Here is a 113,393-nt window from a genome sequence, read left to right on the forward strand (position 1 = left end):
TGAACAAATATAAAAGTGTGCGTTAAACTCAAGAAATATTGAATAAAAAACCAACACCCGTCTTTGGGTGAGGAGACGATAAATGGTTTTCCCTTCTTTGTAGTTTTCTGTGCTTGAGCTAAACTTCTTACAGGAAGATACGCTACTTTCCTAATGGACGAGGATGAACTCCATTAAAAATGGAGCTCTCAGCTGCATTTTGCATCAAAATTTAATCCAGCAGAGTCTTACTCTGCTGCCAGCTAATTCAGGAACTGAACAGGATGACATGCTTTCCTGTACAGTCTATAATACAAACTTTCCCCATGAGGAAGAGTAGTTATCTCCAATTATCTGACATTTTTCCTCCCCTGCCTTTCCCATCACCCACTTTCCACCCACCCCAGGAGTTCTGCCCTTTTTTGTTTGTTTGTTTCTGAGAAACAAACAGCATGGTACCCGTGCCTGCTATTATTTCCTATCTGGGTCTCCTTGGGCCTCTGGTGTTGGACTCCACAGGCTCCTAGAGTCCGAGAGGAGACTGGAGAGTTCTACCTGCCCACCTTCGACCTCAGACACCCACACTCCCCTCTGCCCGCTCGCACATGCGTTCCAGGATTCGGTGGATACTGGTGAAACTGGGCCTGTCTGCAGGCAGCTCGCTCCAACACAGACGCATCAGATTGTACAGCTCCAGGGGGCAGTTCTCTGGGCAGGAGAGGATGTTGCCGTCCCGCACGTAGCAGATGACCTCCTCGTGGGCCATCCCGTAGTAGGGCTGCAGGCCGTAGGAGAAGATCTCCCACAGCAGCACCCCGTAGGCCCACACATCAGACTCCGTGGTATAGCGGTTGTAGAAGATGGACTCCGGGGGCATCCAGCGGATGGGGATGGCGTCGTTTTCGTTGGCTTTGTAGTAGTCAGCTGAGTAGATGTTTCTAGAGAGGCCAAAGTCGGCGATTTTCACCACCATGTTCTCACCCACAAGGCAGTTCCTGGTGGCCAAATCCCGGTGGACAAACTTGCGTTCGGAGAGGTAGGCCATGCCGGCGGCCACCTGCCTGGCGATGCACAGCTGCTCGGCACAGGAAAGGGGCGGCGGGCCGGGGCTGGAGGCCTGCGCCCCGCGGGTCAGGTCGCTGGGACTGAGGCTGCGTCCGGGGTGAGGGGACATGCTGCGGAGGAACTCATTGAGGTCCCCGTAGGCCATGTATTCAAAGAGCAGGCACATGGGCTTCCCCACCGCACACACGCCTAGAACCAAAACAAGGCCTCCTGTTAGAGGTTGCGTTTCTAAAGTGACACGTGGGAAAAAATTGTCCGAAAGCAAATGACCAGATCAGAAAATGTGGTGGCTTGGTTTTCTGTTGAGGGCATCATAGTCGAACTCTGACCCCCTTTCTTTGTGTAAACATCTCCTATTTATCTTTTAAGATTCAACTGATTTATCACTCCTCATGGGGTGCTTCAGCTCCTGACCTTTCCAGGATCAGATTTTCCTTCCGTCATTCTTTATCCTTAATCCTGCATCCTATCTACCTGCCTGTTATAATCATCCATTTAGCTGAGGTTTCTCCCCAACATTTTAGCCCTTTAAACTAGAGATTTTATCTTAAGTCTTCTTTAAATTCCACACACCTACCATGTGTCTGGCGAGCAAGTACTCCATAAATGTTGGGTGAATGAAGTTATGAGTGGATGTTTGCTTTGAGTATGTAATGCAATTGCTCTGTCTTTCTGCTTCCTTTCTGAAGAAGGATGATAAGGAAGCTGTTGTATGAAATTTGGAAAGGAGCACAAAAACAATCCAAGGTCTTAGATGAAGTATTCAGGTTACTGCAGTAAAACATGTAGGTAAATTTACAATGTTCATTCCAGAAAGAAACAAAATGTTAACATAAAGAGTCTTAGATTTAGTGCCAGGAAGACATTTGTTCATTTTAAAATCTTGCTGTATTTGAGAGGGAAATGGACAACTTGAAATATTAGATCAGATGGTCACAATTTCATATCAGCATAAAGATAGATCATTAACTATTTTTTTTTCAGGCAAAAGTTAGAAGTCTGTTCAAAAAGGAAGAGAAATGAGAATACTATTATCTTGGCTTGTTTATTTTGGTGTTAGTTTTTAATTCCAGGGACTTTAGCAATCTGTATATTAAATGTACTATATAAATTAAATTAAAAATTAAATACAAAATTGGTAAAAGAATTAATGAAAAGGCAAAATATTTTTCTGAGAAGTTTTTTAAAACTTCAATTTTTTGAATTTAAGTGATTTAATGAAATAGTCTACTCCCTAGTACAGAATATATTCTATGGGGAGGAACAGAGACATCTCTCTGAACAAGGAATGAAAGAAAAAATGTAAGTGAAGTATGAAGGAGGAAAAACTTGGCAAGCCTCCAAATCAGGCTTCTGATGCAATACATTTCTTCACTTATATTTTCATACCTAAGAGTTTCACAATGTTAGGATTATCAAATTCTGCCATGAGGGCTGCCTCCCTCTGAAAGTCTGCTTGCATATCTGCCGAGGCTTCTTCTTTGAGCATCTTCACTGCCACCATTGTGAAAGGTTCATAGGGAAGTAAGCCTGGAGCCCTGAGAGATACATTTATTTAGCAAGAAATCAAAGATCAGGAAGATTACACAGAGTCACATGATAACTACCCATGTATACACATCCCCACACTCATGCAGCCTTTCCCAGAGCCACAGAACCAAAGTAAGATGCCAATGGCAGGTCACACTTAAAGCTCCTTGACTCCAATGAATAAAAATCACTGGGGTTATTTTCAACATAGATTGTTTGAAAAATGCATTATTTATTAATAACAGAAAACCAAAAGTGCCCAAATCCAATGGGATTATCATTACCATCCTAACCCCTTAATCTCTGGCCAGAATGTAAATTCCTGGAAGGCAGGGGCCATGACTTATTCATCTTTATATCCCCAAAGAGCCTAAAAGGGTGCCTTGCATATTTTTTGGTTCCCAATAAGTATTTGTGTGAGATTTTCATTAATCATGTAACCTCCATACCAGGGCCACTATGAGTAGAAGTAAGGTTGTATCCTGCCCAAGAGCAACAGGCCAAAGTAACAATTGGTGATTAAAACCAAGTCCACACTCTGTGGCCCAGCTGTGGGTCTGTGGAGCTACATCCACGCAGAGAGGATATTTTATTCCAACTCACACAAAGACATTAACTGGGCTAGCATTGGCCCTAATACATACTCGGTTTTTTGAGCTCATTGTTGGCTGACATTTTTGCATAATTTTTTTTTTCCTTTTTCTGTCTTGCCATTCTGTGAACATCTATTTAATATCCATACATGTCAGGCTTTGAGTTCTTAAACTGAAACACTATTTCAAAGTAAACATTAAGTGAAGTGGAGACTATAGCAATTGAAAATGGAAGAGATTTTAGAAGGATTTACTAAAAGCAATGTGAGAAATGATTATTTAAAATGTACAACGAAATTCTCTTCCGAAAAGAAAATATGATTAAACTTTGCTAATTGCTTATCATCGGAACACTTCATAAAGATTCTCTCCATGTACACAACCCTATTTTCCAGCAGAGGGGGAAAAGTATCAAGATTCAAAGTACAGTACTCAATAAAAATAAGGTGAATGGTGTGAAGAATGAACTAATTTGATAATAACTATTATACATATTACATAGAATCAAGTTAATATCTGGTAACTTTCAGACACAACGTATTTCAGTTGGTAGTTTTTTTTTTTTTTTTTTTTAACATGGGCAACTTTACCTTGCTTGAAAGACCCTTCCAAATGCTCCCTCTCCAATATCTCTCACATATTCAATGTTATTCCTGGGATACTCCAGGCTGAGCAATTTGGGATTCAAAAGAAGTGGCATCCTCTGGTACATGGGGTTGGGATGAAGTCTGTCTAGCAGGAGTTCAGAAGGAAGAGTAGTGAGGGTTACAGCCGCTGATTCTCTGCAGGTAAGACAGGTAAGATCAATAATGAGCTGAGGACCAGGTGAGAGCTTTGTACTCAGACTTAGGTTCTAAAGAGACATGGTGTTTAGGGGGAAACAAATTATGCTAAGTTCACCAAAGATCCTTCCATTTTAGAGCCACGAAGAATTTGGTTTGGAGCCTAAAGTTATATTCTTTTTTTCAGGAATTGTGTCTCTATCCAATCTGATAGTGGCAGTGGGGCTGAGGGGGCTGACAGCGAGCAGGAACAGCCATATTCTTCCAAACCGTGGTTTAGATTCCATCTGCTGTGAAAAACTAACCTTAGGACATGTGATCCTATGCAACAAGTCACTGACATTTTTAAAGATCACGGTGGGGCTGCTTACCGTTAAAGCAAGGCAATGGCTGTCATAAAGGAAGTGGCAGTGTTATATATACCCCTCCTCCCGTCTCCAGCTTCAATACCAAATACGTAAACGTTTTAAAAATGTTACTACACGTGGTTCACTTAAACTAGAATCTCACCTTTTCTTATTTTTCCATTGTTTTCGTCTTCGGCAGCAATAAAGAGTGGTTACGGTAAGAAGCACGAATATGGCAAAGCTGGACATGATGGAGATTATTACAGTCATGGAGTATGTAGGTGAGACAGAGGAGGAAGACAGGGAAGAGGGAGGCACGTTTGGAATGTCCACACTCGGCTTTGAGGACGTCATTGGTGGGAATGCTGTAAGTCAACAACAGATTTTCACTCATTCTTAAACTTTTAAGCAGCAACTTTCGTATTCAGGCAATCAGGAAACTAAATTTAAGATTATGTTCTAATGTATCAGGTTCTCCCTGGTTATATATCTATAAAGCACAATTGTAAGAATCCAGTGAAGTCTAGTTGTAAGTAAATCCAGCTTACAGAATCATAGAATTTTAAAGATGAGACTCAGAGAAAGGAAATACTTTTTCCAAGACAAATGCAAATCCTGGGCTAGTGTCTTTACGCTCATCATAGTTTTTATGACCTGACAACAATCATGGACATTGTTAAGTTATTAAGTAAAATATTTTTATGAAATTGAAGTCACGATTATCTAAAGCTGAGGTTTGTTGATTTACAAACAGAATTAAATGGAAGAACATGGAAAATGGAAATAGTAGGACAGAAATGAGGAAGTTAGTTCATCTAACAATTGAACTCCTGTCAAATTCCTATTAAAAAGGTCAATGCGATATACAAATAAGTTAAAATCTGTATTACGGCTGGAAACCAAAAGATGTCATACTAATGTCCCTCTCTTTGTAGGGTGCAACGTCCATTGTATATCTATTAAAACATTATGAATTATCTTTTAAATCCTTTTAGTTGACTGAGTAAAGACAAAAACATGGCTACAGAATATTTTAATAATATAATCAACAAGAATGTCTTAATAGTGAAGAATGAACTTTGTACCCTAAAAAGACAGAATAAACCTTATTTTCAAATATTTGTGGGATACTGACAGACACGGTCTTTTTTGTCAGGTCACAAAGATGAATCTCAGTAAATTTCAAAAGAAGAAATTATGCAGATCTATTCTTTGATCAAAATGCAATTAATAATAGATTAAATAAAATCCAATAAGACATTCAAAAAAGAAACATTTTAATAACCTTTCAATCAAAGAGTAGAAAGTAGCCATAGTTACAGATGACAAAATAACTTCTAGCAGTGTTGATGAGATTTGGCCAAAGATGTGTTCAGTGATAAACTCATAGCATTATCTTCTTCCATTAGATAAAATGAATGAAGTGAATGAGCTAGATATTTAATTCAAGACTTTGGAAAAGAAACAAAATCTACAGAAAACAAAGGAAAACAGGTGATATAGTAACAGCCATGTACAAGCAGAAATTAATAAGTTAGAATACACATAACACAAATGATAGAATTTAAAAATAGGTCAATAGTTTTTCTGACAAATATTTACAAGGTAGTCTAATCAGTGACATTTTAATTTTAAAATGAAAAGAAAGGCACAAACATACAAAATTAGGAATGATAGAGTCATTTTAACAATAGACTCAAAGGTCAATAAAAATGAAATAATATATAACTACGGAGTTACATTTTTATAATCTTAAGGAAAATGGTAGGAGCACATTAATTACCAAATTTGAAGAATCAGAAAGTCTGAAACTAGCCATAACCAGGAAGTTTAAGTCATTATAGAATTATGGTTATATTCTTTCAGTATTGGAAGAGATACAATTTTCACAGTTTTATAATATATTCCAGTAAGAGAAAAATCTTTCAGATTGTTTTAGCAAGCTATTATAATACTAATATCACAACCTGACAAGGTTAGCACAAAAGAAAAGTGCAGATTATAGAGCATAGGTTTAAAAGATCCTAAATGAAATATTAGAACTTGACTGCAATATAGTCAAAGATTTCATAGAAGGAACTGTATTATTATAACACATCACAGAGTCAAAGGAAAACTTTCATTGCAGGGATGCCTGAAGCCATTTGAAATAGGACACGTAAAAGCAGAGATTATAAGGGATGCCTACGTATGACTTCTTAGTCTAGGCATGGAAGCAGTGATTATGCCCTGAGCACCAGTGGCTAAGCAAGTGGTTTTGAAGCCTGTGGAGACCAAGTTTGGTTACCCCTGTGACTCAAGCAGGCACCTGGAACTAGAAGAATATTAGCACAGCAGTAAAACATTCGTGCAGGACCAATGACAGCATTTCTCATCAAGCATCACAGCAGTGGTGGATGTAACAGACTTCCCAGGCTCCGCTGTGATGGTTTGAAAGCTGCTCTGACTTTCTGTGGACTGAGTCATTCGAAGATTTAAAAAAATCAGTCCAAGATGAGTGGGGAGGGGGGCTTAAATTGGAGAGCTAAACTTAATGCTAATATGAAAGTAGGAGCAATCATTAAAAGACAGGGAGAAGGGAAGCAAGAAGGAAATATCCAAAAGATAAACTAATGATTAAAAGAAATATTCCATCACCCTTCAAAGTGAACTGGTAATATCCTTTAGAGTTTACTCAGAATTCAAGAGACTCTCCAAGAAATATTTGAGGGCTTTACACACTCCCACAGAATATGAGACAGTCTACCTAATAAGGTTGACTTCTCTGTTCAACGATCGACCTACCTGAAGAGCTAAAGCCAATTTCTTTGATAATTGTATTTAACTCAGGGAACAATTTTAGACATTCCTCGCCGTATGGTCAGATGAAATGATCAGTTTATGACATCTGGAGTTCATTTTCTTACATATAGCAAAGATTTCATAAAATGATTTAGCTAATCTGTGCTGCTCGCAATTTCTTATAATCAATGTAGAAGGCAGAAATCTGGATGCTTTTGTGTGTTTTATTTCTGTCTAATCTAGGATTGAAGGTCAGCACCTTTCATACAGTAAACCCTCAATGAATGGATGAATGAGTAAACAAAGGATAACAAACATCACAGTCATCAATTAAGAGTCCAATCAAAGTTAACTTTGGTTGCTTCTGTGACAAAGAATTGAAACTTTTTTTTTCATTCTTTCAAGTTGGGAATGACAATTTGACAGGCTTCCAGAATAATAGATTTTTAGGGTTTTCCAAAGCTGTTCTTGTTTTCTAGCTCTGAGTGATTCAGTTGTGACCAGTAGCATTCTTTCTTTCAATATTCTAAGTCTTAGTCCTTTAAGTAAGCTGGTAAGATCAAGTCCTGGCATTTAGCCAAGTGCAGAAACAATTAGGCCTGGAATATCTAGCCCAAGAAATGAATATGATTTGAGCCTTGAACAGGAAAATCAGAGGAAGTTAGTCGACATGAAAAAAATTTCTAATTTCATTCTGAAGATTTCTGCATTCTGATAGGCTTAATGTAACATCTGATACACGTTAGTTTCTAGGACACCCCTTTTCAAGCAACCTTCTTGAATTCTTTCCTAGAGATTTTGAGATCACCCTTTTAAAACCATTTGATTTGACCCTGTAAACTTTATACTGTTGGATGATACAAAAATCATGAATGCAAAATCAAAAGGTGATATTTTAAATTGGCTTATTTTATAGCCATAGAAAGGATAAAGCAACTTAGTAACCTTGAGGTAGGAGATGGGATTTGCATCGTTCACTAAATATGGTGCTCTCCATGGCCTAATTAGAAGCTATAAACTGGAATCTCTGATGATCTTCCTTCATATTCTACCCTGGGTGAGTATAGTGAAAAGACTTTGAGAGGGACCGTACATCCCGTTCTGGACATCATGAAATATGGGTGTAAAATACGCATGCATGAATCCAGTTACATACACATAACGTTTCAAGGGCACAAACAAAATTACTTACTTGTTAGGTTTTCTTTTTTATAATCTGAAGGGGAAAGGATAAAAATTTGTTTTAAGTGAACATCCAGATAGCTCCTGTGTTCTGTGAGAGAGTGCTAAGAAATGCAAGTTCTCTTTCAGCTTTTTAATATACAATGGGAAAACATTCTTCGCATTCAAATGCGAAAGGATTGCATCTTTGAAATTAAAACAGCTGTTAGGGCTCACCACATAGTTCCTTACAGATGAAGTTCATTAAAGCAACATGCAGCCATTCAGCCTTGTTTTGTGAGATCAGCATTTGCAAACATATGGCTTATTTTTGCATGCTGAAAAATCTGCTTCCTTGGGTAAGAAAGAGGACTTTATGCTTTTATTCCACTCCTCTGACAAAATATGAAGTTTCTTAGCCATTTCTCTGCACATTCAATAAAATATTATGAGCTCTCATAAGATCTGCTTATGAATTAAGGTAAGATCTCAAGCAGCAGCGAAAAGTGCTCTTTAATTTCTTTTAGAACAAATGGAATAAATCCTTATGTTAACCGGTGCAATTAGGATAGCAATAGGATTCTGTTATTGGGTGTGGAAGGAAGGCAGAACTCAAAAAATATTGGAAATGCCTAGAAATATTAGGAGATTTAAATTCACACCTTAGTTTCCTCAAAATAGTAAATTTCTCTGAACCTCCAAAGTCTCGAGAGAGCTCTGTTACCTAAATATGGCAGTCTGGTACAGGCCATGGGGTCCCAGTGCATGCTGGGGAGTTTGTTGCAGTCCGGCATGGAGAGCAGATGTATCCCAGATCTGTAGAGTCCCCTGTGGGTCTTTTCTTCCACCGCTAGCCATTCTTTTGCACAGAAGAGCTCCTTTACTGCCAGGCAGTATTCTCTAAAATAATTTAGGGAGAACAAAATTTGATGAATCATAGCACGTTGAAGCCAAATTGGTAGTGGAGCCTAAATCCCGTATTTTCAAAACATCATCATAGTACACTGTTTTTTCTTGCAAAAGTGTTTTTGTAAAGATCCTTTTATTGTAAATAATGTGAGAAGTTATGAAATATATAGTATATTATCCCATGAGATGAAATGCTGTCTTGTTTTGTTTTTAAAACATCACTAATGCTACTGGGGAAAAGAATGTTCAAGTTCCAAAGGTAATGGATTAGGAATCCCAGATATGTTTTCTCTTAACTTCATATTAAAGTAACTACAAAGGTACAGAAACAAGGTACGCAGAGCTTTAAAAGATCATTGTCAAGCAGTTTCCAGCCTGGGAGGTTTTTCTGTAATCTCAGGGCTAATGGGCGGGGCCTGAGGAACACAGTCCGTGTCTCTGTGTGCTTTGTTCCCTAAAACAGAACAGTATCACCTTCCTGAAAGGTTATAGGAGGGCTTGGGAGTCCTTACCCAGCCCTACCCTTGGAGAAGCTGATTCCTATCCCGTTGCTGTGTGTGCTTTCATCTGAGAAAGCTAGAGTAAGGTCTGTGTGAATATGAAGCTGCAATGTTCATCTCTGTTGTACTGAGTGAAAAGGCTGAAGAAAGATTAGGTGGACTCGTTGGACTAATTAGAATTTTGTGGATTAATCATTGTTCAAGCTTATCTTATAGGAAATAGGATAGACTACATAGGAAAAATCAAGTTAGTTCCAAATTAAGATATTTGGGATTCATAATAAGAGGAAATTAAAGATAATTAAAGAAATTAAGGATAATAATAGTAATGTCATTCATTCAATATATGAAGTATAAAAGAGGAGGAAATTTTGTGCGAGTGTGTACATTTGTGTGTAAGTGTAGTTATATATACATGTATACATATTTTTTACTACTCATGCCTACACTCCTGCTTTCCCAGGCAACCACTTGCCAATATGGACCAACTGAGCATGTGCAGAATGAAAGGGCTGTGCGTACTAATGTGATGGGATATAATGGGAGTCATGAGTACAACGATGGAATGTAGATTCTTAATATGTCTGCAAAGGAAGAGGGAACAATGGGGCTTTCAGGCTTCTGAGACTCTGAAGAACTGGAGAAACATTGCTTGGCTTGCTTCTTCTTATGCCTGGTCCCATCCTTGGGTCATATAAGCAAATCTTTCTGCATTCAGATGTTACAGTTAAACTGTGCAAAAGCAATATGGGACATATGAAAGAAATTTTTAGCCCACATTATGTGGAGAAAGCAAATACCTGGGAAAATTATTTTTTATTATACGTGGAAAAGACACGTTAGAGAATTTAAAAAATTGTTTTGTTTTCATTGACATGCACTGAAGCATGGCCTCTAGAGAAGTTTTTCACGGGGAAAAAGAAATCAAGATGAAATGGAAAATAGAGTGAAAACTAGGTTAAGTTAAACATGGTAGTGACTGAAGAAAATAAATACCACAAAGAAGTGAAAACAACTTTGTTTCACTGAAACAAGTGAAATCTTCATTGAGAAAGAAACGGCACAGCAAGATATTGAACAAATAATAGGGGAAAACTTTAGAAGTTCTAACTGAATGCAGAAAGAAAGATGAAAATAGTGAGTAAGGAGATAACTGAGAGGGAGAAGCAAGCAACAGATTCAAAGTACAAATAACAATGTTTCCCAACAAGAAACTAGAGCACATAAAAAAAATAGAAAAATACTCAGAGATATACTATAAGAAAAATTCTTAAACTAAAAAGGACATAAGTCTGATGATGAAATCATATTATCCATTCTTTTTATATTACTTATAGGAAAGAAAATAATGAAAAGAAATCTACTCCCAAGTCTTTTTAAATGTCTAATTTTTTAAACAATTATTGATTATATATAAGAGAAAAGAAAACCTTAATGAAGTATAAAAATGTGGAAATTTCTAGACTATATTTTTCAACCCCAAAGTGAATAAATTGTTTACAAGGATTAAAAAAGTAGAAACAATTTTCAGATTAAAAAAAAATACTCAGGGACTTCCCTGGTGGCACAGTGGTGAAGAATCTGTCTGCAAACGCAGGGGACACAGGTTTGAGCCCTGGTCGAGCAAGATCCCACATGCTGCGGAGCAACTAAGCCCGTGTGCCACAACTACTGAGCCCGCATGCCACACTACTGAAGCCTGCATGCCTAGAGCCCATGCTCCACAACAAGAGAAGCCACCGCAATGAGAAGCCTGTGCACCACAACAAAGAGTAGCCCCTCTCGCCACAACTAGAGAAAGCCTGCGCACAGCCACGAAGACCCAATGCAGCCAAAAATTAATTAATTAATTAACTAAAAAAAATACTTGTTTAAATAACAGCTGGAATTAAGAAAAAAATTTGAGTACACTACAAATGGCTCACAGATTTAAGAGTTAATTAACTATGCTATTCTAATAAATTTGAAATCTCAGTGAATGGGATTTTTTTCTAAAAAAACAAAAAAGTTAAATTATTTTCAATCTTGAGAAAGAACATCTGTGGCCTATGCATGTAAACTGATCTAGGGCATAAATGTTGGGAAATTACTCAATAAATTTATTTTGTGCTAGCATATGAAGATACAATTCAATTTTAATTCTCATTGTTCCTCAAAAGATACTTAGATGTCATGTCTGATGAAAATATAATCTTAAGTGAAGAAACAACAAAGTATATATCTTAAGTAATTTATTTTTAAGATTTTTTTTGATGTGGACCATTTTTAAAGTTTTTATTGGATTTGTTACAATATTGCTTGTGTTTTATGTTTTGGTTTTTGGGCCGCGAGGCATGTGGGATCTTAGCTCCCTGACCAGGGATCGAACCCGCACCCCCTGCGTTGGAAGGTGAAGTCTTAACCACTGGACCGCCAGGGAAGTCCCTATATTAGTCTTAAAATGTCTCCAAACCCTCAAAATTTGCAGTAAGTTGAAGAATGGAGCACTCCATTTTAATGACCTCTGTAGTCCTTTTATACTAAATAGAATGCCTTACAACTATTTCAATATTTAAATAGTCCCTGGTTTTATCAAAACAGTTGGAAATGTGCTGTGTTGGTAGTCTTCATGTGTTTTCTTGAAAAGCAAACAGTATCCATCCAGTTTCTAATATATACCCTGGGTACAATTTATCCTTTAATCCTCTCAGCTCTATTGCAGACGAGGAAACTGAAGTTTAGCTGAGGTCATATGTCAGTGCATCTAGAAAGCAGTACAAAACAGTATTTGAACTTTGTTCCATTTAGCTCAAAAGCTACATTGATTCCTGTCTTTTCTACACAAGAAGTAAATAAAGGCAAAGATAATTCTATTGAAAGTGGGTTTATAAATTTCAGTGTTTAAAGAGTAGGGGGTTTTCAAGAAATATCTGTTTTATAACTGTTTCTACTCCTTCCACCCCCATGACACAAGAGTGTCAGTACGTAAATTAGAATATTGGGTGGAATGTATTTTAATATTCTGACATGCTCACCAAGATCTCATATTTATTGGCTAATAATGCTGAAATACTGGACATGTAGCCTTTATTTTCTCTATCTTGGCTTACTAATGAGGTCCATATTAGTTTGGGATTTTGTTTTTCACTTCCTAGAAAGCAGGGATGTTTATGAATATGATAATAATGTGAACAATAACAAATGTAATAGAATATTATACCTTTTATGACATTTTCTAACTTAGAGCCCTTGTATAATAGGGTATCCCCAGTGATTCACATGGTAGGAATTTTGTCCAATTAATTACCTTATATTTTGGACAAAAGCCAGCTTTTGCCTTTACTCTTACACCTAACAACTTCCTCTTTTGAAGGAAACTTCCCCATTTATTTATTTTGTAAATTTTACCTGCAAATGGGTGTAGGAGTAGGTGCCACCCCAGGGTTACATTCTTGGAAGATGTGGTTACACAGTAAAGCTTCAGCAGCCGGCCGGCAGAATGGGCTCACTGCTTTCAGTTCAATCCAGGCAGTGTGGACCAGTAGTTCCTGGGCCTCCTCAGGGTCTGCGTAGGAGTTGTTGAAGAAAACAAGAGCATCTTTTGCCAGGACAGCATTACACGCCTCCCCTCTGTACTCGGCGCAGTAGCCGTTGTTGTCTTTCTGTGGTTTACTGAAAGGAGCAGTGAAAAACATTCCTGGTCACATGCTATTTCTTAGCATTCCATCTGCCCTTTTGTTTGTTTTCCATTTCCACATCTGCATCACAGAAATAGAAGACTGCACCAGCAGATTGGTTGAAACGTTCCATCTGAATATGGTCTTCATTTCCAGCAGCAATTATAGTACCTCTAGCTACTCCAGAGGGCTATGAAGAGGATCAAATGTGATAATGGATGTAGAAAGCTTTGGAAACGCTCAAGGCCAGAACGGATGGGAGAATTTTTATTGTTTCCATCATAAATAAAAGTTAACTCCACATTTGTTACATATAAGCGTACATAGCAAGTAAATACGTCTAAAAAATATATTCATCATCATGAGTAATAAGTGACTGAACGCAGTAATTGCTCTGATCCAAAGAGCTCGCAGCTTGATGAACACAGTTTATTTAAACGTTATTATAATTAATGATTGGAATTTTGTGGCACATCTTCCAAAAATCAGATCCTCTCACTCACACATCTTCCCAGCATTCCATTAAAGAATAAGAAGAAAGCCACACAGGAAGGAGAAAGCATTGGCTATGGCTCTCAGAGGAGCTAAGCAGCATCTTCACTTTTGCTATTTTCTTACCACATGTCTTGGGGAGAGTCATCTGGTCTCTGACAGTGTTCTGATCTGTAAAGTGATGTAAGTAATTATCCTGAACCCAGGTTATTGTGTGTTCATGGGTAATATAAGTGTTAGCACAGCAATAAGATTAAAAGCTAATCTGCTATAACAATTGAAGAGGACAATAAGAAAAATGGAAAACGCAGCTGGTACTCCCTCCACATATCCACTGCTTCCTTAATGCAATGCTGGGAATTATAATAACTCCTATACTCACCTGACAGATGTTTATTGAGCACTTATTATGTGCAGGCACTGTAATGGTCTCAATATACCCTTATGCCTTCCATCAGATATCTCATTAACAATGACAGCAAATTCAAGTTGCACTCTCATTTAGATTTGTACATCTGTTGGAATTTAGCATTTTATTATCTATATATAAAGGATTTCAAGGAAAGAAAATTAAACAAATTGGAATTTGTGGGGATTGTTTAAGTTGCTAACAGACCCCATTTGAATTTGAAAAGGTGATTAGAAACATCATTGACTGGTCTTTGAAGCAAATCTATTAAATGAGATACAACTCATTCAGGTAAAACAATGAACTTCCGTGAAATACTACATTTTAAAATGATGTTTTGTAACATAGAATCATTCTCTAATTCATACTAGCATTCTACTAATTAGTCAACATGAATTTTATTGCATTACCTGTAATTCATTGGGGATATTTTAAATGAACGCCTTGAATAAGAAAATGCAAAACTCCCATGAAAACTTGGGCCCTATAGGGTTGAGAAAATACCCAGAGAAATAGCTCATGACTCAACCTCTGAGGGAACTCAGGGTATGCTGACACTAAGAACGTTCTAGAGAAGCAAGGATACTGTGCTTTAAGAAACTGAATAATAATACCTAACAATTAGAAATACCCCAAACTGGCTTACAAAATGATCACACATATTGATAATCCTTCCATAAAAAGAGAGGATGGATAAGAGCAGGTGTGACTCTTTTCACTTAGAAAAAAACTATGGGGACTTCCCTGGCGGTGCAGTGGTTAAGAATCCACCTGCCAGTGCAGGGGACACGGGTTCAAGCCCTGGTCCGGGAAGATCCCACATGCCGCGGAGCAACTAAGCCCGTGCACCACAATTACTGAGCCTGTGCTCTAGAACCCGTGAGCCACAACTACTGAAGCCCGTGTGCCTAGAGCCCATGCTCTGCAACGAGAGAAGCCGCGGCAATGAGAAGCCCGCGCACCGCAACGAAGAGTAGCCCCCGCTCGCCGCAACTAGAGAAAGCCCGCGCAGCAACGAAGACCCAACGCAGCCAAATATAAATAATAAATACATAAATTTATTAAAAACTATATCATGTAAAAGTTGAATATTTCTCCTAGTGTCTCTGAGCTGAGAACTATTCATCCATGTTGCACTGTCATGTGTTAACTATTGAATGACACTTCTTTATTTTTCCATGAATATTTTTAATTTAAAAAATTCATGATTTTTTCTTTAATTACATAAGCAAAAAACATTTAAAAGAAAACATTGGAAACTAAGAAAAATTACACAAAAGAAAAAATGAAAATAGCCTCAGAGATAAGGATTATTAATAATAAATTAAGAACCAATTCTTAAAAAAAATAAATAAATAAAAAACCAATTCTTTTTTTCTGAGTCTCTGCTGCTTCTCTTTTAAAAAGCCCTGGAAAAATCTTTAGAACAACCTCAATGTGAATTAATAGTATGGAGTCACTGATTTTTGAACATTAACTATATAATGCAAAAGAAAAAAAAAAAAAAGAAAAAGCAGAATAGGTTTTGAATAGAAATGAGAAGATCTTGGTTTTAATTTTGATTTGTCTTCCTACCAGCTTGAAGATAACTAGCCTGTGAAAACCCTTTGCATGCTGGGAAAAACCATACAGATACAAAGTATATGGTTCTTATTAATTTTCTCTGTCTCTGTGATGTTCTGGGAGCATTAAAGACTTAGCTTTGGTAGTATATCTTTGCTTGGATTAGCCCCACAAGGTAAGGGATATATAGTACCAAATATATATATACAGGAATAGAGTGAGTGGTTTAAAAATACATAGGGAGGACACAAGTGCTGAACAGTGTACGAATGAAAGATGGCATGTCTTCTGCGGGTGGCCTGTATTTTAATTTCCCTTTTACTATATACACACACACACACACACACACATACACACACACACACACACACGTACATAATACATACATAAAGAGACTGCCCAGTCACAGTTTCAGTCAGAGTTGGAACAATTTCCTCCCCTGTTTTGCTGACTTATAAACCTCAAATTTTATGCAGTGATCAAATTTCAGAGGCAAGATATGGAGGCCAATGGGGCCATTTTTTCCCTCATCTTTCTAACCCTATCACTTAAAAAATTGAAGGAGGTCACAGCAAAACCCAGGGAACAAGATGAATGCAAAAAATTTCCATTGGTGTCTTCTGTCTTTTGCAAGTGATGAGTGCCCTTTCTGTCCAACTGAAGTCGTATTTCTCCACATGCAGATCTTGGGACTGTGGATGGAGCAACAGCAGAGGCAGCTGGTCCTGTTGCTCGTTTGAACAGTGGGGCAGAGGTCACAGGGATCTGTTCACAGAATGCTGGTTGTTTTGGAATGATCTGCTGGACTACCTCCAAAAATTCTAGTTAATATTGCACATGGAGCCAGTCCCTCTCTTGTCTCCTGACAGACTGAACCTGGCTGAACTCTCTTTCTGAACAGTTTCTCTTTTTGGAGGCGACAACTGATATCTGATCCCACGTCCCCCTTCTAACTTATTTTCTAGCAGACAGCTCTCCTTGGTCAGATGGAATATTTAAAGGATTCTGACTACACCTTCTGCTTTTATTTTCTCTCTGCTTTAACATGTATGAATCACATTCAGTAGAATACAGTTGACCCTTGAACAACGTGGGTTTGAATTGTATGGGTCCACTTATGCCCAGTTTTTTTTTTTCAATAAATACTACAGTCCTACGTGATCCCATCCATAGTTGGTTGAATCCAAGGATGCAGAACGTGGATATGGAGGAACCACATAGACAGAGAGCCAACTCTAAAGTTATAGGGCATGCTGGTTGGTGTCCCTAACCCCTGAATTGTTCAAGGGTCCACTGTTCTAAAATGTGATCTTCCAGTTTCTATGAGGGCAACATCTCTTCCCTTTGAACACGTTGTCCAAGGGCACATCCAGATGACCAGCCATGGCATGGTTGGTTGGGACAACCCCACTACCCCAGCGGAAACTCCACACCTTCTTTTCCTGCCCTCCCTAGGGCTGGCACACGTGAGAACGGGACCTCTCCCCTGATAGCGACACATCTTCTTCCTTATACAGCAACTGCCAGGTTCCCATTGTACTTTCCCAACAAATGTGGGAAAGTACTCTTAGAGTACGCCACTCTAAACTTCCAAAGCAAACTGGAATTCTTTTTATCCTTTCATGCCTAGTGTCTTTGTATATGATTCATTCTCTATGACAGGGATCGGCAAATAGAACCCACAAGTCAAATTTGGCCTACTGCCTATTTTTATGCCACCTGTGAGCTAAGGATGGTGTTTACATTTTCAGATGGTTGAAAAAAACCAAAAGGAGAAGTGATATGAAATTCAAATTTCAGTGGCCAGAAGTAAACTTTTCTTGGCACAGAGCCAAGTTCATCCGTTTACAAACTGTCTGTGGCTCCTTCTGTGCTGCAGTAGCAGGGCTGAGCAGTTGCAACAGAGACCGTATGGCCCACAAAGCCATATACTTGCTATCTAGCCCTTTGCAGAAAACCAAGAGTGCTTGTGTTATCACAAGTGAAAGATGGTATGGAATTTTCATTAGCATTTATTTGACTATAATCAGTTTAAATTATTTTCATTTGCATTTAGTTGCATGTGAATGATTCATTTCTGTTCTCGAGCCCTTAGAATTTGTGCATGATTCCATTATTATGTTACCTTGTAACGTGTGTGTGTGTGTGTGTGTGTGTGTGTGTGTGTGTGTGTCTGTCGGTCCCCTAGTAAAATGTAAATTCCTTGGGTGCAGGGAATACGTACAATTTGTTTTGTTTTATCACTTTCCAATATAGTGCCAGGAATACAGTGTTTTAAAGATGCACAGAGAAGACAGGTGTATGAATGAGAGATGGCATCTCTTCTGTGGTTGGCCTGCATTTTAATTTACCTTTTCCCGTGTTTATGTTGTATATCCCTTCAGTAGGTACTCAGCTTCTCTGTAGAATCCTTCAGGTCAGGACTCTTTCTCAATACCTATTTATTAGGTAAACAAATGCATCAAGCTATATGAATTGGGAAGAAGATTGAGAACAAACTAAATTTTCTTATGCAATGAATTATTTCATTCCATGGAATTAGAATCAATGGCTTGAGTTGCAGGTCCTGCTCAGTTGCTGTGCTACCTGAATTAGCAACATAGGTATGAATCTGTGTTCTTGAGTCTGTCTGTCTGAGCTCAGATTGAGGCTTTGTAGTTAGCTATGTGGTCTGGACAACTCTTGTGCCTCAGGTTCCTCATATAAAGAAAGAGGGATGATAGCTTTTGCCCCATAAAGTTGCTGAAACATTAATATGAGAACAGTGGTACTCAAAAATGTCCTGCAAAACTTAACTGCTATTATTAGTAGTAATGAACAGTTCTAAATCTCAGTTTCATCATTTGTAAAATTAGATGAAATTTTACACATCATAGAGTTTTTATGAAAGGCAATTTTATGCACATAAAATGCTGTAAGTTTCACAGTGTTATATTACATGGTGTTACTTTCTTATCTGCAGGATAAAGCTATGAGGAAGGGTTTGGGAGTCAGTTCTGTGTCTCTTTTCCAAGCCTGTCATATACTAGCTGTGTAAGTCATGTGTACTCTCCAGTTCAAAGTATGTCTCTTTGTTTCTTTTCTGTACAATAGGGATAATACTAGCATCTATTTCATGTCCTGAGGATAAATTTTTAAAATGCATGTAAAGCTCTTAGCACAGTGCCTGATACATAGTAAGTATTCAACAGATGTTGCTATCTTCATCTTCATCATCATTTTGTGAGAGTATTAAAAGGATTAGAAATTAGAAAGTTTTCTGAAAGATTACAGTACTCAACGAATAATAGATACTCAATAAATGGCATGTCAAACAAAGCGAAACAAAACATTGGTATAACAATAATATCTTACCTCCATTCTAGTAACAGGAAAGGAAGTTTCCACAGGAAATCAAATTAAAGGGGAAAAGAAACAAAAGTTAGTACATTTTCATCTCAAGGTTTGTAACAGATAATTTTCATTCTTCTAATCTCTGAGTTTCTGAAAAGTTCCCTGCTTCTGCTAGGAGGCCAGATCCTGCATTAACAGGCAGATTTGGAGAAGGAGAGTAAGAAAATATTAAATGTCTCCAGGAACTGAATTCTTCCTTTCAAGCTGAGTCAACCGTGGCCTCATTAGCCCAGGCAGTATCATCGGTCAGAATTTCCCTCTGTTGGCCACCCAAGGACTTTGCATCAAGAAAGCAAGAAGTGGAGGTTGAACAGGAAGAGGGTGGCGGAGCTGTGATTCTTACAGACCCACTGGCTTCACGTGGTCACACAGCATCCCACACTCAGAAGGGCCCCATGCTTAATTTAATGTTCTGCGGTTATCATCTTGAAACACTTAATAATTTTTTAACAAGGGGCCCCACATTTTCTGGAGAGAACAGATGGAAGAAATAGGAGGAAATTCTTACAGAGAAAAAGGCATATAATTTGGAATGGGTAAAGGCAGAATCTAATAGCAGGGAAACCTGTTGAAACGTGAAAAGCCCAAGGTTATGTATATGAAAGAGCCCTCAATTTAAGATGTAAAAGAGAGGATTCAATACCGTGGAGGTCAACCAGAGCCAAAGAATCCAGCCGTAGAACTTGTTAAGAGATACTCAGCTTAGCTAGGCTTCGATTTCAAGGACAAGTGAGGAAAAAAAAATCAAGGTCATTTAAGGGTGCTCAGTCTTTTCAAGAATATTAAGAGAATCAAAGGATGATTCACTAGGCTTCCATGTGTTTCGTACAGAAATTTCTCCAGTCACATTTTCATTTTTGCGGGGGGGGGGGCGGAGAGTGGGGAGCAGGGAAGGGGTCCAAGAGCCTCCGATTATAAACAAGTGCTTTTATCTCAAAACTAGATTTTTAAAAATTTCAAAAGCTTCCAACAGCCATCAATATTTGTAGTATCTTTTCCATTATCTGGAAAAGCCAATAAAATGTTGTCTCTCTTCTAAAACAGGCAGCCAGTCTAATATAAAAAAGCTGCCTGATTGTAGAAGGAATGCTTACCTCTTGAGCCTAGCTGCAGAACAGCTGGTAGCAATTTAGTGTGGCTACTGGCTGTTAGTCATTTATTCCTTGCCCTTTTATTAAAAACAAAAACAAACACCTTTAATCCATTGGAAACCAGATGAAGCCACCATGAAATGCCAAGGGACGGGGCCTGTTTTGTTGGTAAGAACACTTCTACCTATCGTGGCTGAAACACTGGGTGCTGCTACATCACCCCACGTCTCACAACTGGGGGGAACATTGCGGGGGACACGGGAGTGTGACTATGAGACATGAGAGAGAGTGTGAAACATAGTAGTACGTTCAATCAGCTATATCGATTACAAAATCAGAGTCCAAAGTTCTAATTTTTTTCTGTAATAATGTGAAACATCAACACAAAATATAGAAAATAAAAATATGAGATGAATGAATGAAGATGTGGTATGTATACACAATGGAATATTGCTCAGCCATTAAAAACATGAAATAATGCCATTTTGCAGCAACATGGATGGACCTAGAGATTATCATACTAAGTGAAGTAAGTCAGACAAAGACAAATATCATATGATATCACTTATAGGTGGAATCTAAACTATGATGCCAATGAACTTACATACAAAACAGAAATAGACTCACAGACATAGAAAACAAACTTACGGTTACCAAAGGGGAAATGGGGGGAGCGATAATTTAGGAGTTTGGGATTAAAATATACACACTACTATATATAAAATAGATGACCGACAAGGACCTACTGTATAGCACAGGGAACAATACTCAATATCTTGTAATGACCTATAATGGAAAAGAATATGAAAAAGAATATATATAACTGAATCACTTTGCTATACACCAGAAGCTAATACAACAGTGTAAATCAATGATATTTCCATAAAAATTTAAAAAATAAAAATATGTGGCCAATTTTGGGAGGGTGGGGAACTCCAATACTAACATATCGGATTTCTCCCTACTGCCCAGCTTTGGTTATGCTACATATTTTCATTTGAACTTTAAATTTAGTGACCAGAATCCCCAGACTCTGAGGTCAATCCAAAGAAGGGGCATTGCAGACAATGGGGGTGTTGGTAAAATGAGGAGTGGCTTATGTTAGAGGAGGGATGTGACCACAGACTCATTCCTGTACCCTCAGACTGAATAAGCAGAAAAGAACTCTGGACCTCAGTATTTCGTGAAGGACCTATTAATGCCATTGAGAATGGGAAATACAAACATGGATTTTCCTCTACTGGATGCCTGTGTCTATTTTTCCTAGCTTTATTAAGATATAAGTGACGTTCAACATTGTGTAAGTTTAAGGTGGACAAGGTGTTGATTTGCTACAGTTACATAATGCAACTCTCTTAGCAACTTTCAAGTATATAATACAGTATTAACTATAATCACCAATGATGTACATTAGATTTCCAGAACTTATTCATGTTATAACTGGAATTTTGTACCATTTGACCAATGTCTCCCCTTTTCCCCGACCCCACTGCCCCTGGTATCTGCTACTGTACTCTGTTTCTATGAGTTAGACTTTTTCAGATTCCACATATAAGTGATATCATACAGTATTTGTCTTTCTCTGACTGACTTATTTCACTTAGCACAATGCCCTCAAGTTTCATCCATGTTGTCGCAAATGACCAAATCTCTTTCTTTATCATGGCTGAATAATATGCCATTATATGTGTATAGCACATCTTCTTTATCTATTTTTCTGTTGACAGACACTTAAGTTGTTTCCGTATCTTGGCTACTGTGAATAATGCTGCAACGAACATGAACGTGCAGATATCTCTTTGATATCCTGTTTTCATTTCCTTTGGATATATATCCAGAAGTGGGTTTGCTGGATCATATGGTAGTTCTATTTTTAATTTTTTTCAGAAGCGCCATACTGTTTTCTATAGTGGCTGAACCAATTTACAATTCCACCAACAGTGGGTCAGGGTTCCTTTCTCGCCAATACTTGCTAACTCTTACTTTTTTGATGATAACCATCTTAGTAGGTATGAAGTGATAGTTCATTGTGGTTTTGATTTGCACTTCCCTGATGAATAGTGATGTTGAACACCTTTTCATGTACCTGTTTGCCATCTGTACGTCCTCTTTGGAGAAATGTCTATTCATATACTTTGTCCATTTTTAAATTAGATTGTTTGGTTTTTTTGCTGTTGTATGTGCTCTTTATATATTTTGGTTATTAACCCCTTATATATAATTAGCAAATATTTTCTTCCATTCTATAAGTTGCTTTTTAGTTTTGTTGATGGTTTCCTTTGCTGTACAGAAGCTTTTTAGTTTGGCGTAGTCCCACTTGTTTATTTTTACTTTTGTTGCTTATGCTTTTGGTATCATATCCAAAAAAATCATCACCAAGACTGATGTCAAGGAACTTACTGTCTATTTTTTTCTTCTAGGAGTTTTATGGTTTCAGGTCATGTGTTTAAGTCTTTAATTCATTTCCAGTTAATTTTTGTGAGTGTTGTAAGATAGAGGTCCAGTTCCATTCTTTTGCATGTGGTTATCCAGTTTTCCCAACACCATTTATGGAAAAGACTGTCTTTTCCCTGTTGTATATTCTTGGTTCCCTTGTCATAAATTAACTGACCATATATGTGTGGGTTTACTTCTGGGCTCTGGACTCAGTTCCATTTGTCTAGGCATCTGTTTTTATGCCAGTCCCATACTGATTTGATTACTATAGCTTTGTAATATAGCTTGAAATCAGGACGTGTGATGCCTCCAGCTTTGTTCTTCTTTCGCAGGGTTGCTTGGCTATCAGGACTCTTTTGTGCTTCCATACAAGTTTTTGAATTGTTTGTTTTATTTCTGTGAAAAATGCCATGGGAATTCTAATAGGAGTATATGAAATCCACAAATAGCTTTGGGTGCTGTGGACATTTTAACAATATTAATTCTTCTGATCCATGAACACAGGATATCTTCCATTTATCTGTGTCTTCAATTTCTCTTATCAATGTCTTGTAATTTTCAGTGTACAGATCTTTCTCTTCCTAGGTTAAACCTATTCCTAACTATTTTGTTGTTTTTGGTGCTATTGTAAATGGGATAGTTTTCTTCTTTTTCAGATGTTTTGTTGTTAGTGTATTTTAAAAAACTGATTTCTGTATGTCAATTTTGTATGTGGAACTTAATTCATTGATTAGTTCTAACAGATTTTGGTGGAGTCTTTAGGATTTTCTATATATAAGATTGTATCATCTGCAAACAAGGAGAATTTTACTTCTTCCTTTCCAATTTGGATACCTTTTATTTCTTTTTATTGCCTGATTGCTTGGGCCAGGACTTCCAGTACTATGTTGAATAGAAATGGTGAGAATGGGCACTCTTGTCATTTGCCTGATCTTAGAGGAAAAGTGTTTAACCTCTTGCCATTGAGTATGATGTTGGCTGTGGGTCTGTCATATGTGGCCCTTATTGTGAGGTATGTTCCTTATATCCAATTTGCTGAGAGTTTTCATTATGAATGTATGTTGAATTTTGTCAAATGCTTTTTCTGCCTCTATTGAGAGGATCATGTAATTTTTATCCTTCATTCTGTTAATGTGGTGTATGACACTAATTGATCTGTATATGTTGAACCATCCTTACATCTCAGAGATAAATCCCACTTGATCATGGTGTGTGATTCTTTTAATATGCTGTTGAATTTGGCTTGCTAGGATTTTGTTGAGAATTTTTGCATTTATGTTCATCAGGGAAATTGGCCTTTAGTTTTCTTGTAGTGCCCTTACCTGGCATTGGTATCAGGGTAATAAAAATTGGTGTTAATTCTTCTTTAAATGTTTGGTAGATTTAATACCTGTGTCTATTTTGATGGCCTTTGGCTCTTCCAGGACTGTGCTCATTACAGGGATCATGAGGTGTCTTGCTGGTCTCTGTCACAAGGCTGATGACAAAGAGAAGGCATCTTGCCAATCACCCAGCGTCCTGCTGAGTTTAAATTGCAACTTGAGCCTTTTGAGGTTGTGACTGGAGGGGAAATGGAACTTCCTGGTTCATAGGGAGAGGTTCCAAAAGTTTTTCTGGCTCCTTTTGATGACTAACAGCAAATGTAAATGAGTCAGAAAGAAGTATATCACATTTCTCAAATAATACATATGAATCTGGGCATACACATGGAAGAGTTTTGGGAAAATGAAGGCTGATCTTTATTTTTTGTTGTTGTTGTCTTTCAGACACTAGAAATATCAATAGACATAATCCTAAGCACTAGACCAGATTTTTCTATTTCCAGTTTTCCTGCTGGGTTGAGTAAATAAACAGATGGAGTGAAATCTTCAAAGTGAAACACAGAGAATGTGACAAAGGGGCCTGTTGACTACAGAACACTAGGGGAGGATGGGGATGGCTGAAATGAGAGAAAGGAGAATTTGGGGTAAGGAAGCATTGCCAAAATGTCCAGGGGAGGCACCAGGCTCTGGACCTCTGGCCAGCCCCATCAGAGGCCAATGGAGAGAGATGCCTAAAGCAGAAGTGGAGAGAGCGAATGTCACAACCAAGCTCTGAGAGATCTGGAGAGCATAAGACCGTGCTTTGAAATGATTCTGAATTAAAGTGGTTCCATGAATCCCTTTTTCACCAGAGTGGCGTCATTTCCATGGAATATTGGTTCAGGGAGCACCCCAGAGTTGGGAAGTACGACAGTTTCCTCAGTGATGGCAGGGAGACTTTTATGAGGCATCTAGCAGCTTTGACTGAAAAGAACGGGTTAAGGAGAGGAAGAAAAATGGCAGGTGTCTCATGGGGTTCAGAGGTCTTATTCCAATGCACTCATGAGACACCCTCATTAAATCTGCCTGAGGAAATTTTAGGAAAAGTAGGGGAGCTTCAGGTCTCATAGTAAATGGGATCCAACAGGAAAAACAGATCAGGGGATGAACAAAAGGGCCTTGCAGCTTTTTATGAATTAGCTACGTGAGGGAGTCCCTCTACTCATTTTAGTAACTTTGTTTCTATGTGCAGATGGATTCACATTTATGATTCAAATACATTACCTACAGGCCCATTGGCTAAAGTCACGTCATTACTGGTTTCAGTCTACATGACTATTGCCCCTACTGGGGTCACTGCTTCCTATCTGCATTCACCTCTGCTACGGCAAGTTTCCAGTCCTCTCTGCTGCTATGTGCCAACTCACGCATTGCTCCCACCATTCTTTTCCCCATGCAAATTCCCCTGCTATTTTCCCCCAGGCTGCCTTTGCTCTTTGCCCTCATTCTCACTCTGGTCTATTCTCAACATTAAGACTTCTCCCTGCATTCTGGGACATTACCTTTCTATGCTGCCTGTCCACACTTTAAGGCTCTTTTCACCACCAGAAGATACCATCATTTTCTTTAGGATTACAGCTTCCTCTGTTGGTATACTTCTGTTTCTTAACGGTGTTGGATCAGGTTCTCATTTGGACTAGGACTGGGATGAAAGGGGTGATGTTGCTGTATACACTGTGGTGGTAATTATGCCCTATAGTCCTTTCAGCATCTTGGAGATCATGTCATGTGATGGATCTGTCTTTGTGGCAGGGGAGATAAACCCATTTTATCAGGTTCTTCTTTTTATTGATCATAGCACTGCCTTCACACCTGTCTTTGTACTTATGATGGGTGGGCTCTGAAGGTTACCGCACTAAAGCGGGAGTCCCTGACCAGTCCCTTCAGCTTGGTATGTTGCAGAAAGGTGGAAGGTAAGGGAATTAAGAATTCAGATACACATTTTATAGATTCCTTTCTCTGGACCAAAATCCTAGAAGAGAGGTATATTGATAAATTAAGGAAAAAGCCAAAGCAGAGGGAGTTTTTCCTGCTTCTTATTTGGGACTCTAAAAGCAGAGAACCTTTTAGGGACCTCTTACCCTGACATAGGATGGCCATATTAGTGTAAAAATGGTAGCATGACATGGTTGGGTAGACAGCAGAACTGAGTTGGTAGGTGTGAATCTTTTTTGGATTTTGTGTAACATGAAAGTGATCCAGAAGTTGCTTCAGGCTGCATGAGGGATAAGGAAGGAGCTGACTTGGATTTTTAGCAAATCTGGTATTGTAGGGAGAGCCAGGGTGGCCTACGTGCAGACGTTGCAGAGTAGACTCTAGAGAGGGGCTCGATGAAGGATTTGACTGAGATGTAGAGGGTTGTGCTGCTACAGGAAGAGCCTCAGTGGGGCTGAGCCAGACAGGGAGGTCCTCTGGGTCCCAACCAAGCCAAGAGATGAGATCACTGTAGCTGTAGACTTTACCAAATACCAGGGCGAGTCCCGAGGACACCACTGCATAAATCCAAGACTCCTTCTCTCTTTCCATGTAGGGAAGAGATACAAGGAGAAAGGGGAGGAAGAAACGTGGCAGGAAACTGATCTTTGAATGACTGAATAATTACCTGAAATGAGACTCTCTTCAGGTTAGCAACATTAATTTTTCTCTTCTAACCAGTGGAGGTGATTCTAATCTAAGCTAGATTAGATCGGTCTATTTTCTTGGATTTGAGAATTCATACGTAAATGTTTCTCCTTCTCTCTGCACACGCAAACACACATACACACACTTTGTAAATATATAGATATAGGTTATGTAAATATATATTTATGTATTTAACACTGGGTCTTGATCAAATATCAAATAAAACATAAGATAGTGAGAATCATTCCAAGTAATTAAAAAGCATCAAAAATTTAATTGTTTTATTATCTCTTGAACCTCCTCATGTTTTTTATCTGTTATTATTTGTCCTAGACGCTTTCCTGAAAATCTCAGACACATCTGAACTCCTTCTACCGCATTCAGACACTTTCAAATCTTATCGTTTCTCTCCTGATAGGTTTCACACATCTCCCCTGTTCTCTCTTTACCAATTGTTACTGTTGTTGTTCAGACCTTCATGACTTTCCCAGACTCCTGGAATAGCCTCCTGTCTGCATGCCATGCCTCCCCATCTTTTGACACCCGACATCTGTCGATTTGATAAAGCATGTATCTGATCATATCACTTGCCTTCTCTAAAAAAATTAAATGACTTCCCATTGATTGAAGAATAGTCCACCCACTCAGGCTCTTCATAACCCAGCTAGAGCTCACATTTCAAACCTTTCTTCCCATCCTCCACCTCATTCTCAGTCTCCATCATGACTTGCTATTTTCTGAACTCATTTCGACCTTGTCATCTCTAACTCAAATGGTATCTCTTTCCCAAGGATTCCCTTAAACTCTGTCCCGTGTCTGCTGTTGTACTTTGTGCTGCTGCGTAGAACATAGTCTGTGCCATAATGTGTGTGACCGATGGGCTTCCTTTTTAGATTGAGAGTCCCTAGAAAACTGGGACTCCATTGCTAATGATCCCATTGGTTAATTAAGTTTGCATCCTCTACCTAACGCAATGGACTGAGCCCAGCGTATTTAACAAATGCATGTAAGAGTGCTTCGTAAACAACAAAGTGCTATGGGAATAGTAATCACTTTGTTATTATTTGTTAAACTGAGTTGAATTTACTTTTAAGAATCTCACCCTTCTCTGGAAAAATGACTTCCCATCAGTGGAAATTCTCAAATAACTGATATGATGTCTCAAGATACTGTAGGCAGATATATCCTTGGAGGAGAAGGCAGAAGGGATCCTTGGTTTTGAAATCTCTTTCCTTCATGGGCATGCCTCAGAGGGCCAGCCTTGTCCAATGCTCCCTTTGTATCTCTCTGTGTCTTTATTCGCCTCATGCTAAAAAATAGCAAACATTACTGGAAATTTCCCCATCAGGGAAGATCTAAGAAGTGGCGCTGTAATAAGCTCTGGGGAGCTGGCCCTGGGCACAGGTTCTACCAGTGCTGGCCTTACATGCGAGGCCAAGCGTCTCTCTGCTGACCCTTGGACAGTAGACATGCTATGAATATCATCATGCCAGGCATTTCCTGATACAGGGATTATTTCCATCTCTAGGAATTCCACAAATGTTCTCAGAAGCCTTTGGGACATTTAAGTTTTACAAATGAACCTTTATAACTCAACACAAGTATCCTAGAAATCCATGTGTCAGCCCTTTTCCTTGAAAATACCTGTAGGTCCTGCTATCACTTGCATGAAACAGGAAGGGGAAAGACCATAAGGTAGATCACATATTCATAAGTAAAAATGCCCTCAAAATGTAGCCATGCAGAAACTGGCACAACCATGTTAAATATCTGCCAACTTCCTCTTTAGAGCCTTGGAAAGTTTGATTAACCCCAAGAAACGAAGAGGAAGGGAAAAAAGAGGGGAGGAAAAGGAATGAAAAAGAATGGGAGGGAGGGAGGGAGGAAGAAAGGAACGAAGGATGAAAGGAGGGAAGGAAGGAAGGAGGGAGGGAGGGAGGAAGGGAAGAATAAAAGAAGAAGAAAGGGAAGAAAAGAAAATGAAAGAAAAAGAAATGAACTCCTGGAAGCTGTTACCCATCACTTGGGCATGTATTTGTGGATCTAGTTTTTGAAGCAACAAATTAGCCAAAATCAATTATCTAGGTCAACCTCTGGAGTGTCCCTATGGAGGAAGAAATATCCCAAAAGGGACTGGAGTAAGAGATTAAACAAGATTTTCCCCAGTGAAAGATATTGTGGAATAGTGCCAACTCTCCTCTCCTGGAGCAATGCAATTGTGAAAATCCATCCTACCTGCTATACTGATGGTGGCTGCAGCCTTTGCAGTACTGAATTTCTCTCCATGCTTATTAGTAGCTATGCATGTGTAGAGTCCTGGCTTGGTGATAAACAGCTGCAGTCTTGAGTCAATTACTCGGTCTTTCACACTTTCTTGAATGGATCCAGAAGAAACCTGGTGGAGTCAGGGGGAAAAAGAAGATAGAATTAGGTGAAGGATTTCTAATATGCTGTATCAGTTGCCTGGAAAGAAAAAGGATAAGGATTACGATCAAAAGGCATGTGGTAGATTGCAAAACTTGCCAACAACTTTTCTCTCCATATGCCCATGAGCTTACAATGTGACTTTGTTGCTCTTCCCTCAAGAGGTGGCATCTTTCTCCATGCTTTGAATCTTGATTGGCTTGTGACATGTTTTAGAAAGACACAGAGACTTACACAGTTCTTGCACATTGTGGCTTGCTTTCTTGTTGCTCTTAGACCTCCTGTGAACAAGCCAAAGCTAGCCTGCTGGAGGATGAGGCACATATAGCCCAGTCATCCTCACTGATCCAGCTGGGAGCCAATAATATCACCCAGATATACGAGTAAGGCCATTCTAGACCAATCAGCTCGCAGTCAACGTGCCAATCACAGGAGCTAGATCAGCAGGAGCAGGCAATCCTAGCCCAAATCAGCAAAACCACCCGGCTGAGCCACAGACTTGTGAGCAGTTAGCAAATGGTTATTGTTTTAAGCCATTAGGCTTTGGGATGTCTGTGATACAACAATAGATAACTAATGCAAAGTAGGAAAGGATATACTGTGTGAATCCTCCAAGATATGTCTCTCTGTCTTGAAGATAGAGTCCATTATGAGAGGTTATAGAGTTTTGGGCTTATTTTCATAATTCCTGTTCAGTTCCCCATAAATGCACGTCAAATAGTGAATGGTTATCAGGAGAAAATGGTTGTAAAGCCAATTCTGTTTCTGCCTCATTACTTAAATCAGAAAGTCGAATGTCCTCAAAGAGCCAGGCTATCGATGCCATATTAGCACATAATTGACAGGTTAATTTATGTAAATGCTAATTAGCTGTCAGCATTCAACTCTGTGAGAAAGACAGCTGTCTAGCACATTCTATTGGGTTGCAGAGTTCCAATTTACACCCTCGTTTGTCTGATCCCAAAGCCTGTGCTTTTCATCATTATGCTTTAGTGCCTTCCCTAGTCCTAGAAAACAGAATAGAGTTATTAGAAAACAAGAACAGTAATAACAACCTCAAATCAACCATGAACAAAACAAATGTCTGACTTAAATGTCATTGTTAAAGTGGTGGCACTTCTTAAACTGGTGATTCTTTCTTCACTGTTTTCTTAAGCACTCTACCATCTTTCCAATAATTATTGTTTAATTATCGTTGCTTATATGAGGGGAAAATGCTGGTTTGAGGGAAGTGTGAATGGAATGACAATCAAGGAATTAGCTGATGGTTTTACCATAACCTTATCTTGGAGGAGTAGGGATGAGTACCATGGTGGCCTTGAAAGAGATCTTTCTGTCTAGAAGAGAATAAAAAACTTGGAGCCAGTTATTTTACTGTTTCACATGAGGGAAGATTTCACAGTTAGACCAGCAAGGGGGAGGGAAGCCCTGAGGTGAGACCAACTTTCCATCCTTCTGCTGCCAGGTGGCTGGCTGGCCCCAGAACCCAGCACTCTTTGTAGCGACTAGGCAGTGAAAGTTTGTTCACTTAGCTTCTTTGTCTTTTTATTCTTTACCTGCGCTATTAGTCTCCTTATGAGAAACACTGGTTTATGTGAGCATCAATTTACCTTAACTGGGGAAACGTCCCAGGTCAGATCAAGTATTGTGGCATTTTCCCCAGATAAGCAGCCTGGACTCTATGAGAAATTGACAAGGCAGAGAGAAAAATATCTTTAAGAGACATACATGCAGTTGGGAATTCAAACCGAATTCATCATTATCATATTTATCAGAGGTGCACGTTCTTATGGATTTGAGTGTCCAAGTTAGATGGAAAGGATTGAACAATTTGAAATATAATTTTTTAAAAAGTTTATTGGAGTATAGTTGATTTACAATGTTCTGTTAGTTTCCGGTGTATAGCAAAGTGATTCAGTTATACATATATTCATTCTTTTTCAGATTCTTTTCCCATATTATTACAGAATATTGATTAGAGTTCCCTGAGCTATATAGTAGGTGCTTGTTGGTGAAATACAATTTTGGACTCTCCCTGAATTTTAATACAAAGCAACAATGAGAAAAAAAGCTAAAGACCTCCAACCCCTGTCAGTCAGTATGCCTTATGCTCTCAGGATATTTTGTTTATAAATATAATCCCTTTCCAGTTTATATATGTGAAATCCGTAGAACCTTCCTCCTTTGCAAAGTTCGTTCCCTCTTTCAAGAAGTAGGTCTGTACCGTCAGTGCCTGGGAGACAACTCAGAAACGAGTAATCCCCCAAATGCTGACTAAACTCCCACAATTTTCATGTTCACACCTAAGAAAGTCACTCCTCAAGGTCACTGAAAACAGTCTTGGGAGGAAAGAGAAGTGAGCTTTAAACCGCCTGACCTCTCTTCTCCTGGACATCATCCAGGTGCTGACATAGTTCAACGAGTAGACCAGCAAGTCCTGAGGCTCATTGCCTGATTATGATGTGATTCCTAAGAGCTTTTCCTCCTGTTTCCAGAGGCCTGGCTTGATTCAGTTTGTGACTCACGCACAGCAGGCCTTGTTAGTCATCGTTTGAATTTGTTTTTCTTTCTTCATGGAGCAGCCTGACCAACAGTTTAGTATTTTTGATGACCTAAAATTCAAAACAGCCCTTTGCCCTGCATTTTGATGGTTTTGTTCTTCAGGTTTAAAAGCTCAAAATGATGAGTTCAGCTTATTCCTGGGAGCTTTGACCAAGGTATGCTGAGGCGAAGCTGAGGACTTACTTGAGGTGACTCTATCTGGTATTACAGTAAATATGGTATTTCTCCAAGTCACCCAGGCATACTGATCTGAAAGAGCTGGATAAACAGCTCTCTGCTCTGTGTGTGGTATTGAGACAGTGACCTCAAATGAGGGCATCGAACAGGAACTCTATTAAATAGGCATATTAGTTCCCACCTGATTGAACGTATGTAAAAGCCTTCTGAGCGAGGCAATATAGGTGGAATATTTTTTACATATCGTTAATATATTAATAATGCTGTTTGGAGAGAATCTATCCCGAGTTATGGATAATCCCACAACTTCATCATGATTTGACCTCAACATAGAGAAACCTCTGAATGGTATTCTGGCTTCTATGACCTTGTCTTGCAAATAGTCCCAGCTGGCTAGGATTGTCTCAGGGACCTTTAGGATGTGGCCCAATACGGTCCATGTTTAGGGAGTTGTAATAATGTCTGTCTATGCATCATAGAAAAAGGAACAATTGAGAAAATTTCCCATGCTGTTTTTGATCAACATAGCTATGAATATTGACCTCTTTTGATCTAGCTGCTGAAATATTCAACTTAATATATTCCACTTGATATATGTAATTATCTTGGTTTACCCAGTTAGTGAGAGATGTTTCCAAAGCTTGTGTCCTTTAAACCAAAAAACTGCCTCTTAAAAATATGTATAGGGACATCCCTGGTGGCGCAGTGGTTGAGAGTCCGCCTGCCAATGCAGGGGACATGGGTTCGAGCCCTGGTCTGGGAAGATCCCACGTGCCGTGGAGCAACTAAGCCCGTGTGCCACAACTACTGATCCTGCGCTCTAGAGCCCACGAGCCACAACTACTGAGCCCTCGTGCCACAACTACTGGAGCCTGTGCACCTAGAGCCCATGCTCCGCAACAAGAGAAGCCACTGCAATGAGCAGCCTGCGCACCACAACGAAGAGTAGCCCCTGCTCGCCGCAACTAGAGAAAGCCCACGTGCAGCAACGAAGACCCAACGCAGCCAAAAATAAATAAACATATAAATTTAAAAAAATACGTATAATATATAGGTGAGCCTCCCTTTAAGGAAATTCAAAAACCACAATCTTCAACACAGATGATTTGGCTATTTATTTTATAAAATTCTTCTAATAAGTTAAAATGATTCTTTTAACATATTTTAGGAACTATATTGATTGGACAAAGCAAGAGAGATGTGCAAATTTTCTACGTTTTTTATTTGAATGCCAAAATAATAAATAGATGGGTATAACTTTAAATAAATCTCTTTATCAAAATATAAGGATATTTTCTTTTAGAAAAGTAAACTCTGCTGTAGCCACACCAAACTATTATTTCCAACGTTGTAAAACAAAAGTGATATTACTGCTCACTCTGAGTTCATCTAAGACTACAAATTTTCATGAAAAATGAATGATATTTCCATAGGAAGAAAGCAAAAGAATTCTTGATGGCTTTGGGGTAAGTTGCCTGCTTTTCTCTTGTTCTTTGGCTGTAATCATTCAGGGTTTTAGTTTTGGGGATGTTCATGGAGGGGGAGAAAAGGAGCATTCACATCTTTTAAAGTACTCGTACTTGGTAGTGTGTTATGAAGTTAGTTCACTGGCTTATAGTTAGTGAAAAGCCACAGTTCAAATTCTGTTTTATTCTGTGTCAAATAGCTCCCAACTCTGCATTTGTCTTAATCCCGCCCACCCAGAATGATACCAGGTCTGTGGCCCTTCCCTGTTCTCCTCAATAGACTTTTCTGGTTGGCTACTTGTCCAACATTAAATGCCTGCTGTTGCCTCCAGTTCCTGTGTTTTGCATCAGCACGGGGCAGTCATCTCGATTTCTATTTGGACTTGGATAGTAGCGCCAAGAACAAAACTTGGCTGTGACAAAGCGAGAGAGAGGCATGGACATATATACACTACCAAATGTAAGGTAGATAGCTAGTGGGAAGCAGCCGCACAGCACAAGGAGATCAGCTCGGTGCTTTGTGATGCCTGGAGGGGTGGGATAGGAGGGGTGGGATAGGAGGGGTGGGATAGGGAGGGTGGGAGGGAGGGAGACGCAAGAGGGAAGAGATAAGGGAACATATGTATATGTATAACCGATTCACTTTGTTATAAAGCAGAAACTAACACACCATTGTAAAGCAATTATACTCTAATAAAGATGTAAAAAAAAAAAAAAGAAAACTTGGCTGTAAGAATAACACTCTCTCTGACCATGAGAACTGCAGATGTCCTTTTGCCTTCTTCCTGGAAGAAAGTTACCATTCATTTATTTTATTCCTGTTTTAGAATCTCTGCCGAAGAATCCATTTTGCTTTCTGTTTTTTGTGAATCACATCTTGAAAGATGAAGCTGGAGTCTCAATAAGACCAAAACTAACTCTGACCATTGGCTTTTTTTTTTTATTACTCCTCAACTCCAACAGAGAATAATCATATATGTTCCAGTTCTAAACTCGAAGGAGCCTTTTGAAAACACTGAATTTTTTAAAAGCCTATGTCTTTCCATTTTCTGTATTAACTGTTTTCACAGAGTTTAAGACAAATTAATAGTCATATTGTCAGTTACCCAGTTTTCTTAAGGCATCTCTTTACACTACTTGGAGAGGCTTAAGACAACTCCTACAGCTTCACAGAAAAGCCACAAAACATACTGCCAAATAAGATGTGAATTTTAAATGGCACCTAAAATTTAATTCGAGAGCTAAAGAAGAACAAGACTACAAGTTACTTTACTATAACAAGTTTAAGGCAGTCTAAGATCAGTAGTAGCCCCTGGTCCCTAGCAGAAACAAACAAAAATTCTCTGGAGAAAAGAACCTTTGTCTAGACCCCAAATTAATCTCTGACATTTTTTTTTCTCAAAACAATGAACAGCAGGTAGTCAAAGATAACTAGGCACACAAGGAAACAAAACACAATGAAAGAGTCACCAGGAAAACAGACGACAGAAACAGACCTACAATGGCATCCCGTCTCACTCAAATAAAGCCAAATTGTATCAATTGACCTATATAAGCCTGTAGGATCTACAACCCCTATGCACACCCCTTACCTCTTTCCTCTTTGCTCACTCACCTCTAGCCACACTGACCTACTTGCTGTTCCTCTGACATACCAGGTGCACCTTTATCTCAGTGACTTTGCCTGGTTATCATCCCCGCATTATCTACATAGCCTCCTCCTTCAGCTCTTTCAGATCTTTGCTCAAATATCTCCATCTTAATAAGGCTTCTCTGACCACTTTATTGAAAATGGAATCTTTCTCCTGAGATTGTATTTTCTCATTTTCCTGCTTTATTTTTCTCCATGGCATTTGACACTGTGCACATAGACTATAGATTCTCCCATCTGCTTATTTTATTGTTTGTTTTTCCCCATCACAATGTAAGCAAGTTGAGGGCAGGAAACTTTACCTGTTTTGGTTGTGCCTGTATCCACAATGTCTAGAATAATGCCTGATGCCCAGGAGATGCTCAATAATATTTGTAGAATGAATAAATGAATGTTTCTATGTAAAGTGCTTAGAACAGGGCCTCGTCATAGCAACCACATACTATATGTTAGTTATTATTACCAGTATTAGAAAATTCTGTTGCACTAACAGACATGGGTTCTAATTCTGGATTACTTTTCATCAAAGTAGGCTCCAACAGTGGACTAATTCTTAAATTGATGAGTTTTGTGTGGGAAGGAATTAATACCACTTCCCTTTTACACAAAAGCATAAAGAATGAATTTGACTTTCTACTATCCCCATGATACAAGGAAAGAAGTAAACCTATGGAGTTCAGTCTCTAAGTCAGTGACTTCTAGGATGAAAATATTGGAAGGCTTTGAAAAATGGAGATGCAGGTGGGACCAATGACAGAGGTCAAGGTAACTCTACAAATAAGTGGTCTGCCCTGAAATTCACTACCAGTGCGTCTTCCCCAGACAAGTTTCCATACAGTTGGCACTCACAGCGTTTCCATTTTCAATCCAGGTGATGGTGGGGACAGGGATGCCTGTTGCTGTACAGCGCAGGGTCACAAAGGAGCCAAAGGTGACATTGTGGGATTCAGGAGGCCGCAGGATTCTGGCAAAAACTGTTAGGAAAACAGAAGTGGTGAGTGACTCTCCTACAGGGAATAGTCAAGCTGGAGTGGTCTTTAAGAAATGCAAATCAGATCATGTTCTCCTGTGAAGGATCTTCCATGTTCCCTCTGTCTTAAGTGTAATATCAAATACTGTGCCCTGGCTTCTAAGCCATTTATGCTATGACCCTATGCTTTTCACCACTCCAGAATACACCAAGCTTGTTCCCAACTTAAGAGATGTCCATGCCATCCTTCAGCCGAGAGCACTCATCCCATAGATCTTCATGTCGTGGTTTCCTTGTATCATCTAAGTCTCTGTTTAAGTGACACTTTCTCAGAAAAGGGCCTCCTTGACCACCCGACATAAAGTCTAACCTTCCCCCCATTTGCTTTTTCATCATCCTGTTTCATTGTCTTTATAGACCTTACCCCTATCTGAAGTTATTTGTTTTTTTGTCTATTGTCTGCCTCCCCGCAGTAGACCGAGAGTCCTCAGCGACCAAAACCCTTGCCTGTTTTGTTCAGTACCTAGGAGAGTGCCTACCAAAGTAATAATATTTAATTGAATTAATGAAATAATTAATGCTTTACATCTTCAACAGTATCATAGTGGAAGGACAGATAAAATCTGTCAAACTTTTCAGAGAGTGAGATGAGCATACAGGGTCAAAAAGAAAAGGAATATTTTAGACAAAAGTGGGCAGGAGAATGGGTGATTTATATTCTTTTCTGAGGCTGAATCCCCACTAACTAGGTAAGAGGAAGTTCTTTTGGTGTGAAAAGAAATTTTACCTTTAATTGAAGAGTGGAGATGAGGTTTAGAATGTACAATAAATTGAAGGGTCTAATCTTGGAAGAGACTTCAGAGATCAACTAGATTTCTCCTCTTATTAAATAGATGTAGAAACCAAAATCCCAGATAATTTAAGTTTCTTCCCCAAAGTAATAAAACTGATGGGTGAGAAACCTGAGTTCAACTCCTCTGACTTCAAATCCAGTGTTCTTTAAACCATTATGGAATCCTTTTAATTGCCCATTTACTGCAAACATGATTTTTTTTTTTTAACTCTTGCCTTTTGTTTTCTGGGACTTAAAGACAGAACATAACATTAGACTATGAAATTCCAATTAACACCAGGCTTTGGTGCTTAGTTCTTCTAAAACTGTGAAATTTGTGGAGTTTGTATTCGAAAGGAAAGTACAGAAGAGATAGTATATACTAGATAGGAGATGTACAGGCCAGGGCTAGATCAAATTCAGCTGTATTAGAAGTTACTCTGATTTTTGAATACCTTTTTAAAAGGGTTACATAATTCAAGGAGATATAGGAGGATATGATTTGTTTGACAGTTGTATGCTTTTTGCAAGTTCTAACTCCAGATTTGCAGGTTCAGATGAACTCACCTTTTTTTTTTTAGAGAGAGATGGCAATTGGACCTTGTATTTTCTGATCATATTTTAGAACATAATTAATTTGAGGAAAATATAAATTTTGTCCTTAACCACAAGAATTGAACACCCACAATCTATTGATCATCTTCTTTTTTTAAAACATCTTTATTGGAGTATAATTGCTTTACACTGTTGTGTTAGTTTCTGCTGTATAACAAAGTGAATCAGCTATATGTATACATATATCGCAATATCCCCTCCCTCTTGAGCCTCCCTCCCACCCTCCCTATCCCACCCCTCTAGGTGGTCACAGAGCACCAAGCTGATCTCCCTGTGCTATGCAGCTGCTTCCCAATAGCCATCTATTTTACATTTGGTGGTGTATATATGTCGATGCTACTCTCTCACTTTGTCCCAGCTTACCCTTTCCCCTCCCCCTGTCCTCAAGTCCATTTTCTACATCTGTGTCTTTATTCCTGTCCTGCCCCTAGGTTCATCAGAATCATTTGTTTTTTTAGATTCCATATATATGTGTTAGCATATGGTATTTGTTTTTATCTTCCTGACTTACTTCACTCTGTATGACAGACTCTAGGTCCATCCACCTCACTACAAATAACTCAATTTCGTTTCTTTTTATGGCTGAGTAATATTCCATTGTATATATGTGCCACATCTTATTTATCCATTCATCTGTCGATGGACACTTAGGCTGCTTCCATGTCCTGGCTATTGTAAATAGAGCTGCAGTGAACACTGGGGTGCATGTGTCTTTTTGAATTATGGTTTTCTCAGGGTATATGCCCAGTAGTGGTATTGCTGGGTCATATGGTTGTTCTATTTTTAGTTTTTTAAGGAACCTCCATACTGTTCTCCATAGTGGCTGTATCAATTTACATTCCCACCAACAGTGCAAGAGGGTTCCCTTTTCTCCACACCCTCTCCAGCATTTATTGTTTGTAGATTTTTTGATGATGGCCATTCTGACCAGTGTGAGGTGATACCTCATTGTGGTTTTCATTTGCATTTCTGACCTAAATAGACATTTCTCCAAAGATATACAGATTGCCAACAAACACATGAAAGAGTGCTCACCATCACTGAACTCACCTTTCTATCTTTTGATACTGAGGACTCTAAGAGGTGGAATCTAGAAGAGCATGCTAGAAATACACATGTTGGACCCTAAAGCCAGGAGAAAGAAAAAGGAAGGAAGGTGCCAACTTCAAGGCAAAAATGTTAAAGAAAAAAAAAAAGTGGATTTAATGTTTAAAAGGAAGCTGAATTTTCCCCCTTGCCCCAAATAAACACAAAGTTGAGCCTGATTTTAAGTAAGTCCTGGGGTCGAATTACCAATATACAAAAGAACAGAGGATTGAGGAACATGTTAAACAACATTATAAGGATAAAATTCAATCATATCCCAAATATAGACAATTGAACAGGGCAAGTTATGTTGTTTCCTCACCAAATAAATAACGTTGGGGGAAAAAAAGAAAAAGAGGGAACTATTATAGATTGAGAAAGGCTTAAGAGGCATAGCCCTAAATGTAATGTGTGAATTCTCATTTGGATTCTTATGCAACAAATCAGATGTAAAAAGAAGTTTTTTGAGACAATCAAATAAAAATTGCACTGTCCTGGTAGTAAATGGTATTAAGAAATTAGTGCTAGCTGGGATGGATGGGGTAATGAAAATGGTAATGTGACTGCGTTAAAAAGCCTTAAAGTACATACGGACTGATTGAATCCATGTCTGGGATTTGCTTTAAAATAAACCAGCAGCAATAAAATGGTACTGGGTTAGATAAAACAAAAATGGTAGACTATTGATCACTGTTGCTGTTGGGTGATGGGAACATGGGAGTTTACTATTAATATATTACTGTATCTACTTTTTTGTAAGATTGAAATGTTTTAACATTAAAAAGTTTAAAAATTGCAGTAGAGCTTACTCTACAGCTCCAGAGAAACATGCAATGGGACACATACCTCTTTTGGAAAAACATTTGTCAGAGGTGTCAGTCCTAAGAGTTCAGAAATAACCACCACAGTGTTAGATCAGAGCTCTGTGGGGGATGATTCCAAACTGAAACAAAATGTGGGACTCAGGGAAAATTTTCCCTAGCAGGCAATAGTTATAACCTGAAAAATTCCATAGCAAGAGGAATAGCAGTCATTATGGTGGTCAGCAGGGTTGGCTCCAAGAGCGAGTGACCTGTGTAGTCCCCCAGGGCACCATGCTTAGAGGGACCCATGCTTCTTTTATTTTTCTGCTGCCTGTGTCTTGAAATTATAAGTGATTTTTGAACTAGGGGCCCTCACTGTCATTTGCACCTGGTCCACAAGTTATGGAGCCAGTCCTGAGAGCCTGGCGGTGAGAGCTAAAACTGCCTTCTTAAAATAGGGGTGAAGGCTGCACCTCTGTTGGAGTTCCAGAAAAACAAGCCTCAAGGTGAAATGGAAAATTCAAAAGTTGCAAAATGCTGGATGGGTCAGAAGGAAGTGTCAAGCGAGACTAGAAGACAGAGGCTGTCCGCATTGGAAAGTCTAAATTTCTCAAGAAGACAAGCCAGCTAGGAGGCAGTGTACATTTTCTTCCAGAGCGACAAACATGGTACCCCATCTGAACACCTGATAGGAGATTTTCTCCCAAGTCAGTCTAAGTTCACAGATTGTGGACCTGGACAACTAATACAGAGTGACTGGCATCTGAGCGAGGGTACACCCAGGGATTCTTTTCCTTCTGATGTTTTCTGGCAACAATAATGGAGACCTAGATTGCACAACATAATTGAGTCCATATTCATCATTTTGGCTGAAATAATCTTGTAGGGGGTTGGGGCTATACTTGTGTGTCCAGAAGTTTTTGAGTTGAGTCTACTGCAAGGATCATTTTATGGGTCCACTGCCTTCGAGAATTTGGGGAAAAAAGCAGCATCCTTGAAAGATTGAGAGTGGGTTTAATTTCAATTCCATAAATGCTGGAAAAGTGTAGACAGCAGCTGCTGAAGATGACAGAGTCATGTGTGCCCTTAAAACTGAATGAGAGCCTTCTGGCTGAAGATGAGAAGCGTAAGAAACCGGAGAAACTATGAAATCTAGATTGTTTTTTTCTGCTTTAATTTACAAAGGCAAGAATTTTCATTTGGGGGACTTTAAATTCTTCCTGGAAATTTAATAATAAGGGAGGTTTATTTATTTATTTATTCTGTATTTATGGATTTTTCTCTTCTTTTGGTTGGCGTTACATTATTTGGAATATCATTTGGGCTCATTGCAAAACCTCTGATGATCCATATTGCACAACACAGTTAAGAATTATGTGCAATGGTAACTAAAAACAGTCATCATCGTTCTAGAGGTCAACGTATCCTTGGGTTAATTTAATTAATGTGCTGCTCTGTCCCATATCAGAACCTTCTGGGAGGTCCAGTGGGGCACAGGAGGGTACAGAAAGGAGCACCATTGCATTGCAGGTGGCTTTATGAATGTAGGGTTGTGCCGACAACCTGCTGGTGTCCTGCTCCAAGGGGGCAGATATACCTTTGGCTGATCATGGGTTTCATTGTTAAGTCTGATGGGTTAAGAGAAAAAAAAAAGGCCAGGAAATAAAGGGAAGCTGGTCTCTCCTGCCCTCCCACATTCTTGCCAAAAGATAAAATAGAAACTTGACTCTTTTTTCAGTATTGAAAGATAGCTTACACCTTCCCTGCCAGTTTCCCTCCCTCAAAGAAGGTTGCAAATGTCTTTTAGGTTTGACTCAGATGTCTTCTCATAATGCTTTCTCGACACATCCCCCTCACACCATGTCATAAGTATTGATTTGTTTGTTTTTTGGCCGTCTCTTCTCCTGGAATATAAGCGTCAGAAGGGCAAAGCTTGCTTTGTTCATTAACACAAGCTGATTGATAGACAGATCATTGGTCGGTTCATTGATCAATTGATCCAGAACCCTGCATGATACATGGTAGGCACTCAAAGATATTTGTTGAATAAGTGAATTAGTGACTCCTCTGATGGGTGAGATTGGGGAAAAGTGTATATATGATGAGTATCTCAATCCTCTCTGGGCCATCTTTCTGCCAGCTACCCAGCAAACAAGAAGGGTATGGGTTAATATGCAGTAGGTAATTCTCCAGGTCAGGACTTTGCCATCCTATGACTCCAGGTGAAAGGTGGAGCTGTGGGGAGGAATCAGTAGATCACTTGACTCCAATTCTTGGATGAAGGAAGAGAAAGCTTTATTTTTCAATTCAGCTTTATCAGCAATGAAGCTAATATTCTTATACCCATCAGTATTTGTTACCAGTTCCAAGCATAAAAGATGAAGGGATGGAGAAGGAAATTTCACCACATTTATCAAACATTCAAAACAATAAAGCCAGTTGCCATTAAAAATAAATGCCAGACTGCTCCATGGATAACAGTATACCTGTAATAATAAACTTAAACATAGTTCAGTAATAAACTCCCATTGTTTTAGCGGCAGCCACAAACTGAAACTTCGTTCTGAGTCATCCATTTTAAAAGTAACGTGATAGGTTTCATATCAAATAAATGTCCCTTGAATATCCCTATTGTACCTATATTTGCATGAAAGACAATATAGAAGTGTTTTTGTTGCATAAACGAGCTGTTTGATAGAAGGGACATGACATTACTGAGTAATTTGGGAAATGTTTACAGTTGTTTTGATGTGGATTTTTAAAGAAAAAAATGATCCAACTCTTCTTTCTACAGATAGTTTTATCCATCATTCTCCAATTCACTGTGAGCTGTTTCTGACTTGCTTTCCTGTGGCCAAGCACGTTATTCTTCATCTGCAACACGTAAAACAGACACGGGCAATCTGTTTATCCCTGGGTTTCCTCTCATGGTATCTAGTTCTGAGTTTGGGGCTCTACTTTCTCTGGGGTAAGTTTACAATACTAACTGCAGGTTGAGAATCCCGTATTCAAAATTGGGCTTAAGCAGCCAGCGATTCCAAAGTTCTGTATAATATAACCGTATTGTATTCCCATTTCCTTTCTCTCTCTGTTTCTTTCCTTTTCCTTCCTTCCCTCCCTTCTTCCCCCCACCCCGCCACATCTTTCTCATTCCATTTTTCAAAGCACTTTCAGATATATAATAAAGTTTATTATTGGTTGCCATTTTAAGGGGTAATCTGAATTTGTAATAAGGAAGTAGGGCCATTATACACTCTGAAATTTGCCTGGTGGGGTAATGGAAAGCCTAACAGGTGGGGGACCCAAGTTAAATCCTGAAATTAATAAGCAGTTTGGCTTGAGGTGAATTGCCTCTCTTTTCTTGCTAAGCGAGTAGGACCAGGAGAATACTGAAGTCCCTTATAAATTCTATTTCTGAGCAATTATTTCAAAGGACACAATAAGTTTGCATGAGTTTTTTCTTTCATTCTCTTCCTTCTTTCTAATTTTCTAGCTTCTCTTAAAGAGGTCTTTGAGGCTACTTGATTCAAACCAGCACTGACAGGAGTAAATTGAAAACAAGCAAAACAAAAACTAAAAAACAAACAAACAAAACCCCCCAAAACCACACAGGAGCAGGTGAAATAATTTTATCTAAATTTAGTTATAAGCAGCCTGATATTTAGAAATAGGAAAACATCTCGGATACCTTATTTGAAATACTAAGATAAGGAGGTGCTATTTCAAAGAATACCACCCTAGGGTTTATTCCTAGAGCCAAACTGTATTATATGAGAACTTGTGAGTTTCATCCAAAATACACAAAAGTTAGATTAGAACAGTATGATTGATTTGGTTTGGTTTGGAGCAGTTGCATAATACTTGTCCACTTCAAGTAATGACAGTAAAAACCTAAGCTGGCACCTTGACATTTGTACAAGTCTCCGAAGATTGTAACACCCTCACCTCCTGTCCCCGCAAGGCTTTTGGTCAGAGGATCTTTCTATTCCAATCTGTGTGAGATTTATATTCTCATGCTGATTTACGTCATTTCATTTTGTTTGCATTTTCAGAGTTTGGGGTACAAAGTTTAAACATTTCTGTTGATCCAAACTTTTCTTAATAAAAGTAAGTGCTCAATAACTATATTATGTAATAAGGCAGCCCATCTAATAACACTGTTAAATGCTGAATTAATATTCCCCGTACATCGTTTGTTATTTCCTTACAAAATCATGGCACTCAGAGTTGTTTACAAAGTCAGAGAAATAAACAGTTGAATCGAACCATACGTTTAAAAAGAAGCAGTGCAGAAAGCAAAAAAAAAATACCTTTAGTATCTTGCTCAGGTTCACTCTCTTCTATTAATAGAAACAAGACAAACACAAACACAAACAAAAACAACGCATCATGAAAAGGGAAACCTTTGAGCACTGAAACAGTGCTGTAAAGATGAATTAGAATCTGCTTGTCTCTTATCTCAATGAGAGACAAATGCAACCAAGTGAAACTTCTGACCTTTTAAAAGCAAACTATTAAATGACATAAAATTTCAATCGTTACTTTTAGTCAGGCAGTATTACACAGAAAATGAACTACAGCATATCCCAACAACACAGCTCATTCATGCATTTTCATTGCGATGTTGACAATTACCCTTTCTTTCAAGGCCACAGACTGTCTACTCTTCTGATAATAGTAGTAGTGATTGTGCTTCTCCTTGTCAGCGTGGCTTCTCCACTTACGAGGCCCTGCTGTGAAGTCAGTGATGTTGAATCTGGGATCTCAGCTATCATTTCTATGGTAATAGACTCATGTTGTGGTAAACAGAGGATTAGGGGGTGTCTGCAGAACGGAGCCTACAACCAACAGAGATTCTCTCCTCTGTATCAATTCCCAGAGGCTGCTCAGAGAGCAGAGAGGAGCAAGTCATTCTCTTTCAGGAAAAAACCAGTAAAGCAAGCTACAAAGAAAAATATCAAAATATCTAAATTGGGTATACGGAATTGAGAATTTTTAGAATTTTAAAAATCCTAGAAAAGAGACAACCACCAAATTAATTGTTCCAAAATGTTTAATACAACCATATCAGATGTAGAGCCCACATGAAGCTCTATTTTTCTATCATGAAGATTTATTTTTTCATGTCAATTTAGACCTTTCTTTGTTGTTTAAAAAATATTTTAATTTTATTGGAGTATAGTTAGAATAGACCTTTCTTTGAATTAGTGATAAGCCAAGTACAATATTTTTTTTAGTATAAAATGGCAACGCTATTGTTAACTACTTTTAGTGATAAGAATACATTGGTATAATTCTTTACAGATTATGGAGACTTTCACACACATTGTACATTATCTCACTTAATCCTCACCATATCTCTCTGATTGTACATGATTGATATTATTCAGCCCATTTTCCAGACAAGGAATCTGAGACTCACAGATTTGCTTCAGATGAAGACCCAGACCCAGAAATGCCACTCCAACTTTCAGACACCAAATCTTCTGTTCTAACCTAGCATCACAGTGAGAAGGCCTCATTTTGGTACTTAATACCCAGTACTCTTAAATTTAAGTGAACTTATAATTTCCCAGTTAGATTTTACTCTGAACTTTCCCTACCTCCACCAATCAAGTCTGTGGCACATTCTTATTTTATTTTTTTAAGTATCAAGGTCATGTTGGCTAAAAATGAGTTTTTTTCCATGCTAAAAACTGGTCATCTGGACACTTGAAAACTGCAGAGATTCCGTTTGCCACACAGATCTTAATCAGAATAAGTAAATAAAGGTCCATAGTTGGACCAGATTGGACCTGAAAAATTATATTTGAATGCCTTTGGGCTGCGCATATCTTTCTAGGTTCGTCAGCACAATTGTGCTTATTTCTAAGCTTAGAAAAAAACCCCTTTTTTTTTTTTTTTTCACCAGCCAAATAACTATTTATGAGTGCCTGAGATGGGCAAGGGACTTCTCTGGGAATATTAAGTGTCTTTATTATCTGGCTGCTATATCTCCAAAATTTTGTTCCACTAAAGTTGAAGGGCCTTAAGTAAGTTTTGAGAACTTTATTTACTCATCTCTTACACTACTCTCGCTAGGATTCTAGAGCAAGTACAGGTAAATCCTCAGTCTCCTTGTAATTTTACACCGTGATCTTTTACTGGGCTGTATTTTAAAGTAGACTCTGAGGGCAATGCTGATTTTCCTTTGCCATCTTTCACCTTGTTGTTACTATTGTCATTATTGTTCATTTTACTTGATCTGTTTGGAATTGGAAGCAGTTTTGAACTAATGCACCCATTTCCTCCACTCCAGATATGTAGAACCAACTCGGAAGATGAAAGAATGTCTGAGATTTGCCATTTTCCTAGGAGGAGGTCTGGAAGTTCCACCAGAAATTATACTTTCGTATATAGACTCTCAAAGGTTTTTTCTATACACAAATGCAAATATACATCTTTATAGATACATATTTACATATGCTTAGGTATTAATATACACATTCACATTCACACACATGCGCACACAATTGAGGTTACTTTACATTAGAGACAAATATGCAAGAATACCTGCAAACTATTTAAGGTTGAGTAGAGCATTTAGTGTATGAGATTGTTATTTCAAGGTCAAACTGTAGCCCTAGTTTTTCCGTGTATCCTGCTTGCCTAGCCTACCACGATCCCTCTTGTCTTCTAAACTGATTGCTTTACTTCTTATCAATTTTTACGTATTCTGTTTCATGGTCTTTATTCTCACTTAATTGTTAACTTTTCGTTTAATTGCCTTATGTGTACTGCATCAGTCTTGTCTTCCAATGTGATTTGTAATCTTCTTTGGGGGGTGGGGAGTACGGGGTGGAGGAGGGAGCAGAATAGCATACTTTGCTTTTGCCGTCTTTTTTTCCCCTAAAGTCCAGCACAGTCTCTTGTAGAGAAAGGAAATTCTTTAAAAAAGAGTTGGATAGTGATTCATTTTCCGTCTCTGCTTTCTTGGGATTGTTCAGTAGGACATTTAGAACAGAGAATCTGAGACTTCTCATATTGGAATAATCTGAGATAAAATCAACATCCAAGTTAAAGAGGATATCCATCATTTTCTTGAACACTTTGGTTTATGAGGAACTCAGCATTATCATATCAACCCATTTTGAACAACTGTGTTTTAAAAATATATACATATATATTCTAAATCAAACTAAAATCAGTCTCCTTATAATTACCGCCCCCCCCCCCCCTCGCCAAGACCTAGTTCCTACTTCTATCCACTGGACAAAAATGAAAAAAAAAAAAATCCATCAAATATTCTCATTTTTCCAAGCTTGCTAGCCCCAGTTTACCATCCTGACTGCTCACTTTTGAACCACCTCTTATCTTTCCCTCTTTTCGTAATTTATCCTCTTATCTTGTGGTACCAGGAACTAAAACTAACATACACCAAGAGTCTCACAAATTCAAAGAATAGCAAGACTCTTTCTCAATACTCTACCTCTATGAATCTAAATTTGCGTAAGTTTTTATTTGCGTTCATATAATAAAACAGGTCATTGGTTCCACTGAAAGTCCTGAATACCCAGTACTCATTTTTATATTTGCTTTTATTAAGGTCTATCTCCCCAATTTTGAATATGTGTGTGTGTGTGTGTGAGAGTGAGTAAATATGACTTGATTCTAAGGTCAATTAACTTTTTCCTACTCAGTTCACCGTATTAGTTGATGGGAGAAGAAGTTTGGAGGGGAAATGTATTGTTATATAGAAGGAGGGAAAGTCATCAAGGTTCTCTGGCGGAAATAAAAGGAATATATTTGGTTAAATAATACAGGTCATGTAGATCTTGTAGAAAGAAAGAAATGAAACCAGAAGAGAAAACAGGCAGACCTGTGAGACGGTTTCCATTCTTTTGACTGTAAGAGTGAGGAAAGCCAAGAAGATAACAGGAATTTGGCTATCTAGAGTTGAAGTCTCAATGGAGGCTGAAATAGCACATTCTTTGCTCTTTGTAGGATGGCATCATTTATAATTTTCTTCTTAGGCAATACCTTAAGGAAATCTCTGGTACTCTAAGAATACCATTCTAGGGCTTTTTCTAAGGACATACTCAGAAATCGGGAAATCAAAATCGTATTACTAGAATTGTTTCCTTACAATACCTTATAATACCCTGAAAACAAACCAGGCAAGTGGATCTGGGTTTGAGTCCTCACTCTACTGCTTATTAGCTGTTTGATCTGTGATATTTGCTCAACTTCTTTGAACTTCAGCTTCTTCACGCAGAAAATGTAGGTATCGACTCCCAACTCATAGAATTATGAAGAAGATTAAGTGCAATGATTTGTACAAACAAGTTAATACAGCAACTAAGACACAGCTAGAAGGTACTGAGGGCTAATTGTGAAGCCATGTCTTCTAGCTCTTGCTTGCTTGCTTGCTTGCTATTTCTATCTCTATGGTATCTTCCTGACTGATGAAAGCTGTTCTTCCAACTGACTTCAGAGGTAGAAGGTTATTTTATTTTATCTTGTCTTTAAATTTCAGTCTGCCTTAGCTGGCTGCATCCCAGATATTGATCATGTTGAATAGCCTTTCTGTAGGTGTTAAAAGCCTGTGCTTAAATCCATTCCTCAATTATCCAAGAAGAATCACTCTAGAAAGAGAAATCCATTCTTCAGGCCCTATTATTAAAACATAGATGCTAATCAATATTAGATTATTTGAATCCATTCTTAAATAGGCTACATTTGTCTCATATAGCATGGTATTGTAAGAATTATTGAGTCAGAGATGCCTGTTAGTAGACAACCATCACAAAGAACAAAAAAGGTCATTTTAATTTTTAATTTTATACTTAAAAAAAATGGCTCAGGGGTGGTTGAAAAGAAACCACAGTGAGGCTCTGTGGTACTTTGTTTCTGAACAGATTCTTCTTTTGTTTTCCAATCATTAAAAGAAAACCTGACAATAGTAATGATAAACCTAAGTAAATACCTGGTTTTCCTTTCCTGACTTCTTGGTGGCTAAAGCAAAGAAACCCAATCCTGGTGTGCTGCCACTGTTTACATTTCTGTCCCCTTTGAAGCAGAGCAATGCATAAAGAGGTTTATCCACTGTGGCTCCATCTCTGAAGGGATGGGAGCGCAAGTTCCTTTAGAAAAACATACATGGTACCCTCACAAACTGTGACTCTCTCCTCCAAGTCAGGCTGGCCTGCCTCTGTGACATTTCAATTCTCTAAAGTGGCTTGGGCTGGGAACATTTCTGTGGCCTTTGAGATAATAACATTTTCCTAGCTTGTAAATATGGATGGTGAATAATGACTGTGAGTAAGACATGTTTACCAAGGAAATCAGATAAGAGCCACACAAGGTTAACTTGTTTTGATTTCAGTCCTCGACGTAGCTAGAGCAACTATTAGGAATATTTTTGTTAAAATGGTTCTGTAAGTACATTACAAGTTTAACTGTAAGTCAGAAGTTGAATTTTGGTTCTGATTCACTTTTTTCATTCTTAAAAAAATTATCTTCTGGTTTTAATGGGAGGAGATGCTAAACAGCTTGATGATGAGGACAGAAGTCGTTATTAGTTTACCCTTTCAAAACGATTTTATTTGGGACTAATTTTAGATTTACAGAAGAGCTGTAAAGGAAGCATAGGAAAGTTCCCAGGTACTCTTCACTCAGTTTCCTCCAATGTTAACACTGTATATAACTACAGTATATTTATCAAAATCCTCGTTTACTTTTAAATGACATTGTGACCTAATCGCGTGAAAAGGAAGATACCTGAGCTCTGACAGTAGTCAAAGAAGCTGAAATTTAATAAGAACCAGCATTTTCAAATCATTTATTTATTTTTTAGCTAACCAGAAATTTTATCTGGGAAAAGAAACAGGAGTCAAAACCTTAATCTTAAGTGACACGGTAATATCCCAGTTGTCTAAAGGGGCTTGGCTTGGGAACATTTCTGTAGCCTTTGAGATGGGATTCTGGATGTCCCAATAGGACCATAGATAGGCCTCCAAACTGTAGGGTCCCATGCTGATGAGATGGTAGGTATACACCCATTTTAAAATGATGTCCAAGAAAGATAGCATAGACTATAAACTCAGAGAGCTTGTGAGTCAAATTGCAGCTCCTTCCGGTCTTCATAGCGCCTCCAACAGATACTATCCCAAACTCTTTAGTCCATCTTTGACTCCCTGGTTAGGGGTCAGTGTGCCTGTGCTAGCATGATAAGTCTGCCTTTTCCCCCTCCCTCACTGAGATGTGATCTGTACCATGAGCTGCCATTCATCCATCAAAGCCCTGTGAGACCTCACCTCTCTGAAGCTTTCCCTGACCTTTTACTGTCTCCCCTGTCCTGTGTATGTATCCTGCCCCAACTTCTATCATTGCAAATATATTGAACTTTAATGACTGTAATTACTTGCTTGCATGTTCACCTTCCTCACTAAATTTGAAAACTTTTCAAGAAATGAACCATGTCTTATTTATCTCTGTAACCTTGGATTTACCTCACCACTTGGAATATAGTAGGCACTCAACAAATGAATAAATTTGAAGCTATCCTAATACTAATGGTGAATAAGCTAAGTTTCTTCTTAAATTTTTAAGCTTCATCTGGAATGAAGACATTCCAGGTAGAAATCTTTAAATCAATGTTTCTCAAAGCGTAGTTCATAGACTACCTATGTAAAGATCATTTGGGAGATTGTTAAAAGGCCTTAACAGAGACGCATCAGATCTGAATCCCTGGGGAATGCAACCTAGAGCTACGCCTTTAAATAAGATCTGATGTGCACTGATGCCTGGAAACCACTACCTTGGAGGAAGAGTTCCATTAGTCCATCAGCTTTGTTATTTCCATCTCTTTTCATAGAGAATTTTGAAGTGAGTCTAATCAATGGTGTGACAGTAAATTAAATGAAATAACAACACATTAGTTTTAAGAAAAGGAGACCTCTTGTTGGTTTAGTGTAACGGATACTATGACTAAGCTTCAAACTAAATTCTGAGATACGTGCAAGCTAGAGCAAAAAAGAAAATAAAGTACATAGCTCTCGCTACAGGAAGGAGTGCAAAATGGTCTCAAGAGAGACCATTGTTTTCTTCCCACACACTAAATTTTTTTTTTTTTCTTTGCGGTACGCGGGCCTCTCACTGCCGTGGCCTCTCCCGTTGCAGAGCACAGGCTCCGGACGCGCGGGCTCAGCGGCCATGGCTCACGGGCCCAGCCGCTCCGCGGCATGTGGGATCTTCCCGGACCGGGGCACGAACCCGTGTCCCCTGCATCAGCAGGCGGACTCCCAACCACTGCGCCACCAGGGGAGCCCGGCACTAAATTAATTTTTAAAGCCATTTCTCACTTAAGATGTTTTGCAGAGCAGTGAGTGATGGAGTGATCAATATTTTCAACAAGATTTTTGGCAAACCGCTATTTCTGTAGTGAATAAAATATGATGTAAGCTTGGGGTATGCACTAAGGTTGCCTCGACTTTCCTGCTTTTATACTTTTTTTGGGGGGACAGTTTGATTCCAAACAGCCCATTTCCAGTTTGCCGGTAAAGGCACATCTTCATACAGCTCCTTAGATAAGTATCCTTATATCACTTGTCACAATGGGGCCAAACCAAAGTTAAAATCTCTAACAAATACCAAGAATGCAGGGACAAAGCATTGCTGATTGAGGGTAGATTTATGTTCTTTGGAAGCAAGAGAAGCAGTTGGTAATGTTGACATTCTATTTATGAAATTTGAGAAGCCTAACCAGCAGTATTCTCTGGATGGAAGTCATCCAGCTTCATAACAATGTAAAAAGCAGACAGCAATACCAACAACAGCCAGTATTAATCGAAGAGCTACCATGTAGACACTGTATATATGCTATCTCAGCCCCTTTTAAGAACTTTATGTTCCAAGTCATATTGCCCCCATTTCACAAAGGGGAAATAGACTTGCAGAGGTTAAGTAAATTATCCAATCTCACGTTAACTAGTAAGTGGCAGAGTACTGATCTATGTAACATAAACATAGAAAAAGAAAAGACTCAAGAATGGGGTAATGAAAGATGTCCTGGTCTAGGGGTTAAGACATCCAAGCTCTTGGATAACTTAGGCAAAGTAATCATTTTTCTGGTCTCAAGTTTCCTTATCTGAAGACTAAGGGATTGAGCTATAACTTCTAGGGCTCATTTCAGATTTTAAAGTCGATGGTTACTCTTCTGATAGAACCAAAGTTAATAAAACATCAACTCTATTCTAAATAAAAATTTAGTTTTTGCATGGAACTTTATTGCTTCTACCTCAGGGATAAAGATGACACGTGGAGTAAAGAGCTGTAAACGTCTTTCCAGTTGCTTAAGTCGTTGCTTTCGTTGTACTGAAGTTACTTTAGTTCTAGAACTAATATTGATAACTATTATTTGAGTGATTTCTCTGTTCCAAGCACTCTTCTAGGAGCTCTAAACTTGGTATTGAGGTTTATTCTTTTTCAACTTATGAGATAGGAAGTATTATTCACCTTATTTTACAGGTAGGGAAACTGAGGCACTAAGAAACGAAGTAACCCACCTGAAGTTAACATAAGTAGTAAGTGGTGGAGCCATGGTTTGAACTTAAGCGGTTGACTCTAGTCTCTGGAGCCCAGGCAGTTTTCTCAAAAATCTAGAGCCCATGTTATTAGCCAGTACATTAAGTTCCTTCCAAAAGTCATGCCTTGTATAGTTTATCATTGGTGGAAATAAATATACTAATTAAAATTTGAAAGTCACATATTGGATCTCTGAAGGAAACAGGTGAACGTATTGTTTGAATTCCATATTGCCATAGAGTCCTGACAGCTTTCTGTGATACCTTTGCATAATTCAAAATAGCTACATTTTGAAATTAAGCCCACTGATGGCATGGTCTTCTCTGTCTCATACAGCACCTGGTGTATCGCTCAAGGAATCTTTGTTGGACGAATTAATGCATTAAAGAGAAAGAAGGTTTCCTTTTTTTTGGTGAACGTATGTTTGAACTTGTACATCTCATTTTAATACCTAAACAATGAAAATAAAAGCTTACTCCAATTAGAGGATGCATATTTTAGGTCCCAAGAACTTTTCATTTCAAACGATGTAATGTCAACATTGTATCAATTTGATTATCTTAAATAATTGAAGACAAATCTTTGAAGCACATTTTCTTTTCTTAAAAGCGATTAAAGAGGGCCTAACTGTTCTTCACCTTGAAGTATTGTATTTTCAGTGCATAATCATTATATCACACCTTTTTGTCCTTAGAGAACTTTACTGACAACTCTTCAACTAAAGGACCACTTTACCAACGTTTCTCAAAAGCACTACAGAACTTTCTAGATGAGAATGCAGCATAATCTCCCCTAAAGTTGAAATCAAGGGGTCAAACCCTTCTTTTAGAGCATGCACCCTATTAATCATGCAGATTTAATTTTCCCCATGATAGCCCCCTGGGTTATTGAAGGTTTATGCCTGTTTCTTTTCTTTGGTTTTTAAATGCACAGTGTACTCATGACAGCAAATCAAAGCTGTTAGTGGCATCAGGCAGGTAGAATTGATGCCGGGAACAGGCCACTGCAAATTTTATTAAGACTGCAATCACTGAGAGCACAGCACACGTTGGGGGTTTAAATACCTCTCTCCGTGGCATTTGTCATATTAAGAGCTGCAGCATAAACAAAGGAAAAAGCAAATCAAATGTATGTAAGCATTTCTAGATGCAGTAAGGAAGTCTGATCTCTAGGAAAGAAGACAGCCAGAAGTCTAACATTTTTGAAAACAGTCCTGATCTCTTAGAGTTAGATCTCTTGCCATTTGCCTCTGGGACATCCTATGTGTGTATTTGTTTGGGTCTTTACTTATATACTGCGTATGTTTGCCAAAAATCTTCAACAACAACAAAAGCCTCCAATAGACCAGATCATCCCTAAGGATACATGGCGAAGCTTTTCAGATTGCCGAGAAAGGGACTGACAGCAATAAAGTGCCCTGTTCAGTGTTGGGAAACTCTTGCCCTGGAGCCGATCAAGTTTGCCACATGGCTCACCTTCCCTCCTCCTCACTCCCCAAAATGCCTCTCCCAAGTGTGGAGACATGGGTCTCTTTTTGGGGCCCCCTGCAAATAAGGAGTTGTTTAAACGTTAGAGGAGCCTCTGTGTAACCCTCTATAGCCCTCTGTGTAGAAGGGTTCTGTTCTCTTCTCAGTCTGCTTCTAGGGCTCTCATTTGCAACTTTATTACTATGCCGAGCCACCTCTTTCCACTGGTCATCACTGACTGAGAACCCTTGGTTCTAGCCTCCCTTCTGCCTAACCTTTTCCTTAATGGCTTAAAGCTCCAAGAGGAAACAAGGCAATAATAGAAAATGCAATTAGCAGGGAGCCCAATCCATTCCAACATCCATCTGTTTTAATTTGGGTCTCAAGTATTCTACACTCAACCAGTTTCTATACACAAAGCAGGATTCGTCTGAATGTGATATTCACAGAATGTATAAGATCCGCCCTCAGCTCCAAATAAATAAATCATTTCATTAATAATTAAGGCAAAGGATATAAGGGAAGTATAAGGAAAATATGTAAGAATAGAAGAGAAATATAAGAAAATTAGATATTTGTAGTTTTTTTTAATGGATCCTTTCCAATGATTAAAATCTCAGAACCATGTTCTTTCTGGCTATAAAAAGACTAATTACATTATCGTACTAGAAGTGTTTAATTTCTGTGGTGTAGTGTTTATGAAACATTTTTTAAGGGAGAATATCCCTGTCGTCAAAATTGGAAAAGTAAAATAAGAATCTGGTACTTCAGAGGTCATTCAAAGCCTCCCCTGATGGCAGCCTCTCCTTGAAAACTTCAGCTCTACCACTCAGATCATCACACTCCATGGTGGTATCGCCCTGCCACTGAGTACTCTGGAGTACTGAGTACTTCCGAGTACTCAGGAGAAAACTGTTTCCATTAAAGACACATAGGAGAAACAGTAGGGATCATTCTTTGGATGTGTACATGCCTAAGGTAGAACATGAAGTAGATTGGAGAAAGAGACAACACTGTCCCTTGACTTAGAAGAGAATTCCTTCCATGGGTCCCTGAGAAGTCACTTTGTCTCTCTTCAACCAAAACTAATGCAGCAAGTATCATTGTTCAGGGCCGGCGGAGGGAGGGGAGACTACATAGATTATGCTACTGAAAATGATGTTTTTACCTCTGTGAGGAACTAATTAAAAGAAATGATCTCAAACAGAAGGAACATTTCTAGTTAAATATAAGGAAATCTTTCTGAGCCAATATGATTGATTTATCTTTGTTTTATAACTGTATATTCATTCTCATATCTGGAGACAGCTAAGGAACCATCTTAGCTAGGGGGCAGATATATTTAAATGCATAGATATATTAAAATGCATAATAAAGAAACAAAAAATCAGCCAGTGCTTGTTGTAAGAAACCAATGACTGTGAGATTCACTCCAAATATGGTAAAATATTTAAAAATGAACATTTAGAAAATGAAATTTTCTATGCAATATGACATACAGATTTCTCTGGCCCTCATTTATCCTGCCATGAGGCCTATCCTAAAGCCCACCGTCACAGAGGTACCCGAGAGAGGGGTTAACATTTCCAGAGGGAGAGCCTCCATCGTTGTGAGACTGACAGCTCTTTTCTGCATCCCAGGTGACTATGGAATTTGGGAAACCAGAGACTTCCCTGCCGATGGCAAATCAGTATAGCTATATAGTTCTCACCCAGGAGTGCTTCACTTTTCTATGTGAACTTTCTGTTAATTTACTTTATGAGTCAATAACACCTAAACAAGTGTAGAAAATATTCATTGAGAAATCAGAACCCGTATGGAATTTTAGTTTGGATCCTCCAAGCTACTACAGAGTCATAAATTCCAGGTTTCTGCCCATAATCAAGAAAGAAGAGTCAAACGAGGAGAGAATTCACCAGTAGCCGCCACTCTCTGAACCTTTTCACTTCCCACTCCATCTAAGTGGCTCCCTTACTTCCTCAACTTACTGTCTTTACGGGTTAATTCCCTCCCTAAGGAAATGGCAGCTTCTGTGTTCTGTTTATTATGATCCCACCCTGAACATTCTTCAGCCAATAGGCAAGAGTTGTGAATATCTAATCAACATAGGGATCGATTGCCTTTGACAAAACTTTTCCCATCCCTGAGTTTGTTCTAGAGCAGAAAGGAGCAACAGAGCTACAAAAATAATATGTAAAACCAATGAACAGAAAGGTTGATGTCACTTGATTAAAATAGTATAATATTTGGAAGAAGTCATTTTTTCCAAAGCGTAAATACAAGCATTAATTCTTCTTCATTATAAAGGTCTCTTTATAAAAGTTCAGAAAGTATAAAGCTATATAAAGTATATGATGGAAGGTTACCAACCCCCCCATGTAATTCTATATGCAGAGATGATGACTATTAACAATTTGGCGTTTATACTCCAGTGTATAATATATAACATACTGTTCTTTAACTTACTTTTTCACTTATGAACACATTAATATTTCTAATGGGTTAATATTTCTAAAGAAATAGGATATTGCCTTGCACATGGTAAGAACTATGTAAGTATTAATTAAATTACTACTAATAAAAACAGCAAATATATCGTGCTTACTGTGTGCCAGTATTAATTCATGTAATCATTGCAAAAACCTAAGAGGTAGGTCCTATTTTTACCCCTGTTTTAGAGATGAGGAAAACGAGATTCGGAGACAGGAAACAGACCCAAGTCACGTATATGGTGGAAAGTCTTAGAAATTAATACATATAGATCGATCTCATCCTTTCTAATGGTCACACGGAATTTCATCACATATTATGTCAGTCTCCTATTGATGCAAATTTAAATTATTTTAAAAACTTTACTATTATAAACAACTTTGTGATAATCTTGAGTATATACTTCTGTAAAGAATTCCCTTAGATACATTTTTAGAAGTTAAATTATTGAGACAAATCTATACACATTTTAAAGTTTGATGGTTATTAAAAACAAAAACCAAAAAACATATCCACTAGGCTACACCAAATTATAAGAATAATTGCAAGTGCTGGTTTCCCACACCCTGTCTATTGTTGTTATTCTAATTGATGTTCTTTGTAAGTAATCTGTCTTTCCTTTAATAATTAACATCACCTTTTTGTCTTTGGTTCATTATGTGTTTGGTTCATTATAATGTGTCTGGGTGTGCAAATATTTCTATATCTGCTCTTTATTTTTACTATTGGGACTTGGTGTACATCTCGTACTTGAAGATTTAAGTTTTCATCAATTTTGGCAAGTTCTCAGGCATCGTGCTTTTGAGTATAGCTTCTCTTATGTTTCTCTATTCTCTCTTTCTATAATTTATATCCTTAATTATTTCTTAAATTCAATTTCATCTTTCCCATCTCTCTGCACTGAATTCTTAATTCTGAAGAGCTGACTTCTAATGTGTGAATTATCTCTTTATCTCTAATATACCATTATTCCACCACCGAATTTTAATTTTAACCATTATCTTTTTCATTTGTTAAAATTATATTTAATTCTTTATCGGAACTGTCTTTCTTCTTCCTAATGTATATTACTTTTTTGTTATTCCTCCTTTTGTGTCTTTAGTTTAAACGTATTTATTTTAGAGTATCTATTATATTGTGCTGTTAATCGAATTTCCTGGGGTTTAAATCACTTTGTATGTTGTGTCAGCTAATTCTCACTCAAGGCGGGTTGTTTCCTGTGGATGCGATAATTTTGTATTGTGAACTCATCCTCAGTGTGACTTTACCTATGAAAACCCTATGTAACCTGTGTAAGGTGTTTCTTTTTTCAGCTTTTTTGTTGTTAAATTTTTGACCAGGGACTAATTTAAAAAATTTTTTCTTTTAAAGTATGGTTTATTTAAAATATTGTATTAGTTTCAGGTGTACAGCAAAGTGATTCAGCTTTTTTTTCAGATTATATTTCATTACAGGTTATTACAAGATATTGGATATAATTCATTGTGCTATACAGTGAATCCTTGTTGCTTATCTATTTTATGTATTTTTTTGTATCTGTTAATCCCATATTCCTAATTTGTCCCTCCCTCTCTCCCTCTCCTTTTTGGTAACCATAAGTTTGTTTTCTGTGTCTGCGAATCTGTTTCTGTTGTGTATGTAGATTGATTTGTATTATTTTTTAGATTCCACATATGTCTTTCCACATATTTGTCTTTCTCTGAATGATTTACTTCACTAAGTATAATATCATCTAGGCCCATGCATGTTGCTGCAAATGACAATATTTCACTTTTTTTATAGCCAGGTACTGTTCCGTTTTATATATACCACATCTCCTTAAGCCAGTCATTTGTTTATGGGCACTTGGGTTGTTTCCATGTCTTGGCTATTGTAAATAGTGCTGCATTGGGATGCATGCATCTTTTTGAATTAGAGTTTTCATTTTTTCTGGATATATGCCCAGGAATGGGATTGCTGGATCATATGGTAGCTCTATTTTTAGTTTTTTAAGGAACCTTCATACTGTCTTCCATAGTGGCTGTATCAATTTACATTCCCACCAACAGTGTAGGAGGGCTCCCTTTTCTCCACGCCCTCTCTAATTTATTATTTGTAGACTTTCTGATAATAGACATCCTGACCAGTATGAAGTGATACCTCATTTTGGTTTGCATTTCTCTATTAATTAGCAATACTGAGCACCTTTTCATGTGCCTGTTGGCCATTTCTATGTCTTTTTTGGAAGACCTGGGACTAACTTTTATGTTAATTTCTCCAACTGGGGATTCCCCGACTGGCTGTTCTGGCAGCATGAATTAAATCTAATTGAGATACAGTCCTGAGTGTTGGCTATTCATTCTTATGAAGAATGAATATTGGCTATTCTTATGAAGAGAAAGACAAGCCTCTGTGTTGTCTTTCTATGCCAACGGGTAGCATTTTTCTGGCCTATCTTTTCACTTCAGTGGTTCTCAGCTTTATACGAGGGTATCAGCGCTAACTTCCACTTTACAGGGACCCAAGACCTTGACTTTTTCCCTTTAAGAGCCTTAAAACCAATCTTCTACATTATAGAAGTGGGCACTTGTCTCATTATGTGAAGGACAGTGCCCAACCAGCTCATGATCTCACTGCTCTGCTTTTCCAATTCCTATTCATTCCTGACTTCTGAATATTTCCATTTTTTCCGTATGAGTTGTACAACTAACCCGGCATTTCTGGCTGTTTGTGGTAGGAAGATTTTCATATTATCTTGTTGGCCGTGTTTGCTGGAGTTCTAAGTGTGTAACCCCAGGTTTGTGTATTTAGTACCTAAAGATTCCATGAGTCATCATTTCCAGCATTCTCTTCCAATATTCACAAATCCTTTGCCCTCTTTTCTTTCCTGGCAAAACTCCAATGCTTACATCTGGCCTTTGGATTTGGCTTTCTACTTATTCCAACTTACACCTGTACTGCTGAGCAAGCCTGCAGGAAAACCTGCAATGAAGAAAATTGATGCCACTCTGTATTCATAGTCCTGTTCTCTGCTAAAATCTGAACGTTCCCCAGCAAGCCTAGTTTCCCTGTGAGTCATCTCCCCCATTCCCCACAGCTATTTTAAAACCTTTCCGCTCTCCTCATCCCGCTGCCCCCCTTTACAGAAGTATTTTCAGAAGATAACCTTCCTTCCTACTTCCGGGAGGAAATAGAGCCCATCGGAACAGAGCTTTCTCAAATTCCATCTGCCCAACTTATGAACTCATTTACACTGGCATACACCTCTTTTCTCCTTCCTATTACGAGGAAGGAAGTTTCTTCTTCCTGTCTGAGTAATCATATAATTGACCACTGAAGCTGGGATATTTTTGAAAGTAAAAGAAGGACTCTATTAATAATTATTCCAGGACAACAGGTGTAAACCAGAACTGTCCTGGGCAAACTGGGACATGCGGTCACCCCCTATATAAAGTTTATTGCTGAATACATCTCTTTTGCCTTCCCAAGCACCACAGTCCTTTGAACCTTCCACCTCTCTCCTGTATATTCAAATTTTCCTTCTCTCTGGGTTCCTTCTCGTTAATATTTTAACACTGTCCATGTGTTTTCTTAAACGTTTCAATCTTTTAAAAAGAGAAATCGTGCAAAACCACACTTCCTATGTGCCAAAGATGCCTCCAACTACTGCTAACTTTTTGGACTCATCCCTTTTCTCTGCCAAATTTATCGAAAAAAAATTGTCCGCATACACTGTCTCTCTTTTTTTCAGTTCCTTTTCTCCTTCATTCACAGAATTCTGGCTTCTTCCCCATCCCCATTCTGACATCACTCTTGACAATGTCACACATGATTCTCTCGTTTTTTAATAGAACAGACAGTATTCAGTGTTACCCCATTTCTTAGGTGCCTCTATCTGTGCAGCCTTGAGTGAATTAGTTATCCTCTGTGTTCCTCGGTTTCCTAAAATGGTACAATTATAGGCCGTTCCTCAGTGACTGTTAGTGAAAATTAAAATAAAATAATACGTGTAAAGCATTTAGGATTTTAAAATGTTAGCCGTCCCGTTGCTCATCCTTTTCAAAAAACATCCATGTTTGGTCATGGTTGAGTTAGACGGTTCCATCACTAATTTTGCATGCCACTGTTTGAATCTTTTAAGGCAAGGCGTCAGGGTAGAATATCTTTACATTGCCATTCCAGAGACCCGGCGGCCTGAGGATGGCAATCTAGAAAGGGAGCTAGCTTTACTTCTGTGTCCAAGGGTGTTTCTTTCATGTTTGTTATGGCGGCTAGGATTTAGCAAACACACTGTACTAAATCCATAACCTGGCATGCTTAACCTCATTAGAAGCTCACAATGGCAGACAAACCATATCTTTCCCTGACATACCTATTTGCCCTCAATGTAGCCCCACATCAACTAGCACTTACAGGGCTCTCATTCTGATTTGCTCAAACTAATTTGCAGAGTTAACGATATAATACATAGCAAATGCGCATCTGTCCTAACTGACCATGGCCAGCTTCATCTTTAGCCCTCACCATTGCCAAGACAGCAGGCATTTGAAGGCACATTGGGATTCTTCCAGTGACTTTTTAGTTGCTTTTTCACCTGCTCTGAGTTGTTGGTTGAATTGGCCCTTCCTTTAAAATAGGTCATGTTTGCATTATATCTTGTGGACATGCCTCCACTATTTCTTTAGGTGGAAGCCAATTTTTCAGAGCTTCAATAGCCAAAGGAGATTTTCTGCAAAATTTATCTTCTAATAGTAATAATTATAGTTGATACCATTTACTAAATGCATATTATATACCAGCAGCTGTGCTAAGCATGTCACATATTTTCGTGTCTATTGACTAATAAGGATTAGAATGGAGTAGAAATAGACATGTGTGCTAAAATGAGCATCTTACCTACTGGTAGAGTAACTTTAAATGATATTATGAGCTCTCAGTACTAGCAAGTTTAATAAAATCTCTAGCATATATTAATTACTAACACAATGTACATGATCGTTTCAGTGTTTGGAAGAAAGGAGAGTGTTCAGTTTTACTGATAGGCATGATACAAAACTAAATGGCAAGGCAAGACCAAACTGTGTAATTGAACTCCAACTAATGAGATCTGTGATAATTTTCTCTAGGCCAAAGCTAAACCAAATGGTTTCAATATCTTTGAAGACAGTAACCTAAACAATCAGTATTTGATGTTATAATTCAGTGGGCTCACATTTCATACCTCGAAGAGGGAAATATTTATGATATTGTACACAAATGGATAACATTGGTTCTGTATCCCTCCAATTATAGTTCAAGGAAACACTGGATCTAGGCAGACATTCACTGTGTCTGAAAGTGGGACTGAGTGTGTTTGTATGTTTATTTAATTTTCACTCAATAAGTTACATCAGGTGGTTGTTGCATTCTGAGCTTGAAATAGCACCGATACTTTAAAAGATATTAAATTCTAGCAGCTGTGCGAAAAATATATTCTTTTCACATCTGACAACCACTATTCCCTCCAACCTCATTCCTTTCCATGAACAGTTAATTGAAATGAGATCATTAAAGCTGTGAGAAGAAGGTCTATCTAGGAAATAAAGATAATCTTAAAGGAGCTAATAGAAAACTGTATGATTGAGAAGGAAGAAATGTAGGAAAGGCTCGATTTTGGCCTAAGAGAAGGGTGACATCAAAGTAAGCTATGGGGAAGCTGTGAAGTCTTCCCCGGCTGAACTATAATTTGTGCCAGTGTGTGATAATCACTTTATCAATCAGATAGCAGAAAAGGAAGTGATAACTCTTATAGTCAACATTTACTGAGTTTTACAAAGCGTCAGACACTCTGCTAAATACTACCAGTAACTTATCTCATTGAATACTCACAACAAACCCCACTTTGCAGATAAGAAAACTGAGAGCCAGAGAGGTTAATTCTAAGGCCTGTAACAGGAGGAGCTGGGAAGAGTTTTGTACTCAGTTTACTCACCTCGTATAAGCATGCTGGTAGTTTCTATTTTTAAGCAAAATATGTTATTATTTTAGGTCGAGAAGGAGCCGAGGACCAAATGGATAGAATCCCTAGCTCGACCTGGATTCTGATTTCTCAGTGAAGATATTTCACAACCAGTTGTTGGATTAATTGACTTTAAAGGAACACTTTAAAAAACGGAAAATATTTTGACAATGTAACTCATAGAAGTAGGACCATTGGGGGTTATACATTTTGAGCCAGTATTATATTTTTCTCAACTCTTTGTGACAATACAATTGGAAAGAAGTTACTTTTTTTCTTTTCTTTTTGATACATTTTTGAGACACGTCTTTTATGCTGAAAAAAGATAAAATGAATATCTTCAAATTTATAAACAAGGGAGAATTGTCCAAGCCAAGAAGACGTTCTGAAATGATATCCTATTGTTTTAGTATTATAGTGGCTTTAGTCGGTTTTGGTTAATTGATGGTCTATAGGTGGAATATGACCTGTTATACAAAGGAACGTTTTTTTTCTCGTTTCAAATTTTTGAGTGTTGACCTAATGGTCTAATATCTGGAATAAATGAGGGAAATGAACTACCTACTGCCTCTCTGTTTTGCAAGCTGAAATGCTTCACAGTAGAGCGTGAGGCCCTCCGCTAGCACTGTAATGGGAAGGAACGCAGCTCCTTACCCTCAACTTCCAGCTTCGCCAACTTGGAATATGCTGTCCCGAGGCTGTTTTTTGCCACACATCGATAATGTCCTGCATCTTCCTTTTGCACATTATGAATCCTTAAACTCCCGGATTCAAGAACCGCAGTGCGGGAGTTTTCCTGCCAGGGACAGGGACATGAATTAAAAATGGCCATAGGTCTGTCAAGGACACATTTGCTATATTTCATCTAGTCGTCACTATCATTCTTATCAAAAATATTATTTTAACATTTATTTGGCATTTATTATGGGTAACATACAATAATAAATGAGATAGTATAAGATTACCAAAATTAATTTTAGTAACAATGCCATAAGATATAGTTATTTTTATTTTCTTTCATTATATGAGGACCCCAAGGCTTATTGGATGTCCTACATCAACAAGCCTTATTTTAGGAGTTTCTTTGGTATCTAAAAAAGTCACATCCAGGTCTGTTTGATTAAAAGCATTGCTTTTAACAGCCATGCCTACTGCCTATATGGTATCCTTAGGGGAATATATGTCCTTTGAAAAGTTCAAAAATTCTACAGAGAATACAAAAATTGGTCTTTATAGTTAAAATGTTACATCTATCTTCTCTCTGGGAACTCTAAATTCATATAGAGCCACCCCCTGCTTTTATTGTAGAAAATATAACAAAAGGAAAGCCAGAGAATTATATAGATTACCATAAAAAGTAAAAATTATTTGTTTTATTTTAAATAAAACAAAGCTAATTGATATTATGTTTTATTTCAATTAATTGACATGTATCAACACCTATGTATTCCCCATGGAATACTCTGAGTACAGTAATATGAAAAACATAATGTCTTTGACCTCACTGAGTTCACAGTTGGTAGGTTATACAAGGATGGAAAGAGACGATGGTAATGCAATATAGTAATTTATCAATAAATGTAGGTATAAGATACAAAGCAGTACAAAATAAGCGTGTGAATACTGCATTTCAAGTTTGACTACTGTATGTGATTGAGGTTGTTGTCAAGGTGGTTTGTTCACCAGTCTTGATGCTCTAACTTCACTCCAGAATGTTCTCATTCCTTTTCTTCCAAACCTTATTTCTCTCTCTCCTCCCAGAAACGATTTGTCAGGTCTAAAGCTTGGAGCTTAGTTCCATTTTTTAAATCTCATGAGTCTCAAAGATTCAATGTTGAAAAATAAATGATTCAAATACCAACCAACAAAAAAGACTGTAGCTTTGCTCTGCTTTGCCTCCTTTATCATCCTTAACACTACTGGTTCCTATGTCTTTTTTCCCCTACTCAGCCCCAACTGGAATGCCTTACAATTTGCATATATGGCAACAGAAATATTAAAGCTTGGTTAAATGTTGTACCTGGAAAAAAGTTTATACTAAGTTTATAAGTGTGCGACTGAGTTTGCAAAGGATTGTTGTATTTGACAATGTGTTGTATATACATGTTTTAACATAACAATCACTTACCCTGAGAGCACTGTCCCCCTTGATCCACGACACTGATGGTTTGGGATTGCCCATTGTAGTACATGGTAGAACTGCCTTTAATCCTTCTATTATTTTTACGTTTATGGGAGGACGAGTTATTTTAGGTTCTAAAGGGAAATGAAGGTTAAAAATTAAAAAGCAATATGGCTTTATTAAACTTAGAGTTTCTAAGTTTATGTTTAATTATAAATATACATTAAAAATATTCTTAGGCTTATTATAATACAGAATTCGCCAAATGCTAAGACATGTTTTTAGTGGCTATCAAACAGAAATCATTTTTGAAAATTTAGGTTATCTCTGTTTTATCTTATTTGAAAAATCAGTTCATAAAACATATTAGGAGTTTATAATTATCATAGTATTCTGCACTTTTAAAATAGTTAATAAAAAGTTGATTAAAATAAACTGATAGGGGCTTCCCTGGTGGCGCAGTGGTTGAGAGTCTGCCTGCTGATGCAGGGGACACGGGTTCGTGCCCCGGTCCGGGAGAATCCCACATTCCACGGAGCGGCTGGGCCCGTGAGCCATGGCCGCTGAGCCTGCGTGTCCAGAGCCTCTGCTCCACAGTGGGAGAGGCCACAACGGTGAGAGGCCCGTGTACCGCAAAAAAAAATAATAAATAAATAAAAATAAATAAACTGATAACAATTCAACATTACGTAATTCATAGCAACAGACATGAAAACATATGAAAGTAAAGTTTTGATATAAGTTTTATTTGTATAATTCTGAGTTATGACCTACTTTCCCTTTGGTTTCCATCTTAATTTGACTATTAAGTTTGATGATTAAAAATTAGATACATTTATCCTCTAGAAAATAAATCAAATGTTACTATACTTGTAATCAGAGAAATTCTGTAATACAATTCAGAGCAACCCTACTCTGCAAAGCCAACTTGTGTATAGTGTTCCGTGAAACACTCCTAAATTAATTTTTTCAGAAGAAATAGTTTATGTCAGTTAATTTTTATTCTCCAACATTGAGCTTTCAGAGGAAGACGTTATTAAATCTATTGCATAGAAGTACTGACAAGTTCAGGATGCCAGTTATTTTACTATTTGAAACATTCATAAAATAATGAAAACTACATTTATTTCCTAAGGAATCTTATGTTACAGATACAAAGCAGAAGACTGTCTTGGCAGGAGAGACTGCTGAGAAATAGATGCATTTAATTTTTTTCAGGTCATGTGCCATAATCAATTTGTTACTTGGACATAGAAGAGCAGGAAATAAGGATTTTTGCCCTTCTACTTCAATTGTGTGTGTGTGTGTTGGAGGGACATGGTTTGGTGGTGGTTATAAGTGATATTTGCAAAGACTGCATGGTCTATTGATTTTTTTTTTTTTTTTTTTTTTTGCGGTACGCGGTCCTCTCATCGCTGCGGCCTCTCCCGTTGTGGAGCACAGGCTCCGGATGCGCAGGCTCAGCGGCCATGGCTCACAGGCCCAACCGCTCCGCGGCATGTGGGATCTTCCCAGGCCGGGGCACGAACCTGTGTCCCCCGCATCGGCAGGCGGACACTCAACCACTGCGCCACCAGGGAAGCCCTGTCTATTGATTTTTAATCTAGCTATTTATTGCCATTTAGAGGTGGTATGACCCTGCAGTGTGGCAAAGATACAAGACAGGCTTTAAACATGTTATAGAAAAATATCAACGTTGTCACTTTGTCTGCGATCTAAAGCATACAATGCTCATTCTCATCAATGACAGTGAATACCTATGTTTAGACAATGACTAGGCACCTCAATTGTGAGTTGAGTTGTCATACAGCTATTGGCAAAAGCTTAGCTTACGAGTTGATACATCTGTGATATAGTCAAAGAGAGTATTATTCATTCCTTCCATTGGGCTCCCTGAACTGATCCCTATGGCAAACCTGAGTCACAGATAATGTCTTAGGCAGAAAACCTTCGCTTAAAGCAAATAGCTCCTGTCTTCTCAATGAAATAGATGTCTTTGTCATCTGTTGGTGAGAGGTCAGGAGAACCTTTGCGGGCAATTGAATATAAAGAAAACTAGGAATGAACTGAATATTGACGTGGAGTCATGGATTCCCCACCCTAAGGGAGCATGATTCAGGTGGAGCCATGAGCACTGACTAATCAGAACTGGTCATCTTGTTGAAGTGGGGTGCTGGAAGTGTCCTGCTACGCCAAGACTGAACCCTTAGTTGTTGGACCATAAGGAATCTGGGGGAGGGAACTCCCGAAGGAGGTCTGAGGGTAGTTGGAGTAGCGATGGGGGTGGGGACCTCGAGGGTCTCAGGAAACAGCTCTTTAGCAAGCAGTGTGGAAGCCTTCCAAAATTTTAACAGTTGGGATGGCCACACTAGTGTATAGCCACCTGAATGGGTGAGCTTTCCTAAGGAGAGAGTGGAGAAAAGAAGAGGAGAGAAGAAAAAAAGAGGATTTAAGATAGAACCAAAATCAAGAACATTTAGTGCCAGAAAAATATAAGCAGTATTCAAAGGAAAAGTAGTACCACAAAGTAGTGAAGTACTTAAATGTACTCTGTCTTTGGAATCACACCTTCATTCTTCAGCAAAAGAGAACATCCCAACTTCCTTACTTGGTGTTCTTACTGCCCCACATGCTGAAAGAAAGCCTGCTTGTGGGTACCTCCCAACCTCTTTACCCTCAGAACCCCCAGATCAGCTTCCCCACGATGTCCCACTAGCCTAGACTACCTATTATAGTCAATCTCTGACAGCATTTATAGGTGTGATCCAACATAAAAGATTAACAGACATGTGAGAACAACCATGAACATGAAGAAAGAGAATCAGAATAAAATAAAAACTTAGCCTGAAGAAAACAGAAATAAAGCAGGTGAAAGAAGAAAATGCTTTAAAAAATGCATTAATAGTATCCTTAGATGAGTGAATGTTGCGTCACACATATAAAGCTGGCTATGAAGAAAAGGAGCAGTCAGGGAAAAAATAATACCTAGAATTTAAAAATACAGGTTTTTAAGATCAAAGTACAGAATATAAGGTCAGAATAGCAGAATGGTCATACTGAAGACCAAATTCATGATATAGAAGGAAAAGCCAAATAAATCTCCTAAAAGTAGCATATCAAGATAGATATGTAGGAAATATGAGGAGAAACAATTGGAGTACAAAATAAAGACTTTCAGCCACACAAACGCTCAGAAAATACATCTCACGTGCTCACACTGAAAAGAAGCAACAAACCACTTCCTCCAGCAAAACAATAACAATAAAACTGAAAGATAAAAGATGTAAGAAATAGTGATAAAATCAACAACAAAAACTCATAATAAACGTTCCGGGTGGAACTGGATTCCACCGTGCTTTGTATGGTGCCAATATGCATGTTTCTGTGATTTTTCCCATCAGTACTGTGATGTCAGAGAGGAGAAAGTAAAGGTTACTTCATTACAAGTTTAAGAGTTTGCAAGCAGCAGGTGCTATAGCACAGGGGATCATGAGATTTGAGGATGCTGGTAAGGGCTGCGAGATGATGCCACACTAGGTAAGACAGAGAACAAAGTGAAGAGAGAATTGGATGAAGTGCCCATTGGGGGTCGATGGAACAGAGACCCCCCCCCCCAATGGAGTTAAGGGCAGGAGAACATGACCATGATGGTGATCGTATGGAATGGGAGGAAGGGTGTGAGAGAGCTAGACTCTGTGCTTAGCTGAGAAGGAGACAGATGGAGTTTGTGCCTTCTGTTTGGAGGCAAATCATGAGTGTGGGAAACTAGGTTCCTCATCGGACAGAGCTGGAAATAGAAATGTCCATGTTCAGGATGTGACCTACTGGGGTTTAAGATTTGAAATACAGTCCATTTCCTAGGGGTGACAAGGTCATAGATTGGGTAGACTGATAAAGAGTTAAGGCAAACATCACTGGACTTGTGAAGGTCAACGAGCTATAGGATGAAGTGGACAGTGGCTCTGAATCATGGCTGTTGAAATTGCTTAGGATAATGGCAGGAGTAGGAATGGATAGAAATTTAATAAATCTGGAATCAAAATCTTTGAGAAATATGGGAGAGGACCTAGAAGTGAGTAGCTGACTTGATGGATAGAGTTAGAGAGAATGTCAAAATGGCAAAAGCCCTCATGAGAGGGAAGGTTTTGCCCAGGAATACAAAATATAATGGTTTAAAAGCCACAGTGAAACATCAGTACATGCTAACCTTGTTGACATGAAGTGGGGACGAAATAGCCTCCCTTTAAGCAGAAAAGTCACTCAAGTTTGAAAAGTCGCTCAAGAAAATCAAGTTTGAAACAAGGCAAAAGGTTAGAAGAAGTGTCTGCAAAGAGGTTTTAGATTAAAAGGGTGTTTGGTTGTCATGAAACTGTTTTGAAGGTATGGGGTAAAGATTCTAAAGGGAAGCTCCTGGTGAAAGATGTCAGGGTGGCGCAAATAAAGAGACATATAAAGGCATGAAAATGGGAGACGGTAGAAAACAATGAGGCTTGCCTGTAGGATGGTGGTTGATGGCAGGAATAAGAGGTGTGGGACTGTCTCAAGGTTGTGATTTGAACTTGAACTTGTCTGGCTGCCTGAACATACAGGTATGCGGGAGGCTCTATTTACTACCTGCTTCAAAATGTACCAAGTCAGCTTTGAAATCAGTGGATGATTCTCTTTCCTACTCACTCATCTTCACTTGCAGAGCTCCACAGCTCTCGGCAGCTCCTCCCACGCCATTGTTGGCTATGCAGCAGTAAATGCCGTCATCGCTGTCTTCCACGCTCAGGATGGTGAAGAGCTGACCGTTCTCCCGAATGCTGTACCGGGTGTCAAAGAGCCTGTGGGTCGCAGAGCATTATGGCAGGTTAGGGCCCCATCTGTGATGTTTTGGCTATGATTAAATGATCACACAGATGGCTTACCAATGGAGGAAGTAGAATAAAGGTAAGAGGAAATTCGATTGAGTTCTGAATAACAGAATAAGCTTATTTGGGAATTGAAAGCTAACATTACATTCTAATCTTTCCTAGGCTCCAATAATCAGAGCAGTGTCGAGTCCTTCAAAAATAACTTCAAAAGGTGATGTCTGTTGATGAGACCAAACATAAAATCATTTATTTAGGAAAGTGTATATCATTACCCAAGATATGAGTTCTGCCCCATATTTACTGGGAAGTAGCAGCTAGATAATGAAAACACACACACACACACACATAAGTGCGACTAGCAGAAAGGGATAAACAGTGACTCACTACTGTATATAAAACAGATAAACAGCAAGGACCTGCTGTATAGCACAGGGAAATATATTCAATATCTTGTAATAACCTATAAGGGAAAAGAATCTGAAAAAGAGCATGTGTGTGTGTGTGTGTGTGTGTGTGTGTGTGTGTGTGTGTGTGTGTATGTATATATGAACCGAATCTCTTTGCTATACACCTGAAACTAATACATTGTAAATCAACTATACCTCCATTTTAAAAAATGGAAAAAAAAGAAAGAGTTAAATATTTATAGAAGTAACTACCACTTAACTATTTGTTCATTCATTAATCAAATGTTTGTTGAGTGCCTAACAAGTGCCAGGCACAGTTCTAGTTCCCTGGGATACATAAGGAAGCAAAAAAGGTTCAAACTGTAGAAATACAGGTTTTATATATATTATCTCACTAAATGACGTGCAACGTGAATGTTGAGAAGGGAATTAGGACAAAAGAAAGAGATTTGAGAGGAAGCGTCAACCTAAAAGTGAGTTTTATGACCAAATATCCTTTACGCTAAATCCGTATATTAGGCAGAGTAAAGCACCCCACCCCCAGCAAAGATCCATGTCTGAATCCCCAGAACCTGTGAATATGTTACCTTACATGGCAAAAGGGATTTTGCAGATGTCAAGGATCTTAAAATAGAGTATCCTGGATTATCCAGAGGGACCCAATGTAATCATTAGGGTCCTTAAAAGATGGAAGAGGGAAGCAGGAGGATCAGAGGATGAGTGGTGACGGTGGAGGCAGAGTATGGAGTGACACAGCTGCTGGCTTTGAAAATGCAGGAAGGGGCCAAGAAGCACAGGCAGCTCCGAGAAGCTAGGGAAGGCAAGAAATCAGACTTTCCTCTGGAGCCTCCAGAAAGCATGCAGCCCCGCCAACACCTGGATTTTCGCCCAAAGAGCCCTATTTCAGACTTCTGAACTCCGAAACTGGGAGATAATAAATTTGTGTTGTTTCAAGCCACGAAGTGTGCGGTAATTTGTTACAGTAGAAATGGGAAAAACTAACACGACGTGAAAACAAAACCTGTAAAGGGAATGGAATTTTGATTTTTCTAATTCAATGGGTGGCTCCCATCACACACTGATCTTAAAGAGGAAAAAAGGGATAGAGTAATTTTTGGTCTAATGTGACTAAGGATAATATAATCACTGGGTAGTTCATTAAATCACATCAAATAACTGAGGATAGCCATGATATTCACTCTCATGTAATTTTTGCTTTGTTTTTTGCTAAGTATAAGTTTTCATGGAAAATATGAATATTGGAATATCTTACAGATGTGCTTGTGGACCAAGAGTCCAGCCACTCTGTGAAATATAAACTTCCAAGATTTATAATCTGTTGTATCACTGCTGCTTAATTCAAGTACATAAGTTGCTTTTAGATTGTGAGGGACACAAGTATTTATAATTTTCAAAATATAAATTGTTCTTTTTTATCGAAGTATACTTGATTTACAATATTATATTAGTTTCAGGTGTACACAGCATAGTGATTCAGTATTTTTACAGATTATACTCCATTAAAAGTTATTACAAGATAATGGCTATGATTCCCTGTGCTGTACAATATAACCTTGTTGCTCATCTATTTTCTACATAATAGTACGTATCTCTTAATCCCATATGCCTAATTTGCCCCTCCCCCATCCCTCTCCCCTTTGGTAACCACTAGTTTGTTTTCTATGTGAATCTGTTTCTGTTTTGCATATACATTCGTTTGTATTAATTTTTAGATTCCATATGTAGGTGGTATCATACAGTATTTGTTGTTCTCCATCTGACTTATTTCACTAAGCATAATATTCTCTAAGTCCATATGTGCTGCTGCAAATGGGAGAATTTCATTCTTTTTTATGGCTAAGATTCCATTCTAAATATATACCACATCTTCTTTACCCATTCATCTGTTATGGACACATGGGTTGCTCCCATATCTAGGCTATTGTAAATAGTACTGCTATGAATTTGGGGTGCATATATCTTTTCAAATTAGTATTGTCATTTTTTCTGGATATATACCCCAGAGTGGAATTGCTGGATCATATAATACTTTATTTTTAGCTTTTTGAGGAGCCTCCATACTGTTTTACATAGAGGCCACAGCACTTACATTCCCACCAGTAATGTACAAGTGTTTCATTTTCTGCACATCCTCTCCAACATTTGTTATTTGTAGACTTATGATAGCTGACTGGTGAGAGGTGATGTCTTATTGTTGTTTTTTCTGATAATTAGTGATGTTGAGCATTTTTTGTGTGCCTGTTGGCCATCTGCATGTCTTCTTTGGAAGGATGTCTATTCAGACCTTTTGCCCATTTTTTAATTGGGTTTTCCCTTGCTGTGTTTTCCCTTGCTGTGCAAAAGCTTTCAAGTTTAATTAGGTCCTCTTTGTTTATTTTTGCTTTTATTTCTTTTGCCTTAGGAGACAGATTCAAAAATATATTGCTATGATTTATGTCGAAGAGAAATTTTTCAGAACTGTTTTAGATTTATAGAAAAATTGGAAAGGTAGTATAGAGAATTCACATATACCCCCTACATCCAGTTTCCCACATCTTAGGTAAGTATGGTACATTTGTTACAGGTAATGAATCACCATTGATACATTATTAACTAAAGTCATAGTTTATTCAGATTTGTTTTGTTTTTACCTAATGTCTTTTTCTGTTGCATAATCTCTTCCAGGATACTACATTTAATTTATTTGTCTCATTTCCTTAGGCTCCTTCTAGCTTTGACATTTTCTATGACTTTCCTTGCTTTTGATGACTTGACAGTTTTGAAGAGTACTGATCAAATATTTTGTAGGATGCTCCTCTATTGGAATTTGTCATATGCTTTTATCATGATTAAGTTGGGTTTATGGCTTTTGGGAGGAAGACCACAGGTAGAGTGCCATTTCATCACATCATAACAAGGGTACTACTATCAATATAATTTCTCACTATTGATATTGACCTTTATCACCTGGCTGAGGTAGTGCTTGTCAAGTATCTCCTGTGTAAAGTTATTCATTATTCCTCAAGAAGCACTCAATTGTATTTTCAAAACATAATTTCTTCCTATTTCACATATCCTTTGACTAACAACTATCTGAACCTGTTGCTCCATTTATTTCTTATTTATTTGTAACATATTTTTTGCCATACAATAAAGGGAAGATTTAAATTTATTAAAAGTAATTTTATTCATAGTATTATAAGCCAAGTTAGAATATTTATGGTTTCCTGAACCAGACTTATAATGTTGATTTTCTTTGCATGATTTCAAAAAAACTCATTGGTTGTCTATTTCTTCACCTACTTACAATATTGGTAGATAAACACATGAGAGGATTATAGGGCAATATTTTTCAAAGCTAGTTGACAACGTAGGCAACAAACTTCCTTCTTGGACAAGTTAAAAGACGATGATGGGGAGAGTAGTCTTTGAATATTGACTTTTGAATACTGAATGCTATCTAACAACTATTATAATTTCAAAGTAGAGAAGAATATAAATAATATCTCAGTGTATAAGCAACAATAATATATTACATCATGTTGTAATATAAAACTATTTATAACTTCTACCATAATAGTATCACAGGTACTTTATTATCACTGTTATTCATGATGTATATTAAATGACGTTTTCCTATATTGTTTAGGAAGTCAAGTTTATTATAGAAGACAAAGACATAAGATGGATAAAACTCATAAAAAGTGTTAAGCATATAAATTGTAAAGCTAGTAACTTATGAGATATTGGTAAAATGACTTGTAAGTAGAGATAAAAAGTAAGCTACTGACTTATGAAATATAGGCAGAATTGATAAATTGTGTTGAAATAGGTAGTAAATAAAATTGCAACCTACTAAACACAGATGGAATAAATTAAAAATATGATGGAACAAAGAAGAGCATTATTTATGGTAGGAAGAGATGGAAAGACAAGTTCATAATTCTGCCACCTCTAGACTGACAACTTTGTCACCTTGAAAACAACCACCCACTGGTGATCTGCAGTATGGCCCCATTATGGTCCCCAGAGCTGTATCCAGGAAACACAGTTAAAATCCATGGCTGTTGAGCAGGCTAATTGGCAAGCTCCGGCCAGGTATATTTATCCCTGCATCCCTCCAACAGGGCAAATATATATCATTGGCTTCAGGAACCCTCCACCTGTGGGCCCTTACTCAACCTCAACTCTGTTTCTTGTAAGAACACCACAGTGGGGACATCTGAGGCACAGGGAGGAGAGACTGGACATATAAACATTAAGTAAACCAAGATTCCTAAGTATATTAACTTGCCCTATTTCTTTCCCCTTCTTTCTATCTATGTATTTTATTAAGATCTTTATTGGAGTAAAACTGCATTCCAATGTTTTGTTAGTTTCTGCTGTATAACAAAGTGAATCAGCTATATATATACATATATCCCCATATCCCCTCCCTCTTGCATCTCCTTCCCACCCTCCCTATCCCACCCCTCGAGGTGGTCACAAAGCAGCGAGCTGATCTCCCTGTGCTATGCAGTTGCTTCCCACTAGCTACCTATTTTACATTTGGTAGTGTATATATGTCAATACTACTCTCTCACTTCATCCCAGCTTACCCTTCCCCCTCCCTGTGTCCTCAAGTCCATTCCTACATCTGTGTCTTTATTCCTGTCCTTTCCCTAGGTTCATCAGAACCATTTTTCTTTTTTTTTTAGATTCCATATATATATGTTAGCATATGGTATTTGTTTTTCTCTTTCTGACTTACTTCACTCTGTATGACAGACGCTAGGTCCATCCACCTCACTACAAATAACTCAATTTCATTTCTTTTTATGGCTGAGTAATATTCCATTGTATATATGTGCCACATCTTCTTTATCCATTCATCTGTCGATGGACACCTAGGTTGCTTCCATGTCCTGGCTATTGTAAATAGTGCTGCAATGAACGTTGTGGTACATGACTCTTTCTGAATTATGGTTTTCTCAGGGTATATACCCAGAAGTGGGATTGCTGGGTCATATGGTAGTTCTATTTTTAGTTTTATAAGGAACCTCCATACTGTTCTCCATAGTGTCTGTATCAATTTACATTCCCACCAACAGTGCAAGAGGGTTGCCTTTTCTCCACACCCTCCCCAGAATTTGTTGTTTGTAGATTTTTTGATGATGGCCATTCTGACTAGTGTGAGGTGATACCTCACTGTAGTTTTTTGTTTTTTGTTTTTTTGCGGTATGCGGGCCTCTCACTCTTGTGGCCTCTCCCGTTGCGGAGCACAGGCTCCGGACGCGCAGGCTTAGTGGCCATGGCTCACGGGCCTAGCCGCTCCGCGGCATGTGGGATCTTCCCAGACTGGGGCACGAACCCATGTCCCCTGCATCAGCAGGCGGACTCTCAACCACTGTGCCACCAGGGAAGCCCCTCACTGTAGTTTTGGTTTGCATTTCTCTAATGATTAGTGATGTTAAGCATTCTTTCTTGTGTTTGTTGGCAATCTGTATATCTTCTTTGGAGAAATGTCTATTTAGGTCTTCTGCCCATTTTTGGATAGGGTTTTTTGTTTTATTGATACTGAGTTGCATGAGCTGCTTGTATATTTTGGAGATTAATCCTTTGTCAGTTGCTTCATTTGCAGATATTTTCTACCATTCTGAAGGTTGTCTTTTGGTCTTGTTTATGGTTTCCTTTGCTGTGCAAAAGCTTTTAAGTTTCATTAGGTCCCATTTGTTTATTTTTGTTTTTATTTCCATTTCTCAAGGAGGTGGGTAAAAATGTTCTTGCTGTGATTTATGTCAAAGAGTGTTCTTCCTGTTTCCCTCTAAGAGTTTGATAGTGTCTGGCCTTACATTTAGGTCTTCAATCCATTTTGAGTTTATTTTTGTGCATGGTGTTAGGGAGTGTTCTAATTTCATTCTTTTACATGCAGCTGTCCAGTTTTCCCAGCACCCCTTATTGAAGAAGCTGTCTTTTCTCCACTGTATATTCTTGCCTCCTTTATCAAAGATAAGGTGATCATATGTGCATGGGTTTATCTCTGGGCTTTCTATCCTGTTCCATTGATCTATATTTCTGTTTTTGTGCCAGTACCATACTGTCTTGATTACTGTAGCTCTGTAGTATAGTCTGAAGTCAGGAGCCTGATTCCTCCAGCTCCATTTTTCTTCCTCAAGATTGCTTTGGCTATTCGGGGTCTTTTGTGTTTCCATACAAATTGTGAAATTTTTTGTTCCAGTTCTGTGAAAAATGCCATTGGTAGTTTGACAGAGATTGCATTGGATCTGTAGATTGCTTTGGGTAGCAAAATGCTGATTGGGTACCCAATGCTGATTCCTCCAATCCAAGAACATGGTATATCTCTCCATCTGTTTGTATCATCTTTAATTTCTTTCATCAGTGTTTTATAGTTTTCTGCGTACAGGTCTTTTGTCTCCTTGGGTAGGTTTGTTCCTAGGTATTTTATTCTTTTTGCTGCAGTGGTAAATGGGAGTGTTTCTTTAATTTCTCTTTCATATTTTCATCATTAGTGTATAGGAATGCAAGGGATTTCTGTGCATTAATTTTGTATCCTGCTACTTTACCAAATTCATTGATTAGCTCTAGTAGTTTTCTGGTAGCATCTTTAGGATTCTCTCTGTATAGTATCATGTCATCTGTAAACAGTGACAGCTCTACTTCTTTTCCGATGTGGATTCCTTTTATTTCTTTTTCTTCTGATTGCTGTAGCTAAAATTTCCAAAACTATGTTGAATAACAGTGGTGAGAGTGGGCAACCTTGTCTTGTTCCTGATCTTAGAGGAAATGGTTTCAGTTTTTCACCACTGAGAATGATGTTGGCTGTGGGCTTGTCATATATGGCCTTTATTACGTTGAGGTAAGTTCCCTCTATGCCTACGTTCTGGAGGGTGTTTTATCATAAATGGGTGTTGAGTTTTGTCAAAAGCTTCTTATGCATCTGTTGAGATGATCATATGGTTTTTATTCTTCAGTTTGTTAATATGGTGTATCACATTGCTTGATTTGCATATATTGAAGAATCCTTGCATTCCTGGGATAAACCCCACTTGATCATGGTGTATGATCCTTTTAATGTGATGTTGGATTCTGTTTGCTAGTATTTGTTGAGGATTTTTGCATCTATGTTCATCAGTGATATTGGCCTGTAGTTTTCTTTTTTCGTGACATCTTTGTCTGGTTTTGGTATTAGGGTGAGGGTGGCCTCTTAGAATGAGTTTGGGAGTGTTCCTCCCTCTGCTATATTTTGGAATAGTTTGAGAAGGATAGGTGTTAGCTCTTCTCTAAATGTTTGATAGAATTCGCCTCTGAAGCCATCTGGTCCTGGGCTTTTGTGTGTTGGAAGATTTGTAATCACAGTTTCAATTTCAGTGCTTGTGATTGGTCTGTTTATATTTTCTGTTTCTTCCTGGTTCAGTATTGGAAGGTTGTGCTTTGCTAAGAATTTGTCCATTTCTTCTAGGTTTTCCATTTTATTGGCATATAGTTGCTTGTAGTAATCTCTCATGATCCTTTGTATTTCTGCAGTGTCAGTTGTTACTTCTCCTTTTTCATTTCTAATTGTGTTGATTTGAGTCTTCTCCCTTTTTTTTCTTGATGAATCTGGCTAGTGGCTTATCAATTTTGTTTATCTTTTCAAAGAACCAGCTTTTAGTTTTATTGATCTTTGCTGTTGTTTCCTTCATTTCTTTTTCATTTATTTCTGATTTGATCTTTATGATTTCTTTCCTTCTGTTAACTTTGGGGATTTTTTGTTCTTCTTTCTCTAATTGCTTTAGGTGTAAGGTGAGGTTGTTTATTTGAGATGTTTCTAGTTTCTTGAGGTAGGATTGTATTGCTATAAACTTCCCTCTTAGAACTGCTTTTGCTGCATCCCGTAGGTTTTGGATTGTCATGTTTTCATTGTCATTTGTTTCTAGGTATTTTTTGATTTCCTCTTTGATTTCTTCAGTGATCTCTTGGTTATTAAGTAGTGTATTGTTTAGCCTCTATGTGTTTGTATTTTTTACAGACTTTTTTCCTGTAATTGATATCTATTCTCATAGCATTGTGGTCAGAAAAGGTGCTTGATAGGATTTCTATTTTCTTAAATTTACCAAGGCTTGATTTGTGACCCAAGATATGGTCTATCCTGGAGAATGTTCCATGAGCACTTGAGAAGAAAGTCTATTCTGTTGTTTTTGGATGGAATGTCCTATAAAAATCAATTAAGTCCCTCTTATTTAATGTGTCATTTAAAGCTTGTGTTTCCTTATTTATTTTCATTTTGGATGATCTGTCCGTTGGTGAAAGTGGGGTGTTAAAGTCCCCTACTATGATTGTGTTACTGTTGATTTCCCCTTTTATGGCTGTTAGCATTAGCCTTATGTATTGAGGTGCTCCTACGTTGGGTGCCTAAATATTTACCATTGTTATATCTTCTTCTTGGATTGATCCCTTGATCATTCTGTAGTGTCCTTCTTTTCTCTTGTAAAAGTGTTGGTTTTAAAGTCTATATTGTCTGATATGAGAATTGCTACTCCAGCTTTCTTTTGATTGGCATTTGCATGGAATATCTTTTTCCATCCCCTCACTTTCAGTCTGTATGTGTCCCTAGGTCTGTAGTGGGTCTCTTGTAGACAGCACATAATGGGTCTTGTTTTTGTATCCATTCAGCCAGTCTTTGTCTTTTGGTTGGAGCATTTAATCCATTTATATTTAAGGTAATTATCAATATATATGTTCCTATTACCATTTTCTTAACTGTTTTGGGTTTGTTTTTCTAGGCCTTTTCCTTCTCTGGTGTTTCCTGCCTAGAGAAGTTCCTTTAGCATGTGCTGTAAAGTTGGTTTGCTGGTGCTGAATTCTCTTAGCTTTTACTTGTCTGTAAAGGTTTTAATTTCTCCGTTGAATCTGAATGAGATCCTTGCTGGGTAGAGTAATCTTGGTTGTAGGTTTTTCCCTGTCATCACTTTAAATATGTCCTGCCACTCCCTTCTGGATTGCAGAGTTTCTGCTGAAAGGTCAGCTGTTAATGTTATGCATATTCCCTTTATGTTATTTGTTGCTTTTCCCTTGCTGCTTTTAATATTTTTTCTTTGTATTTAATTTTTGATAGTTTGATTAATATGTGTGTTGGCATGTTTCTCCTTGGATTTACCCTGTATGGGACTCTCTGTGCTTCCTGGACTTGACTATTTCCTTTCCCATGTTAGGGAAGTTTTCAACTATAATCTCTTAAAATATTTTCTCAGACCCTTTCTTTTTCTCTTCTTCTTCTGGGACCCTATCATTTGAATGTTGGAGCATTTAATGTTGTCCCAGAGGTCTCTGAGACTGTCCTCAGTTCTTTTTATTCATTTTTTAAAATTTTGCTCTGCAGTAGTTATTTCCACTATTTTATCTTCCAGGTCACTTATCCGTTCTTCTGCCTCAGTTATTCTGCTATTGATTCCTTCTAGAGAATTTTTAATTTCATTTATTGTGTTGTTCATCACTGTTTGTTTGCTCTTTAGTACTTCTAGTTCCTTGTTAAATGTTTCTTGTATTTTCTCCATTCTATTTCCAAGATTTTGGATCATCTTTACTATCATTACTCTGAATTCTTTTTCAGGCAGACTGCCTATTTCCTCTTCATTCGTTTGGTCTGGTGGGTTTCTACCTTGCTCCTTCATCTGCTGCATATTTCTCTGTCTTCTCTTTTTGCTTAACTTACTGTGTTTGGGGCTTCCTTTTCACAGGCTGCAGTTTCGTAGCTCCCATTGCTTTTGGTGTCTGCCCCCAGTCGGTAAGGTTCAGTGACTTGTGTAGGCTTCCTGGTGGAGGGGACTGGTTCCTGTGTTCTGGTGGATGGGGCTCTATCTTGTCTTTCTGTTGGGCAGAGCTGTGTCCAGTGGTGTGTTTTGGGGTGTCGTTAACTTAGTGTGATTTTAGGCAGCCTCCCTGCTAATGGGTGTGCTTGTGTTCCTGTCTTGCTAGTTGTGTGGCATGGGGTATCCAGACTGGAGCTTGCTGGCCATTGGGTGGAGCTGGGTCTTAGCATTGGGACAGAGATCTCTGGGATACCTCTCGCCAATTGATATTACATGGGGCCTGGAGGTCTCTGGTGGTCCAATGTCCTGAACTCAGCACAACAGGCCAGAGCACCAAGACCCTGTCAGCCACACGGCTTAGGGAAGCGTTCAGCCAAACAGAAACATCGCGAACAGAGCGCACACCTATAGAAACCCTCTGGTAGTTTCCATTCCTTTCTCTATCTATGTATTTTAAATTTATTTAATAAACTGTATTTCAGGCATCTTAATTTGGTCTGTGAGCCTTCCTATTCCAGGACTTCTGGGATAGCTTGCCTGGTAGAGTACTTGAAGGCTTCTGCAGCCCAGGATAGTTTCCCACATTACAACATATATAGTAGAAGGAAATGATAAATTTCAATTGGAGCTTAGTGAAAACAAAGATGTAATTTTTCCCCATCCAAGTTAATGGATGTGGAGTTCAAGTTCAAGTTTGCGGAGGAGTTAAATGCTCTAGTCCTAAGGCAAGCTATGTGGCCTGCTAGAAAGCCAGTGGTTATATTTGTTACAGATTTTTAGAGTATTTTTGATCAGATAGCTATTGTAATGGGGAAAGGATAGCCTCACCTTTATGTGCCAAGTAGAAATTTTATCTGTTTGAGAGGCTACCTCACTATATACATCAAGAGTCCTTTCTGACTTTCAAAAGAAAAAGTCATGGTCACCTAGAGGTCAGATTCCTAGACCACATGCATCACTTGATTGAGATATTAGAAGTACAGGAAATGAGGCTAGTCCCTATTAACTCCCCAGAGTGTCCTGGAACATGTACCCCCAGAATTAGGATATCATGGTGTTTCCTAATTACTGTGAAACTTCTTCTAGGTCCTAACCTGGGATCCATGAAATAACCCTGACTTCCCCATATCAGTTAAATCACTTTATGTTGGGCAATTCTCTCAACCTCACTGAAGTTCAGATCTTACATTTATAAAATGAGGAAATTTGCATTTTACGTATTCTAGAAGGTGAACTTTAGTACTGCCAGAGCTGTGATTACATTTATGACAAAGATAAATCACAAGGCAGCCTTGGGCATTCTTGCTGGAAAAAGGCAGAATACTTACTTAATGAGAATTTTATTTCTGGTCCAGGAAATTTCAGGCTGAGGATAGGATTCCACTGCACACATGAAAGTAGCCACTTCTTCAACTAAGGCATCCACTGTTTCAAGAGGAGTGGTGATGACAGGGGCTGAAAGGAGAGGAGAAATCAAACGAGAGCATTCTACAGTACTGCTTACTAACTCTTCTGTAAGTAGTCAGAGGCCACCACATACCTGAATGAGAATGACATTTCCCCATAGTAGAAATTTGCCAAAAGGAAGGAAAAATTTTGTGCAGAGGATTTTGTTGCTACTTCTAAAGTAGGCATTTGAGATCAAAAGAGAAGGCTCTCAGGAGAGTCGGACTTAGATTTATTATATATGGGTAGAGGCAGATCCAGGTTTTGTGAAGTCCAAAGTTATATAATTTAGGTGTCCTTTTTAAGAAAAAATATATAAAATTATTAATACAAAATGTCTGTTGCCTCCCTAACACCAATCAACTTGAAGGGAAGTGTCACTGAAGGGAAGTCAAAGTGAAAAGAGAAAGCAATCTTAACAATTCCTGTTGAAAAACAATTTTCCCCAAATTTTGTTAAAACATATGTTTATATGAACACATTGCTAGAAACCACCAGAGGTCTTAGAAGGGGGCTCCTGTAAATGAGAGGCTTTGAAGGTGAAGATTCATCAGATTTATAAAGAATTCACATCTGCATTATGAGTAGATTAGAAAAAGACCCAATAATAAAAAGACAACCCAAACAACAAATGAGCAAAGGATCTGAACTGACCTGTCTCCAAAGAATGTATACGGATGGACAACAAGCATGTAAAAAGATGCTCAACATCATTAGCTATTAAGGAAGTGCAAACCAAAACCTCAGTAAGATACTAGTTTACACACACTAGAATGGTTATAATAAAAAAGAAATATAACAACAAATACTGGCAAGGATGTGGAAAAATTAGAACCTTTGTGCATTGTTGGTGGGAACATAAAATGGCACAGCCACTGTGGAAAACAGGATGGTGGTTCCTCAGATAAGCATAGAATTAATATATGATCCAGCAATTCCACTTCTGGATATATGCCCAAAAGAACTGAAAGCAGAGACTCAGGTAGATATTTGTCCACCCACATTCAAAGCAACATTACTCATAGTAGCCAAAAGATGGAGCAACCCAAGTGCCTGCCAACAGATTAATGGATAAACAAAATGTGGTATATCCATTCAACGAAATATTATTTGACAATAAGAAGAAACAAAGTACTGATACATGCTACAACATGGATGAGACTTGGAAACAATAAACTAAGTGAAAGAAGCCAGTCACAAGAACGACATACTGTACAATTTCATTTATATAAAATATCCAGAATAGTCATTATCTGTAGAGACAGAAAATACATGAGTGATTGTCTAGGAATTGGGTGGAGAGATTAGGGAGTAATCTATGGCTAAGGAATGCAGGATTTCAAATAGGTGTAATAAGAATGTTCTAAAATCGATGATGATGATGAATGCACAGCTCTGTGAACCGTATACTTTACCCAAAGAGACTGGTATGTGAATTATATCTCAATAAAGCTGGGGGTTTTGTTTGTTTGTTTTTGCTTGGTGTGTGTGTGTGTGTGTGTGTGTGTGTGTGTGTGTGTGTGACAAAAAGAAAGACAAAAGGAAGAGAGGCCATAAACATGGTCCCTCTCTCCTCCCACCTCCATGAAATGAGGGTCACCTGGCTTAGAAGAATTGGGGAGGAAAGAGAAGTTAAGAAGGATGAGAATGTGTTGGTAAAGGGATGCACCCCACTTCAATTTACAAATCTGTGAATCCCACCAAAACAAAGGGGTGAGGTCCTGGTCACCTCAAGGGTTTGATGGTGTGAGAAAGTGCCGGCACCTGTATTTGGGTGAGTCTGAAAATCTACCCCATTGTATAATCTGATTTAAAGTAATTATCATCATCACTGCTTTGTTATTATTATTTATCAAAGATTTATTTACGATTTTTCATGGAGCAGGCACTGGGTTGACTAGAAGCAAAAAGATGTGTAAAGCACATCTCTGCCTGGTAAGAGTCCACAATCTAGATGATAAGGTAGGATAGATACATAAAATGATCAGTTATAATAATCAGTTATGCCTGCTATCCTGGCATAATTGTTAATAGTACCCCCATACTCCAAAAATACCTGAGTTTGGACAGTAAATTATATGGTCATTTTAGTTAAAATGCAAGGTGCCTAGGAAAGCCAAGTAAGTAGTGTGAGCAATATGTTAGATGCAGGGTAGGGGGTGACAGCCCCATAAAACAAGAGGAAAAAACTGGCACATTGGTCATTAAAAAATGCATCCAGGGCTTCCCTGGTGGCGCAGTGGTTGAGAGTCCGCCTGCCGATGCAGGGGACGCGGGTTCGTGCCCCGGTCCGGGAGGATCCCACATGCCGTGGAGCGGCTGGGCCCGTGAGCCATGGCCGCTGAGCCTGCGCGTCCGGAGCCTGTGCTCCGCGACGGGAGAGGCCACAACAGTGAGAGGCCCGCGTACAGCCAAAAAAAAAAAAAAAGCATCCCGTATCTAAATGAAACATATTTTTTCATTAAACTCAGTGGCAAACTCATTGGCTGAGAGTAAGGGAAACGGTGGTTGGGAGTGTCCACTTAGCCCATATCTCTTTCGTAAGTGTTATTCTTTTCTTAAGGTCCAGTTTAAGCATCATCTCCTCGCAATCTCCCTGACTTCCTAGATAGAACCAAATGCCATTTTCTTTAACCTTGGGTCATCCTATATATGTCACTCATAGCACTTGCCACACAGATGCTATTAGAATGATTTATGTCTTTGTCCCACACTCAGTTATAAAATCCTTAAGCTTTGGGTCAGGGACCATGTCTCAGACGTCTCTCTATCTGGAGGGCTAGCACACTGACTAATGTATTGTTTAAATGAACCAAACTCTATTACTGAGGCCTTTATAAAAGGCATAAATTTTTTAAAAGGTTGAGAGAAAGTAGGTGAAAGAAGAAGGCAGAATTTTTAGGTGAAATGACGTCTTTTATATTTTATATCTAGGCAGCAAGGCCCCCCTTTTCCCAACTTTGCACTAAAATGACCATTAACATATACAGAATGCTGTACAAAGAAATAAAGAAATTAAAAGTATTAAAGAATAGTTAAGAGACATAAAAACAGACAGGCACTAATAAACTTCTAATAGAAGTTCCAAAAAAAATAAACTAGAAGAAATGGCACAGAAGTAATATGTAAAGGGATAAATTACTGATCATTTTCAAAAGTGAAAAAACAGAAATATTCACATTGAAAGTTTCCACTAAGCATCGAGCCAGATAAAGAAAAATAAATTCATCCTTAGATACACTGGATTAAAACTGTAGAAAATTTAAGATAAAGAAAATCTTAAACCTTACTAGAAAGAAAAGATCAATCACCTTAAGAAGAATGCCAGTTAGGCTAACCTGATATTATTTGGCAACAATTGATACCAAAAGGCAATGGACCAGTATTTGTAAAAGGCTGAGAAACAAATAACTGTTAGTCTGGAATTCTATAGCCAGCTTAGATAATCATTTTTTTTTAAATGAAGACAAAGTAAATACACAGACAAATACTGAGAGTATTTACCACTGAGACCTTCTCTGAAACAGTTACTAAAAGTATATAAACTCCATGAGAAATAACTTGTACCCAAAAGAAAGGGGCCAGTGATGAGAAACTGTAGTTAGCATAGATGGTGGTAAAATATAATTGCAATTTTAGACACTGTGGAATATATATTTTTTAAAGTCAATAATTTTTGTGTTTATAAAAATGGAACTAGAATTCTAGACAAACAATTATAAGATGAAAGTTTAGGGAAGAAGTTCAGCAGATTTGTTAAAACATCCTAAGTTCTTTACCATAAGCAGGAAGATGACAGAAACACTGAATAACTCTAAACATGGGGAGAAAATATATTGTTAAAATTTCATTAATGCTTACCACTAAAATAATAGATTAAAACCCAAAACTTGCAGAGTAGCAGAAGAAAAAAGAGACTAGAACTGTATCAATTAAAAAAAAATGATGAAGAAGCAGAAAAGGATAAATAAGCCAAGAGAAGGTATAGTTAACAGAAGACACAAATTAATGTGGAAGAAACATGGCCAAATATATCAGAAATCACAGTAAACACCCATGGTATAAACTGATCTATGGAAAGACAGACACTATCATACAGGATTAAAAAACACAAAAGACATGCCTAAATAAATTAAAACAGAAACATTGGATATAAAGAGAATGGAAAATATATACGAAGTAAACAAAAGAAAGTGATAAAGCAATAAAGTAGTACTAATATAAGAAAAAATGGAATATAAGGTGATAAGTAAGCCTCTAAAGAATGAAGAGAAATACTACTTAATGATAAAAGGAACAATCCATCAGGAAGATACAACAATCATGAAGCTTAATTATTTAAAAATATAGATTCAAACTAAAGTTGCTATTACCAGAAGATATTACAATGAAGTTACAGGCTACTAAATTTTTAAAGAAAATTACACACACACACACACACACACACACACACACACACACACACACGAGAGTGGAAAAATGAATGAGCAGCAAAATGTTATAATCATTTACCTCCTAGTTGTGAGCATTGTGTGGAATTTTGTATTTTTGTTTTGCCATACCTTACAGCAAAGTATTACAGGAAAATACTATATAATATTAAAAAAAAATAAAATTAATATATATTATCTTTGTAATAAAAAATTATAGGACATAAATCAGAAGGCCACAGAAAGGTTAATTTTCCAATGCAGTAGAAGCAAATTTGTAATTGATAACAAAGTTTGAGAAAGGCAGTCTCTTAAGAAAGCAAGCAGATTTTTCTAAACAACTAATGAATGAAATAAGCAATCAGTTGCATAATCACATAGATATTGAGAGATTAAAAAACAAAAAATATTATAGTAAGGTCATGGGATGCAAGTAATGATGGTTAACTGATAGTATTGAATGCTTTCATTGTTTAAAAAGAAAGCCTGTTGAGGAACTAGACGGTAAGAGTTTCTAGCACAGGACTTGAATTCAAATCCCTGCTCCATCACTTACTTCCCACTCACTTAACTAGTTGCCTTGGCATCTTCAGCTGTAGACGGAGATAATAAAACCACCGCATAGGCTTGTCATGAGGATGAAGTAAGTGAATATACATAATGCATTTAACATTGTCCTTGGTCCATATGGAACACTCTGTGTTATTTGATTTCTACAATTTAGAGACAGAAACCTGAACTATCTAGTTGTTCTCCTGGTTTCTGTATTACCTGCAAATTACCAATAATACTTCTAGGAGTCTATCCCAAGGAAATAATCCCCAAATGGAAAGGCATATAGATGAATTTCACTGCACAAAAATGGATTAATTGTACTAAATTGTACTAATTGTGTGAAAGTGGAAGAAGATTTAGGCACACAGCTTTGTCTTCTAGCTGTGGTGTACTGGAGTTGGCTTGTACTGGCTTGCAAGAGTCAAGTGTTAATTTTTCGGAAATTTAACAAGATAATGGAATAGAGCCATTATTAGAAACTAAATTATATAAATTTGATTAGATAAATTGTGTTAAAAACAAAGTAATAGGGCTTCCCTGGTGGCGCAGTGGTTGAGAGTCCGCCTGCCGATGCAGGGGACGTGGGTTCGTGCCCCGGTCCGGAAGGATCCCACGTGCCGCGGAGCGGTTGGGCCCGTTGGCCATGGCCGCGGAGCCTGTGCTCCACGACGGGAGAGGCCACAACAGTGAGAGGCCCGCATACCGAAAAAAAAAAAACAAAGTAATAATACTCAGCATTTATCACTTTCTAATTATTTTTCTATATTTTACTATTATCTATGTTCTTGTGGTTATTTACATCTAATGTCTGTAGAAATTGTAGGTGTGCTACTGTACATCTCCTCCCGACTCAGTGTTTGTTGGTACCTGGAAACTGGCTGTGACTGGAGCATTTATACTACAGCAGTCAACAGATGTAACATATCAGGGCCTTTTTTTCCTCAGAGAGGCAAATGTTCAACATATATTAGCAACTGTATCTAAACAGGATACTATTTACACAGTCACTGCAAATGGTACTTTGAAGATATTGATGATATAAAATATGCTCATGCTTTAGTGGCAGGGAGCAGAATTGCATAAACAATCTTATTATGATATCTTTTTTTAGGATATGTAGAAAAAAATGGAAGAAAATATATCAATATGTTAACAGTCCTGGAAGTGTGGGTGATTTTCTCTTTTAAACTTTTGTATATTTTGTGTTTTCAATATCATTCTTAATGGCTGTGAATTATTTTTACCCCAAACTCCAAACTTTATTCGTTAGTTTCTTCTCATTCAACATGCAGATGCAGAAGTGACAGAGTTAACAGACATGATATTATCTTTCCAACGAGGCAACACAAACTCTGTTGAGATCAGTTAAGATCAAAGAAGTAAATCTTAGAATGTCTTGATAAACTTAGACATGGAGAAATACATGAGCTCTTACTAAGAATAGCTTCCCTTAATGTTCAGTGGCATGACAGTTTCATGTGAGATTTGATTCTGTTTTTAATAATTTTAGCATCTAAAACCGATTAAAAACCTGCTATCAGCCATGCATTATACTTTTCATTCATGTTCTCATTTATGTATCACAACAAACGTAAAGGCAGATACTTTTATTATTCCCATTGGCAGATGAGGAATGAAGGCGACGAATTGTTCCACAACTTGTCTAAACAAAACCAAAGCAGGAAGTGATAGAACTGAACTTCAAAGTTAAGTTTGATTTAAAGTACCTATCTTTTAACTCTAAGCTATACCATGTCTTCAGTGTGGTACTAGTTACAGAAAGGGGAAAAACATGATTGACACCAATATCAATATCAATACCTATAGGCAGAGTATAGTCAGTTAAGTCCACTTTGCCCATATTCCAAATTACCCAAACAAATCTGCTTTCAGATTTTTACTGGCACAATCACATAGTTGTATTTAATGACATTTGTTGACTCAGCAGACCGTCTCCTGTTTGCTTTCATTCTACTATCCAGCTTTCATCTCAGCCAGGGCCTGTTTAAACTAGGACACTATTTCTTCCCTCAATCCAAGGACCACATGATCAACAAATACATGAAAATAAACACAATGCTTTTCTGGACCCAAAGAGTAACTTAACTTGAATACTAGCTGCTGAGAAGGATATGATATTACCCTTTTATGGGCTCTAGCACATGGCCATTGACATACCAACTTCTGATTGACCAGCTGCTGACGGACATAACCAAATGTCTGAATAAACAAAGAAGTCAGGTGTATTTGCTCCTTTCTGTTCTAGTATAATTAGGGCTCAGACTTGGAACACATTCATGCTTTTCTAACATCATGAATACAGTATTGTTTTTTCGGTATGACAAAACACTTTGGTGTCGGAAATTTTTCAAATCCCCCAAAGAAAGAGGATGTTCAGTATTGCTCATCATTTGGCAAATCTTAGAAACTGACACATTTATTCTGCTGGTGATGTAATCAAACATAAGTTATTTTTTATTATGATGTCTTTGGAACTTGTAAGGTTCATTGATCATCTCAATAATTATTGTTATCTCACTTATTAATACCGTATCATTAATTCTTTGTCACAGAACACACTGTTGGTCCTTGCCTTCAGGAATGACACTGGGGACAGGCAGGTAGGAATTCTGGGTCAGCCTGTTAGAATTTCTGAAATGACCTCTCCTGGGGGGCATTCGTTTGGGATTAAGAGATGATTTCATAGGGACTCATCTAAAATGTGCTTGTTCCCCAGAAGTGATCACGCCACCAATCATTGACAGTCCTTATCACAGTACATAACATTGTTAAGTTGAGCACTGGTAGGTCCTTCATCTTAGGAGGAAACTGAGGCTTACAGTGACTCCGTGCTTTCCCTAAAGACACACAGAAAGGCATCGGGGACTAGAAAAGGAACTCGATTGTAACATTCTCTTCCAGACCTGCAACATCCTTGTTTCACTTTCTTCATTATTTGACCTAGACGACACGGTATGTTGCCAGATAATCTCAGCTCCCTTACTCTCTAGTCCTTTAGCTGCACTGACCCTGGAAAGTACCAATCTTGAACTAATCCAACCAGCTGTCTTCACTGCTCATATGTTCATCAAGTATTGTTGGATAAAGTGAAACAACAGTGCAGATCAGGACCATGATGGGCGTGCAGTCTCCAGTCCCAGCGGGTCCTCAGCATGGACATATGGTCCTTCTACATTATCGGATCCACTTCTCTCATCTTCCTGAATGGGACCATTTCCTTGAGGTCCTCTAGGCATCCCTTACTTGTCACTTTCCCCCAATAATCTCACGTCCTATTTCACTGAGAAGTTGCCTACTTCACCTTTCGAAATATGGTAGAAATCTTGCCATTTCTGCTCTTTTTCTGTTCTTTAAGGTCAATAATATTTAAAGCAACTGTGTTTCTGCAAACGTGGAGTGAGTTACTCTTTCAATATACGTTAGTATAAAACATTCATCCGGGACTTGGTGTCCTGGATTTCAATGACAGCTGTGCCTGATCTGACTTAGTCGTATGTCGAATTTGTGAATTCTATCCCTGTAGACATATGATTTAGAAGAAGAAGTTACTGAAATATACCTTAAGTTAAATCACTTGAGACTCAAGAACTTCTAGGTATGGTAGTGATGGGGTGATTTTAAAACTGGAATTTGGACGGGAGTTCTTTGTGCGTAGCATGTTAACAATTTCAGGGCTGCTTACATGAACTACTATACTCCTACAGAAAATCCCACTATACACTTAATACTCCCTGATAAAGCGTTCAATATTATTGATGAATGTGGTTAAGGCGAATCTTCAGTGAAATGTTGACTATTTTCGTACATGACAGTTTATAAAATTTTCCGCCTTATGGTTTGATACTGAGCTCATGACTGAAAGTATTACTAGTTGAAATGATTCAGAAACACAGTGACTTTTCCCTTTGTCTTTGAATATTAGGAATATCAACTGAATTAAAACTATAACGATACACTATTAATTCTACAAAGTTGGTTATTAATTTTATTGAGGAACTCCTATGCCGATGGTTGGAAAAGAACCCATGGAATACTCTTGCAGTATTTTAATTGTGTCAGTTTATTTTGTGATATATTATGCTGCAGACGCTTGATTCATTCATGCTAAGGACTTAGGAAAAAGGTATACCATCTAGAAAGCCTCTTCCCATTATTGCCTTCTGCCAAGAATAGAGAAAACAACTAGAGATATTTTGTGTAGAACAATTTCATTACTTTCAATAGTATTAAAATAATCACATATTAATGTGTCTTTTTGTACCAATATATCCCATGTACTTCAACATTTAAAATTTTAAGGATTGTGTTTTCATGATAATGTTTATTCTCAGAACTGGTAAGTGCAGTTAATGAATGTTTGCTCTTCCAGGCCTGGTGTTTTGGCTAAGGCTGATGTTAAACCCATATTAATTTACATTTTTTAATAATACTCAACTACTCCCTTTGAGTAGGCTAGGCAAAAATATTTTTTTGATTTTACAGTCTAATTAAAGCAGTAAATAAATTATGAACAGATAAACAAGGTTGGGGTAACAATCTGGCTATTTTATTTAGAAGTCAGGGTTTTGGCTTTGTTACATTTATGCCACCATTTTTGAAGTTTTCAAAATAAACAGTGTGCTTCACCTGTAAAGTTTGGAAGCTACAAATCTTATCTTTCTAGAATATAAATTAGGCGGTTGGGTTTGGTTTTTCTTTGTGCACGAGATTCTAATTTGGACCAGAAAATCAATTGTCCTGCTCCTTGTAAGACTGGATTTCAGTAAATTTTAGTATTTAACCGTGTCATTTTTATGTAACTTCATGGTTTAGAATAGCACAAATAAATTTATAACAATCCATAAGTCCAGACGTCCAGGTGCTGCCTTTCCGGACATCCGTTGTATGATCAGGAAGTATTAAAATAATCTGAAGCCAATGGTAAGTCTTTCTGGCTATTATTAGCTATTTGGAAAGATCTAGATTCTCTTTTATCTGGAGCTACCTTAAAGTATTAGTTGACAATTAGACATTTAAATACATTTGAAGATATTGTTCTACTCATGTAAAATAGAAAAAGAAAGCAACAAAACAACATAAGTCTATGAAACCCGACTGTTTGTGAAGAAAGCTGTATCTTGTTAGCATGTGAATTTTGACCTTGTGGTTCCAGAAATTCTAATGAACCACAAAATCTAAGCTATGTTTCCCATCTACATACAATATATTTTATTACCTTCACTTATCTATACAATACAAACCTGTTCAGTTCTTTGGTAAAGTAATATGAAGGGAAAATAATGCATTTGAGTGTGTCATAAATCACAGAACCTTTTTTACTCTACTGTAATACATTTAATTTGAAAACTCTGTAGTATCATTCAATCTGCTTTCTCGTGTCTTTGTAAAAAGATTTCAATGAAGCCCCCAGTCACTTCACAAGTCACCTATTTTCCTATCTTTCTTCCTGATTTGAAATACCCTAGTCTCAGTTTCATAATACGCTGGCCAGAAACTGTGGACATTCTTGCTACTGCAACAGGTGTTTGTCAGTTTCTTAAGTTGCTTTCCTTTCCCCTGAGGTGGTGTTATTTCCGGTACATTCCAGAGGCTCTGAAAAAAACCTTTCACAGTCTCTTGCCAAACCAAATCATGGCTCCAGCCTCTAAGTTATTGAGAACCCATTGTTCTTCAGGCTTTTATCTTATAGGCGCTTGTGTGTGTCTTTCTCTAATTCCAATGTGGGAGGAACTAAAATATTGATGAAGAGTTTTGCAAAGCTGAAACTGAAAATGGAAATGATTTTTGTTCAGAAGAAAACACTCTGGATGTCTGGGAGTGCGGTTGATTATATTCCCGGCAAACCTGATGTGAAAAGGTTTTCATCATCCATTTAGACCACCCTGAAGTTTGACATACACATAAACAAACTGACCTCGATAACTTGCAGTCTACCTGCTAATGTTTCCCCATAAGTGAGGGCTCCACGTTCACTGAAAGGCTGAACTTTTTATTGCAGAACTTAAGCAGAGGAGGGATAGCAGTAGAATGGAGACCATCAATCAATTGCTTATTTATACAGTTTTTTCCCTCTCCATATACTGCACCCCTACTTCACCAAGTAAAACCCAAGCATGCCATAATATGAATCAGTCATGATCGGAACACACGCATGCACCTCAGAACTATGATAAGGCAAGAGAAGACAAGATTGCTCAAACCAACCTTTTGGAAGTTTCTCAGTCCCGCTGAACGCAACCAAAGTAAGAATATGTACCAGTGGAATGTTGACAAGCTCTCTCATGATTAATCCAGGCTCAGGCAGGAGAAAGTTCTTTCTGGACAACACAAGGAAAATGCGCGCCCCCCCCCCCCCCAGTTTACATTTTAAAGCATAGTTTGTTCCAAAAGGGTCGTCTGCTAATGACTGTTTGTGTCAGCAGCTCCACTGACTCTAAGTATAATCAGGAATTCTCAGACTTGGCTGTAATGATGGACACGGCCAGCTGGTGAGTATCCACTTAGGCCAGTAATGCAAGTGTAGGGCTGGAGGAACAAGGGAAAGAAAATCCCTTTAGAATCCCTTTTAAGACAGTGGTAGAAGGACAATACCAGATGCCTTTCGCAACCATCACTGGATTCCCCGAGGTATAGTTTTCCTGGTCTTCTGAGTCAGCTCACCATCCCTCCCGCACTCACCCCAGAGGCCCGGGCATATCTAATCATGACTCCTCCCCATTTCTCACTTCCCCCTCCCACATCCATCCCATTAACAATTCCTACAGATTGCACCAACTGGATATTCCTTGATTTCCTCCCCTCCTTTGATTCCAGCTAGTCTCATCCTATCCCAACCTCCCTTTCAGACATTCATCTTCTTGGAATGACAGTGGTAACCTCCTGTCTGTTCTCTCTGCCTTGTGTCCTACTGTCCTCTAATCTCTTTTCAGATCGCCTGCCCTACTCAAAAGTCTTCAGTGGCTCTTCATCATAGAAAAAAATATTCAAACCTAATATGACGTAGGAAGGCTCGCTGGACTCTGTCTACCTGTTTAGACCCATCTGCTACAATCCATGCCTCTAGTTTAGTATTTAGCAACCTGGTTCCCTGTATACAGCCTTCCTGCCTCCATGAATTGTTCCTACTGTTCTCCCGTCTTGGAATGCTTCCCCCTCCTCTCCACCCAGTTAATACCTATCTCAGCTTGATCATCATCTCCTCCTGGGAGCCATCCTGGACCAAAACTCCCACATCTTCCCAAAGTTGCATTAGGTTTACCTCCTCTGGGCTTCTCTGTCATTGCACTTACCACATGGTTTTAAGATTTTTTCCCGCTTGTGTTGGCGTCTCCCTCATTCTTTGGCTTCATGAGTCCACAGAGTCAGCAGCCATGGACTGTCAATTGCAGCAGATTCTTCCAAAATGTTCTCCTATGCGAATTGCCTTTTCCCACTGGAACAATGTGTCTTGGAGACTTTTCCATGTTAATGTACAGCACTACCTCATTATTTCTATTGGCTACACAGATTGCTAAATCGTGGATGTATGATTGTATATTTAACCATGCCCCAACAATGTATGAGAGAATCCATTTCCCCATACTCTCGTCGACACTTACCTTTGACTTTTTACATTTAAGTAGAATAAAGAGGGTATGTCGTTGTTTTAATTTACATGTATTCCACTCTTACTATTGGTAATGAGAATTTTTCAGGTGTTTCTTATTCATTTTCCTCTTCTGTGGCTTTTGTCCATTTTCCTCTTAGGTCATTTTTCTTTTTCTTATTAATTTATAGGAGTTTTAAAAACTACTCTGGTTGTAAACAATTTATATCATTGGTCCATTGTATATTTTGCAAATATTTTCTGTGTAGAACAGCTCTACTACCTAGCCATAGTGATTGCTTCAGAAATGGGCTTAGGGCTCAAGCTGGTTTACGGCTCAAGGTCTCCATGGTATTTTACTGGACCTAATACAAAATAAGCTCCTCTTTCTTAGATCACCGCCTGTGAGGACCAGGAAAGCCAAGGTTGTGGGAGGTTTCATGCTTCATTAACAAGAAGTAGTGTGCAAAGCCAGAACGATCCATTGGATTTCCTTGTTTTTGAAATTAATAAACTCCTTTTTATTTTTTTTGCTTGGCTAATATGAATTCGATTCCTTAAATTGCAATCAAAATAATCCTGATGTAATTTTAATAGAAGAGATATAAATTTGGTGTGGTTTCTGCTGTGAGGATACCCTGCGAATGCTACGTACTTCGTGGGAAACTTTGACATTAACAGATGAGCACTTTTTTTTTTATGTGAAATTTAGGAATCAGCAGGACGAACAGAGCGGCTGTGGTTCCCATAAGCAACGCTAGGGAAAGCACAGGGTTTCAGAGATGTGGGTGACTATAGATTTCTGAGCTCAAGTTAAGCTCAGAATCACCACCAGCTGTTAATAAAGGGAAGTCCAAGGTGTGATTCAAGGGGCCTCTATTCTAATGTCCAGGAGGAGGATTTGGGAGTGACCACTCTCCATCCTCTTCCCCTTTCCCCTAAAGTATAGAACAAGCACTGATGGTGCCCATTTTGAATCCAACAGGAATTGTACCCTCTAGACCAGTGACCCCAGGAAATTATCCCCTGCTTCAAATTCTACCACAACCTGAGCCTGAAGGTGACAACAGTACTGTGCGAAGCTAAGGGGAAACAAAACTCTGTTGAGGGAAATCCAGAATGTGTGGCTGAGGGCTGGTTTAAAATGAATCACTCTGTTTCTGTTTTGCATAGAAGTTCATTTGTATCATTTTTTTTTTAGATTCCACATATAAGTGATATCCTACGATATTTGTCTTTGTCTGCCTTACTTAGTATGATCATCTCTAGGTCCATCCATGTTGCTGCAAATGGCATTATTTCATTCTTTTTGATGGCTGAGTAATATTCCATTGTATAAATAAACCACATTTAAAAAATGATACACATGAACTTACATGCAAAACAGAAATAGACCAACAGACACAGAAAACAAACTTATGGTTACCAAAGGGGAAGTGGGGGAGGAATAAATATAGGAGTTTGGGATTAACAGATGCAAACTATTATATATACAATGGATAAACAACAAGGACCTACTGTATAGCACAGGAAAATATACTCAATATTGTGAAATAACCTATAAGGAAAAAGAATCTGAAAAAAATATATATATGTATGTATGTATAACTGAATCACTTTTCTGTATATCTGAAACTAACACAACATTGTAAATCAATTATACTTCAATTGAAATAAATAAATAAAATGAATCAACTGTTGGCTAAGAGAAGCCCCTGGAGAGTGTGGCTTAGGCATGGACGCTACAGCAGCTCCCAAAGTGTAGCAGCTGGAGGTCGTCAGCCAATTATGGTCCTTGCAGCAGTTTCTTGGAACCTGGATAGAAAATGGCCTTCCATCCTGTAATACAAGCAAACCTATTCCTTGTAAAGCAGGCTCATTCAGCCACAGAGAGTGGAGACTGTGTGCCAGCCAGTTATTTGGCTTCTTTCTTGGGCATGTGGAGAGTAAATGGGGCTGATGGCCAGTCTTCCCTTCAGTAAAATGCACTCAGTCACCAGATAAGCTTGTCTTGCCACCTCTGGTATCTCTGCTTCTTCATCTCAAGAGCTGGCCAGGAGAGCAAGGAGCACCACGCTGAGCCATATCTTGGACTTGATGCCAGAATTCAACCATACAGCGGCTGATGAGACCGGCCCCATTCCTGCTGGAGTCAGCACATCCCCCAGTGAGTGCCGCTGGTCTGCACCCTGCTCTCATGCATCTGCTGAGGCTTGGCAAGGAGCCCCTTCTAATTATCACAAAGCGCAATGACCTGGTTCTCTGCCTCACAGGTCAGCAGACAGTGGTTCAGAAATGCCACATGGATTGCCCTCTCCAGAAAATTCCTGGGAAGTCAAAGGGATATTCTAGAGTTCTCTTTTTAAAAATGGATTTAATGTCTGATTAAATATTAGGATGGCAATTAGAGATACATCAATATTCTGGGAACATATACCTTGTAAAATTGGGAGGGACTCTTCAAATGTTTATTCAATGAATGAATTAATGATATTAACTACCTACTGTATGCTGAACATTCAGCAGGGATCAGTGGAGCAGGAAACAATGTCTGGTGATAGGGTGAATATTATACAATAACATTAATAATTAACTAAGTTATACTCTGGAGAGATACATTGTACTGTGAAATTATGTAAGAACTGAGCCTGACCTACTCTGAGGGCTCAAGAAATGCTTCTCTGAGAAGATGGTAGTGAGGCTTAAACCCTGCAGGATAAGTAAAAGTCAGACAACTAAACTAGGGATGTCTGGGAGTGGACCATAACAGGTAGTGGAAGAAGAATGTGGAAATGACCCAGAACATGAAGGATGTGATGTGATGGAAAGAAAAAGGGTCAGTGTGTTTGGAGTATAGAAAGTGAGGGTAAAACCTACAGAGGCAGGTAGAGGAGGTCATTCAGGATCTTGTATATTTCAGTAAGAACTTCATTCTAAGAGCAGGAATAACTCATGGGAATGTAGATCACAAATAAAGCTATAAAAGTGAATCAGCTATGCTAAGGGGAGAGTGTAGAAGGACAGGAAGCCCTAGAACTGAGCCATGAAACATCCCACCCTTTAAAATTCAGTAGAACATAAAGAGCTAGAGAAAGAGATTGATAAGGAACAGCTAGCGAGATAGAAAAAAACTGATAGAGTGTCACAAGAGGGAAGGGAAGGGAAGGGAAGAGAGCGTTTCCAGAAGGAGAGCCTACTTTCCAGGACTGTTCTGAATGCTACTGAGAGGTCAAGTAAGAAGGAACGGAAAGGTTTCCATTGAATTTAGCAACACAGAAGTAATTAATGACGTTGATAAAGGGCAGTCTCAGGAAACAGTGGAGAATGAGGTGAGAAATCAGAGTGGTATAGAGAGATGGAAGAGTGAATAAGAGGTGTGAAAATGGAGGCAGTATGGAAATATGATTCAAGAAGAGTGACTTTGAAGGGCTAGAGAAAGTTAAGCAGCTGGAGGGAGAGGCTGGATGAAGACAGAATTGATTTTTCATTTATTTTGAAGGTGTGCTGTGAAGGATCCTGTAGAAAGAAAAGAGGTTAAAGACACAGGAGAGAAAAGAGATAATAGACAATTCACGGTCTCAAGGAAACCAGGTGGATAGGATCTTGTAATAGAAGATGATGAGGATAAGTAGGGGAATTTTTGGCAGGAACGGCAAAGAGTTTACTGAGCCCTCATCTGTTGACTTCTATCATCTCTATCAGGTAGAAGATGAGGTTGGAGAAGATTTAAAACAGTAACTCTGGAGAAGAAGAGAACACACTGCTGAGATTGTTCAGTATAGAGTCATACTGATTCTCATATACCCTGGTGTAATTTTTTTTCTCTACCAATTCTCAGCTTTCCACATAACAGATGTTGAACTGTTAGGCTTATTTGGGGGAGGGGGGAAGGAAAGGGTATTTGTCAGTGATATATTAACCCAAGGAAGCAGCATTCCAGAAGAGACAATGAAGTGTAATGATAGGAAGCAAAGTGGATGTATTGCGTTAGAGATAGTCCATAAACCAGTGATGATACTGGCAGGACAAAGAAGGTAGGAAATGGACAATGGGAGCAAGAAATGAAAAGCGTGGATTCAGGGATGGGGGTAGGTTTAAACCAGTTTAGGAGTTCATATTGGGAACACAGCCCACGACCAGGGGCCATTTTGCTTATGTGTAGTTAAGCTCATTTCTCAGAGTGGAGACCAGCTCTGTAGCTGTTGCCATTCACACGAGGGGCAATGAGGTTGTAACAGTGTAGATGGAGAGAAAAGGATAGATTTAGACAAGTATGGAAAGGTGAATCAGAAGGATTTGTTCATAAAGACAGATTTCCAACTGGAAAAATTGAGTGAATATAGAAAATGGAGTATTGTATGCTAGCAGGAATTTCCAACAGGTAAATGTATATCTTATATATCTCAGGATGCTGTTTGGGTCCCAAAACAAAATAGATGGCCCCCGTCCAAAATAGATGGTTCGTGCCCCGGTCCGGGAAGATCCCACATGCCGTGGAGCAGCTGGGCCCGTGAGCCGTGGCTGCTGAGCCTGCGCGTCCGGAGCCTGTGCTCCGCAGTGGGAGGGGCCACAACAGTGAGAGGCCCGCGTACCGCCAAAAAAAAAACTAAACATACTCATAACAGATTACCATCTGATCCAGCAATTGCACTCCTTGGTATTTACCCAAAGGAGTTGAAAACTTATGTCCACACAAAAATTTGCACACAGATGTTTATAGCAGCTCTATTCATAATTGTCAAAACTTGGAAGCAACCAAGTTGTTCTTCAGTAGGTGAGTGGATAAATAAACTGTGGTACATCCAAACAATGAAATATTCAGTGCTAAAAAGAAATGAGCTATCAAGCCATGAAAAGACATGGAGGAAACATAAATGCATATTACTAAGAGAAAGAAGTCAATCTGAAAAGGCTACATACCGTATGATCCAACTATGTGACATTCTAGAAAATGCCCAGCTATAGAGATGGTAAAAAGATCAGTGGTTTTGAGGGGCAGGGAAAGAAGGGAAAAGATGAGTAGGCAGAGCACAGAGGAATTTTAGGGCAGTGAAAATACTCTGTATGATAGAATCATGATGGATATATGTCATTATACATCTGTCCAAACCCATATAATGTATGACACCAAGATTGAACCCTAAGGTAAACTATGAACTATGATCATTATGACATGTCAATGTAAGCATCCTTGCTAAAAAACATACCATTCTGGTGAGTGATGTTGATATTGAAACAGGTATGCATGTGTGGGGCAGGGGGTGTATGGGAAATCTCTGTACCTCCTTCTCAATTTTGTTGTAAACCTAAAACTGCTCTAAAAATATAAAGGCTTTTTTAAAAAAGAGTTTATGTAAAGAGTCAATACAATGATAGTATTCATGTTTTTATAAAAGTTTTATTATAAATATTGAAAAATTATGACAACTACAGATGTCCTTTTATGACCAAGAACTAGTCCTAAAAACATCTTTGCAAGGAAGGCATTATACTCTATAGTGAAGTTGTTTTGTTTTGTTTTAATTCAGTATTTGAATTATGTTTGAATTATGTTCCTATGTTTCTGTGAGTTTTGGTAGGAGGAAAGTCTATGCTGTCCCTACAAAAGCTAAGAAAAGTGAATACTTACTCTTGTGAACCTGCTAGCTGGGTATGGTAAGTGACCTAAGCTCAGACAATCAGATGCCTTTGCTGGGACTGTGAATCTGGAGCAAGTGTCACAAAGAAAGAGGTAGTTAGAATTCACGCCAGTGGTGGTGGCATCAAGCGTTCAGTGGCAGTGGTGCCAAGGGCAGCATGCAGCCATGGCAGTGCCTTAGCAGTATCCAGTGTCTAGCGATGGCAGTGCCAGTGCCCAGCGTTCAGCTGCAGAGCTGTGTCATCCTGACCAGGCTGTTCCTCTGCTGAGATCGTCGTCCAAGTGCTTGCCACCTGACTGCCTTAGGTTCCTGCCTAGCTCTTCAGTGTTCCCCAGGATTCCACAAGCTACCCAATATCCTTCCCCCAAGTTCCCTTTCTCTTAAATAAACCAGTCATTTGTTGTTGATTGCAACAATAAATGTCTATTTTGCAGAAAGGAAAATTAAAGCTTTGAAAGGTTGAAAATGTGTCCAAAGTTTTGTAACTAGTAAATGGAGGCAGAATTCTAATACAGGTCTGTCTGGCTTCTAAATATTATTCCCGCCCATCCCAGCCCCCAAACCACTGCATCTACAATGTGGATACAGTATACGCTTCATATGACAGGTGGGTGTTTTAATGGCCAAACAAGCGTAGAGGTTGAACTAGTCAAGGTAAGTGGTGATTTTATCTTCTCTGATGAATACAGACTGAGAAATCAGAGAAACGGCAAACGTGGTTATACAGTGACTCTGGAAGAAGGATGGGGATGGCACATGCTGTCCCAAGATCACATTGGACATGTCCTGCTGTATGAAGGTGAGTCATCTGGGGTTCTTTACAAATTGGTGTGAGCAGTCATAGTAAGCAGGCTGGCTTAGAAGGTGACCCAAGATGTATACATGACTGCAGATGAGATCAGTCAGGTTTTTGGTGGGACTTAGCCAGTAAACTTGGGAGGCAGGTAAGTACATGCCTCCTCCCCTCTGGGACCAAAACTAACTTCCTCAGCAGGCAAAACTTAAATATTCCTGAACTTCTAGGAGACCAGACGGTTCGTGCAGGGCTTTCTTCCAAGTCACTGTTTCCCTTCTACTTCCTGGTGCCTATTCAAACCAAACCAAACCAACCAACAAACAAACCCCAAAACTTCAGTACTTACTGCCTTCAAACTTAATCTCATCCTGCAAAGTATTCCAGTTTTCTGTGGAGATGCAGGAGGTAATGACTTACCTGTAAGAGCCAGAGATGATAGCATCAGGAATTACTGGCCCTAGAAACCTAGAGTTTCTCCACCGAATTACTGTCATTTGTGTTCATTTGTGTCATTTGTGTTCATTGCTTTTGCCATTCACAGGATTGTGAATGGGAGACTTAATTATTGGATTTTAACTACTTAGCCTACTGTCATCAATATTGACCATGAATTTCTTGTGCGTCTACCTATCTTGGTGTATGAAAGAAACCAAGAGCAATTATCAGTTAGTTAGCCATTAATAAATAATAAACTGTGACCTGCCTTCACTGGATCAAGCTTGCTTTAATTTGGTTTTTTATAAAAACTCACATTTCCTCCAAGCATCACGTAGCCTAAACAACGAGATGTCTGCCCAAGTTGTTTTTTCGGAAACTTGGAGTCAGCTGTGTCCCGTTTGCGCTTAATCCTGAAAAGACTGGTTGGGACCGCTGACCCTCCAACTGGGCGTGCGCGGGTGTCCGCTCAGTGACCTTTTGACGTCAGAGGGCCAGGAGCTCCACCCTCAGAACATGCTGGTACCACTCTTCTGGAGGTACGGCCGGTGAAGAAGCCGGTAGCTTAGTTGCACCTGTGCAGAACTAGGAGTGCCTCAGCTGTTTATTATCTCCAATCACCTTTCCCCACGCCCCAGCTTTATCCCATAAATATCGCGAGCCCTTCAACCTTGCCAACGCGGACTTGAGATTCGCTCACTCATTTCCTCGTTTGGCTGCCTCGTGGATAAACCCTTCCGCTGCTTCAAACTTTGGCGTCTCAGGGTCTGGCTTGCTGCACCCCCGGTGAGTGAACCTGGTTCGGTGATATTAACACCTAAGATGTCAGGCAAGTATACAAACGGTGGACAGGTTTGGGGGGTTTGTTTTCTTCTTAGTGTATAGAAGCCTGTATTTCCCCCTCCACCGGGACCTCAGTTTTACATCAGTCCTATGTATGTACCCTTAGTTCAGGTAATCTTGCTTAGAGCTAGAGATCTAGACCCTAAAGGAGAACTACTTGTAATAGTGTTTCATTTACTCCTAACGGCAGTTTGTGAAGAAGAAAAAGCAAGGCACAGTTTTAGCAGAACTATTGCCCCCCGAGATAATGTGTGGTCTCTACATTTAAGGAAAACCCAGTGAAATTCCAGTAGTATTTTTGGAAGTAGGAGAACTAATTTTTAGGATGCATATATGGAAACTAAATAAGCAAAAATGATCAAGGAAAGTTGTTGAAAAAATAGACTAACAAGGGGTAATTTGCCTAGCAAATGTTGAAACACATTGTAAAAGCTATAATAATTAAAATAGTGTAGTACTAGGCTATAAATCGATGGAAATTGAATAAATGATAGATGACATTTTAAATCAGTGGGAAAAGATAACTTCTATCAACTGGTTAGCCATCTAAAAAATTAATTATCTATATACCTCATAGATTACACCAAAGTAAAAAATTATGTATGTTCCTCATATATTACACCAAAGTAAAATTCTAAAACAATTGAAAGTAGTAGAAGAACGCATGAAAAAAATACATGTGTATATTCTTGTGGGAAAAGTCATATGATACAAAACCTACAAGTCATATAAGGATGAATACTTTTGACTACATAAAGTTTTCACATCTACCTTGGAAAACGTATTGCCAAAAGGCAACTATCAAAAAGGAAAAAAAAAAACCTTCCTAAGATAATAGATATCTTAGTATGTATCTTACTTGAATTTTCCTCAGCATATGACAATATTGGCCAGTTGTTTTTACTCGAAGTTCTTTTTCACTTGGCTTTTCTGCATGGTGTTCTTTCTTGTTATTTTTTGTTGTCACCCTCATAAAACCGTTTCTTTCCCATGTAGAATTAAAATTATTTTTTCCCAACATTAAGTCCTTGGCATTCCTCTTTGGCACACATTCTAAGAGTGGCTTTAGCCATTATACAGTATTAGACAACATCTATACATGTATGCCTCCTACACCTGTATCTTTGAATTAAATCTCTCTTTTGGAGACACCTGCATATGTGGTCACTTACCTGGCTGCCCCACGGCAACTGAAAGTTGACAGTTGAGATACAATATTTTAAATCTTAAAACCATTTAATATTCAACTAGAATTAACAGTGAGATCAGAGAGGACAGAAAACCTTCAAACTTTGCTTTTTCTCCGCATCACTGCAAGGGGCTCTTTAAGATGAAAATGTCATTTACAGACCATATCTCCATAATGGCTCTCTATGTTTCTCATCTGAGCTAAAATAGTTCTGGAAACCCACATATCTCCAGAAACTAGACCTAGTTCCAAACTCATAAATGAAGGTGCCAGTGGGAAAGTTGGAGGATACGTGTTTCCTCTTATTGGTGAGTTCTATGAAGGCAAGTACTTGAGAATAATGACTGGCATATGGAATGTGTTTAATAAATAAGAGTTGAACATAATAACTTTTTCAAGTTGATGTGGCTCTAAATTGCCTGTAAAACGTGATTTTCAATGTTAAAGTTTCCTTAGAGTAAGTTAGTAACAGACCAAGAACTAGTCCTGTACAGCTGTCTGTATCTTTAAGTAAGACAGTCTCGGTTGTTTGTCCCCTATACGCCCCAATCCCTGTATGGTAGTGGGACAGAAGGTGTTATGATTTCAGAGCTGATTAAATCTGATACAAAACCTTTTCCCAAAGCTCTCAAGACCTGGAGTCTAAATTTCTACCGACCAAAAGATCTGTCTTCATTTAAATGAATCCAAGATCCTAGTAACAGAGGAAATTGGTCCTAAGGCCCTACAGCATCAGTATGTCCAATACCAAACTCATCATCTTCCCTGAAATGTGGGAATTCCTTTATCTCTTGTTTCGGTCAATATCACGGTCTTCTACTCAGCTTCTCAAGCTATTAAGCTGTGAATCATCCCTGACACCCTTTTTTCCCCCTGAACCTTAAATTGAATGTGAATCTTATCAGATTTACATTCTGAAGGCCTTTCTAGTTTGTCCCTTTCTCAGTGCCCTCACTGCCTTACTTTAAGCCCTCTTTAATTTATTGTCTGTTCACTACAGCAGGCCCCTAATGGGTCTGCCAATCATTTCTCTCCACCAATGTCAGAGTTCCTTCTAGTATACAAATTTGGCCACTTTGTTCTCCTGCCCAGAATGTTTTATGGCTTCCCACTGTTTTGGGGGGTAAACTCCACACTCCCTAGCATGGCAAACCTCTGTTCACCTCTCCCCCCTCTTGTCTCATCCTCCCTTCCTCACACTCTTTGAGGAGTAACTGTAGTGCCTTGAAATCACCACATTCTTTCTGGCCTCTCTACCTTTTTTTTTTTTTTTTTTGCGGTACGCGGGCCTCTCACTGCTGTGGCCTCTCCCGTCGCGGAGCACAGGCTCCGGACGCGCAGGTTCAGCGGCCATGGCTCACGGGCCCAGCCGCTCCGCGGCACGTGGGATCCTCCTGGACCAGGGCACGAACCCGCGTCCCCCGCATCGGCAGGCGGACTCCCAACCACTGCGCCACCAGGGAAGCCCCCCTCTCTGCCTTTTAACATGGCTTCCTTTCCGCTGAAATATAACTCTTCTGCTTTTTTTTTCTAGCCAGTCACGGCTTGTCCTTCAAGATTCCACCCGGTTCTTACCTCCCTAAGAAGTCTCGTTTGATGACTCGACCCAGGTAGGATGCCCTCTTCTCTGTTCTCATCAGTGCTCCAACCCTGTGCACCCCTCTCTCTGTATATCACAACACACTGTACAATAGATTCTTACCTGCTCTTGAATGTGAGCTTATCGAAGGCTGATTTTTGTATCTTTTATCTTTGTGATGCCTGTGCCTAGCAGAGTTCCTGACGTATTGTACCCCTGGTACTTATTTTATGATGAGAGAGGAATCAATGAAACAATATCCTCCTTTCTCCCTAGGAATTTTAGGCCTTGGCGGTGGATTCTTTTGACACGGGAGTGAAGCATTAAAAGGGATTTCCTTGGCTTACTTTCATAGGCTGTATTTTTTTTTCCTTTCCTCCAGAGGAGCATTTGGAGTGTTAGGTCATGCAGAATTGCATTTTGCAGCTTGGGGAAATGATGGTTTGAAGGCATACTCAACACTGGAGAGAAAACAGGACTGGAGTCATAGGGCTGTATGCTTGAAGTCTATGCTTTTGGTAGAGAAGAAAGGTAATCTATGTTACTGTATTTACCCAGATCATTAGGGAAAAAAATGGCAGGCAGGAATCCTGGGCATATCCTGTGTACAGGAAAAGAGTGAATTTGATTTGGGCGTTCTCTGGCCTTTATCATTTGGGAAGCTGAGGGTAGTGGTAAGCAAATGTCCTCCTTCAGTTGCTCTTATAATAAAACTAGTACCTGAGTGCCCTGTAAGCTGCCCCTCTGTATTGTCATCTCTTCTGCTTTCCTCAATCTTAAACTTCATCCAGAGTTTCCTGAGACAGAGAGGCACAGAGAAGACCATAAACCATCATTTAAGCCCCTTACAAGGATGACAGAGTCATCCCTGTTTCTCACCACCTGTCTCCTTCCTTCTTCCTCATCATCATAACTGGTGTGTTCCAGATTCCTACCACACATTCCTCAAAAACATTAGATCTGTTTTCAGGGGACTGTGGAAAAGATTGGAGAACACTGAACTAGACCACCTCCAAAGGAAACATCCCATTTTAAAAGCTTTATTTCTCAATTTAGTTCCAACCATCAGCACTGTTTACATATTCTGACCATGCCTTAGAGACGTACAATTCTATTCAGTTCAACAGGTCTTTGCGAGGCCTCATCCCAGGCACTGGAATCCAAAAGAAACATCGACAACTGCTTCCACTAGGCCATGTGGCAATGTAAGGAGAGAAGCTCTTGGCAGGGCTGGGAGCACTGCCCGAACAGTGGGGGAGTGTTTTGACAGCCTCTTAGATAGTCCCCAAACGTGGAGTGCCCTTTTGTAATCCCCTTTCCTTGAGTGTGGTCTGGATTTAATGACTCACTTCTAATGAATAAAACACAGCAGAAGCAGTGGTATGTCACCTCCGATATTAGGTTATAAAAAGACTGCTCCTTCATCTGGGATATTAGAACAACAGGCCTTGGTGAGGTAGAAGGAGGAACAAAAATGATGTTCAGGGTTTTAGATTGAATACCTGGATGGACGGGGAGTCATTTACTAAGATGCTGAAGACTGGATTTTTCTTAGAAAGGGAAAAAAAACAGCTTAAGAAGGAAAGTGTTCTTAACCACGATTTTGGTTCTGGATGTGACGTTTGAGAAGTCTGTGACACACAAATAAAAATGTCTGCTAAACAGGTTAGATGTAGGGCTTGAAGCTCAGAAGAAAAGTTTGGGCTTCCATATAAATTGGGGAGTTTTCAGCATGTTGATGTTGTTTAATCATAAGACAGCAGAGATCGTCATGGAAAAGTGTAGCTGGAGCAAATTTGAGACCGCAGGACTGAGCTCTTAGGAATACCAACTTTTAGAGGCTGTACTGAGAAGAGAAAGCTAATAAGGCAGAAGAGGGTGAGACACAATTGCCAGACAAGTTGGAAAAGCAGGTGTGTGCATTCTTGTGGGAAGAAGGAAGCTCCTAAGCAGGAGGGAGTGGTTAATTCGGCCAAATGCTGCTGAGGGGTGAGGGAGTTTAGGGATGGGAAGTGTCCATGTGATTTCGCCACGTGGTGGTTGGTGGTGACCTTGTCAGGAGTATTTCAAACATGCACGGTTAAGGGCTGACATGAGCACGGAAGAAAATCGCAGACAGCAATTCACATGCTGAATTCTTAGATCTCTGTGTTTATTAAATTTCAGTTTGATTTCATTTGATTTATGAAATCCTCATTTCCAAAAACGAAAGCAGAGTATATTTGAACTGTTGACAGCATATTGAAAGTAGCTTTGGCATTTGCTTGCCGAAATTGCTAGCTTTCATTTTTGCCAGGTGACTAAACAATGAGAAAACGAATCTAGTCAGCACTCCCTTCTCCTTGCCTGGCAATAGTTGCTAGATGCACACACAGACTATGGCAGTGCTTCTTTATATGGTTGAATTCAGTCATCTTAAACAAATTGGACAAGGCGCTAGATACATCTAGCATTTTCTATAAACAGCACAGTACCCTTATAGTGACGTGCTGGATAAATAACGGCTCAGGAAGTGTGTACTAATGTCCAAATGGCCTGGAAAGAATTTTCCAGTTTTGAAAGACATACCATCTCAGGGACAGAGAAGGCTTCATTTAGCTCCTCAACAGCTTAGCACCAAATAACGCTGCACACTGAATCAGTATGACGTGGTCAGTGTAGTCACAGTCTGATTTTGCAGTGGTCTCTTTGAGCTGTTGCAAGGATTAGTAAATGCGGTTTTTGCATAACCCTGACAGCCTCAGGAGATTTAATTTAATAAAAATATAAACCCACAGATAAGTCTTATTTTGTAACATCCTGGTAATCACCAGGATTAGGGTTGCCAGACCAGCCATACCTCTGGCCCTTTTGCCAAGCCTGGGTGTGTGTGGCCTATGGGCCAGAGGACAGGTTGCTTTTGGTTAGCCCAGGGCAAGGGCCAGACTGAACTGTGCAGACTAGGGAAAGTTCTGGAGATTTTGAGTAGCGGTTTACATCGGGCTTTAGAAATGATTACAGTACATACTCAAGGAGACACTTTCTGTGATTTTCTAGCTTTGCGAGTGAAGTAATATTTTTGAGATGTTTCTTTGTCAGTGGTCTAATAAAACCGTTGTTAGTTGTACTTCTCTGGATTAGGAAATATTTGAAGACTGCAATAGTCTGATGTGATTTTTAGGCACTCTTTGTTTGCTGACTTTTTCTTTTTAAAAATCTTTTTCTGTCTTTAGCCATTCATAGTAAAACAAATAAATAAATAAGAAAGCAATCATAAAACATTAAGAACAATAAAAACAGTAGTCAGTCATTTAATAGTAGTGCCCAGACTTAGCAAACCAACATTATTGCCATGTTTGCCATGTTATTGCCGTACACATAGAATATATGTTAAAGTTTGAAGAACACTGCACATTGTTTTGTGTACGTTTCTACCAACATTGATTATTATGGATTTTGTTCTAACATACAGATATACTGTTAATACCATCTGTGCAATCGTTCACGCATTTTAGTTATTTCCAGTTCCTAACCTTAGAAGTAAAATGTCAGCATCTCATCCATCCTTGTTCATGTGATCCTCTGACCTTCAGATAAATATCGGAACGGAATTACTGAGTCTAAGTATGTGAATGTTTATGAAGCCCTTGATATATGTTTCCAAATTTCCTTCCAGATATTTTTACCAGTGTCACCAATTTTCACTCTATCATGATATCATTGTTGAACTTATCTATGATAATTTTTTTCTTCCATTTTTGTTGAGATGTAGTTTACCTACAGCGCTGTGTAAGTTTAAGGCGTACAGCGTAGTGCTTTGACTTACGTACACCATGAAATGATTATCGCAGTAAGTTTAGTGAACATTCATCATCTCATACAAAATGAAAGGAAAGCAATTTTTTTTCCTTATGATGAGAACTCTTAAGATTTACTGTCTTAACAACATTCGTATAGAACATACAGCAGTGTTAATTATATTAATCATGCTGTACATTTCATCCCTAGTACTTATTTATGTTATAACTGGAAGTTTGTACCTTTTGACCACCTTGATCCAATTCCCTCTCCCCCACCCCTGCCTCTGGTAAGCACAACTCTGTCCTTCTTTTCTGTAAGTTTGTTTTGTTTGCTTGTTTGTTTTTGAAGAATAATTGACCTACAACACTACATTAGTTCCTGGTGCACAACAAAGTGATTCGCTGTTTCTATACGTTGCAAGACGATCATGAAGCTAATTCTAGTTAGCATCTGTCACCGTACAAAGATATTACGTTAGTGTTGACTGTATTCCCCACACTGTACATTTCATACCCATGACTCATGTACTTTGTAACTGGAAGTTTGTACCTCTTAATCTCCCTCACCTATTTTTCTCATCCCCCCACTCCCCTCCCCGCTGGCAACCATCTGTTTGTCCTCTGTATCTATGACTCTGTTTCCGTTTTGTTATGTTTGTTCATTTGTTTTTTAGATTCCACGTGTAAGTGAAATCATATAATCTTTGGCTTTCTGTCTATGATAATTTGATGGGTAAAATAGGTATCTTGTGCTGTTTTATGTGTGAAATGTAACCTTTTGCAATATGTGTATTGGCTGTTAATACTTCTTCTATTGTAAATTATGTGAGCTTGTTCTTAGTCTGTTTTTCCTCTAAGATGTTTGTCTTTTTCTTATTTAATTTATAAGATCTGTATATATTAAGAACCTAAAGTATTATATGTATTGTCGATCTATTCCTCATTTATTCAGTTTGCCTTTTATGACTGAAAAAAATGTTTTTAATTTTTATAAAACTTAATCTATCAGACTTTTTCCTTGTGCCCGCTACCCAGGCCCTGCTTTTATGTTCATAAAAGCTCTCTGGATTCCAAGAAAAGATAATAACAACCTACATTCTTTTCTAGACCAACTAAGAGTTTATTATCTTTATATTAAATTTTTCAATCAATCCAGAATTTTCCTTAGCATCATGGAAAGTAGAAATATGACATTATTTTTTAAAGTATCAATTATTAAATAATCTCTTTATTAACTAATCCATTTATTAAATCTCCATTTATTAAACTTAATAATTGATTAAATAATAAATAATAATCCCCATTTATTAAAAAGTAATCTCTTACTTATCCCATTTACCTGAGATCTCATCTTTTTAGTGTATTAAATTCTTGAGGACAATAAGATGGTAAGAAAGGGAAAGGCAAAAAGGAATTACCTTGAAGGGTGATGAAGATGATTGCACGGAGCACTATGTTAAACATATTCTGGAACAACTTTAGGATCAGAATGGAGTGCCATGATTGATTACTAAGGACTCCCATGAGCACATATGTGAGAGGGTAACAGGAAAGATGCTTTATATTTGTACATTGTGTTTCATTAATGTCTATCTATTCTTCACCCACTATCATATATGTAGCTTCATGCACCTAATATATATATAAAGAATATATATAGCCAAAAATTATAGAATTATAATTTATATAAAATTATAGAAATATTATAATTTAATTTATAATAAAAATTATAGAATTACTATGAGAAATTGGCAAATCCACAGCTATTATAGAACCATTTCAACCATTGTGGAAGATTTTAACACACCTCTTTGTAATTGATAATTCAAGTGGAAAAATTGTAGGTTTTTTCCAGTTTTATTGAGATATAATTGACATTGTAATATATTTAAAGTGTATAATGTGATGATTTGATATATGTATACATTGTGAAATGATTTCCACTACCAAGGTAATTAACATATCCATCACTTCTCATAGTTACCTTTTTTTTTTTTTTTTCCGATGAGAAAGCGTAAGACTTGCTCTGTTAGTACATTTCAAGTATGCAGTACAGCATTGTTAACTATGGTCATCATGCTGTACATTAGATCCTCAGAACTTACTCATCTTATAACTAAAAGTTTGTACTGTTTTACCAACCTCTCCCCATTTTTTCCACCCCCACAAATACAGTGTTTGTCTTTCTCTGTCTCACTTACTTTGCTTACTGGAATGTCCTCCAGGTTCATCCAGGTTGTCAAAAATGGCTGTATTTCCTTCTTTTTTTTTTAATTGACAAGCTGGAATTTATTAAAATTAAAGCCTGCTCTGCAAAAGACAATGTTTTTTAGGGCAGTGAAAATATTATGTATTATATTATAATGATGGATACATGTCATTATACATTTGTCCAATTCCTTGGTCCACAGCACCAAGAGTGAACCCTAAGGTAAACTGCGGACTTTGGGTGATTATGATTCATCAATATCAATTCATCCTTGTTAAAGAATGTATCATTCTGGTGAGTCATGTTGATAATGGGGGAACTTATGCACGTGTAGGGACAGAAGGTATTTGGAAAATCTCTTTACCTTCTTCTCAATTTTGATGTAAACCACAAACTGCTCTAAAAAATAGTCTTAAAAAAAAGATGGTAATAAAACTTTCTCATGGAGTGATGAAGTTAAAAGGGGATGATGTATTTTGTGAACAAGGGCAATATCTAGCTCATAATAAACTAGCATTCATAATTGTTAATTCCTTTCCCCAGCTTTATTCTCCAAATAGGATGAACAAGCATTGTACCAGTTCTCTTTTCTAGTTTACTAATTCTATATTCCAGGTATAATGAAATGTATAAATGATGAACATTAATGTTCACATATTTCAAAAAATGAGTGCAAATTATTTTACAATTAGCATGGTATAAAATAGATTAATGGACGAATACTATAAATAATAAAGCTTCCTCTAATTTCACTACCTAAGAAACAAAAAAGACAATGTCAAGATAATGAGAAGACAAGCCACAAAGTGTTAGAAAATATTTGCAAAGGACGTATCTGATGAAGGACTGCTACCCAAAATACACAAAGAGCTCCTAAAACTCAATGACAAGAAAACAAACAACCCAATCCAAAAGTGGGCCAAAGACCCTAACAGACACCTCAGCAAAGAGGATACACAGATGGCAAATTAAGCATATGAAAAATCTGTTTTACATAATATGTTTTCAGAGAAATGCAAATTAAAACAACAGTGAGATGCCACTACACACCTATTAAAATGTCCAAAGTCCTAGACACTGACAGCACCAAATGCTGGCAAGGAGTCCTTCTTCTTTTAAGGCTTAATAATATTCCATTGTATGTGCATACCACATTTTCTTTATCAATTCATCCGTTGATGGATATTTAAATTGTTTCCATATGTTGAATAATGCTGTGATGAACATGGGAGTACAGATATCTCTCTGAGATTATGATTTCATTTCTTTTGGATAAATACCCAGAGGTGGGACTGCTGGATCATAAGGTAGTTCTACTTTGCATTTTTTGAGGAACCTCCACAGTGGCTGCACCAATTTATATTCTTACCAACGGTGAAAAATGGTTCTGTTTTCTCCGCATCCTTGTCAGAACTTGCTATTGCTTGGTTTTGGCTGATAGCCATTTTAATAGGCGTGTGGTGGTATCTCATTGTGGTTTTGATTTGCATTTCCCAGATGACTAGTGATGTTGAGCACATTTTTATGTACCTGTTAGCCATTTGTATGTCTTCTTTGGAAAAGTGTCTACTCAGTTCCTCCTCCAATTTTTCAATTTGTTGTTGTTTTTTAAATTTATTTTATTTATCTTTGGCTGAGTTGGGTCTTTGTTGCCGCGCGCGGGCTTTCTCTAGTTGCGGCGAGCAGGGGCTACTCTTTGTTGGGGTGCATGGGCTTCTCATTGCGGTGGCTTCTCTTGTTGCGGAGCGTGGGCTCTAGGCGCATGGGCTTCAGTAGTTGTGGCACGCGGGCTCAGTAGTTGTGGCACACGGGCTTAGTTGCTCCGCAGCATGTGGGATCTTCCCAGACCAGGGCTCGAACCCGTGTCCCCTATGTTGGCAGGCAGATTCTTAACCACTGCGCCATCAGGGAAGCCCCATTTGTTTGTTTTTACTGAGTTGTATGAGTTCTTGATATATTTTGGCTATTAACCCCTTATTCAGATATATGATTTGCAAATATTTTCTCCCATTCAGTAGGTTGCCTTCTCATTTTGTTGTTGGTTTCCTTTGCTGTGCAGAAGCTTTTTAGTTTGATGTAGTCCCACTTATTTCTTTTTGCTTTTATTGCCTTTACTTTTGGTGTCAAATCTAAAAAATCATTGTCAAGATGGATGTCAAGGAGATTTTCTCCCAAGTTGTCTTCTGAGAGTTTTACCGTTTCAGGTCATTCAATTAAGTCTTACTCCACTTTGGGTTGATTTTTGTGTATGTTGTAAGACAGATGTCTAATTTCATTCTTTTGCATGGGAATATCCAGTTTTCCCAACACCATTCATTGAAGAAACTATCCTTCCCTCACTGTGTTTTCATGTCTCCTTTCTCAAAAATTATAGTTGGCTATATGTATATGGACTTATTTCTTATCTGTCACCGGTGGATCGGCCATTTCCTCAGTTCTTGCACTCTGAGGGAAAGAATTCAGTTGAGAGGCATAGAGCATTTTTTAAGCAGCCAGAGTTTTATTAAGCAGAGCAAAAGTACCGTCCCGAGAAAGCATGAGAGCCGGCTGTTTGGAAACCAGAAGCAGCCCTGCAGTGGGGTAGGGTTGGGTTTTTTTTTTTAGAGTGGTGGCCCCTCCCTGTGTCCTGTGTCATTTGACTGGCAAGGTGATTGACAGCTTGAGGTTATGTAACTTTTCTCCTCGTTTCCAGGCGCTTACCCATAAGCACCCAAGTGAAACCCACGGAGGGTGGCAGGGGGGCAAAGACTGCAATGCTAATTTATTACAAGTATGGTGTATGCCCCATAGTGTTTGTCAGTAAAGCGCTTAAAACGGATACTGGGCTTCCCTGGTGGCGCAGTGGTTGAGAGTCCGCCTGCCGATGCGGGGAACACGGGTTCGTGCCCCGGTCCGGGGAGATCCCACATGCCGCGGAGCGGCTGGGCCCGTGAGCCGTGGCCGCTGAGCCTGCGCGTCCGGAGCCTGTGCTCCGCGACGGGAGAGGCCGCAACGGTGAGAGGCCCGTGTACTGCAAAAAAACAAAAACAAACACAAAAAAAACAAATGAATACAATAATGATTACCTCTGTTCTTACAGAATTTTGTGTACTTATTATGTTCTTCTTTCCTTACTAAATTTTATACAATATCCGCCTTGAGTGTTGTCCGTAACTCATTGTTACAGAGGTGGCCCTCCCAAAAACTCAGAAATGAGGATAATGCAGCTGGCATTAGAGTTAAGCTCTGTCACCCATGCACAGTGGATCAGTACATAGACACAAAACATCATAAGGTAAAGTGAATTCCAGGCTGGAAGGGCTTGCGTATGACTTGTTTCAATATATCCACATATTTAATAATAAAGGATTTTTTAATCAAAAAGATGGTCTGCTAAACCATGGGAACATAAATATCTTCAGAGATTAGTATTGATGGTACTCATCCTAATAATTCCCAGGGAAATTGAGTTTTAGCAATCAGACTTTCAATTCTTCTTAGAATTATGCTTTGAAAGAAACTATTAAGAGCTAACTCTGCTTGAGTGCTTACTGTGCCAATCAGTGTTTCAAGTATTTTACATCTATTATCTTTTTATTTATTTATTTATTTATTTATTTTTGCGGTACGCGGGTCTCTCACCGCTGCGGCCTCTCCCATTGCGGAGCACAGGCTCCGGACGCGCAGGTTCAGCGGCCATGGCTCACGGGCCCAGCCGCTCCGCGGCATGTGGGATCTTCCCGGACCGGGGCACGAACCCGTGTCCCCTGCATCGGCAGGCGGACTCTCAACCACTGTGCCACCAGGGAAGCCCTATTATCTTATTTAATCCTCATTAGAATGCTCTGAGGCAGGCACTATCAGTGTCCTCCCTTATCGTAAGATAAGGGATCTTATTCTGTAATTTGCTCAGGCTCCCATAGTTATTAAGAGACAGAGCCAGAATTTCAATCTGGGGAGCCTGAATCCAGCACCTGTGCTC

General features: G+C 38.5%; 1 protein-coding gene across 5 annotated transcripts; it reads right to left on the minus strand.

Annotated features, from left to right (window-relative positions):
• Positions 1 to 550: 550 nt before the first annotated feature.
• Positions 551 to 91,661, minus strand: MUSK (muscle associated receptor tyrosine kinase). 5 transcript variants are annotated; one of them, XM_032635606.1, is made up of 15 exons: positions 91,583 to 91,661; positions 80,255 to 80,381; positions 68,550 to 68,701; positions 63,882 to 64,009; positions 62,408 to 62,549; positions 35,800 to 35,924; positions 28,906 to 29,065; positions 19,122 to 19,128; positions 13,035 to 13,298; positions 8,963 to 9,138; positions 8,270 to 8,293; positions 4,460 to 4,661; positions 3,758 to 3,949; positions 2,434 to 2,582; positions 551 to 1,233 (listed from the first exon to the last, which is right to left on the minus strand). In XM_032635606.1, exons 1-15 carry the CDS (start codon positions 91,659 to 91,661, stop codon positions 551 to 553), a joined length of 2,610 nt encoding a protein of 869 aa, XP_032491497.1. The 5 variants fall into 5 exon arrangements, with proteins under 5 accessions (XP_032491497.1, XP_032491496.1, XP_032491498.1 ...); XM_032635605.1 differs by lacking the exon at positions 8,270 to 8,293 and adding an exon at positions 43,567 to 43,596; XM_032635607.1 differs by lacking the exon at positions 8,270 to 8,293.
• Between the last annotated feature and the right edge of the window lie 21,732 nt (positions 91,662 to 113,393).

This window comes from Phocoena sinus, chromosome 6 (assembly GCF_008692025.1).
Source record: "Phocoena sinus isolate mPhoSin1 chromosome 6, mPhoSin1.pri, whole genome shotgun sequence".
In the NCBI taxonomy this organism is placed as follows: Eukaryota; Metazoa; Chordata; class Mammalia; order Artiodactyla; family Phocoenidae; genus Phocoena; species Phocoena sinus.

Excerpts from the sequence above, each read along its gene's own strand:
- MUSK (XM_032635605.1), bottom strand. The coding sequence starts at position 91,661 with ATGAGAGAGCTTGTCAACATTCCACTGGTACATATTCTTACTTTGGTT. Across the intron at positions 64,010-68,549 it reads AGCTCTGCAAGTGAAGATGA|AACCTAAAATAACTCGTCCT; the intron begins GTGAGTAGGAAA and ends ATTTCCCTTTAG. Across the intron at positions 43,597-62,407 it reads GGCGAAGCTGGAAGTTGAGG|AAGAGAGTGAACCTGAGCAA; the intron begins GTAAGGAGCTGC and ends TTCTATTAATAG.